This window comes from Triticum urartu, chromosome 1 (genome assembly GCF_003073215.2).
Source record: "Triticum urartu cultivar G1812 chromosome 1, Tu2.1, whole genome shotgun sequence".
NCBI classification, from domain to species: Eukaryota; Viridiplantae; Streptophyta; class Magnoliopsida; order Poales; family Poaceae; genus Triticum; species Triticum urartu.
In genome coordinates, this window is record NC_053022.1 from 525774603 (window position 1) to 525883828 (window position 109226).

General features: G+C 45.0%; 3 protein-coding genes and 3 pseudogenes across 3 annotated transcripts; 5 read left to right on the top strand and 1 right to left on the bottom strand.

Annotated features, from left to right (window-relative positions):
• Positions 1 to 16592: 16592 nt before the first annotated feature.
• On the top strand, positions 16593 to 17277 carry LOC125525609. Its single transcript, XM_048690624.1, has 2 exons — positions 16593 to 16751; positions 16896 to 17277. The coding sequence occupies exons 1-2, from the start codon at positions 16620 to 16622 to the stop codon at positions 17091 to 17093; spliced, it is 330 nt and encodes a 109-aa protein (XP_048546581.1). The 5' UTR covers positions 16593 to 16619; the 3' UTR covers positions 17094 to 17277.
• Positions 17278 to 18776: 1499 nt separating this feature from the next.
• Positions 18777 to 23488, top strand: LOC125525503 (probable LRR receptor-like serine/threonine-protein kinase At1g05700). Its single transcript, XM_048690509.1, has 12 exons — positions 18777 to 18937; positions 19023 to 20078; positions 20201 to 20339; positions 20494 to 20565; positions 20715 to 20786; positions 20865 to 20945; positions 21080 to 21240; positions 21389 to 21633; positions 21717 to 21843; positions 22068 to 22136; positions 22235 to 22427; positions 22806 to 23488. Exons 1-12 carry the CDS (start codon positions 18826 to 18828, stop codon positions 23293 to 23295), a joined length of 2817 nt encoding a protein of 938 aa, XP_048546466.1. The 5' UTR covers positions 18777 to 18825; the 3' UTR covers positions 23296 to 23488.
• Positions 23489 to 26916: 3428 nt separating this feature from the next.
• LOC125533048 lies at positions 26917 to 59852 on the top strand (annotated as a pseudogene).
• A 4030-nt stretch (positions 59853 to 63882) lies between these two features.
• Positions 63883 to 71103, top strand: LOC125525521 (annotated as a pseudogene).
• Positions 71104 to 86955: 15852 nt separating this feature from the next.
• On the bottom strand, positions 86956 to 91773 carry LOC125525498 (putative leucine-rich repeat receptor-like protein kinase At2g19210). Its single transcript, XM_048690496.1, has 13 exons — positions 91514 to 91773; positions 90862 to 91408; positions 90103 to 90587; positions 89832 to 89970; positions 89672 to 89743; positions 89507 to 89578; positions 89179 to 89259; positions 88882 to 89045; positions 88521 to 88789; positions 88310 to 88430; positions 88114 to 88173; positions 87828 to 88020; positions 86956 to 87598 (listed from the first exon to the last, which is right to left on the bottom strand). The coding sequence occupies exons 1-13, from the start codon at positions 91632 to 91634 to the stop codon at positions 87103 to 87105; spliced, it is 2820 nt and encodes a 939-aa protein (XP_048546453.1). The 5' UTR covers positions 91635 to 91773; the 3' UTR covers positions 86956 to 87102.
• A 1505-nt stretch (positions 91774 to 93278) lies between these two features.
• LOC125533049 overlaps positions 93279 to 109226 on the top strand; it is a 27031-nt pseudogene continuing 11083 nt past the window's right edge.

Genomic DNA, 109226 nt, shown 5'->3' on the forward strand with positions numbered 1-109226 from the left:
CTGACCATCGCGGGCGACGAGTTCTTGTGCGTGCAGTTCTGACTGCTCTCCCAACATTCACCCTCACCGCCCTGCGAGTGCCAAAAAAGCTGCTTAGGGAGATTGACAAGTCTAGACGACGATTTCTCTAGGCCCATGACGAAGATATAACTGGGGGAAAATGCAAAGTGAGCTCGGAAAAGGTGTGTTCTCCAGTCGACCATGGCGGGCTGGGCGTTCTTGATCTGCACAAGTTCAGCAGAGCTCTCCGGCTCAGGTGGCTTTGGCATGCTTGGAAGAATACTCAACGAGCGTGGGTGGGCATGGAACTGCCCTGTGATGAAGCTGACCGGGCCCTCTTCAACGCTGCAACCTCAATCGCGCTTGGCAATGGCGAGCGCGCTCGTTTCTGGACTTGCCCCTGGGTAAACGGCCTGCCGCTCAAGTCTGCCTTCCAAAGGCTGTTTAAGCACTCCCGCAGGAAGGCACGATCAGTGAAAGAGGCGCTAACCGCAAATACGTGGATCAACGATCTCGCTCACGGTGATACCACCCCTCTACTTCTTGACTCCCTGACCATGGTAAGAATGATCACCGGAGCAAGAAACAGCCTAAATCCTGAGATTGAAAACGACACCCGCTGGAACTGGTCAGCCAACGATGCGTACTCGGCTGCATCTGCATATCAAGCTCAGTTCCAGGGCCGTCAGAAATCCACTATGAAAAACCTCATCTGGGACTCCTGGGCTCCGGGCAAGCTGAAGAGTTTTTGCTGGCTCCTCCATCTGGACAGATTGTGGTGCAACAACAGGCTGCAGAGACGGGGTTGGACCAACGGCTACTTCTGCCCTTTCTGCCTCAAGAGCTTGGAGTGCTCGGTGCACCTGTTCTGGCACTGCTCGATCACCAAGTGGGTGTGGGAAGCTGTTGCCTCCTGGGCTGGCTGCAGCGCTGTAGACCCGGCCACTTGGGGACACCTACACAAGGCAACCGACATCGTTGAAGCGATCGTTGCTGCAACACCTGGAGATGGACGGAAGGGAATCAAGTCCATCGTCATGCTTGTACTCTGGCAGGTATGGATCGAGCGCAACAATTGCACCTTCCGGGGGAGGCACGCGCTAGCCAGAGATGTGGTGGCTACAAGCTACCGAGCCCTTGAGCTCTGGCGGCAGGCAGGAGCAAGCTGCCTTGAGCTGCCTTTTGCTGAACCTCCAGCATGTATTTTATGATCCTAGGATCTGCCCCATGTATTTGCTCTTCCCGTTGCTTCCTGCTTAATATATGAATGCCAGCAGCGCTGGATCTTTCAAAAAAAGATTCATGAATATTTAAAAAATTTCTGAACATTTATTAAATCTTGATAACACCCGAAGTTTTTCTAAATTTCACAAAAAATTTCAATAATTCCATAACCGATTTTTAGGGAAAACATGACTTAAAACCCATTCGATCGAAGATAAAAATAAATTAGTAAACACGCGAGTGCACGATAGCTGATCCTGGTTCAATTTTTTGCATGAAATACCGATGCAGGGTAAATGCCCAATGTTTTTTGCGCGAGAAAAACATCTTGGCGCTAAAAGTCAAAAGAAAGCAATTGCTCTCTGCTTCATCAAAGGCAAACTCGTGTCACCCCAAGCTAGCTGCCGCCGCAGCATATGGTGATTTCTACTTCCATGACCACCCCGAGATTAAAGATGCGGATGAGTGGTGCCTTCATGGCTGCGACAGCGGCCTCCTCCTCTCCTACGACCGCTATGCGTCGAATCTCACCGTCTACGACCCTTTTGAGCACACTGCCATCTTCAAAATTCATCAAAAAACACCTGGGTATTTTGAGGTCCAGAGATATCGTTTTCTAAAGCCAAAAACATGAAAAAATGGCACTGAATTAATAGATTATTCCTAAAACTAATATAAATTGCTATAAAAATTATCCTAAAGTGGCATGATAATAGCATGAAATAATAAAACAAATATAGATAACTTTGAGACATATCAAACATACACACATCATATATTGCCATACCACATAAGTACATCATATATTGTCATACAACATACACACATCATCTAAACCAGATTGCTAACACATACACACATCATCTCTAATCAAACCAAATTGATTCATATCCTCTCAAATTTATTTCAATCTATAAATTAAACCATATTGCTAAAGAAACCCTACCACATACACACATCATATATCATCATCTATCTTGGCGAAATCCTATGGGACAACATATGCACCAAAAAGGAAAATTTGTCCTACATATGCACCAACACATCATCTACTCCATACCAATCCAGGGGAGAGGAAAGGGATTATGGGGTGGGCTGGGCCTGCACGGTCGTTTACCTAATTGGACGGAAACACAAGGTTGGGTGGTGGAAGGGGGGGAGGTAAACGCCACAGAGCCCGACGTTTACCCCTTTGCCACATCGGTTAATCAACAAGCAGGAGCGGCTGGTGGACCAGGGGAAACCCCATGGACGGCGCCGGCTCCATGCAAACAAAACACCATGGTTGCTAGTGTGACCAAAAAAGGTTAGATCTAATTTTTTCCCCATGCAAACAAAACACCATGCTAATCTTTCTGTTCAAGGTCAAAACAGTGATTTCGACCCATGTATCATGAGCCAATGCAGGGACAAAGACTGATAAGGACAAAGACTGATAACCATCGGACATAGAGGAATCCCAATCATCGATCCGTTCGTTAGATTTATGTCTCTAGCTATTATTACCAGTGCAAATTGCTCACCTAACCACTCGGATCTGTTAGATTTATTGTCCATGTTCCTAAAACTCATAGAGTCTCATGGATTTGTATTTTGTTAGTATTATAAATAGTTGTATAATGCACATTTTGTTACTGGGGACTATTGTTTCATTTGCTTCAACTACTTTCCCAGATTATTTTTCTAGAACGCACAATCTTGTTACCTTTGTAGCTTAATTGTGACATGTTTCCTTAAGTGAATGTACCTATGTTTTTCACTGTAAAAGATGTCCCCTGTTTTTCAGATTATTTTTATAACTCATGATCATGTGTAAAAGTAATTGTTTTATTTCCAGAAGTTCTTGATTCATTGTGACTTGTTTGCCTAGATGATTTGATTAAGTGTTAATCCATCTTGTATTAGCAATTGATGGGTGTCTAAGAAGGAACTACTCAGTTGTTTATTTAAGAATGATTATGTTTTCTCAGATATTGCAAATATATCATGCGTCAGACTTACTAGCACAAGTGTGGTAAGAAAAAACTGATTACTTATTGAAATGATCCACGTTACAAATAACTGATTTTTTCTTGCTTGTTTACAATTTCTTGTCACTTGAGACTTCACTTTACAGTTTGTTGACTAAAGTTAGCAGCTGAATTCTCTGTACATAAATGCATTGCACTTCGGTTGGTTTTCAAGAAAGCATCGAGGCTTAGTATTGGGTCATAATTTCGACCGATGAGGCCATGACTTCTTTGCTTAACTTCAGTATATTTTCTATATTATTTTCCAGTTATCTCTCCATCAATGTTCTTTAACTGAACAATTTTGCAGAATGCTCTGACTATTCTAATACCTTGGAATGCATGAATCATGATTGAATCATCAAGCATGCTAGCCCATTTCAGTAGTAGTAATAGTTGTAGTAGTAGTAGTAGTAGTAGTAGTAGTTGTAGTAGTAGTAGTAGTAGTGACTTCATGATGACCAAAGTTTGTGGTGGCATGGATTTTATAGTTTATATGTGTATCCATATGCATAGTAGTTTGTACAGTTTGATGAATACCCTATAAACGAATCACCATGTGTGCTCTTGAAGGAAACTAATCTAGTGCTTTGAATTTAAGGTCAGGTGCTACATGTAACTTTTATTAGAAGCTACTTAATATGGAGCATTGAAATTGAGTTGCAGCAGCTGATTGGTACATGTTCTTCGTTTGGCAGTACGAGTTAGTACGAGTTTCAACATTGGAATTAAGATGTATCTGGTATAATTTGTGGAAATACCTTTAATGTAATCTGAATTTAGTCATTTCCAGTTATGAGACCCGTTTGATGTTAACTTAATGAAACTTTAACTGAGATGGTTTTGTTTAATATCAGTCATGTGGTCGTGTTTCATCTTAATTATTAGATCACCATGTAACATCGTAATTCAGCTGGGAGTATAGCTCTACATTTTTATAAGTTAAAGTTTACATCAATGTTGTGCCACATTGGTACATTGGTGTGTTTTAGTCTACTATTCTTACAGAAATGTTGTGCCACATTGGTATGTTTTCGTGGTCATCCCAGACACTGAGGCTGGTAAGTGTCCCTGTAGGTAGCGTTGTGCATCTTGATCGAATTGTTAATCTTTTTCCTAGAAATTTGTGCGGTGAAAACAATGTATGAACCGGTTGTTTTGTTTCATTGCATTTTCTCCCTCAAAGTGTGTATATATGGAGGGCTTTGCCCATTTTTTCATGTGAGAATTCAGTAGCTTGTAGCTTTGTTTATACTTGTTTTTTTTAGAAAAAAAGAGCGTGCCCCTGGTTTCATTTAATGAAATGAAACGTCACCATCACAGTGAATCCTCGAATGCAGGCACAGATGCAAGGGTCAAAAAGTAGTCTAGTTTTTAAACATGCTCCATTCGTGTCTTATTTATTCCGGCAGCTTCTTTCTTCTCATCTTTTTACCACTTGATACACTTGAGACCCCTTCTCTTTGAGGAGGATGATCTAACACCGTTTGCGTGGTCGGTCTTTCAACTCTGAAGGAACAACAACCAATAGTGTAAGACCGCAAAATGAGGCAATTAACATCAATGGACACACCTCATTGCGACTCAAGAATCGCCGATTCACGTACAGTAAATTAGAGGTTATCACAAATGGCTTCCGACGAGTGATCGGCTGAGGAGGGTTTGGGAAAGTCTATGATGGTTTCTTGGAGGATGGTAGCCAACTGTCAAACTGTTGTTTGAATCTTCGAACCAAGGTTTACAAGAATTCTTGGCAGAGGTGAGAACTGACGAGATCTAGTAAAGTGAGTGTAACTAATACTGCTCGATTCAGTTTCGTAATGCATGTATTGCTTCGCGTTCAGGTCCAGACCTTGGCTAAGATTCACCACAAGAATCTAGTGTCCTTGTTTGGCTATTGCAACGAGAGGGAGTACATGGCTCTTGTCTACGACTACATGTCTGAAGGAGCCCTAGACAAGCATCTTAGAGGTATGCATATCACTCAAATAATTCAGACTTATCCTTCGGCAACATAAATTTGTTAGTTGTAAAAGTGAGAACTAGCAAAAATTCCAGCACATGCGATTCACCTTACAATTTTTGCATCGTAGGGAGAGATAACTGAAGGAAATATGCCCTAGAGTCAATACTAAAGTTATTATTTATTTGCTTATATCATGATAAATGTTTATTATTCATGCTAGAATTGTATTAACCGGAAACATAATACATGTGTGAATACATAGACAAACAGAGTGTCACTAGTATGCCTCTACTTGACTAGCTCGTTGATCGAAGATGGTTATGTTTCCTAGCCATAGACATGAGTTGTCATTTGATTAACGGGATCACATCATTAGGAGAATGATGTGATTGACTTGACCCATTCCATAAGATTAGCACTTGATTGTTTAGTTTGTTGATATTGCTTTCTTCATAACTTATACATGTTCATATGACTATGAGATTATGCAACTCCTGTTTACCGAAGAAACACTTTGTGTGCTACCAAACGTCACAACATAACTGGGTAATTATAAAGGTGCTCTACAGGTGTCTCTGAAGGTACTTGTTGGGTTGGCGTATTTCGAGATTAGGATTTGTCACTCCGACTGTCGAAGAGGTATCTCTGGGCCCTCTCGGTAATGCACATCACTTAAGCCTTGCAAGAATTGCAACTAATGAATTAGTTGCGGGATGATGTATTACGGAACGAGTAAAGAGACTTGCCGGTAACGAGATTGAACTAGGTATTGAGATATCGACGATCGAATCTCGGGCAAGTAACATACCGATGACAAAGGGAACAACGTATGTTGTTATGCGGTCTGACCGATAAAGATCTTCGTAGAAAATGTAGGAGCCAATATGAGCATCCAGGTTCCGCTATTGGTTATTGACCAGAGACATGTCTCGGTCATGTCTACATTGTTCTCGAACCCGTAGGGTCCGCACGCTTAACGTTACGATGACAGTTTCATTATGAGTTTATATATTTTGATGTACTGAAGGTTGTTCGGAGTCCTGGATATGATCACGAACATGACAAGGAGTCTCGAAATGGTCGAGACATGAAGATTGATATATTGGAAGCCTATGTTTGGACATCAGAAGTGTTCCGGGTGAAATCGGCATTTTACCGGAGTACCGGGAGGTTATCGGAACCCCCCGGTAACCTAATGGGCCTTAATGGGCCTAGTGGAGGAACTAGAGAGGAGGCAAAGGGGCAGCCGCGCGCCCTTCCCCCCCCCCCCCAAGTCTGAATTGGACAAGGGGGGGGGCGCCCCCCCCCCTTCCTTTCCCATCTTTCTCTCCTGCCCCCCCCCCAAGTCCTAGTCCAACATGGAAAGGGGGGGAGTCCTACTCCCGGTGGGAGTAGGACTCCTCCTAGCGCGCCCCGTGCCTGGTCACACCTGCTCCCCCTTGCTCCTTTATATACGGGGGCAGGGGGCACCCCATAGACACAACAGTTAATCATTGATCTCTTAGCCGTGTGCGGTGCCCCCCTCCACCATAGTCCTTGATAATATTGTAGTGGTGCTTAGGCGAAGCCCTGCGACAGTAGAACATCAAGATCGTCACCACGCCGTCGTGCTGACGGAACTCTTCCCTGACATTCTGCTGGATCGGAGTCCGGGGATCGTCATCGAGCTGAACGTGTGCTAGAACTCGGAGGTGTCGTAGTTTCGGTGCTTGATCGGTCGGGCCGTGAAGACGTATGACTACATCAACCACGTTGTGCTAACGCTTTCGCTTTCGGTCTACGAGGGTACGTGGACAACACTCTCCTCTCTCGTTGCTATGCATCACCATGATCTTGCTTGTGCGCAGGGATTTTTTTGAAATTACTACGTTCCCCAACAATAACAACACAAGAACTTTAACCTAGAGACAAAGACTTCTTATTGCCGTGGAATCCGCACAAGGTAAGGTTTAAATCAGGTTTTTGTACATGTCCACTAACTTATTATGTATAGAAGCAAAATGTGGTGGGGTTGAGAGCACGTGATGTGGATGTGCAGGTCTTGAGTATTTGCATATATAAGGGGTGCAACCCTCCACTCATTCACAGGGACGTGAAGACATCTAATAACGACTGTGATACCCATGTGTCCACAGCCAGGGTGGTTGGGACACCCGGTTACCTTGACCCTGAGTAAGTGCATTATTCTAAATTCCTGGTGATTGTACTCTCAAAATCATCTTGCAGGTTATTAATAGTTGAAGTAATATGCTTTGGTTGTCTCAAAAGTAGTATGACTCACCTACATTCTCAAAATATATGCTCAACCTTCCCTCCTAGGGTGATCAAATTCATAACATGGTCCCTTAAATTTGACAATTAACCTACAAACGAGTGATTGAAACATAAGGAAAAGCATCTGATTTATGCGAGAATCAGATTGGTTTCTGTGAATTCACATGAATCTAGGATGTCTCAACCAAACCCATGTTGCATGATTGTTCTTGAAACTGGAACCGCTAATGCATTTCATACTTATCAGGTACTATGTACGCTTCAGCTGACCAACAAAGGCGAAAGCATAGTGCCACTTGAGATAGTCAGTGGGCAACCACCCATCCTAAATAATCCAGAGCCGACGAGCATCATCCAGTGGACGCGCCAGCGCCTTGCCCGTTGCAATATTGAGGGTGTAGTGGACACATGCATGCACGACGACCATGATGTCAACGGCGTATGGAAATTCGCAGACACCACACTCAAGTGCACTGCCCAGGCGGTGGAGAGCTGGTGGCGTTGTTGCATGAGTGCCTTGAGCCTGAGGTTGCATGTAACCATATGAATGTAGGGTTCTACACGACTGGGAGGAGCGGTAACGTGGATGGCTACGGTAGGTACGCCACTGGAATGTCTACTGATGTGAGCCAAAGCAGCTCTGCATTTCAGATGGAGCATTTGGGCAGAGTACGAACAATGTATACAGGTCCAGTTGTGAGGTGAGAAGAGGACTGAGATACTAAATGGCCGCCACGCCTTCCATCCATAAGTTTTTTCATTTTCTCTCAAGGGGATTCAAGTCTTTTTGATGATTATTGTTATTATAGATGCAACGTGTAAAAAAATTCACACATGTAATGTATTTTGTTGGCTTTTCTACACATCTAAATGACAGCGAAATAACGCTTGATAAGAGTGTGATAAAAAAGCTCGTTTTTCCTTTTCTATCTCAAAAGTGTTGTTTAGAATATGTCTTTTAATGATGATGGTGATTCTCAATTTTTTTCCTACCAGAGGAAGATGTAGATTCTCAATTTTTTTCGTACCAAAGGAAGATGAAGATTCTCTACTTGCTAGTCTGTATGATATCATTCACAACTATACGGGAAAACTTTGTTTTTGTCACTCTAGTTTTTGCCCACTTTACTTATGCCATTGTAGAATTTGACATCTTACTTTTGCGTCTCTTAGCTTTTGGTAATATATCACAAATGTTATTCCCTGGCAAAAGCATTAAATTTTCATTTCACTTTTGCCGCTCTTAGCTTTCGACAATGTATGACAATTGCCACTTTGAAAATTTGACTTCCAAAGAGGTGCATGGCCCAACTACTCGTATAGAGGAGTTCAACCGGATCCACTCCTCCGGGCGCAATACCATAGAGAGAGCTTTTGGTGTCTGGAAGATGAAGCGGCAAATCTTGCTCAAGATGCGAAACTACTCGATTAGAACAGAAAATATGATTGTTACGACTAATATGACACCACCCAACTATGCCCGCCTCCATGACATGGATGATCTCCACTTTCTTCGTTGTGAGAGGGATCATGATTATGTTCCAACTATTTCAGATAGATACAAGAAGTACATTATTCCCCAAATGCGTCGGATGCTTCAACACCGGCGGAAAGTGTCCCTAACATGGATTGCTTAGGCATGAACTAGCTACCGCCATTGCCCTTAGTTGGTGAAGTAATCACGTTCATGTCTATAAGGGTGTTATCATTTTGATTTGCAAACTTATATGCAAGTGAAGCTTTTGTTGTATGACACATGACACAACTAGTTTCTCTTCTAAATTATACATTTTTTAGGGGTAAAAGCCTTTTATTACTCAAAATCCACAAAGAGTGGGATACAAGTTTGGTCACGTGGCTGGCAAGCCACACATGACGCCCTGGGAGTAAAGATAAAGCATGTTTAGCTAACTTGTGGGCTTCGACATTCGCCTCACGCCCTTCAAAAATAAACTTGCTAGTGGGTGGAACTCTATGTCTAATCTCTCTGATTACAGCACCATATGCTCCTTGGCTTCCCTTGGCTAGATCGTCAACAATTTGCTTGCAATCGGATGCCACGATGTAGTTATGTTGGTTGAGGTCTTCTGCCAACGCCACGGCTTCGCGACACGCTATGGCTTCCAGCGTTGGTGCATCCCATACACCTGCAATGACGAGCGCTGAACTGCCCAAGTAAAGACCCTGGCTATCTCTGCATATAGCAACTGCTGACCCTCCTCTCTTCGACCGGGTGCCCGCATCTACATGGATCTTTGCATAGTTTGCCGGGGGTGCCCTCGGTCTCGCTGCCCTTGTGTTCCCAGTCGTGGTCCGGCTATGTTTCTTGGGCTTTCTAAGCACATCAAGATCTTTAATGTACCTAGTTACGAAGGCCGATATTGCATGTGGAGTCTGAAAAATTCCTTCATGTATAGCTTTCCTCCTAGATGTCCAGACAGCCCAAAGCGTCACTGCCACCAAGGTGAACTGCTCGTGCGAGAGGGACCCCAGCAGATTGAAGAGCCAGCTCTTGGCCCGGTTCTCACTTGTAGCAACAATGTCACAGCCTAACTCCTCGTCCACAAGCGCCCAAGTACATCTCGAGACAGTACACTCGAGCAAAGAGTGTCGCCAGGAGTCTGGAGTGCCGCAAAATCCGCATGTGCTTGTCGTCGACATATTCCGGTGTGCCCTCACATCTTCAGTTGGCAGTGATTGTTTCGCAAGCCGCCATAAAAACATTCGAACCTTCGAAGGCACTTCCGTCTTCCAGAGATACTTCCAAGAGCTGGACTCCGCATGCGAAGATGAGGATCCCCATGCACCATATAACCAAGCTTCTCTTCGCTGCATCATCGCCACGAGCATATTGTATGCTGATCGCACAGTAAACTGGCCCGAGCGCTCGTGAGCCCAGCCCCAGAAGTCGTGCATGGGTGTTGTGGGCAACAGTATGCTGAGTATTAATTTGGCGTCAAAAGCAAGGAATGTGGAGTTGATCAATGTCCTGTTCCATGTTGCATTTGTGTGATCTATCAGTTTTTGAAACCGTGACTGGTGGTGCCGCTGCTAGAGATCCATATGGTCTCATCATCTCTGGACGTGGGAGCCAGTTTTCTGTCCAAATGTCCGTGCTCTCTCCATTGCCAATGCGCTTGATTAAGCCCAACTTTAAGATATCTCGCCCCTCCAATAGGGCCCTCCAGACCTGACTCGGGTGACTCCCAAGTGAAGCTTCAAGGATACTGGAATTTGGGAAATACACACTCTTCAATATACGCGCACTGAGGGAGTCGGGATCCTGTAACATACGCCAAACCTGACGAGCCAACATAGCAAGATTAAACAGCTCGAAATCCTTAAAGCCAAGACCTCCCATGCTTTTTGGTTGAGTCATAGCCTTCCAGGAGACCCAGTGTGGTTTGCGCTGGCCGTTCTTGCTTCCCCACCAAAACTTCCTGATCAACGTGTTCAGATGCTCGCAAAGGCCCCTTGGCAATTTGAAGCATGACATGGAGAAGACAGGTATTGCTTGAGCCACCGCTTTGACCAACACCTTCTTGCCCGCAGAGGACATCGTCCTCTCAACCGAGCCTTGAATCTTATTCCACAATCTGTCCTTCAAATATTTGAACGCGTCATTTTTTGAGGCTCCCACATCTGTGGGCATACCTAAGTATTTCTCATTCAAAGTTTCGTTAGGGACGTTCAAGATACTCTTAATGTCATTGCGAACCACCTCGGGGACCCCTTTACTAAAGAAAATAGATGACTTGTCAAAATTTATCCGCTGACCTGTGGCCGTGCAGTAAATATCCAGGACTTGGTTCACCTCGGTAGCCCCCACACCGTTAGCCTTGAAGAACAGCAGGCTGTCATCAGCGAATAATAAGTGGTTAACTAGTGGCGCCGTAGGTGCCACTTGGATCCCACCTAGGTTGGATGACTCTCTTTGTGATTTTAACAGGCATGAAAGGCCCTCTGCTGCTAACAAGAACAAGTATGGAGATATCGGATCCCCTTGTCGAATACCATGTGACGGACTAAACTCCTCAAGCCTTTTACCATTGAACAAGACAGAAAATTTCACTGAAGATACCATGCTCATAACAATATCCACCCACCTGGGAGTGAATCCCAGCTTCAACATTATTGCCTGGAGATAGGGCCATTCAACTCTGTCATAGTCCTTCATCATGTCCAACTTGAGGGCACAGGACTGGTGTTTTTTGGCTTTGTTCCTTTTCATAAAATGCAAGCACTCATAAGCTGTTATGATGTTATCTGTGATCAATCTGCCTGGAACAAAAGCTGACTGCTCTGGTGAGATAATATCAGGAAGTATTTGCTTGAGTCGGTTGGATATTACCTTGGGCGCGATCTTGTAGAGGACATTGCACGGACTGATCGGTCTGAACTGTTTGAGGAGAGTAGGGTTTTTTACCTTGGGAATGAGGACCAAGATTGTGTCATTGATGCAAGCTGCCGACTCATTACCCTCTACTATTTTGAGGACCACTTTCGTGACCTCTTCTCCACATACTTCCTAGTGGCGCTGAAAGAAGTGAGCTGGGTATCCATCCGGGCCAGGGGCCTTAATTGGGAACATTTGAAACAAGGCGCGCTTGACCTCCTCATGGGTATATGGAGCATTTAGGAGAGCATTCATATCAGGTGTTACCTTGGTTGGGACGTGTCGGAGAACTTCCTCCATATTGTGCACCCCTTCTGACGTGTACAAGTTTTTATAATATGTCGTTGTCATCTCCTCCAACCCGGTTGGGTCCTCAATCACTTGCCCCTGCTCATCATGCAATGATTTGATTTGATTTTTGTGTCGCCTTCTACTTGCGCGTAGGTGGAAGAAGTAGGTATTTTTGTCTCCATGGACTAGCCATTCCACACGCGCTCTCTGGCGCCAGAGCATTTCCTCGCCGTGAAAGAGCTCCACCAGTCTGTCAACAATTTTCGTTTCTTCCCTGGTGGGGCCGGATCTACCTGGGATAGCTCGCAGAAGTTGTAGCTGTACTTTGAGCTGTGATATTTGCTGTCGAACCGAGCCAAAACTCTGCCGATCCCAAGCTGAGAGGTCACCTGCCAAGTCTCCCAGCTTTTCATGCAAAGATTGCACGCTCCCTCCATCCTGCATGCTCCACCTGCCCGCTACAGTGGTAAAGAGAGATTCCTCTCGCTCCCACATGGTCTCATACTTAAATGGTTTGGGACCCACCCTGCATGCATGCATGTTACGTAGCGTGAGTAGGAACGGAATGAGGTCGGAGCCGGCTGCCGTTTTATGATGCAAAGTAGAAGCTGGCAACGCCAACAGCCACTCCGGATTGGCCAGACATCTATCCAGCCGAACGCGAGTATATGTGCCTCCAGTAACCTTTTTTCAAATGTCCAGGTTGTGCCCATGTACCCTATGTCAGACAATCCACAAGTATCAACCGCCTCACGAAACCCATCGATCTGGGCTTGGCTCTGACTGCCAACGCCATCATGTTCGCTCAGGTTCAGAACCTCGTTGAAGTCACCAATAACCGCCTGTGGCCTGCTTTGTGTCTCCGCTATGTTTTTCAGGGTGTTCCAAGTGTTTTGCCTGTTGGGTACCTGCGCATCGCCATAGACAAAAGTGACTCTGACCTGCATGTCCAGCAAGTTGTCAACTAGAGCATCAATATGATACCTTGAGTAACCAATTATTTCCACTTTTATTTCATCATTCCAAAAAATACAAAGACCACCGCTTCGTCCAGAACTACTCACTGCAAAACTTTTATTAAATCCTAATCCTTCCGCTAGCTGTTCAACCCTCGACCCTTTTAATTGTGTTTCAAGAATACAGAGGATTGAGGGGGCAAATTGCCTCACAAGAGTGCGAAGCTCACAAACTGTCGCGGCTTTGCCAATTCTGCGGCAGTTCCAGCACAGGAGACTCATTGCGCCGGGCGAACCCCTCCTTGGGAGTTCGCCAAATGCGCATCAGGGGTCTTGCTAGTTGTTGCACTCTTCGCAATGTTTGTTTCAGCTATGCAAAGACTCGGCTTGTTTCTCTTTGTCTCCTGCTTGGATGTGGGGCTAGGAGGGATCACCGGAGGCGGCATTATTAAGTTTTTGTTAGCCTGGATAGGGTGTTGTGGCTGTACGGTTTTTGGATCCATTAGAGCATCCCTTTTCCTGTTTCTGTCCAGGTCTTCCATGGTGACATCGTTGCTTGACAGGTTGGGATCCACATACTGTTGGCTGCCAGCTGCACCTCTAGCTGCAGCTCTGCCGCCACCTCGCTCAGTCCGACCGCGACCGCGGCCACCTCCAGAACTCTCCTCCCCTCCCGGACCTCTGCCAGGGCCACGGAACCAACCTGCTTTGATGTCCTTGAAGACTAGTGCTTTTGGCGGGTGAACTCCGTCGCCGCACTCCTTATACAGGTGCCCCAGGTAACCACATACAGCGCACCAATCCGGCAGCCTCTCGTACTTAATTCTGAAGATGACACGTTCCATCCCGTCCTTCTTCTTGACAACCAATGAGACTGCGTTTTTAAGAGGCTTCGTCACATCTATCCTCACCCGAACCCTGGCAAAATTGCCCTCAAAGTCCTGTGACCTTGGCTCGGCAAATATGAACTCCCCCACAGTGGACGACAGGGCCTTGATCTTGGAAAAATAAACATCAGGCAGATCATGAATTTGCAGCCAGATATCGATCTTTTTGAGTTCAATGGTTGAGGGCTTGGTGAATCCGTCGTAAGGCGCTAGGACCACCGCCTTACCCTTGAAGTTCCACGGTCCTTCCTCCATTACCCTCTCCCAGTCGCCGAGGCACGAGAATTGGAGTGTATAGAGGTTGTCTTCCAAAGGCCCGATCTTAACTTCCTGCGCCAGATCCCATGCCACCCGCATGCCCCTGTAGAACCAATATTGGTTGTAAGGTTTTTCGGTGTGAACCCTAGCGATCGCCATCCAACGGGTCGCCTCCTGTGGCAATTCTCCGTCCTCAACCACTACGTCTTGCACATCATCTTCTCTTAGACCAAGTTCCTCCATCATCGATTCAAGTTCGGAGGCCGAACCTGACGTCGATGAGCTCGCAGCCATGATTCTATCGCTCAGGGTGTGGTTCCGCGAGCGGTATTGACCCTATCCTCCGCCCCCTCTGCGTGGCCACCACGTCCTAGACGCAGCAGACCACCACCGGGGGAGAACGGCAGGGGACGACAAGCTCTACGGTGAAGGCGGCGCCGTCGCCCGAGAGGAGGAAACCCTAGCTAGAGGGGAATCACTTCTAAATTATACGTAACTTGTATGACACATGACACATGACAAACCTTTTTTTAGACATGAACTGGGCTGCCTCCAGCCAGCCCAAAGGGGCGCCCAACAGGCCTGTTGCCTGCGCTGGAGAGAAGCCAGATTTGCGTGAAGTCTGCTCAGTGTCACTCCTCGGCCCTAGACCATGGCGGCGGCGGCGACGACGCTTCCTGTAGCCAAGACGGCGCCGGATCAGCAGGAAATCGATCTGATCAGCTCCCTCCCCGGTGAGATCCTCAGCATAATCGTATCTCTCCTCCCCATCGACGACGCCGTGCGCACCACATCCCTCTCCCGCCGCTGGCGCCCCCTATGGCGCTCCACCCCGCTCAACCTCGACATCTCCCACATCGACGGGGGTGGCAGCGCCCGCGCTGCCGCCGTGTCCAAGATCCTCTCTGACCACCCGGGCCCCGCGTGCCGCTTCCTGACCGCCTGCCTCCTGATCACCGACCCCGACTGCTGGCTCGGCTCACCCACACTCCGAGATCTCCAGGAGATCGACCTCTGGCCTGCGTTTTGATTTTCGGATTGGGTTTTTTTCGCCCCTGAACGAAACAGCCAAATTTCGGTCAATTCAAAAATTTTGGCAAAATCTCGGATGAAATTGCATAAACAAAATTTAAATTTTTTAATAAAATTTGACCGAAATCTGGCTGAAATTCGGCCGAAATTTTGCAATCAGCAGAGGAAAGGTATAGCAGATCGAGCTCAAGGGATTAAAAACTGAATCAGTCCAAGAATAAACATTGGAGAAGCAAACGAAGAAGGAAGTGCCCTGATGCTACCTATGCATCAGTCCAACATATAAAAACAATCCTCACTGCCGCAGACATCATGCACCATGCCGTGGCCTTGAAGAAGCAACAGAGAATAAACTAGGTGGTGATGGAGGAGGCGTGAGGTGGCCCTGATGGAGGCTGTGCGTCCACGCGCTCAGACGCAAGCAAGCGGGCGGGAGGTACCAGTCAACGAGGCGGCTTGATGCAATGGAGGAGTGCGGATTCTTCACCGGAGGAGCTCCCGACGGGCATGGGAAGGCAGCAGCAGGCGGGCAGCGGCAGCGCCGCACAGGGAAAGACAGAGGAAACGAGAAGTTTAGGGTTCGGGCGTTCAGTTTGATGGCGTTTTCTTAGCCGGACCATAGTGGAGGCCTTCTAGATGTTGGGCTGGGCCATAACTTTCAAAACAGGACGAAATTTTTGAAGCAAAAGGGACATATTCCGGGCCCAGCCGAGATGGCCGAAATTGATTTTTTTCGGCCGAAAATCAAAACTGTGCCTCTGGCTCCCTCGGTACGAAATTCCCATGCCGCTGTCCATTCTCCGCTTCGCGGCGACTCTGCGCGTGGCCAGCTTCGGCAACTGCAGGTTCTTTGTGGACGACGCGCCGCCGCCGTTTAGCTTCCCTTGCCTTGAGAAGCTCACCATGAAATCCATTTTCGTACGGGCAGACACCCTCTCCCGCCTGCTCGCTGGCTGCCCCGTCCTCGAGAGCTTGCTGCTGGACAGGTGCCACGGCTTCTTCTACGTGCTCATCAATTCAGCAACTCTGAAAAGAATCGGCATAAACGACGGTCAGCGGCATGGCTATCAACTAGTCATAGTAAATGCCCCCAGACTAGAAAGATTGATCAGAATCAATCCTCATCCAGACTCAACCATCTGGCTAATCGAGGTGCTGAACTTGAGATCTTTGGCTCCATAATAGACGACTTCACTAAACTCAAGCTTGGGCCTGAAATTTCTGAGGTAGCTGTGGCCATCTAATCTAAGATTCAGTATTACGCATCATGTTAGTAGGCTTCTTTCTGATCCTGTTGTATGCTTATGCCTTCTCTGTTATCAGGGAATGGTTGCTGGCAACTTGAAAGCACTGACGCGCAGCGTCAAGGTTTTGCATCTCACATCTAGTGGCCCTAATCTTGATGCAGCTATAGTCTTCCTCAAAATATTTCCTTGCTTGGAGAAGCTCTACATCACGGTGACTCTTCTTTCTTCGATAGTTTTTGGTGTTAAAACTAGCTTCATGGCCATTTCATACATTTTTCCAATGAGTAAATCCTTGTTTTAGTTGTCAGGTGAGGGTCAGTTTTTCTATCGTGTAACTGTTTTTATTTTGTTTCAGTCATGTCCAGGAAATGATATGGAGAATGTGCATCATCTTCAACCACAAGATCCTATTGAATGCCCCGATCATCTCAGAGAAGTTGAGTTGAAGTTCTATGTTGGCAGCAGATCAGATGTCAATTTTGCCAAGTTCTTTCTCCTGAATGGTAAAGTGCTCGAGTTAGTGAGATTTGGTGTCAAGGACCAATATACTTAGGCATGGGTAGCTGATCAACACAGTCAGCTACATGTTGATAGCAGGTCTTCTCCAAATGCTCAACTTGAATTTACAGCTGCTGATGGTGACAACCTTTTGACCATTTTCTGTTCTTGACGGATCCCTCCAGTGACCTTGTGGACATTGTGGACAAGGTTGACTAGATTGTCGTGCCCCTTCAGATTTTTTTGTGGCGCCTTTCTTGTCACTGTGCAAAGCTGGAAACATGGCACTTTGTGACTTGGGTGTGATGCTTTAGAGATTGTCATGCAACTATTTTACTTGTCATGTTTTTGAGATGTGGCATGTCTTTGGCATTCTAAATTGCGAATGACCGCAACCTAGTTGTTCATTTTGATTCAGGAATTAATGTATGGCTTTGAAATCTTGCTTTGTTTGGGGGGGAAAGAATATTTCGTTCTTCGAAAAAAAATAGCAAGTAACTTAATGAAGCACTGTTCTGTTGCGTAATCTTTTTTTGTGAGAATCATAGCTTATGCTTTGAGTAACAGGGTGAAGGAGTAAAAGCTAACATAGTTTATGAAAAATGATGGGTTGTTTGTTTTTAAAATCCCTATTTGCTCCCTAGTAATTTGAGATATCAAATCTACTGCTTGAGTGTCCTGTATGCAATACTTTTTTTTCGAGACCGTATGCAATACTTGACCGTGTATGTTTTTTGACCGTGTATGGACATCATGCTTCTGCTAGATAGCTCCAAAGCCTCTCGGCACGGTTTCTTCTGGCTAACATCACTGCTGATGTGGAGCTTTTGGTTAAGACCTGTGTCAGATGCCAGCTTTACTCCAGGTAGCCTCATATGCTGGCTCAAGCTTTGAGGACCATCCCTATCACCTCGCCCTTTGCCATGTGGGGACTTGATATCTTGGACCGTTCAGGCCGGCTACTGGCAGATACATGCATTTTCTAGTTATGGCGGATAAGTTCACAAAGTGCATTGAAGCCAAGCCCATCAGGAGAGCAACGGCCCTCAAGTTTGGCAGAGATATGATCACAAGATTTGGCATCATGTATGGTATTATCACTGACATTGGATCCAACCTCTCGCAATGAGAATTAGCTGAATACTGCCAGGAGGAAGGAATCTGGCTCATTGTGTCAGTGGCTCATCCGCAGTCCAATGGGCTCATCTTGCAAGGCCTCAAGACAAGACTTCAAGTACCTAATTTGGAGAGCAGTCGGCCGCTGGGTTGAAGAGCCTAGACATAGGCATAGTGTCGGTCTTCCGGTCTGCTATGGTTTTACTATTGCTGTTATGTCGTTTTTATTTTCTAGTTAGACTATTGGAGTGTCGATGTGTGCATCTTAGCTATGTAGAGAACGGGTGTTGCTCAATTGTTTCGTAGTATCTGATTATACTACCTTTTCATTTAATAAAAGCGTCCTTTATCACAAAAAAGAGCTCCAGACTCATATCAAAAGTCAACCTTCTAAGCCTGAGGAAAAGGTGAGAAGTCTAGTCACCAAGCTTGGGGCATCCATGCACGTCCAACCAGACCCAGCAGGGTGGTTGACTGACTCAGGATGCAAGTCAACCCATCACCCATGTGATCGGGCCCAACTGGGTAATTAACTTGTACAACACCCATTTCTATGAACTGATTGACATGTGGTGTTTGAATTATTAGTCCTAGACAAGATGGTTAGACTTACGTTTGTACGTGCATATAATCTATGTCCCAGTGTATAGCTGCTGGCACATGCACGCACCATGGAAGGACAGCTGCGGAGAGCAATGGCGGCCCGGTGGCTGTTGCTGCTTCTTCTGGGCATCGCGGGCGGCGGCGGCGTTCTTCAAGTCCATGGGCAGGTCGATAACTTAGGTGAGCCCATCGTACATGCTTGCGACGTTTCATGGCATTACCTTCACAAACATTGCCACAGCTTATTTTTGCGTCCGCCGTGCAGGTTTCATAAACTTAGACTGTGGTCTGCCAGAGAGCGCCGCGGGCTACGTGGACGGCGTCACCAAGCTGCGCTTCACCTCGGACGGAGGCTTCATCGACGCCGGCACCAACTACAACATGTCATCCGAGTACATCACGCCGACGATGGGCAGGAGCTGGCACAACGTGCGCAGCTTCGGCGGTGGCGCAGGCACGCGCAGCTGCTACACGCTCCAGTCCCTCGTGGCCGGGCTCAAGTACCTCATCCGGGCCAAGTTCTGGTACGGCAACTACGACGGCCTCGACAGGGCGCCTGTCTTCGACCTGCATGTTGGCGTCAACTACTGGACGACCGTGAACATCTCGAACGCCAACACGCCGGTGATCTATGAGATCATCGCCGTCGTCCCTGGTGAGTCCGTGCAGGTTTGCCTCGTGAACACCGGCTCCGGGACGCCGTTCATCTCGGCCCTCGACCTGAGGCCCCTCAAGAACGGGCTCTACCCGATGGCCAACGCGACGCAGGGGCTGGTTCTTCTCAGCAGAGCCAACTTTGGCCGGGACGATGGCGTGGTCCTTAGGTACCCCGACGACCCGCACGACCGCTTCTGGATCCCAATGAGCAAGCGGGCGGAGTGGACGGAGGTCTCGACGGCCAAGAAGGTGCAGAACATCGACGACGATAGCTTCGACGCGCCGTCCGCCGTGATGCAGACGGCCATCACGCCCGTCAACTCCTCCAGCCCCGTCGTGTTCAGCTGGGACGCCGAGCCCAGCGCCAACAACCCAGATCCCGGGTACATCTGCATCCTGCACTTCTCGGAGCTGCAGCCTCTCCCCGTCAACGCGGTGCGGCAGTTCTACGTCACCCTCAACGGCCAGCTCTGGCTCGGCAAGGGCTTCACGCCGCAGTACCTCTACACCAACGCCGTCTTCAGCAGCTTCCCCAACAACGGGCACCACCAGTACAACGTCTCGCTCAACGCCACCGCCAACTCCACGCTCCCGCCCATCCTCAACGCCCTCGAGATCTTCTCCGTCCTGCCCACCACCGGCATAACCACGGCCACTCAGGATGGTAAGCAAGCGGTTATGTTCTTCAGATTTCAGATGTAGTGTCTCACTCAGGACGATCAATGAAGCAGTTAATTATACTCAGCTGACAGATTTTTGTGTTGCTGCTGCTGAGAAATGTAACAGTGTCTGCCATCGCGGCGATCAGAGGCAAGTACCAGGTGAAGAAGAACTGGATGGGCGATCCCTGCGTGCCCAAGAATTTCGCGTGGAAAGGATTGGGTTGCAGCTATGCTGTTTCCAGCCCACCAAGTGTCACAGGCTTGTGAGTTATATGTTTCTGAATGTTCTGTTTCCTGTTAAAAGTCTTGCGAGTTATAAGTTTCTGAATGTTCTGTTTCCTGTTAAAACTTAAAAAGTAGTATTAGTAGTAGTAACCGGAATGAGTTTTCTGAGCTGCAGTTGTATATATGCTGCAGGAATCTATCTTCCAGTGGCCTCAGCGGCAACTTGTCATCTTCGTTTGCCGGCCTCAAAGGTCTACAGTACTTGTAAGTTTTTTTCTTTTTATGTAAGTTGTAAGTTTTTTTCTTGGCAGTAAATACAGTACTTGTAAGAGAGACTGTTAAGCTAGTCATTGCAATGCTAATTTTATCGAGAAGCAATCAAATTGTTTAACCGGAATTTTGCGAGTTCATAGGGATTTGTCACGCAATAATCTTACGGGCTCAATTCCTGACACCTTCTCGCAGTTGTCGTCGCTCACACTTCTGTAAGTAATCTGTGGTATGTGCTTTTTAAATCCATTCGTAGTAAACTTGGCATAAAAAACCTGTTGTGTTTCATTCAGAGATCTGACAGACAATCTACTCAGTGGATCAATACCTCCTGGGCTTGTGAAAAGAACTCAAGATGGCTCCCTAACACTTAGGTTAGTACCCTCTAGCATCACAATTTTTTCAATGGTATAGTTCTATGATCTTATTTGACCTTTCTCTTCAACATACATTTTATATATCTTACTTAATCAATATGATTTACTTATCTTTTTCTTTCATTCGCTAGATATGGTAACAATCCGAACCTCTGCAGCAGCGGAAACTATTGTCAGCCTCCACAAAAGAAGAGAGGCTCTATGGTTGCCGTCTATGTTGTTGTTCCCATGGTTGCAGTACTAGTGATTCTGCTACTGTCAGTTCTCATTTGCATGAGAAGGAGAAGGCAAGGTAAGAAACCATGCAAAAATACATAACACTAGACTCAAGACTGCAAGTGTTCTTAGAAAATAAAAAGTTTCATTATCCCGGCCTCTTCATCACGAATGCAAGTGTGAAGTGATTAAGTAACATCTGTTGGTGTGATTTCTGTATGAAGGAAGGACAAGCGGCAATATCAAGCAACTAGATGAGGTGAGTATCATGGGGCACAACTCGTTGCGACTTGATAACCGCCGGTTCACATATAGTGAATTAGAGGCCATCACAAACGGTTTCGAGCGAGTAATTGGTAAAGGGGGGTTTGGGAAAGTTTATCATGGTTCGTTGGAGAATGGCACACAAGTGGCTGTCAAACTGCGGTCTGAATCTTCAGATCAAGGTGAACAAGAATTCTTGGCAGAGGTGAGAATTAATGTGATCTGCTCAAGGTTAAGTATACTAATGCGATTCAGTTTGGTAATGTGCATGGATCTTTTCGGTTTCAGGCTCAGACCTTGGCAAAAATTCACCACAAGAATCTTGTTTCCTTGATTGGCTACTGCAAAGACATGAAATACATGGCTCTTGTCTACGAGTACATGTCTGAAGGAGCCCTAGACGAACATCTTAGAGGTATTAATAACATTACTCAAATCATCAAACTTCAAGCCTGTATCAACATAAATACTACCTCTGTACCAAAATATAAGACGCCTTTGCAACTACAAAAACGTCCTATATTTTGGTAGGAGGGAGTAATATTTTTATGTAACATAAATATATATAGTTGTAAAAGTGAGAAGCATCTGAGAAAAATACCAGTACATGTGATTCAGCTTATTATATTTGCATTGCAGGGAAAGATAACACCATGAGAGCTTTAACCTGGAGACAAAGACTTCGTATATCCTTGGAATCCGCACAAGGTAAGCTTTTAATTAGGTTTTACCACATCTCATTGCATATAGAAGACGCAGATTTGCATTGTGATGTAGTTGATGATGTGTCACGTGGATGCATTCAGGGCTTGAGTATCTGCACAAGGGGTGTAACCCGCCCCTCGTTCACAGGGACGTGAAGACGTCAAACATCTTGTTGAATGCAAACCTGGAGGCTAAGATTGCTGACTTTGGCCTACTCAAGGCTTTCAATAGCAACAGCGATACACATGTTTCCACAGCAAGGGTGGTTGGCACACTCGGTTACCTTGACCCTGAGTAAGTGCACAATTGTCTATTGTTTCAGATGATGCTCTAAAAACCTTCTCAGCTACGATGAACAACTGGAGTAATATATTTTCGATTGTCTAAAAGTTGGTGCGATTCAACATACATGCAGGCTCATAATGTACGTATGATCAACCTTTTCTCCTAGGGAGAACAAAATTCAGTAAACAGTCCCTTAAATTTGAAATTTTGACATTCAACTTAGCCATTTAAGCAAAAAACCTGATTTACGCAAGAATCAAATTGATTTCTGGATTATCTGCAAATTATTGTGAAATTCGTTTGAGCCAAAAATATCTTGAAGAACTTGACCTGCATGATTGTTCTTGAAACCAGACCCATTGACGTATTTCATACATACTTTACTAGGTACCATGGTACATTTCAGCTGACCAACAAGAGTGACGTCTTTAGCTTTGGGGTAGTGCTACTAGAGCTGGTCACAGGGCAACGACACATCCTGAATGACCCTGAGCCGACGAGCATTGTTCAGTGGGTGCGGCAACGCCTTGCCCGTGGTAACATCGAGGATGTGGTGGATGCGCGCATGCGTAGTGATTACGATGTCAATAGCGTGTGGAAAATTGCAGACACCGCGTTGAAGTGTACATCCCAGAAGCCTGGAGAGAGGCCCACGATGACTGAAGTGGTAGCAGTGCTACATGAGTGCCTTGAGCTCGAGGCTGCACACGACAATGTGAATGCAGGGTTTTACACGCCCGGGAGCGGTGGCAGCATGAACGACTATGGTCGGTACGACACTGGCATGTCTACTGATGTGAGCCAGAGCAGCACTGCATTCGAGCAAGAGCATTTGGGCAGGGTGTCTATAGTGTCTACTGGTCCAGCTGTTAGGTGAGGATTTAAACAATGATTAGTTGATTGCTTCCACCTCTCTTCTGCGAGTATTCTTTGTTTTCACTCAAGGAAATTCAAAATTTTCTTACACGATAAATGTCGTTATTATTAGAGGAAGTGAAAATGTACAAATGTTCAGACATTTAATGTGTTCTGTTGGCTTTTCTAGACAATATGAGTGATACTGAGATGAAGTATATAATACTTGATGTATCTTGATTTTTCAAGTTTAGAAGATGACTTGACTAACGAGGATGAAGATTCTCTATTGGGTGAACCGTACAACATCATCGATAAGTGTGACCTTTTTTTGATTCAGATGATAGTGTCACATGAAAATGTGATGGCAAAATAATCTTCGTCGAGAAAGCACAATATGATTTGCTAAGAGAAAATACAACCTGAAATAGTGACGATCCTCACGTGGTTTATACATAAAGATAACTAGATTCTCAGATAAAGGAGAGGCACTCACCTTGTTGGCTTCTAATGTGATCTGTATGCTGATTCTTCTTCCTGTTGGTGTGGTTAGGACGAAGGCGTAATGGCCTCGACAGCAGAGCAGCGGCAGCAGCCGACTTAGTCGAGGTAGGCAACTTCTTCGGAGTGGTTATAGAAATACATAATTGACATCGGTGAGAGGCAAGGGATTAGGTTCGGGAGAGGGGGTTGGGGTGGGTAACCTGTGTGCCTCTCAGTTAGGCCGGAAATGATGGCACACCTGGAGCAGGGGAAAGGGGCGTGGTGGAAAACAGAGTTGCAAAGTGGAACGATTATATTTTAGATAAGGCAAAAGCTAATTTCCTGCCGACTGTCCGTTTGCAACAGATCTGGACGAAATCAGGCAACGTTGGATCCTGATCGGGCGGCGGTCCTACCACACCATGTCGCTGTCTGCCTGCCCGCTTCTACGTGCTGTCCTTGTACATCCCCGTGGTCCTCTGAATGCGGTGTTGGCCCCCCTCTCTCTCCATGTGAGCACATCTATCGATGCTACACGTTACCAGTGTGTAATACGTAGTAGAAAAAGAGGATTAGCAACCGGCAGCATGCATGCATAGCTAGCTAGTAGGTACACTCTTAGCATGTAGTATTATAGTCAGATACTAGTAGGTACACGCATGTACTAGTAGTACCATTTTTTTATAGAGACAGGCTCATTGAATGAAGAAGGAGAGAAATGTTGTATGCGGGGAGGGGAGTTAGAGCATGCTTAGATCCAAGGGACTATTTTTAGTCTGACTAAAAATAGTCCCTTTTAAAAGTTAAAGTTCCAAGCACCCCTGACTAAAGAGAGGTTAGGATAAGTCTTGAGGCTAAAAATTTTTAGTCGTAGGAAACCTACTAAAATATGTATTAGCCCTCTCTCTTCTCATTTAATTCCTCTTCTTTAACACATGCGAGTTCTGGATTGAAGGGTTTGAAGGATAACAAATGCTCAATAACTTGATTTTAGTCTCTTTAGTATTGGGATCCAAGCATGGGTGAGGCTAGCAAGTTTTAGTCCCACTACTTTTAGTCATGGGACTAAAACGTATCCAAGCACCCTCTTAGGCAATGGGCTAAACATGTACATTTATTACCGCCAGCTGATCTCACTAATGTCAATGAAAGAGCAATTTGGTTTAGAAAGCAGCCCGGTACAAATATTGTCATTTTTTTACCAAGAGTTTTTTGGGTGAAATACACCTTAATAACTTTTGTGTAAATAGTATAGTAATTAAACACATCTTATTGGATAACTTAATACACACCGTGTTAATTTTTGACATGGGGAAAAGGTTTTTTTCAAACATTTTCTTCGATAACTTATGTGTACATAATATGATAATTTACGCACTTGTAGTTGATAACTCACGTACAAACCATCATGGTAATTTTAACCCCGGGAAGAAGTTCTTTAACCCATGGAATCATGCCTGATGTCAGCTATTTCGTCTCATTTGTATGCATGCATACTTAAATCATTTAAACTAAGTTCACTCGTGCTATGATGGAATGAAATAGCGATTGTTTCATACACTGTGCAGGAACCGCGTCGTTCGGTTATGTTGATTAGAAACGGATAGCACTGTCGTCCTTTTTGTAAATAGCATGATAATATAGGTTCCCAGACTTCATAACTTAGGTACAAACACACGGTAAATTTGACCGTGGAAAAATATTGTTGAAAACATAGCACCGATAACTTCTCTGTAAATAGTGTGATAATATACGCGCCCCGGGCATGATATCTTAGGTAGAAACACCATGATAACTTTGATCCGTGAAAAAAGTTACTAAAAATATACTCTGGTAACATCCCTTGGTTGGGGGTGGGGGTGGGGGTGGCTGATGAAATATCCCCTGATAACTTTTTCGTGAATAGCATGGTAACTCACACATCGCAGACCTGATAACCTATGTGCCTCGATCCTAATAACTTTGGCATGGGGAGGGGGAGGGGTGGATGAAATATCTCTTGATAACTTTTGTGTGAACAGCATCGTAACTCACACATCGCAGACATGGTAAGTTATGTTGCTTGATCATGATAACTGTGGCGAGGGGGTTGTTTAAAAACATATCACCGATAACTTTCGTGTAAATAGTTTGGTATTATACACATCGTATACGTGATAAGTTGCATTGACTTTAACCCTACCTGATAAGAAAGTTAGAGAAACCAGGTCTATGCCCCGGTAATATCTATGTAAACAACATGATAACATATGTAGTACATGCATGATAACTTAGGCCAGAGGTGATAACTTTTGAGCCGAAAAAAAATTGTCGGAACGTATCAACATGTGTCTAGTTTCGAAGGTCTAGTTGCGATAAAACTTTTATGTGAATATTAATTTTAAATCGGATGAATGGTTTGAGCTACAAAACATTTTAGAGTTTTGAAATAGGAGGAATCTAGGATGACATCAGCTATTATGTCTTCTATAGTTCATTTGCATCTGGGGAGAAGGTTGGTTTCTATACCCCGATAATTTCTATATAAACAAGACGGTAATTTATGTACCATAGATGTGATAACTTAGTTGGCTTGGGCCTGGTAACTTTTGCCCAGAAAAAAATGTCGTTGGAACATATCAACATGGGATCTAGTTTCGAAGGTCTCGTCGTGATGATTTTTTTTATGTCAAAGCGGTTTTTCAATCTGACCATCTGTTTAAGCTACAAAGTATTTTGAAGTTTGAGACTAAAGAGAATCTTTTGATGACATCATCATGTTTTCATAAGACACATTTAACCAACGGTTTGCATGGGATGGCAAGATGCTGCATGCTCTCGCCGCGTATTGCATGCACATATGCTTGTTAGACAAGTGATTTAGTTACCCTAGGATACATCGTCCGGATCTGATGCTTAACATCCGACTGGTTGGACGTTAGTCACGTCCTTTAGATAAAAACTGTTTGACGCAGTCAAAAGAGGCCTTATTTTCATCTCGTAGGTCAGCATCAAGGGCTCTTGCTTGTCGGGGGTCCTTAGCCCTTTGATTCAGAATATACGAGTTGCTTCGTAATGCAAGAAGGTAATTAGGGACACAGTCCATCCCTCCTTCCGCCGTCGGCGGCCTATAGCCCGGGGGCTGACGGCGGAGGTGGGGGCCTTCCCTCTCTCCTGCGCCATGGGGGCGGTGCGGAGCCTCGCGGTGTCCGGTGGCACGGCCGATCGGCCTTGGTGGCGTGGCGGGCCTGCCTTGACCAGCGGCGGCGCGGCGGCCGCCTCGGCCGAAAGCGGCAATGGTGGCGGGTGCGGTGGCCGGCCCTGCTTCAGGCAACGGCCTTGGCTTCGTTCGGCGGCGGCGGCCGGATCTGCGGCGACGGATCATTTGACCTCGGATCGGCGGTGGCGGCATGGAGGGCTTGGTGGTTGGGTCGGCGCCATTGTGGTTTGCTCTCCGGACAGATCGGATCTGGCCAGTGCGGCCTGCCCGATGTGCGGCGGCTCAGATCAGCGTCGACCTGTGTACACGATGCTTGATGGAGGTTCTTCGAGCGGATCTGGGTGAAAACCTCCTTCTAGGCTTGATGCCAAGACCGGCGTTGGCCGCACTCTTTTGTGTCATTACCTTCTTGAAGGCATCGACGTGGAGAAGCTCCAGACCTCTATCCGCTACCTCTGGGGAAAACCCTAGATCAGTAGATCGGATGATGGTGGCGCGTTGGTGTCGTTTCCTCCTTGGGGGCATCATTCTTGGAGGCGTACACGGGATCGAGGGACCAGTGGGCGGTTTTTTTGGTGGAGCGGTGCTTCATCCTACACATTGATGACGGCGGATCTCGGCGGCGTGGTGCAGTGGAGACTCGGCGCCCGATGCGCGGTGATGGACTCGCGCAGGAGGAGCTAGTTGTCTGGCGTCATGGTAGCGTCGATAGCACCATGGCCTGACAAGGTAGAAGCATCAATATCTGCTCTGAAGACGGACTTGTGGAAGATGGCGGCGACGACACATGTGATTGCGTCAGCCAGTTTATGCCCCAGACCCGGTATGTGGCTCGGCTAGGGCTTCTGGCTTTTGATGATAGGCTTAGGTCACTACAAGAAAGCTGTTAATGCATGACGGATTTCTGATGACGTTCTCGAAAACTGTCATGGATGGACTGCTATAGCCCCGCAGGCCCGCTCAAGCCCGCTCAAGCCCGACTAACAGTCTCGCGTATAAAATGCTAAACCTAAACCTGCTCAGCCACTCCTCCCTCCCTTCCTCCTGCGCAGCCAGCCCCCAATCTCTCTCCCACGCAACTCCTTGCGACTCCACGGCGCCGCCGCCCGATTCAGGCGACTTCTGTCAGCTATGGCCGGCGCCCAGCACACCCCCATCTTCCCCTCGCTCCGCTCTTTCCTCCCCTCCGGTTAGATTCACTACGCCCGGCCACCAACGCTCGCTCTCAACCCATATTCTTAGCTAGGGTTTCGTCGCCGGCGTGGCTCTGGCGGATTCTCTCCATCCCCTGCCACCTGCTGGATGGTGCTCCTGGAACAGGGCCGCGCGGAGGCCCTCCTGCCGTAGGATGTGCTGACGCAGCGCGCCTGCAGCGGCTGTTCGGGATGAGTGCGGGCACGACAGCCTTGTCCCCGGTCGATGATGGCGGCAGTGCTCCTTCTCGTCCTCTACCTCCAAGGACATGCACCGGTACAGCTCAGGCACCCCCGTCCCCAAATCCCGTCCACCCATCCGGCGTTGTCTAGCTCATCCTCACGCTCGTGGATTCGCCTCCTCCTGTACGCGACACTTGAAACATGGACGTGGTGAGCTTCCCTTCTCTCTACCCCCAAATCTGGATGGCACTAGCATCTGTTACATACATACATATGGATAAGCACCTTGGTTTGGTACTTTGGTTCAGTTTGTATTCAGTCTGTATGCGTCTGGATGTGAATGGCACTTGCAGTATATGGCCGCTCCTTGGTTGTCCATTTGTATGCGTACATCAGTATGTAAACGGCCACTCCTTAATTGTTATTTTGAACAAAACTGCCCCTTAATTCTTCATGTACTGAAATGAATCCTTGGAAGCTAGCACTACATGTCTGTTGTTGCTGTCGTCTTGTACTACATGGCTTTTTCCAATTTAATTTCAGTCAAGTTTAAGTGAATATAATCTCCTTTGATCTGATGTTTTGGTCTGAATATTTACATTTTAATTATCATGTACGTACTAATGGATTCTCAGATATTTGGTCGGTGTTATCTTCTAAAATAATAGTAAATGCAATCCTTAAATAGAAGTAGAAGAAGCATGTCCGCAAACAGAATTGTACATTTTCATTCCTTTATAGAAGTGTAATATATTATTTCTTGAAAACATAAAGATTTCAAGTATAGCGTCAGAACAAAGATACAAACTGTAATTTCAACATCCGGTAAATGACATATACAGCGAGTTGGGCGTGTCAAATGTTGACGTACAAACAGAATACATTGGATTAACCATCTACTTTTTAGAACAGTTCGGAACGTAGCTCAGTTGCTCACATTAACAAAGATAAATATTAAAACTGGTAATGTTTGCAGTGCCAATTGAAGCTGCCATAGACACGAATGAACTGGACAATTGTACTCTTGCATTATATTTAAGGCATAATGTTAAATCCAAATAATAGACCTGCTATGAAACTGAATAAATTTTATGATTTTCTTTTTCATAGTTGAGAGGCAGTCCTTTTATCACATGGGGACATATCTCAATAGATTTCTGAATGCTCTGGGAGCTAGAAATTGATGTTACATTCAGACCTCTTAACACGGCACATATGATTGTCAGACTAATTTCTTTGATCTGGACATTGTAGTCGGCACATCTCCTGCCTGATCGACGTTGATACCTTTATCCTCAAGAAGAACAGGATGAGATTGAGACCCTTCCATTCTTCTGCTTGTTCTATTCTTGATGTGAATTAGCTAGGATGTAGAGTTTTGTCTATTAAAGGTTTGGACTATTGTGTGGTTTCAGTAAAATTATAACTGCCTGAATATTAGTCTGTGCGTAACATCTGAACTGGATCATGTCCTTGATATCATGCATCGCACTGTTACACAACTAGAGTTGCCATATCTTGGTGGACCATGTCCTGGTATCATTTATCATTCCCCTGAGTTTATGGGCCTTATAATGAATGCTATTTTCTGCTTGCTTGCATTCAGAAATGAGAATAAATTATTTACTGTATTGGATGCTCCTCTCCTCTCTTTGTTCGGTTCTGTCTTTTTTTCTCTTCCCGGTTTGACATATTGGAAGAGCAAATTATGTTATGTTCCCGGCCCATCTCTTTCTGCTATCTTGCTGCTGCAAGACCTGGGAGTTTTAGTGGCTGATATAATTTTGACAATTTTGCTGCAATATCTTCAGTTTCTCTATTGATTCGGACAATTTTACTGCTGCAATAGTCTGAAGCAGAACCTCTGTTCTTTTCATTTGTGCAGGAACTTTGCTCCCATCTAATCTGTTTGGGTTGTGTAAAGGGAAGAGAAGGGATGAGAGCAATGTCTGGTTGGGTTTTGTCAAGGGAAGGGAAGAGGGTAATGACATGGAGCAGCTGCAAGGGCATACTAGGAGAGGAGGGTCGACCCCGACGCCATGGAAGGTCTCTCTCTCTCTCTCTCTCTCTCTCTCTCTCTGTTAATGAGGTAACATAATCATGAGCAAATTTAAATAAACATGAACAATTTGTTAGATTCATCTATCTCTTTTCATTCCGTAAGTTGGAGCTTATTAGATGTGAAGTAGATTCAGAAAAATTGTCCCTTTTCATTTGATGCTTGTTTGCATTCACACACTAGATGGCCATGTGAAGAAATTTACATGTGTTTGTCTAATATTGCCTGAAAGTCATGTCTTTAAAATGTTTACGCAAGTTGTTGATGCTCTTCTGCTCTAGCCTATGCTGGTCAAGTGGGCAGCTTATAAAATTGGTATGCACAGAAGTAACACGGATAATACGATCAATAGGTTTATGATAGAAAAGCTTTTCTGTATATCCTGAATGAATATAAACGATGCATGATCATTTCAAGCTGCACTTCCCTATCAATTATTTCATTGTTTATCAAGCATTTTCAAGTTTCATAGTCCACTACATTACAAATTTTGATTTTTCATCTAATAACAAATACATAGCTTAATGTTCAATGAATAAAACTAAGTGTGGGCGATCTCTCAAGGAAACTGTATCATATTCTTTGTTGAAAGTTTCCATGCCATTTGAAGTTCATTTGGCAAGCAAGTATCATTTACTATTTGTCAGCCCTTTGAGATGTAGTTGCAACATAAACATTGCCGCTGCTCGTCGACCCGGATGACATAAACTTCAAATGTTCATGTGTCAACAAGTTTACACATCATGGGGGGATATTGTTTGTTAGTGACATGCCATTTCGTTGGCAGGTTTATACGGCCTCAACTACTGCTGCTATATTACTTGGAGTTCTGTGATGTGTATTTTGTCACTTTGTGATTTGACTTCCATTTGACACACTTTTCTTTGGATTAATTTTAAGAAACCACATGTTTACTCTTGTTTTATAGTAGATACAATGTTATTCTCATTTGTAGGCACTATAAGATTTAGGAATTCTGGACAATATGTAATTTTTTTATTTTTGTTGCAATTCTCTTATTTCTACTGTCCATTCATATTTGCAAATATCTAATATTCTTGTAAATATGGTAGGTAAGATTGGATAGCGGCTACTTGGTGCTGCCCATCACAATCAGCCACAGGATGATAGTTGCCATCAAGAGCGTCAACAGCAAGAGCCTGAATAACAACACCCTCAATAGTTTATATGTTCTGATGTAAAATGGATTGTACTGGTTCATAACTTTGCTGTGTGATATATGTTCTCAATATATGTTGTATGTTATCATTTTGTAGAGGATTTTTTAGACTGCTATGTTTTAGGTACGTACAGATGGATGTGATAAACTTTGTAATGTTTCACACCTTGCAAATATTTTTTGTTGGGCCAAAATTGGCATTAGGAATTGTGTAACGCATTATGTTAAAAACATACTGGGTCAAATTTCGGCCAAAAGAAATGGGCTAATTGTCTCAACCAAATTTAAACTGTCCTTTAAATTTTGCCTAAATCCATGATTAATTTTGTGACAAAAAATAGTATCCACGTAGGCAGCCACATCATTCGAATTAGCCAACTGAAAATCCTACGTGGCGTTAGTCCATGACGGATTGTTCCGTCACAAAGACTTGGGCCTGGGGCAGATCCATGACGGCCAAGATCTGTCATGACTGGTACGGTACCAAATTATGACGCGATATACATGATGGATTTCAAATCCGTCAAGGATGGACACCCATGACAATTTTTCGTTTATCTGTGACGGACTAGATCCGTCACGTATTAACAGATTTCTTGTAGTGGGTGAGTGGTCTGAGTATTTGGCCTAGCTAGCACCCCGTCATCATATGGATAGGAGTAGTGGCATATGTTGCCAAGATGACGGATTCAGGCATATTGTTGCAATATTTTATAAGGTCCTCGAGAATAATCAATAAAGTGGCCGCATGCATCTCCCAGATGCAAAGGCCGGGGGTCATCCTCCTTTTCTAAAAAAACGAAGGAATGAATGGGAAGTATATCGACATCAAGTAGGAGATTAGCATGCTTCGGACCTTGATGTCATCAATCTCAAGTTCCTCCTTCTATGCTTTGAGGCCATGTATGGTGTTAAGATCAATTTCAATGAGAATGACGTTGTGGTTTTAGGTCTACTCGGATGGCGATCAACAACAGATTGTGGACAACTTGAACTGCAAGTTGTCCTCCTTCCACACTATATACTTAAGGATGCCGCTGTCTGATTCAAGGGTACCTTGAGTGAGTTCAGCCTGCTTATCGGTCGGGCTCCATCTAGGTCGGAGCCATAGTGTGGTCATTTTACGCCCAAAGGGAGTAAGGCAGTTTGTATTGACTCCTCCCTATCTAGGCCGAGTTCTTTTGCCAGAATCTAGGGATTCTGGGAGAATCCCTAGATTCTGGCAAAAGAACTGGCCCCTACTCTCTTCATGTATATGATGGGGTTGTATATCCTGCTGGAAGGGGTTCTAACTAGACCTTTCCCAGTACTTCTAGCAAGTGGCAGATGGCCGGCAGAAGTACCATATGGTCACTCGGCCGATGTCTGCATGCCAAAGGACTTGGTAGGATAGGCATTATTGCGTCTCATTGTATGAACATGGCTCTTATACTGAGATGGGTGTGGTGGACACTTCGTGGGGATGGAGCATCATGGTTACAACTAGCTCAAGCAAAGTATATGCAGGGCTCACCCCTCCTTGCCTGTGAGTGTAGGGAGGGGTCCCAATTCTGAAAGTCCATCCCCAGCGGATTAAGCATGAGATCTGCAATGGGCTCTCTGTCTCCATTGGCAATGGAGAGTGGAACCTCTTTTGGCTTGACCCGTGGGTGGGCGGGTCTCTGTTGTGTATCGAGTTCCCAAACGTGTTTAATATCTGCTCAAATTCGACGGTGTTGGCTTCCACAACAACCCACAATGGATATTGGAATGTCTTGTTTTGAAGGACATTTGGCCCGTGGAGACCGTGGAGTGGGGCATGCAACTTGTGGGCTATCTGGACACCGTTTCTTGGCAGCTGACCCCCTCGGGACGCCCCCCCCCCCCCCCCCCTGGAGTGAGCCAACAGTGAAGATCCCTGAGGGGGTCAGCTGTCTCACGCTGTCTTGCGTCGCCGCCAACCACTTGTGGTCTTTTCTTCTTTTTCTTTTATGTTTCTTTTTCGTGTGTTTGTGTTGTTGCCCTAAAAGACTAATTTATTTTGATACGACACTTAATTTTGTTGGTGATGATAGTTATTTATAAACCTTGTTTCAAGAGAAGGCAGTGTCAACTCTCTAGCCCCGGTTGTCAACTAAAGTCTACTTTTTCGTGAGCCGATCAAGTCGTGGCCTCCTCGTGGGTACTAGTAAGTGTGTACGTGCAACGCACGTCGCACGTCTCAATCAAACCATATCAAATTTTGCGGGTATAAAATTTTGAATTCAAACTTTAGGATGACACAAATCAATGGTAATAGACTGGCTGAACAACTTCTCCACAAAGAATGTAAGGGCGTAGCCTATTTAGTCTATTCCTACAAAGATTTCAGAATGTTTATTTTCTTGGGCGAAAATCAAAGTAACATATGAACATTGTCCAAGTGGACATGGTGTCAATGCAAAGTTGGAACAAAGATGCACAAAAAATAGGAGTGTTGGCTGAACTAAATTAGTTTTCTTCTTGGATTCGAGCTGCTTGTTATCTTCAGAATTTGAAGGCTCGGCGGCTGCGGTAAAGCCACCCATGCCATAGTGGGCACCGCCTGCGAGCAGGAAGAGTCGGATTTTTTTACCCCATTCTCAGTTTATCTCAGCTTTTCATGGAGTGAAACTACAGTTCAGACAAACAGTATCTATTGTGTATATAGTTTTAGAACATCTAGAAGCTAAAAACAGATCAATAAAGCGTTAGGTTCATGGTAAGGAATTGGAGAGAGGGAATATAACATTTTCTCTATGACATGAATGGCATGCAAGCAACCCTTTCTCTACCTAATGCTTAGTTCTGTCAATATTAAACATGAGTTAAAAATGTTGCCGTGCTTCAACATCTTAGCAGAGCAGAAAGGCTACTATTCTAGAATGGGACACTATACGGTATAAGGAAATTGGGCATGTGCAGATCAAGGATTATAATAATTATTGTTTCGCAAAGCTAGCCAGGACTGAAAAAAGAACCCACACAAAATTTAGGATGACCAAAGCCACCCTTCCTAACTAAGATGAATATACAAGAAATGATAAATTAACACCGGATACATAAGTAAGTTTAATGGCTAAAATGAAGGAAATGTGTAATGTCATGGCGCTTTTAGTTATTCATGTGCAAATTCAAAGCATGATCTGATGAAAGACGCAAAGATTCAAAGTTATCAGTTGATACAAAATGTGATGAATTGTATCAACTATGCGAAAAAGAAATTAATACAATGTAGCCTTTCTGCACAATTCAACAGCAAGCAGGATGCACCTTATTAGAAGAAAAGCAACTACATAAAATCCTGGCAAATTTAAGAAGAGAGAGATGTCGCTAAGATCTGTTGAAAGATCTTACCAGTGCTTGGAAAGGAGCCAATTGTAGTAGCAGTTGCGATGATACACTGATCTCTTCAGAAGCTTTCTTGCTTATTCACACTTCTTGAGTTCAGTATAAAACACATGAGGATTTAACAATCTAGTTGGTTGTAGCTGATTTTTCATGTGATGTTTTACCGAAATGTTGAAGTTCAGCAATGTTGTTTCATGGTTCAATAGGTCAATGTAAAATAATTATGTGGCGGTCAAGTCTCCATCCCATGTTATTTACAATCTCAAACAACGAAAGCTCACTTTCTACAGTTCACCAAAGGTTCTAAGTTACTACTTTTTACTGAAAGATCTAATGTCTGCTGATCTCTCTCAATCTTATGGCTGAGATTAACATAATTGCAAAAGGCAACATCAACTCAAATTTTAGTCTGCATTGGAAACCATCAAACAATTTCCAGCAAGATGTTTTTCGAAGGACAGAGGGAGTATATGACTTCCATTTGTCTAGGAATAATGCAGGTAAACCTACACAAAGAGCACACATACATGCGTCCATACATGGTAATTTCTAACTGCTCATGATGTGAAACCAGAGGCATAAAAAGGTATAATTTCCATATACGGATGAACTTCCCATCAAAGTCTAGTTTCAAAACGTGTCTGCAAGAAAAAGGAATAGATAGGAAATTAATACTAACTGAGTGACCAAGTGGAACATATATGTATATAATCGTCACAGCAGTATTCTTCCTGTAGTGAGTGTGAAGTGATCCTTACTCTTTGTTGCCATGAGTTAAACATGACAAGTGATACTTACTCTTACCCCCACCTGCACCTCATTCGCATTATTGCTCTTCCGTCGTGGCCGTGCAGCCGCTGCCGCTGCACGCTACACATGTGTTGTTGTCCGCCGATGTGCCGCTGCTCCCTGCCGCAGTCGCCTCCCCAGGCGCCCCCACAAGTCACAACCATTCAAATCCTCTGAAACATCATTCCGTTTATTCACAAATTTTACTTCAGAAAATATTTAATAATAAAATGGTGCTTCATCTTATGCGAAAAATGAAATATCCGTAAATATAACTTCATGGACTGTAGTGTTAATAAAAAAATTACATCGCAATAAATTTTTAAAACACAGAACTGCACCGAAAAAACCGGATCCTTCCATCTAGGAAGGTGATCTTCATGCCCTTCTTCCACCCCGGCTTGACATCGATAGTAAGGATCTCCTCCGGTCGGATGGTCTTTCTAAAAATAGTCGCCATCAGGAATTGGCGTTTAGTGTTTATTTTAGCACCTAAAATAAGTTTGTTGTTCTATTAAAGACATGCACCCAAAACTGAAACTACTCCAAAATGACTGAGCAGGCTAAAAATTGAAGGTGGCTTAAATATTAGTAAGAACCGACCAGGCTGAACTATTTGATTGAACCAACAGAGATGTTGCACTGCTAATAATCTATCTTTAGTATAGATCATGGACAATGGTGGTTGTCGCTGCATCTACTAAAGAAATCAAACGTACCCAAGTGGTCAACTACACATTTCTCAAGTTTAATCTTGGGAACACATGTACCTCATACTAACATTAAATAATTCAGAATGATTGAGGAAGCTAAAATCCAAAGACGGCTTAAAATTCCTGAAAACTGTCAAAATCAATAGTACAACTGAATTGTCAGATGAAAAAAAAGTAAATAGCATTTATCAAGTTTAACCTAAACCAACTAACACAGTCTCAATATTCAAGAATGTAGTGGCCCTTGATTCTCTTAATCAGAGATAACAAATAACCACATGTGTACAACAGAGGGAAGCAAAGCATACTCATATGTGTACCACACTTGAATTTCCTGTAAATATAAGAGGGGGTAGGGAAAAAAGATTACTTACAAAGATTCATTCGGTAAGAACTGAGCGGTGAAAAGTTTCCACTTATTATCCCATATCTCACCATGAGCACCAATACATCAGTGACGGACATGAAATTGCAACCACAAGCATCGGTCAATATCGATCTTGGTATATGTATGTATGTACCTTAGCATGGTCCTCGCGGTTGGTTCGGATGAAGGTGACCTTTCCGTGATTCCGTCCTTGGTGGTGAGGCTGAAGCTGTCTTCACCGGCGGCTTGCCTTTTTCATATGTGTGTGTGCTCCTGTAAGAAAAATCCATCCAGCTGTCTGCATATCTACTTCTTGTGTATGCGCGTATCTTGACGACGTCATCGTCGCATAGATGTAATCGAGCCACCGCCGCCTCCATCGCCTTCCAACTGCTTCTCCCTGTCAACCCCTGACTGCTGTGGGCGGCGGCAGGGCAACCCTAGCGCCCGATCCAACCCCGTGCGCCAGGCAGATGCGGGAGCACGCTCGCTAGCGAGCACGCCCTGTGCCGCCGCCAGGCCTCTCATTCTCCCCCCTCTCCTGAAGATGCGCCTCGGCAGGCCGAACGAATGCATGCGAACGCCATAATGCTGAACGTGGGCCATGCCGCTGCATGCAGGCCTTTAATCACGCGAATCAGTTAAATTTTTGCTCGCAGCGGAACGTTTCGTCCTCTCCATGGATAGATGGCAGAGTTTCGTCCGCTTCTCTAAATTGCTAAATGTACACAGATGAGGGTTATTAACGGTTAGATCTAATTAGGTGGATCGAATCGTGAGGTGGTATTTTATCTTGGTTGTTTCGTGTACGTGTTTTTGGGTGCGTTTAGAGAAAAATATGTTTGCTTGTTTAATAGTAGTAGAGAAAAGTGGTGGCGAGAGAATTCAGGCTAGAGTAGGGCCCACTCCTGAGCGACTCGCCGTAGACGCTTCGTGGTGTCTTCCCCCCCCCCCCCCCCCCCCCCCAACAAAGACGCTAACTAAGATTGTACGCACGTCACTGAAATTTTTTAGTATTGAGTCCTGTTGGATATGTTGGGCATGTGTGTGTGCGCGCCTAACCACAACGGAGAAATCAACGCCACGAACAATGGCGGCCACGCCATGGCTGCTTCTTCTCTGCCTCAGCCTCGCCGCCGGAGGGGCGGAGCCAGGAATTCTGACATGGGTATGCGAAGCTAAAAAAATTTTAGTGTGAAGCAACACTCTAAGAGATAAATGTTTACAATCATGAAAACTAAATTTTAATTTTTAAATTTGTTGCAACAAGATTTTCTATATATTATTTATATTGCAAGAATATAGCCAGAAACAAGATTGAACTCTACATAACCCCTTCTCAAAGCGACAAATGATAGCGCCAATACATGTAGATCAATCGATGAACTTATGGGATAAATGTAATCCCCAATACTGAATTGGCAATTTCGTAAATTGAAATTACAAAACTCACAGTGCGAAAGCCGATTAGCCGACGCAGCTGTTAGCGGTTGATCGCTGCCTGCCGGACGAGTGCCGCCGCTGCCGAGGACGAGGGCAAGCGCGAGGCGAGACGAGCACACACGATACTGCAATTCGACGCGAGGATGCCGGATGCCCCATCGATCGTCGGCGATCTGGCGATCAGCAACGTACTGGTGCGCTGATATCCTATTAGCGATGCAAACTACCCAGACCTAGGCTGCTTTTTTTCTTTTTGGGGATTCCCAGACCTAGGCTGCTATCAGCTCTCTCTGGATGATTGCAGTACCCAACAGGCCAAGTCAAGGCCCAGTGTAGCCAGCGAGCCCAGGTAACGAAGCGAGGCGCTGGATCGCTTCTTTGCCGAAATTTCATGCGTGGTAGGTGTAAAATGATGGCCATGCTTGATATATATACATATACGGGTATATATACTGAAAACAATTAGCAGAAAATATTGGGTATGCGTTGCATACCCTTGCATTAGGCTAGCTCCGCCCCGTACTACAAGCTCGTGCCCAGCCTGACAGCAACGGTACGTACTTATATGCGTTCTCAAAATTTACTACAGTAGAAGATCACCGCAGGTTGACACAAATCACGGCGCAGTACATCATGTACAATTTCACTTTGTGCCCTTGTCCACACAATATCATCAATTTATCTCATATATCTGCGCGTGTTCGATCGATCGCGCGCTGTTTGCACCGCAGGATTCATAAGCATAGACTGCGGACTGCAGGGGGAGGAGGGCTATGTGGACACGGCCACCAAGCTCTCGTACTACCCGGACACCGGCTTCACCGACGGCGCCGGCACCTGCCGCAACATTTCGGCCGACTACATAATGCCGTCCTTGTGCAAGTGCTTGTACACCGTCCGCAGCTTCCCAGCCGGCGCGGAGAACTGCTACACGCTCCGCTCCCTCGTGCCCGGGCTCAAGTACCTCATCCGGGCCAAGTTCATGTACGGCAACTACGACGCCCTCCGTCGGCCGCCTGTCTTTGACCTCCACATCGGCGTCAACCACTGGCACACCGTGAACATCTCAAAACCGCATGTGGAGAAGTCTGTGGAGGCCATCCTTCTGGTGCCAGACGACTTCGTGCAAGTTTGCCTGATCAACACCGGCGCTGGGACGCCCTTCATGTCTTCGTTGGAGCTCAGGCCGCTCAAAAAGACGATCTACCCGCAGGTGACTGCGGCACAGGGGCTCCTGCTCTCTGAGAGGATCAACTTCGGCCAGATTGATGAAAACAACGTCATCAGGTGAGTCAAAGACGATCGCAAACTTCCCTATGTTGTTTCTATGCATATCATGACCTTAATTAGGTAATACCTCTGTTCCTAAATATAACACGTTTTGACGGTTGAAAAGGGTGTATGTTTTAACCGCCAACGCGTTCGATCAGGTATCCCGACGATACACATGACAGAATATGGACGCCTGTGGTCAGCTCTGGAACATATACCGGGGTATCGACGACGAGCAAGGTCATACCGGACAGCCTCTTTGAGGTACCGACAGCTGTGATGCAGACGGCGATGAAGCCACGAAATGTCTCAAGCGGCATATCGTTGTCTTGGGACCCTGAGCCCCAACCCAACAATCCATCGCCAGGGTACATCATCATCATGCACTTATCTGAACTAGAGTTCCTCCTGTTCAATGTCACACGTGAGTTCTCAATCAACACTACTAGGAAAAGGCATGCTAGTGGCGTACCGAATTTGCCTTCTAATGGCGCGCTACCGGTGCGCCACTACCGGTGCGCCACTGGCATCACGCCATTAGAATTAAATTCTAATGGCGCAGTGCGCCATTAGTATCTGGTGTTCTAATGGCGCACCGCGTAGTGCGCCATTAGTATAGCCTGCAGTGCGCCATTAGAATGCCTTTCAGGGGGCCATATGTACCCATGTGCTTTGGCATTCTAATGGCGCACCAGCAGTTAATGCGCCATTAGTGTGATGATCACAGTGCGCCATTAGTATGAATATTAGGTTTTTTTTTTGCTTTTCTGATTTTTGCACAGGTTACAAAATATATTATTGGACAGAATATAGACAGCAGCACACAACAACATCAGATTCATCGAATACAATAGAAGATTAGTCTGCGAATACAATTCATCATATTAGTCTCCGAATTCAAAAGACCGAAAAAGATAAAACATTACAAGTCTCAAGACCGTGAGTATCAAGTTTGCCTTCACATTACAAGTCGATATCGATCATCTAAACTACCATCACATAGAAGAGAGCTGTGGTCATCACGATGAGCATCATCGCGATCAAACTGGTCTTCATCCGGTTCCTCCAACGCTCCCTCCTCTCTCCCGCTAGATAGCGGGCGTATCTACATTCGGCCTCCGCCCTAGTGGTGTACCCTTTGTAACTGTTACCGCTGAAACGGTGAACCTGTCTCCGACACTCCTCCCAGTCGTCGTAGACTCCGGGAACCTTACCCTTGTACACGACATACGACGGCATCTCTATGCACAAGCCAAACAACAGACAATACATAAGCAATATGTAAGTATGCAACAAAATGATCGAAAGAGAAAAGCAAGACATTAATAGCACGATTCATGGTCCTACTAATAAATAGCATCGATTACATCTAAGTTGAACTACTGTCCAAACCAAAGAGACATACGAATTCATTAAAGTATAATTACAACATGAGCCAATCAATGTTTCAGAACTACACATCACTACTTTCGACTCGACTCATCGGACAGGAGCGTGGATGAAGCCGACGTCTGTCGTGATGGTCATAAATCGCGGTCGTTGTCACCCTGCATTTGTAGCGTTTCATCTATCTCACTGTTGGACGGTTGATATCTGAGGAAGAACTGCCCCGAGGTATGAAGGACATCTTGATGGATGATGTCCGCAAACTCCGACTGGATGCGAAAGAATTCTTGTCTGAGGTCCGCGTCCTGGACTGCCGACAAGCTCGCGACCCAATCTTTGAGATTATCTGGTAGCAGAAGTTGATGATGGTCCCTTACGATCGCCCGCATGTGATGGAGGGTGTAGTAGGCATCCTTCTGACCGCCAGGCGGCTGCTTGACACAGCAAAACTTCGTATTGTGTGAGAACATGTGCTTGCCGTACTTACAAACTGCCCTAGTGAAGGTGCCTTCAGATTTGGTGTAGCCGGGGAGAACATCATCAAGAACTTTCTTGACATTTGTGTAGTCTATGTTGGAGTTACGGTTCGGGTCGAAATACGTGGCCATGGAATATTTCAGGCTTAAGAGGATGAGTGTGCAATGTGTGTCACTGCACAGAACACACAATGTAAGAAAAAAAAGAACGATCGAAATCTAAGAAATCATATGTTACGGGGCGGTTAAGGGATGACTTACTCGGGAAAGTAAGGCACAAGGAAGTTATCATTATCTGCGTTTGCCAGAATGACGCCTTCGAGGTGTGAACTCGCAACTTGGCGGTCCCCAGCGCTGCTCAAGTGCTTGGCACGCATGTAGAAGGGGTCGACTATCAGGATGTCCGGGGTCATGTCTCTAATGATCCGCATCTCCATACTCAGCGAAAACAGCCGAACGAAGGTGTAGTGCAGCGGATGAAGGTTAAACATAGCAAAGATGTCATCAAACCGCAGGACGATCGTACCCCCGATGTCGCCATCCACAAAGCCCTTGCCCTCTGGCACCTTGGCCACGAAAACCGGGTATGCCACATCCTTCTCTCTGAGACGCCGCTTCTCCAAAGAAAGAACACTGTCGTGCAGACTCCGCATAGCACCGGTTGCAGCATTGAGCATATTTGGCGGTAGCATCGCCCTACCCGCCACATGCACCCTCCTCGAGATATCCTTAGGTGAAGGTGGCCCGTCCTGAGCACGGATCGAACTCAGTGCCGGCTGGCTCGCACCGGCGCCCTTGTTAGTCTTTCATTTCCGTCCCTTCTTCTTGATCTCCTGTAATGGGACCGAGTTCTGCTCACAGACCACCTTCTTGAGCGTGTTGGGGCTGATAATATTTCGCACCTCAGCTATCTGAGGCTCGGTGAAGGCGGGAGCTGGAGGCGTGTCCTGAGAACTGAATGCTAGACGATGCCTGTTGCAATTGGATTTCTCCGCCGTACCAGCTAGATCGCGGTCGTCTTGGTTGGGTTCTTGAGAAAGAGGCCCGCAGAACTCGTCAGCGTAACCATGTTCGGCAAAGTACTTATCAACTTTGGTAAATGTACCGTCGTCGTTGTCGTCGCCGTCCGGATCCTGTGCCATAGGGCTGTCCAGATCCTGTGCCATAGGGATGTCCGGCAGGTCCGGTAGCGTTGCGGCGTTCTTGCCATGGCTTGGCGCCGACACGACTGGCGGTCTTGTCTGCGGGGTGGTGTCCCCCGCCCCCAAACGAATCTGGCTCTTCGGCCAAAGCAGGGGCCAGTTTACGCAGGCACTGAGGGTCATCTCATCTTCTTTGTCGGCCCCAGCGGGTCGAATCGGAGGTAACAGCTCGTCGCAGCCTGGCAGCACCCGAACCACTTCAACCCTATACATTGTGGGTGGCATCGGATTACCGTGGAACACGGGGTTGCCCGGTTGAACGATTCTGCCCTTGGCGACATCGACCAACTCGACGCCCACGAAGTGCAGAAGAGTGCAAGGAACGTCGGCGGCGCCCTGCGAAAACATGTAGGGCGTCAAGGATGCCCAGTCAAAGGCAAGGAGATGAAGCCATCGGCCTAGAGGCTTAGTTACCGTGATGCCGTGAAGCTGGGAACCGGGGGAGACCCCTGTTGGCCGCCCGCAATCCACGTCGTTAGCCCATGAATCAACGCAGGCACCATGGCGTTGAGCGTCGTTGCAAGTTGTTGTTGCACTTGCTCTTGGACAAGCTCCGGAATCCGCGCCACTTGTGCCTTGAGTGCTTCAACCTCGCGCGACTGGCTTTTCGAGCTGGTCTTTTTCTCCTTCCGCCCACCAGCGGTATAGTATGACGACCATTTTGTGGACAAGCCTTTGCCGGCCACACAACCAGCTGACGTCGGCTTATCGAGCTTATCCCTGTTTTTCATTACGTTTAGCGCCCTATTCAAAGGGGTGTCGAAAGGGGAGCTGTGAGATGACCCCGCGCTACTGCTTTCTTTGTCCTGCGGAAGGAACATGAACCATTTAGAAATATTGGGGATTAATTAGAGTGCAACCATATGGAGCTAATTACGCGGGGCTGTATTCCTTACCAGAACAAGCTCAAGCTCCTTAGTCTTCGGATCCGTGGTAAGCTCCTTTGTTACCAGGTCCTCCTTGTACCGGGCCCTGAGAAAGTTCCTGGTCTGCTTGTCACTGTATTTCTCGAAGCGGGGCGGTAGGCCTTGCTCGGCACGCTCCGCATCCTCCTTGTCCCATACAGGCTCCGCCACTCTATAACCGCCGGGACCGAGTTGGTGGACCCCTAAGTTCACCTGCCGCATTTCTTTCCCCCACTGACTTGATTCGGAGGTTGCGGGGCTCTGGCACTTGATCTTGAACTCCTTGTAGTCATCTTCGCTCATCAAAGGATATTTCGCCTTGATCTTGTCATAACTATCACCTTTATCAATCATTGCCTTCACCGTGCTTCTCCAAGTAGACAGGGCCGTGCTCATCTTCGTGAGGGCGGCACTGTTCACTTTATTCCCTGCGAGGCGTGTGTTTGCAAACTCAACGGGGAACTTGTATCGTTCGTGCAGCTTCGTGAAGAGGAGGCTGCGCAAATTCCCTCGATCCTTATGCCTTAGGTTCTCGGTGTTGATCGAGGCGGTGCTCCGAGAATGCACCCGAGCTGAACCGAGTACCCCTTGACTACTTGTTTGGGCGCCGTCGGTTGCCCGTCGGAGTTCACTTCAGTAAATTCCTCCCTGATGGTGCGGAGCGCGTTCGGGCGCCGGTCCTTTCGTTGCTTCTTCAGTTGGCTGCCATCTGTGCGTGCGCCGCCATCATCAGTGGTGGCATCCTCGGCGGCACCATCAGTGGTGGCATCCTCGGCGGCACCATCATCAGTGGTGTCATCCCCGACGCCACTAGGGGTTGTGTAGTCAGGATCAGTGTCTTCCGCGGCGTCCTCATAGCGGTGAGGTTGTTCCTCCAACTCCTGGGACAGCTCCCAGAATTGCTTGCCACCCGAACCGCCGGCCTCATCGTTGTGGGCCATGTTTCGCTCTAAATAGGAAAAAAGTTTGGTCAAAAAGTTGGTTATTGTCAAGAAACAAGATCATGGTCTCATCATTTACGGTTTGTCGACACCGAGGCATCCTAAAAGCTAAGCTTTTATCATTTAGGGTTTGTCGACGCCGAGGCACCCTAAAAGCCTAAGCGTACATCATTTAGGTTCTCATCGACACCGAGGCAACCTAAAAGCCAAGGTTTCATCATTTAGGGTTTGTCGACGCCGAGGCACCCTAAATGCTAAGTTTTCATCATTTAGGGTTTATCGATGCCGAGGCACCCTAGGTTGGGCCTAATCACTTGGCACTAATCAGTTGGCTCTATTGCCACCTATGTTGGGTTTATCATCTAGGGTTTATCGATGCTGAGGAGAATTTCTAAGTTGGGCCTAATCACTTGGCTCTATTGCCACCTATGGTTTAATGCAGCAAGAATAAAGGGGCAGTTGATCCTACTTAATTAAGTACTAAGATACCCCGGCCCATGCATTAGTAGCAAGTACCTCATATGTCCGATTTTTAGCAAAGTCATGCTAAAATTCACGGAAAATTTCAGCATGACCTTTGCTGAAAATAGGACATATGGAGTACCCGAATTTGCTGGAACAGAAGTTAATCGACATTCCGGCAAACTCAAGGGCCTCTCGGGGTACCTGCAAAATCATCACGACACGAAGGGCCTCTCAAGGGCCTCAAGCAGCAGCAGCGTCTCCCAGGACCCCATTTTTTTGCTAAATTTCTTTGAGCAACAATCAGAGCAGAAAATTCAGCATATTTCTATACAACAGCACTGTAAAGATGAAGAACAGTTCTACAACAGCCCACCTTTGATCATCATCTTTGCATCTCTTTCTCAATGTGATCAGTAATGTAGACATATTCATGATCTAGTTTAGCAGCAGGTTGCAAATACTTAACTGTCTAGAACATCACAGCATGCACAGTAATAAGAATAATGTAAACATTTGGCTTAGTTATAAGCATAGTATACTTCTTATAAACTGAAAGTGGAACTACTCACAATGAAGAAGTATTAGCAGATAGTTTGTCAACTCATGAAATAACATTTTTTCAGCCCAAAATGGATGCCATTTTATAACATTGCATAGCATTAGTCAGACAGAGCTGAGCCTTTCACCACTATATAATATTGCCATATAACAACACATGTTCACTGGGTGCCAATATGCCAAAATATAAAAAAGAGGCATACAAGAGACCCATCGAAGACAACACATGACTAATGTTGTACTAAGACCAGTGACATAAACAAAGCACAGCTGATGTGGTGCTAAACTGGATACTGATAAAGTTGCGAGGATGTGATGCTACACTACATTCTAATAAAGTTGGCAAGAGCACAACACTTGTAAGTGATACCCTGCTTCATTCACTATGTAAGAAACAAGTACATTGTAAGCATTGTATCAAAGCAATAACCAGAAGATACCACTTATGTATTAGCATTGTAATTTGTAAGCCAACAAAGTTATATAGGAAGTACAAGTACACAGGGAACTAAATAGAAGACTCTCCACAGGCAATGAATAGCATCCTAAAGCACAAACTAGAATGTAAAACAATGCCAGTTTTAGTGCATTGAAATGGCCAGCATGAATAAGCTACAATCATTACTGTAAACAGACAAGCAAAATAGTCATAGAATGTCTACATTACTGATCACTAACAAACAAGGCCTAGGAGAATAAACAAGCAAGAACCAGAACACCACCAGAGCTAGATAGATTATACCAAAATCAGTACACTAGCTAGTCGACAGACAGACTAATAGAGATGCGTAATTCACCAACCCTAGAACAGGGGGGAAGAGGGCTGTGGTACTCGCGGGAGGTAGCCTAGGGGGAGGAGGGGAAGGGGGGAGAGGTGAGGAATCACATGTGGGATAACGGCAAGCTGTCGTAGGAGGGCGCCGGTGTCGAGGAGGCGGCGGGCGGCGGCGCGTCGAAGAGGAGGCGGCGCGTCGAGGAGGAGGCGCGTCGAGGAGGAGGCGGCGCGTCGAGGAGGAGGCGGCGTGTCGACCTTGCCACCCACCTTGGAGCCGGAACCCTAGGGCATGCAGGCGCGTCGGACGGAGGAGACGGAGGGGGCGGCGCTCGCGGGGGAGGTGGGGCTCGGGGGGAGGCGGTGCTCGAGGGGGAGGAAGGGGAGAGGGAGGCGGCGGGGGCGCGTGGGCGGCTGCGGCGGACGGAGACGGAGGATGGCGGGGGCGCGTGGGCGGCTGCGGCGGCGGCGGCGGATGGCGGTGGTCGATCGAGGGGAATCTGGCGAGGGAGGAAGGGAGGACACAGTGCGAGGGCAGTAGGTGGAGTGGGGGGAGGGTTCTAATGGCGCACCACCCCCTCGTGCGCCATAAGTACGACTATTCTAATGGCGCACCACCCCTCGGTGCGCCATTAGAATTTTGTTTTAATCTAGCCCACTAGCCCTATCTACAACCTAACCCTATCTACAACAGAAGCCCCCCACTAGCCCGACTGGTGAACACGCAACACACACACCAGGAGGTCCTGGGTTTGATTCCCAGGCTCCTCAATATTTTTTATGCATTTTAAATGCTGTTTGATATTTATTTGTGTTTAAATATGTTCAAACTTGTTTAAATCATAACAGTAATATTTTTTTATAAAAACAGTAATAATTTTTTAAAAAATATGTTCAAATTTGTTACTTGAAAATATCATCATCGGCGGCGGTGGAACGGGGGAGGGTGCGGGGGGTGCCCGGTTGGCGGCGGTGGAGCGGGGGAGGGTGCGGGGGGCCGGGTGCTCGTCGGCGGCGGTGGAGCGGGGGAGGGTTGCGGTGGGTCGTCGGCGGCGGTGGAGCTAGCGGGGGAGGGTGCGGGTGGGATCGAGATGGAGGGGGATCGAGATCGAGATGGAGGGGGGAATCGAGATCGAGATGGAGATCGAGATCAAGTGTCCTCATGAATTCAAAAAGTGCCCATGAAATTTAAAAATATTCATGATATCAAAAAGTGCCCATGAAATACAATCGAGAAATGAAGACTACGATTTAAATACAATCGATCTTAGCTAGCTATATGTTCACAATCTTCTTGCCCTTCTTTTTCGCAAATGGAGTTCTTCTGTGGAACGGACGTCCTTTAGGTAGGGTGGTCCTGCTTCTTCTTGTGGTGTGTGCTGCTACTTCATCGTCGTCGTCATGTTCGATCTTCGGGTCGCCGTACTTGTCGAAGTCTTGCTCATTGGCTACTCCATCCATTCCGATGATCTTCCTTTTGCCTCTCCTCACGACAACACGACTGGGCTTTGACGGGTCGGTAATGAAGAAGCATTGGTCCACTTGGGAAGCCAGTACCCATGGCTCATTTTTCGCGGTGACATTTGCGCCCGCGGTCTTGGATTTGGCTTTGGGTATAACCATGGTGGTGAAATACCGGTCTTCTTTTAGGACGCTCTTGGCCCATCTGACACGGAACATCGGGACCTTCTCTCCAGCGTAGCTCAGCTCCCAGATCTCCTCGATCCTTCCGTAGTATCTGTCCTTGTCGTTACCGGTGTAGGATTCCATCGTTACCCCGGAGTTCTGATAAACATCGCTCTTCATGTCCTTGTTCTCGGTGTAGAATGTGTAGCCGTTGATATTGTACGCCTCATAGGTCATTAGGTTGTGCTCGGCGCCCTGTGACAAGGCGAATATGAGTTGTTCTTCCGTGGAAGAATCCTCATGTAAAGGGTACGACAGAAGCTTCTGCTTGAACCAACGCGTGAAACATGAGTTGTGCTCTTTGAGTATATCTCCGTCCGTCCTCTGTTGGCCTCTGTCATTGTACGTCTTCTCAATAAAGGTTTTGTGCTCTACCACCCAAGGATCGACCACGTCTATGTGTTGTAGCGCGACTAGGTTTGCTCTTTCAAAGTCGGCGAGTCGACCCTCGAAGTCGACATGCATTTCGCGATGACCCCCACGGTGACCCCATCCAGCGAACCTGCCGAGGTGCCTGTTGACGGGCAGACCAACGGGGTTCTCGATGCCTAGATAATTCGTGCAGTAGGAGATGCACTCTTCGGTCAGAAAGCCCCTGGCTATACTTCCCTCTGGACGTGACATGTTGCGAACGTATCCTTTGATGACACCATTCATCCTTTCGAACGGCATCATGCTGTGCAGGAACGTCGGCCCGAGTTGGACGATATCCTCCACGATATGGACCAGCAGATGCACCATAACGTCGAAGAATGCGGCCGGGAAGTACATCTCAAGCTCGCATAGTATCACCATGATCTCTTCCTGTAGCCTTCTGAGTTGCCTCACGCCAATCGACTTCCGAGAGATGACGTCGAAATAGTTTCATAGGCCAAATAGTGTTTCACGGACGTGCGCGTCCATGATCCCACGGATTGCAACTGGAAGTATCTGCGTCATCAGCATGTGACAGTCATGAGACTTCATCCCGCTGAACTTCTGCTTCGCTGGGTCTAGGTATCTGCTTATCTTCCCCGCGTAACCGTAAGGAAGTTTTACTCCTACGAGGCAGGTGAAAAACTGCTCGATCTCCTCCTGACTTAGAGTGAAGCACGCGGGAGGGTAGTCACTTCCGGTCTTCTTGGTCTTTTTGCCTTTGCGACGAGTTTCTGTGTCCTGCTTCACCTCATCATCATCATCATCATCATTAGCGTGAATCTCCTGCCTGATGCCCATTGATTTCAAGTCTGCCCTTGCTTTCGGCCCATCTTTGGTCCTCTCTGGCATGTTGAGCAGGGTACCAAGCAGACTCTCGCACACGTTCTTGGTGATATGCATGGCATCAAGGCTGTGAGGCACACGGTGGATCTTCCAGTACGGCAAGTCCCAGAAAACAGACCTCGTTTTCCATACCTTCAGCAGCGGCTCTGGCGCCTTTCGCTTCTTTCCCGGCTCTTGCGCCTTTTGCTTCTTTCCCGGCAGTGGGCAATCTTTCCAATTTTTCAACAGCTCGTCTATTTCCTCGCCGCTCCTCGTACGCGGGCGTATTCGGGGTTCAGTTTCACCATCGAACAGATCCTTGCGTTTCCTCCACGGGTCATCGTCGCGAAGCCACCTTCGATGTCCCATGAACACGGTTTTCGAAGACCCGGGATCTCTATCTAGCTGGCGATACGTTGTGTCATCCATGCACCTTACGCATCCAGAAAATCCATGGACTACCTGCCCCGCGAGATATCCGTAACCGAGATAGTCGTGCACCGTCGTGAGCAGTGCGGCTCTCATAGGGAAATATTCTTTCTCTGCGGTGTCCCACGTATTGGCTGGCATTTTCCACAGCGTGTCTAGCTCCTCTTTCAGCAGCCCCAGATACAGATTGATGTTGTTCCCTGGTTGTTCCGGCCCTTCAATTAGCATACTCATGTGAATGTACTTCCTCTTCATGCACAACCAGGGGGGAAGGTTGTACATCCACACAAACACAGGCCAGGTGCTATGTGTGCTTCTCTGGCTGCCAAACGGATTGACTCCATCGGTGCTCGCGCCCAGCACGATGTTCCTTGGATCCTTCCCAAATTCTGGGTATTCGAAGTTCAACGCTTGCCACTGGCTCGCATCCTTAGGGTGACTCAGCATCTTGTCTTTTTTATTTATCTCTGGATCATTTCCGTCATCTTCCCGCTTCTTCTCCTCCCTATCCGCGTACCAACGCAGGAGCTTTGCTACCTTAGGGTCCGCGAAATACCGCTGCAGACGAGGAGTGATCGGAAAGTACCACACCGATTTTCGAGGAGCTTTCTTCCTCTTCTTGTATCGAGTGACGCCGCACACCGGACATATGGTAGACTCCGCGTGCTCGTCCCGATAAATGATGCAATTGTTCATGCACACATGGTATTTCACATGCGGTAAATCCAGAGGACACACGATTTTCTTCGCCTCCTCGAAACTGGTCGGGCACTTGTTCCCCTTGGGAAGACGTTCGTGCCAGAATGACATGTTCTCGTCGAAGCATGCGTCGGTCATTTTGTGTTTTACCTTCATCTCCAGAGCCATGAGCGTTACTTTCAGGCGGGTATCCTCGGGCCTGCATCCTTCATACAATGGAGTAACCGCATCTATCTCCAGTTGATCCAGCTTGGCTTTCTCTCGGGCGGCAGCTCTTGCGTTATCCGTCTACTTGAGAAGCAGCTATTGAATATGAGGGTCCTGCACCCAGCCTCCATCGTCGTCTGCTCCGGCATCTTCATCTTCATGATCATGCCTTTCGTCTTGATCTTCCTCATCATCATGTATGACATCTTCTACATGATGACTGTGTACAGCATCACCGTCCTGATCATGTCCTGGAGATTCTTTGTCTTCTCCCCCGCCCTCGCCGCGGTGGTACTTGTCTTGTTGCCCTTCCTCATTTCTTGACCGGCCCCCATGGACGACTTCATAGTCATCTTCATCACCTTGCCACTGATAGCCATCCATGAAACCATGCAAGAGCAGGTGGTCCCGCACCTGCCCGGAATCCGGGTCCGCAATAAGGCTCTTCAGCTTGCATCTTCGACACGGACATCTTATCTCCGTCTCGTTCTTTTGAAGTATCTCGGCCTTCGCGGAGCTCAAAAACCTATTCACGATGCCTTCAGTCATCGTGGAGACCATGGTCGCCTGCGGGGTAGAGCAAAACGATATTTTAGAACCAAGAAAAAATTTGGCATGACCTTTCCTAAAAATAGGACCAAAAAGAATGCATAGTGCCAAAATTCTCGCCGAAACGGAAATGTATCAAAACATTCCAGCAAAATATTGGCAACTATCGCATTTCAAATACCGGTACCTTCAAACACAAACATATATGCAACACCACAAACACATGCAACACCACAAACATACATAGATCTAGCTAGGCCACAAAAAGTGCATGTGCACGTTGTTGGAGCGAGTTAGGAAGAAAAAAAGTAGATCTACATCATGAAGATAGCTTTCCCCTTAATTACCTATCAAAAAAGGTAATTTCACCACTTAATTTTGATGAATCTATGGTGGAAATGAGGTGAGGAGGAGGAGGCAGCCGAAAGCTTGGAGTAGGAGGTGGAGGGAATGAAGTGGGGAAAGTGAGTGGGTAGGTGTGGGGCTGTCCAAAATATCTTGTTGGGGTCCCAGGTTACTAATGGCGCACCACCAGCAAATGCGCCATTAGTAACCCTGGTTACTAATGGCGCACCTGCAGGTGGTGCGCCATTAGTAGTTTTGCAAAAAAGTAAAAATAAATATATATATATATATACTAATGGCGCATCGGGTAATAGTGCGCCATTACTAGTTTAAATTAGTAATTGCGCACTGTGAAACGATGCGCCATTAGTAGTTTTGCAAAAAAAGAATAAAAAAATTACAGTAATGGCGCACTGTCTGCCTGATGCGCCAACTAGTAATGGCGCACTTCGACCTGATGCGCCATTAGTTTGTATGGAAAAATGGGAAAAAAATTAATACTAGTGGTGCACCCTGTTTCTGGTGCGTTATTAGTGTCTTCTACACTAATGGCGCATCACCAACCGGTGCGCCATTAGTATATAGTAGTGGCGCACTGCTTTCATGGTGCGCCATTAGTATCAATCCTATCTATAGCCCTTTTCCTAGTAGTGCAACCTCGACAACGAGCCATGGCACCCAGACAATGTCACGCCGAAATACCTCTACGGAGCCACCATCTACAATAGCGTCCCCTCCAGAAAGAGCCGCTACGACATATCGATCATTCCCGCCGCCAGATCAATGCAGCCGCCTATCATCAACACTATTGAAACATACACTGTTGTAACCACCACCAAGCTTGGCGCCGACTCCCTGGATGGTACGTTTTATTCAGATGCAAAAAATCAATTTAGCTACTTTTCAATCAGCTGAAATTTCACTTTTGGGTCAGTCAAATTTGTGACCATTGGATTTTTCTGTAAGATCCGCGCTGCGTTTTTTTTCTGACCTGTGTTGTCTGTTGTGTGGGCTTCTCTTGTTTTTTGACTGACCCCTTGGGTCAATCGATTTCATTTCTGGGCCGGAGCCCATTAACTCTGCAATCTAGCCCTCCTCTCTCTCCCTTGATTTTTTTAATACTTTTATGTTTTTATGTGCTTTTGCTTTTGTTTTTCTGATTCCCTTTGTTAGTTGGTTTTATTTCTATTTTGTGGATATTTTTTGATTTATTTATGTTTTCTGTTTCTATGGGTTTTTCTTTTCCCCATTTTCTTTCCTGGTTATTTTTGTTTTTTGTGGGTTTTTGGCTAAGTGTAATTATATAAAAAAATACTATATAATATGTGTCAAAATTTTATGATTATATGTACACTAAAAATGCGCAACTTCTGTGCTAATAGTTTGCAGAATAATACATTATTTGTTTTATTAATTTCAGTTCCTTTCTTCTTTAATGGGAAAGCAATGACACTAATTCATTGTTTCTTAGAAAACTTCATTATTTTAATTTTGTTCAAGTTTTTATTTCATTTTCTTTATTCTTCAAGGGTAATATCAATACCTCTAATTCATTCCTACTTAGGATATTTTTTTGTGAAATTTCATTGTTTGTGCTTATTTTTGCATATTATAAAAAAGCGCAATTTCTATTCAAACCGTGTGCAAATGTTATCATTATTGTTTTTCTTTACTTTTTTCTTCTTAAAAGGTTAATACGGATACCACTAGTTCATTATTTTGATCCGGAGAAGTAGAGAAACCATGGATCAAATACCAATGCCACTAATTCATTATTTCTTTAGATAATTTTGTTTTGCGACAAATTTCACTATTATGTGTTTATTCTTGCATATTATAGCAAATAGCAATTTATGTGCAGATTTTGTCATTCTTTTATAGAGTTGTTTATATGATTTTCTTTCTATTTAAGGGTATTTTTGCTTCACTTTTTTATTTCTGTTTTCTGTTTCTATGGGTTTTTATTTTTCCCATTTCCTTTCCTTTATTGGTTATTATTGTTTTTTGTGGGTTTTTGACTGAGTCTAATTTTATACAAACAAATACTATATAATATGTGCCAAAATTTCATGATTATATGATTATTTTTTGCATAATACGATAAAGTGTAATTTCGGTGCAAAGTTATGCGCAAGTTTTTTTTTGTGTTTCTTCTTAAAGGAAATACATTATTTCAATTACACTATAGAAATTATAGTAGGATTTCTCGCAGATTTCTCCCACTCACTTCCCACCCTTTCCTCGCCAATTTCTCATGCCCTTTTTCACATGCCATATCGCACATGGGCATATGATTATTGTAAAGAAGCACAATTTTTATGTATATTTCGTGCAAATTTTGACATTGTTTGTTTCAGATCATTTTTCCATTTTTTTGTTCTTAAATGGTACTCCCTCTGTAAACTAATATAAGAGCGCTTAGATTACTACTTTAGTATTCTAAATGCTCTTACATTAGTTTACGGAGGGAGTAATACCAATGCCGACCATTCATTCTTCCTTAGGAAATTTAATTCTTTCTTTTATGGGTATTTTTGCTTCATTTTTTTATTTTTGCTTTCTGTTTCTATGCATTTCTCTTTTCCCTTTTTTTCTTTCCTTTATTTGCTATTTTTTGTTTTTTGTGGGTTTTTCGCTGAGTGTAATTATATACAAACAAATACTATATAATATGTGTCAAAATTTCATGATTATATGATTATTTTTACATATTACGATAATGTGCAATTTCGGTGCAAAGTTGTGTGTAAGTTTTTTTTAAGTCTTCTTCTTAAAGGGAGTACATTATTTTAGTTACACTATGCGTAAATTATAGGAGAATGTGAAAAATGCATTATTATATGCTTATTCTCTGCATATTTCAAAAAGTGCAATTTCAGTACAAATTGTGTGCAAGATTTGAAAGTTTTTTCTTTTGCATTTTATTTCTTCTTAAAGAGTTTCATTTTTTCTTAGAAAACTTCATTACTTTGATTTTGTTTAGGTTTTTTTTTTCTGAAATGGTAATACCAATGCCACGAATTCATTCTTTCATAGAAAACTTCATTTTCTTATTGTTTTATTTGTATTTCATTTTTTATTTTGCTTTAGTTTTCACTAATATATATATATATATATATATATATATATTCTTGCATATTATAAAAATGCAATTTTTGTGTAAGTTATCTGCAATTTTTTTCATCATTTGTTTAATTTATTTTCCATTTTCCTTCTTTCTGAATGGTAATACCAATGCCAATGATTTGTGCGAATTTAATTCCTTTCTCTTTAAAAATCTCCTTTAGTTTTGTATTAGTTTTAGTATTAATTATGCTCCATCCGCACAACCAAAAAGCTAATGATGAGTGTGTGTGGTGCTTGTGTGTGTATGCATGTGGGTGTGTCTGTATGTTTATTTGCACATGGCGCCTATATGTACATGCTCTTGCATCACAACCTAACATAGTTTCAGCCGCTAAAGTCCACAGTATTCATGCATGCTTTGAGATGAATATATGAGGCTACAAGGTGGTTAAGAAAAAAAGTGACCAGTCGATTTTGTGACCGTCCGATTCTGCTTGGAGATTTGTGTTGTTTTCTTTTTTTTTCTATATCATTTTGATGGTGAGTTGGGCTATGTGGAATCGATTGACCCCTATTTGTGGAAATTTAATTCTGTCTTTTGTAGGTATTTTTGCTTCATTTTTTATTTCTATTTATGTTTCTATGTGTTTATTCCTTTTTTCTTTCATTTATTGTTTTTTGTGGCTTTTTGGCTGAGTGTAATTATATACAAACAAATACTATATAACATTTTCCAAAATTTCATGATTATATGATTATTCTTGCATATTACGATAAAGTGCAATTTGGGTGCAAAGTTGTGCGCAAGTTTTTCTTTATTTTCTGACTTCTTAAAGGAAATACATTATTTCAGTTACACTATGTGTAAACTATAGTAGAATGAGAAACATGCACTATTATATGCTTATTCTTTGCATATTTCAAAAAGTGCAATGTAAGTGCAAATTGTTGTGTAAGTTTCAAAAGTTTTTCTTTTTCATTTTCTTTTTTCTTAAAGGGTTTCATTCTTTCTTAGAAAACTTCATTATTTTGATTTTGTTTATGGGTAATATCAATTTATTCCTTCATAGGAATATATTTTTTCACAAAAATTTACTATTATATGCTTTTCATGTTACAAAAGGGGCATTTTTGTGCAAATTGTATGCAATTTTTTCATCATCTTCTTCTTAAATGGTAATACCAATGCCACTAATCATTTCTTCTTGAAAAAATTTATTGCGAAAATTCACTTATTATATGCTTATTCTTGCATATTATTAAAAAAACATAATTTTAGCGTAAACTTTGTGCAATTTTTTTGATCATTTATTTTTTATTTTTTTTATTCTTAAAGGGTACTAGCTATAGCACTAATTCATTCTTCCTTAGGAAACAAAATTATTATTTTTTTAAATATCTTTTGTATTTTTTACGGGTAATACCAATGCGATTAATTCATTTTTCGTATACAACTTATCTTTTGCAAAATTTCACTATTATATTCTTATTGTTGCATATTAAGAAAAGCCGCAATTTATGTGTAAATTATGCACAAATTTTGTCATTAAATTTTATTTTTTGTTCTTTCTTCTTAAAGGGCAGTCCCAATGTTCGTAATTCATTATATCTTAGAAAGTTTATTTTTATTTTAGGCTCGATTGAATAGGGACGTGCATGATTGTCGCTTGAATATTACACAGGAGAATCAGATTATGTTACGTACGTATAGTTGCCACCATGAGAATAAGATTAGTTAGTTTCTGTTAAAAAATGTTCCGATACGTACATCCGGACGCAGCAAGGAAGAAATACATGCATGCGTGAAGTGAAATGAGCAGTTGGATGATGAAGTGAGCAGGTAGTACTGGAACGGTCGAGTAGAGCAAATCGACTGAAAACGTTATTGGTCAGTCGACTGACCGGAAAACAAATATCAGTCAACTGACACCTAGCCTGTCCCAAAAGATACATATAGATGGACAAGCACACACTGAAAAGAGTTACATATTCATGAGTGTTGGCGCCGCCTCCTCGCAGCGCCGACCTTCTTCTACCTCGAGCTCCCTCGCACAACTCTCTCTTCTCTCCTTTGTCTCTCAAGAACACAAGGACACACACCGGGACAGAAAACACACACGCACACGCACATTCACCTGGGAGAAAATTAGCTTTGCCTTTGCTCCCGGTGACAACACATATGCTACATGGTTTCCTCTAGCCCTCACAGCCTCACTTTCTCATTTCTTTGTTCACCTTAAATAGCTTGTAGTACAACAGACTCACACACGATCGTACTACCAGCTAATCTCTAAACTCACGCTCGAACTCACACGGCCATAGGCCAACGTCCTGATCCACTTTCTATGCACACGTCCTGTGCCACTACTCCACTAATTCTTCTACGTGCAACCTCCACCAGCTAATGACGTGCATGTACTAATCAACACGACCGAATCACTCGGCAACATGCCAACTACCTCATGCATGCATGGCTGCTTCAAACCCATCTGAATGACTCACCGGTTCAATATGTTGCATGTCACGCTCCACCTTCTGCCGCGCCTTGCCGCTTCTCACGACATCGCCGTGTCGCACGGCACATTTGGCATCTCGCCGTACTCGCCACATTGCATAGCAGCCCGGCATCTCGCCTCCTTTCCGCGCACAACACTGAAGCTTCGCCGGACACTTTACACCCTAGACTCTACTACATGCAAAACTCATACATGCAAATACTTGAGATCAAGATTAAACCTAACAATAAGTGGCTTGAGATTCTTTTAAATCTCTTCTAACATGCTAACTAATAAAATTGCACAAATGTTTCACTAAATTGCACACGTTCTCAACAGGTGCAATTTTAGATTTATATAGCAGTACACAAATTCTGAATATCTGAAGCAACTGTGAATTAGCAAATAGCAAAATCAAAAGCGCATTGAAAAATTGAGAACTACTAACTGCAGTGTCTGCGATCATGGCAATCAAGGTGAAGTATCAGGTGCATAAAAACTGGTTTGGTGTCCCGTGCGGTCCGGAGACTGTTATGGTGTGGGACAGGTTGACATGTAGCTACGCCACTGCAAGGCCCCCAAGGATTATACGCTTGTAAGTACTAGATCACTAAAGTAGTGATCCGAACACTCTTATATTTCTTTATGGAGGAAGTAGTTCATATCAATTTGTTAGGATCTTATGTTAGTGAAAACCATAACTGGTAATATTAAATGGAGAAGAGGGTTACGTTTCTACTATCATCAACTGAAACTGATCCACTGATCATTTGCTATATGCAGAGACTTGTCCTTGAGAGGTCTGAACGGTGATATCTCATCTTCTTTCACCGATCTCAAAGCTATCCAGTACTTGTACGTCTTATGTTATGGATCTGTCCTAATGTCCACTTAGTTTTGCAACAAAAACGATAAGAAAGTGTTTCATATCTCACAGGAATCTATCAAACAATAACTTGGTAGGATCAATTCCAGATGCCCTTTCGCAGTTAACTTCATTGACAGTTCTGTAAGCCGGGCAACTTTTGTCAAAATTTAGCATTCCCATGAATTACTTCTGAGTCATGTAAATTGTCTTAGTATTTCTTTTCTGCAGAGATTTGTCACACAACCAGCTCAATGGAGCAATCCCATCTAGACTTCTCAAAAGAGTTGAAGACGGCTCACTAAATCTAAGGTACCCCTACCCCCCACACCCACCCACACATTTTAATTCCAATTCTATCTAACATCATAGCCCACATATTTATTTAATATTTGTTAGATATGGCAACAATCGAGACCTTTGCGCCAATGACAATTCATGTCGGTTGGCAACTAAACGAAAGAGCAATCTGGCAATCTACATTGCCGTCCCTGTGGTTGTGTCCATGATAGTGGTGATAGTAGTGGTAGTACTCCTGTGCTCGCTAAGATGGAAGAGACAAGGTAAGGCATCGACATGAGCACAATCACCGCCTAATCTTTTTCCCAATCACACTACTAAGTCTAGTTGTACTGTTTGTCACCTATTAAGGATCAATGAATAACTCCGTGGAGCCACAAAATGAAACCACGACGAGCTATGTGTCAGGAAACAATGCTCATAGGGACAGTTTTCCACTGCATCAACTTGAGAGTCGCCAGTTCACATACGAAGAGCTCAAGATGATAACAAACAACTTCCAACGAGTACTTGGCCAGGGAGGGTTCGGGTACGTCTATGATGGTTTTCTGGAGGATGGCACTCAGGTGGCGGTAAAGTTACGGTCTCATTCTTCCAGTCAAGGTTTCAAGGAGTTCCTTGCAGAGGTACATGTCTTCTTTGATTGCACTTGATGTTTCAAGGTAGGGATTGTGCCAAGAAATTTCAGGGTAAAATTTATAAGCTGTGAACGTTTCTCTAGGCTCATATTTTAACACGGATTCATCACAAAAATCTTGTCACCATGATTGGTTACTGCAAGGATGGGGAGTACATGGCACTCGTCTACGAGTATATGTCAGAGGGAACCCTGCATGAGCATCTTGAAGGCACGCACGTTGTTCACCTGTTAACTTCAGATTTAAATGTTTCTTGAGATTTCCAATTTGACCAAATGTAAAACTATTTATAGGAAGCAAACACAATGGAGGATGTTCATCGTGGAGACAAAGACTCCGAATTGCACTTGAATCTGCACAAGGTATGCACTTTAGTGTCGAGTTTGTTGTTGTTCAATATTTTATGTTTCCAAACACATGAGCATTAGCGTGTACGGTGATTTCCAGGGTTGGAGTATCTACACAAGGGGTGCGATCCGCCTATAATTCACAGGGATGTAAAGGCCACCAACATCCTCTTGAACGCGAGGTTAGAGGCTAGGATTGCTGACTTCGGCTTATCCAAGCCTTTCATTGGCGGCAATGACTACGTGTCCACAACGACACTCGTTGGCACACCCGAATATGTCGACCCGGAGTACCACGCGACGATGCAGCTAACAGCCAAGAGCGACGTGTACAGTTTCGGCGTCGTGCTGCTGGAACTGGTCACTGGAAAACCCGCCGTAGTGCGGGAGGCAGCACCCATCAGCATCAGTCATTAGTCACGACAACGGATGGCGCAGGACAACATTGAAAGTGTGGTTGATGCACGTATGTGTGGCATTTACAATGTCAACAGTGTATGGAAAGTGGTGGAAATTGCACTAAAGTGCACTGCATATGTGTCGCCGCAACGACCCACCATGAGCGATGTGGTGGCTCAACTGCAAGAATGCATTGAGCTTGAGGAAGGCTGCACCATTAAAGCTGGGAACAATGGCTTCTATATGAGTGGTGGCAGTGACAACCCAGACTTGAGTTATAATGCGTATATTGCTGACCAGTCCAGTGATAGCACTACATTTCAAATTGAACACGATGTCAAGAGGGTGCATGCAATGCCTACCGGTCCTGCTACACGTTGACAACTCCTATAATTGTTTGAGAATTTCGTATGAATGTAACAATAGATTCTATAGTTTTTTTTCTTTCTCTTGAAGGGATCTAGATGAGATACTGAAACATATTGCTTTTGGTGAAGTGAGTGCACATGCTGTACTGATATATCCGAACACATAAAGAGTGAATTATTAGTTTAATTTGAAATAGGACCTTGAGATCAATGTTTATAAGTTTATTGCATGTAAACTATGCCATTCTTGGTTGTTTGTTGCTAATTGACAAAAAATATTGTATGATAGTCACTTCTAAATGTGTTAATTAGTGAGACAAATATATCTAAATAGGTGAATGATTAGAGTAGAAAACAAATATCAATAGACATGGAAGCAGAAAGAGATATGCTACCACATAAAAAATCCATACAACCATGATAATCGCAATCATGCAGGAAAACTTATGTAATCTATATATCAAAGCAGAAAGAGATATGCTGCTACATAACTACTATTAGGAACCCATACTCCAGGTGAAAGTGCATCTCGCCTAGGTGAAGTTTGGTAATTAATGTTGACATATCTCAAGGAACTAATGCCTACTACAGGTTCATTTTAGGAAAGTTCGTTGGGGTGCAAAAAAGGAAATGGAAGGTGACACCCACAAATTTACATGAAGGCAAGTGTTGGTCTAGCCCAAGGATTTTTCATTTTCATTTTCATTTGAGTGATCGAAGATCACATTTAGTCCATAGGCATGCTGATACTATCAACAAGGGAGAGAAAGCCATGATGAGTCTTTTTTTCTCCAAGTGTTTAATGATCAAACTCCAAAAATCCTCAAAAGCCTTCAAAATTCCTCCACTATATCTACCTAACTTTCATACACTTCGGAGTTGCTGAGCTCTTCCAGTCGGAATTGGCAAGTGGTTCACTAGATATAGCCATTGCAAAAGCCTAGTCATTCGGAGCTGCCAACTATTCCATTTTGGAACTGCTGAAGCACTTGGAAAATATCTAGTCGCCTTCTCAGAATTTCTAAAACCATCCAGTCAGAATTTCTGAAGTGTTTACAGAGAGTATGCCACTGACATTGGAGACTCTGAATCACTTCCTTTCAGACTGACCATGCAATATGAAAGTTGCTACCTTTCGTACACATCGAAGCTATTGATCTGATCACTTCGGAGCTTCCGAGCTATGTTAAAATGGCTGCAACGGTCAAATTTCCGGTCCAGTCTATTAATAACCTCACCCACCCCATCTATTCACTCGAAGGAAACTCCACTCCTATCATACATTCTGAGAGAGAACTCCATCTTCTTGTGCTTATTTCAAAGGGCTTTCTTCCTCAACATCCAAGTCAATCCTTCGAGACATAATTCCCCCCTTATCTTTCCATTCATACTTTTCAAATCCACAAGACAAATCTTGATAGAGTCTGAGTGCAAGGGGAGATTATCTTTTGAAACACAAGAGCAAGAGATTCATAATCAAGTATCCTGACGCTACAAAAAAAAGACACATCCGTGATGATACGTTTGTCATAGTAAGTCATTTTTTTTGTCATCCATGTGTTGTCATAGATGTGTTCCATGAGAATATTCACCATTTCATCATGGAACGGTGATCTTCCGTGACCGAAAGTATCGCGTCAAGGAAGCATTTCGTCAAGGGTAAACAACACGTGGAAGCCACCATAACGGGTTGTCATTAAGATATCAGCGTTAACCTCACACATGTTGTAGTGAGTAACTTAGGATTGAAGTTACAGAGCCTCTTCATTTTAACATTGTGTTAATCATGAATCATGACCCAAGAAAAAGAAGTCATGGATCCATAGGTTGTAGCAAGAATGAGGACCAGTTAGAAGGCATGGTAAATCTCCGATCAACCAACCACTCCATGTTTCCTTCTCATCTCTAGCTGGTTGCCATTTACCAGAAAGGCATGCACCATGCTCTAGAAAACCCCTAGTTGGACCCATCGTTGTTTCCCCGTGACACAACCGGCAACTAGATTGTGCCCCCACTCAGCCCACTCTTCCACTTGCCACACACCCTCACCATTGGTGCAGACGTCGAGCAAAGTCACTTGGCTGATGGCGGCGATAGGGCATCCATCATGGGGTGTTGTGGTGGTGTGTCGTACCTGCACAATTGGATGTCGGTTTGGTACCACACGGAGGTGGCCGGTGTTGTGGTCGTCTCTGGAAACATGAGTGGAGCCAGTTCCAGTCTTAAGCACAGTTTGCTGATCTGGTTCGCATGGCGTGGCCAATACCGACATGATGTCGATGCTGGTACGACTTGATCCATCCGGATGTAGCGTGTGAGCGCCTTTTTGGTAGTTGTTACCGCTGATCCACCACTCATGAGGACACCTGTGATTGTGTCGTCATAGTGCTGGAGTGATGACCCTTGCATGGGCTTATTTGTTGGCGCATGGTAGCTTGGTTTGCACACCACATTGTGATAAAGGGCAGCGTTGCATCTCTGTGTGTGTGTGTGGCGATTTTTTAATCGAAGGTGGTAATGGCTATCGCGGTAACGGTCTAGATCCACAACCACACGCCGCTTGGGAGGATGAGCGATGCTGCTCGAGAGTCCCTCCATGGGATTTTGGCAACGCCTATTGTGTCTCTTTTGGCTGGATTGATGGTCCATGTCATGTTTTCAACCTTTTGTTGTCATGGTCATCGACTGCATGAGAATGGCCATGTCCGGACCATCCATGCAAGTATTTGTCTTCATATGCATATGCCATGGGCTTGAGGTCGGCTAGTGTAAGTGACAACTAAGCGTGACGACAGTTTGAAAGTGCTTCTCAAGTACCCAGTCTTGAGCTCTAGGGCGAAAATCGATAGGTCTGACTTTAGTTGCTTGTACCTTGCAATGAATGTGTTTATAAGCTGTTTCCTTGAAGACATCACTCAGAGTTGTCTTTGGGGATGAAAACCCATGATCTGACCATCAATGGTTGGCGACGCGGTGTGTCATTCCCTTTCTCCATGCGCCGCTATCGAAAAACCACTCTCGCGGTTCCTGGATTGCCAAGGGTGGGGCTTGATGTTGTTGCCGCTTGCTATGTGGTGTCGTCCGTTTTTTTTTTTTTGAAATACCCAGCACTTGCTGGTTTTCCATTGATTTAGCGGAAGGGAAGGTTATAAAGTAGATCAAGTGATCCAGTGGCTTAAGAGTACATGTAGCCGAAAGGGTTCAGCTACATACTACCAGTTTCATAAAGGAACTTCTCACGTTACATCCCCGGATGGGTGCTTTATGCATTTTGCGCCTGCCATCCTCCATTGTTCCATGTCGCGTCGACATGCATCTACGATGTGCTTCACGTTTGCTTGCTTGCCTCTGAACAAACGTGCGTGTCGTCCGTTTTAACATGCCTCCTTTTCGAGGTCTTGCTTTTGTCTTTTTTAATATAACATTTTGACCGTGTGCATTTTCCAAGTCTTGACTATTTTTTAATATCGTGCTGGTGTACATATCAAAAAAAAAATAGTATGTTGCAAATATTAACATACTATTTCGTTTACCGAAAAACTTACGGATACCTTCACACGACTCGACGACCTCACCTGTGTTTTATTGTCGGTAACGTAGTGTAATCTTGTTCCTTCTCCAATCCACCACAGCGGCTGTGGAGAAGAAAAAAGTGACAAGAAGAAGAGGGGGCTGCTGGACGTGGTCGACCAGTTCGTGGCTTGGTGCGCCCTCACACAAGAGGAAGTCGCCGTCGACCAGTTGGAAGGCAGTGTCAACTCTCTAGCCCATGTCTTGCCTCAAAGAGAATAAGAATCTCTGCAAACCCATGTCAACTCACATTCTTTTCTTCTGAACCGATCTTGTAGTGGCCTCGTGGGTGGGTACAGGCGTACAGCGACTCGCCGCTTCCTTGGTGTACCCCCGACGTTGGCTAAAGGTTTTAGTACTGGGTCTTGATGTGACAGTCGAACAGAGTTGGCTTAGTATTTAGATTAAGGCTGCGCAAGTTGTCTAATTTTTTTTATCCGAAGGGATTGAGTTGAGGCTGCACATATCACAGACATTTGTCATGTTGGATGCTCCATTAGCTGCTTCTTGCGTGTGCACCAGAGCAATTAACGCCACGACCAATGGCGGCCACGCCGTGGCTGCTCTTTCTCTGCCTCACCGCAGCGGCGTATTCCAAGCTCGTGCCCAGCCCGACAGCAAAGGTACAGTACCTTCAGGCATGCTCAAAGTTTATTCTCATGTTGTCTCAAATGATCACAACGCAATGGATAATTCTACACACCCCGTGATCCATCCATCTCATGGTGTACACTGCAGGATTTATCACCATAGACTGCGGACTGCAGGGCACGGGCTATGTGGACAACACCACCAAACTCTCCGTCTCCGCGGACAACGGTGGCTTCACAGACGACGCTGGAACCTGCCACAACATCTCGGCCGAGTATGTAACTCCGTTGATGGGCAAGAGCTGGTTCAACTTGCGTAGCTTCGCAACCGGCGCGGGGAACTGCTACACGCTCCGGTCGATCGTACCCGGGCTCAAGTACCTCGTCCGGGCCAGGTTCATGTACGGCAACTACGACGGCCTTCATCGGCTGCCCATGTTTGACCTTCACATCGGCGTCAACTTTTGGCGCACCGTGAACATCTCCAGCCCATTCGCGGCGAAGTTCGTGGAGGTCATTGTCGTGGTGCCGGATGACTACGTGCAGGTCTGCATGATCAACACCGGCGCCGGGATGCCCTTCATCTCCGGGCTGGACCTCAGGCCGCTCAAAAAGCAATGTACCCGCACGTGACCGCGGCGCAGGGGCTCGTCCTGTTGGCCAGGTTCAACTTTGGCGGGGACCAAAACACCGGCATCAGGTATGCCAAAGATCATTTTGTGTGTGTGTGTGTGTGTGTGTGTGTGTGTGTGTGTGATAGTACCAAGATCACAAGCTTAATTACCGCTTTTGTTTCCATGACAGTAACCTTACGAAGCTTCTTAGAGAGGAAGAAATGAAGTGGGCGCTTAGAGCAAAAGTGCGGCGTGTTGTACAAGGGGATAACAACACACAATTTTTCCATATGATTGCAAATGGAAAACATAGGAAGAAGAAAATAATCCATCTTGAACAGGATGAGGGTACGATTGTAGGTCATGAGAACCTAAAGCTGTACATCACTAACTATTATAAACAATTGTTTGGGGATCCAGTTGAGAATTTTGTCAGCCTGGATGAGGCAAGAGTAGATGATATCTCTCAACTTCGGAATGACGAGAATGAGATCCTCACAGCTCCTTTTTCTGAGAAGGAGGTATATGAGGCGATTGCCCAAATGAAAAACAATAAAGCACCTGGTCCGGATGGTTTTCCAGCTGAATTCTACAAGAAGTGTTGGGGTATCATTAAAGGAGATTTGATGTCTATGTTTCATGATCTCTTTAATGGGCACTTACAACTTTTCAAATTAAATTTTGGAACTATCACTTTATTGCCAAAGAAGGAGGAAGCAATCCGCATCGAGCAATTTAGACCGATATGTCTACTCAATGTGAGTTTTAAAATTTTCACGAAAGTTGGCACAAACCATCTTACACAGATTGCGCATACGGTGGTTCAGCCAACGCAGACTACTTTCATGCCAGGGCAACATATCCTAGAAGGGGTGGTTGTCCTACATGAGACCCTTCATGAAATCCACTTGAAGAAACTCGATGGAGTGATTTTCAAGGTGGATTTCGAAAATGCTTATGGTAAAGTCAAATGGCCTTTTCTGCAACAGGCCTTGCGCATGAAAGGATTTGATGAAGCCTGGAGAAAGCAGGTTGAATCCTTTGTGCAGGGAGGCAGCGTTGGTATTAAAGTGAATGATGATATTGGTCATTACTTTCAGACGCTTAAGGGATTAAGACAAGGTGATCCCATGTCTCCAATTATGTTCAATGTTGTTGTCGACATGTTGACCGTTCTTGTTAATAGAGCGAAACAAGAAGGCCAAGTAGGAGGTCTAATCCCACATTTGGTGGATGGTGGGGTTTCCATCCTACAGTATGCGGATGACACAATTATTTTTATGAAACATGACCTTGCGAAAGCAAGGAACATGAAGTTAGTGCTTTGCTTGTTCGAACAACTATCCGGACTTAAGATTAATTTTAATAAGAGCGAATTGTTCTGCTTTGGACGCGCCAAGGAGGAACAAGAAAGCTATAAACAGTTGTTCGGATGTGAATTAGGTGTGCTTCCCTTTACATATCTAGGGATACCAATTCACCATCGCAAACTAACTAACAAAGAATGGAAGTGTATTGAGGATCGGTTTGAGAAGAAACTAAGTTGCTGGAAAGGCAAACTTTTATCTTATGGAGAAAGATTAATTCTTATTAACTCGGTTCTAACTAGCATGCCGATGTTCCTCCTTTTTTCTTTGAAGTACCAGTAGGAGTACGGAAAAGATTAGACTTTTACCGATCCAGATTCTTTTGGCAAATGGATGAGAACAAGGCTAAATATAGGCTTGCCAGGTGGGATATAATTTGTAGACCGAAGGACCAGGGTGGCTTGGGTGTTGAGAATTTAGAGGTAAAAAACAGATGCTTGCTGAGCAAATGGTTATATCGTCTTTCGGTAGAGATAGAGGGTGTGTGGCTGCAGTTATTGCGTAACAAATACTTATATGCGAAGTCTTTGGCTCACGTAACGACACAACCCACCGACTCACCGTTTTGTAAAGGACTTATGAGGACGAAAGTTGCTTTCTTTAACAAAGTGGAATTTAGAGTAGGGAATGGGCAAGGAACTAGATTCTAGAAGGATACCTGGTTAGGTGACACTCCATTAGCGTTGCAGTATCCAAGTTTATATAACATGGCACAACGGAAAGATGTTTCGGTTGCTTCAGTGTTACAGTCCAGTCCGCTCAATATTCATTTTAGACGGGCACTTATAGGTCCATGTTGGGATACATGGTTGCATCTCGTGCGTAGATTAATGGATATTAATCTGTCGGATGCCAATGACACGATAGTTTGGAAGTTAACGTGTCAGGAGTCTTCACGATTAAAACTATGTATACGGATTTAATCAATACCGGAGACATCCCAAGGTCTAGCCATATTTGGAGGATTAAAGTGCCGTCGAAAATAAAAGTGTTTATGTGGTTTTTTCACAAAGGTGTCATTTTAACCAAAGATAACCTAGCCAAACGTAATTGGGTAGGGAGTTCCCGTTGTTGCTTTTGTGATCAAAACGAAACAATTGAACATTTGTTTACCAAATGCCTGCTTGCTAGGTTATTCTGGAGAACTATTCATGTGGCTCTTAATGTCAATCCGTCAACTTCAATATCTCAATTCTTTCATAACTGGCTGAACGGGGTGAGACCTCAGACAGCAGCACAAATCAGAGTCGGAGCATGTGCGTTGCTTTGGGCTATATGGAATTGTCGGAATGGCATGGCTTTTAACAGACAACACATTACTAATTTTTTGCAGGTCATCTTCAGAGCGTCTACATGGATCCGTACGTGGTCCTTGCTGAGCCATACGGACCACAGGGCGCACATGGCTTTTGGGTGCAACCGATGGGAAACGGTTGCACGGGATACTTACAACTGATATGGATGGCGGTTCAGTAATAGATTAGGTGTGTAGGCAGCTTAAGCTATTTTAGCCGGCTGTGGCTTTTTTGTTTTGGCCGCGTGTGGCATTGGTTTCTTTATGATATTTTGAGAATGCTTGAGGAGACTTTTGGACCTCTTTGATTTTTAATAAAATGGCTGTGTGCATCAATGTGATGCAGAGGCCGGGGCTTATCCCTCTTTTTCTAAAAAAAAAACCCTTACAGTCTTGCTATATCTCAATCAATACTATATCCGTGAGATCTTACATTGAGATCCGTGTAATTTTTTTCCAGTCTTTTCTTTATCTCTTGCATGTAATGTCACTTGATTGAGACTTGGTTAAATCTGAGTCGACTGAGACCTAGCCACACCAATAATCTTAGTTAATTACTAACCATGAACACAATATCGACCAGGTATCCTGATGATCCACACGATAGAATATGGCTCCCTTGGGTCAACTCTTCATCGTGGACCGAGTTATCGACGACGAGGAAGGTGAAGTATGAAGCCGACAGCCCCTTCGAGGCGCCGACGGCGGTGATGCAGACCGCGATCAGGCCGCGGAATGCCTCGCACAACATAGAATTCGACTGGGAGCCCCAGCTCCAGCCCAACGACCCGTCCCCAGGATACATCATCATCATGCACTTCTCCGAGTTGCAGCTCCTCCCAAGCAACGCTGTGCGCGAGTTCTACATCAACCTCAATGGCAATTTGTTGAACCGAGATGCCGTCAGGCCACCACACCTGTACGGGGACGCTAGCTACAATACCTTCGCCATCCGGAAGAGCTACTACATCATCTCCATCAACGGCACGGCCAACTCGACGCTCCCACCGATCATCAACGCTCTCGAATTGTTCTCAGTTGTACCCACCACCAAGGCACCAACCTTACCACAAACTCCCAGGACGGTATGTGGAATTGTAGGTTGTAGGCACATAAAATTCGTAGATGGACAAGCACACACCTTTTCTTTTATTTTTTCCCGAAAAGCACACACTTTATGAGCGTGGAGTTTTATAAACAACAGTCACATTTCTAAACCTTGAGATCAACATTCAATCAGCCTGTCTCAAGTTACTCCACTCCAACAATAACATTCTAACCAGTATAAAACTGCAGAAACATCCTACTAAACCTGAGTGCAACATAAGACACAGAGTAGTATGCAAATTCTGAAAAAACTGAGGCAATTACTAGGAATTGGCAGAATTCCATTGAGAAACTGAATGCTGCTGACTGCAGTGTCTGCCATCACGGCGATCAAGGCAAAGTATCAGGTGGGTAAAAACTGGATGGGCGACCCATGCGGTCCGGGGACTGTCATGGTGTGGGACAGCTTGACATGCAGCTACGCCATCACGGATTAGAAGAGTGTGAGTAGTTCATATCTGTACGGCTCTTATGTTAGTGAAAATTATAATTGGAAATTTCAAATGTGAAATTGCAACTATGGAGTGAAACTAATCCACTGTATGTTTGCTCTATGCAGCGACCTGTCCTCCAGAGGTCTGAACGGTGATATATCATCATCTTTTGCCAACCTCAAAGTCGTCCAATACTTGTATGTCTTGAGTTATAAATATATTTTAACATCCGTTGAAGTTTTATACAACAACAATGATAAGGAAATGTTTCATGTCTTGCAGGAATCTATCAAACAAGAACTTGGTAGGCTCAATTCCGGATGTTCTTTCGCAATTAACTTCATTGAAAGTTTTGTAAGTCAGGCAACTTTTTTCAAAGTATAAACATTCCCATGAATTACTTCTAGTCATGCAATAGTTCTAGTATTTTTTTTAACAGAGATTTGTCAGGCAACCAGCTCAATGGATCAATCCCCTCTGGACTAGTCGTAAGGGTCCAAGATGGCTCACTCGATCTAAGGTATTTTTTTTCCATTTTAGTTCCCATTCTATACTTTGATATAAAGTTCATAAATTTAATTAACCATTTTCGTTTCATCTTCTGCTAGATATGGCAACAATCGAGACATTTGCACTAATGGCAATTCATGTCAGCCGCCAACTAAAAAAGCTAAAGAGAAGAGCAAGTTAGCAATCTACATTGCCATCCCTACAGTTCTAATGGTGGTCATAGTAGTGGTAGTACTCTTTTGCTTTATAAGACGAAAAGGCCAAGGTGAGGCATTGGCAAGAGCACAACAACTGTCTGACCATTTTACCAATCAGTGATCACTACTAATTCTGGTTGTGCTATTTGTCACCTGTGAAGGATCAATGAACAACTCCGTGAGGCCACGGAACGAGATGATGACCAGCTGCGCGTCGGGAGATGATCTCTATGGGGACAGTTCGCTGCAACTTGAGAGCCGCCGGTTCACTTACGAGGAGCTCAAGATGATAACGAACAACTTCGAGCGAGTACTCGGACGGGGAGGGTTTGGGTACGTCTACGACGGTTTTATAGAGGATGGCACTCAGGTGGCGGTGAAGCTACGATCTCATTCTTCTAGTCAAGGTGTCAAGGAGTTCCTTGCAGAGGTAAAAAAAATGTTTGACTGCAATTCATGGTTCATGACTTCATTGTCAGTATTGAGTGAAGGACTTTTGGAGTGAAATTTTATAAGTTATGACATTTTTCCAGGCTCGGATTTTGACACGGATTCATCACAAAAATCTTGTCACCATGATTGGTTACTGCAAGGATGGGGAGTATTTGGCACTTGTTTATGGGTACATGTCAGAAGGAACCCTCCATGACCATATTGAAGGTATGTAATTTGTATATGAGTATAACTTCATTTTCAAGTGTCTGTTAAGCATTTTAAATGGAAAAAATGTCAAACTATTTGTAGGAAGCAAACTCAAAGGACAATGTTTGTCCTGGAGACAGAGACTCCGAATCGCACTTGAATCTGCACAAGGTACGCACTTCGATATAGTCTGTTGTTATTGAATGTCTAATGTTTCTAGAAACATGAGCACCGGCTGGTATGGGAATCTGCAGGGATAGAGTATTTCCATAAGGGGTGCAACCCGCCTCTGGTTCACAGGGATGTGAAAGCCACCAATATCCTCTTAAATGCGAAGATGGAGGCTAGGATTGCTGACTTCGGCTTGTCCAAGGCCTTGACAATAAACATGTGTCCACTACCACACTTGTTGGCACACCCTGGTATGTCGATCCTGAGGACCAGGCAACGATGCAGGCGACGGCCAAGAGTAATGTCTATAGCTTTGGCGTCGTTCTTTTGGAGATAGTTACAGGCAAGCCGGCTATTCTACAGGAAGTTGCACCTATCAGCATCATCCAATGGGCGCGGCAACACATGTCGCAAGGCAACATTGAAAGTGTGGTTGATGCACGTATGTCTGGCATTTATGATGTCAACAGCGTGTGGAAGGTGGTGGAAATCGCGCTAAAGTGCACTGAATATGCATCGACACAGCGACCCACCATGACCGGTTTAGTGGTGCAGCTGCAAGAATGCATTGATCTTGAGGAGGGCCGCACTCTTGAGGATGCAAATGATGACGCGTATAGTAGCCGTGGTGGTGACAACCTGAACTTGACTTATGATGGTTACTTTGATAATCAGTCTATTGATATAGACCAGAACAACACTGCATTTCAGCCGGAACATAATGTTAAGAGGGTGCTTGCAATGTCAACAGGTCCAATTGCACGTTGATGATTCCCATGTTTGGTAGCCAATCTGGTACAGATTTTACTGACGAGATATTTACACATGTTGCTTGAGGACAAATGTAAACATATCCGGTTTATATGTGGTCACTGGTAGAAAAAGGGCCTGTTGTCCCGGTTCGTAAGGGCCTTTTGTCCCGGTTCTGGAACCGGGACTAAAGGGTCGGTACTAATGCCCTGTCCCTTTAGTCCCGGTTCAATCCAGAACCGGGACAGATGGGCCTCCACGTGGCCTGTGCGCGGAGCCCAGGCAGGAGACCCTTTGGTCCCGGTTGGTGGCACCAACCGGGACCAATAGGCATCCACGCGTCAGCATTTCTGTGGCTGGGGTTTTTGTTTTTTTTTGAAGGGGGGTTGGGGGTTTTGTGGGATTAATTTAGATGTTTCATATATTGTGTTAGCTAGCTATAATTAATAGAGAGAAGTGTCCTCTCTTATGTCCGTGCTTGATCGACGCTACGTACTATACATACGTATAGAGACGACTAGACACGCTAGCTAGCTAGTAAGCAAACGAAGGAAACAGAAGATCGTCATGAACATATATGCATACAGAGAGAAGTGATATCGACCACCTCTCCTTCTCCGAGAGATTGGTCGAACAATAAGTTCTCGTATATCTATCCGACACTACCGGCTACATATATACAATAATTATCTCTTACAAATATAATCATACGGACTCAGGGTCCACATAGTATTCTCCGTCTTCAGCGATCATGTGGTCAAGAAAGAATGCCGCCAATTCCTCTTGAATTGCTCGCATGCGAGCTGGTGCTAGGAGTTCATCCCGCTTCCGTAACATCTAATTTAAAGAAGGGGGTCAATACATAAATATATATGAATGAATGAAACTCAACACAAATGATGGTAATAAAATAAAATTGTAAATGTTGTTATTTACGTACTTCATATTATTCGTCAGTGTAGCCCCGCTCACAGGTCGTGTGGCGGATGGACTCGCAAACGTAGTATCCACAGAAATCATTCCCTTGTTCCTGCCACAACCACTTTATAAGAAATAGAGGTCAATCAAACTGATAAGCAAGAATGCCAAATGGTATTGATGAAACTAGCGCTTGAATCACTAGTAGATGCGCGGAACATGCTACTATAGTACTTACTTTCGGGTCTCTAAATTGCAGCTCCTTCGGCAGTCCCGGAGCTTTTCTGATGAATTTTCTCCAAACCCTACCGGACAAAGAAAACAATTACTTGATATATCAAGAAATGAACAAAGTTGCTGATATGGTGGATAATGATCAATTTAACTTACTTTTCGAGTATTTGAGTCATGTCTGCATAGTCCTGGGGATCTTTTCGTCTTGAGTCTAAGACGGTTACTAGTCCCTGCTCAAGCTTAATCTGTAGGAGAATATAATGGAAACTGCACACGCATGCATAACTCATCAATTACATTACTATAACCTTGACTAATATATAAGGGAACCGAATACGCACAAGACAGTAACACTCACTTGAAGTTGTAAGAAAAGAGTATTATATCTTTGTTTTCATTTATTACCAACGATCGTAGCAAGTTGGCCTCGGTAGCTGCAGCATGAAATTTAACCTGAGTTGCATCTATGAGATATGTGTTAATGAACCCAATATCATCGACTTGTCTTTTCTTCAATTCGGCGATCTTCAATCTGCATAATATAGTGAGGATGATTATAAATACATGCAATGAAAGAGCTGAGCTATATAGAGAGACTTAATGACAGAAGTAGTACTACTTATAGACAGTAGCAGGCGACCGTTGTTTTATCGAGGGCCAATTGATTGAAAAACTGAAAGAACTCCTCAAATGGAACATGCAACAGTTCAATTCCAACGAGGTCATGCTCCTTTTTAACTTTCACATACAAAGTACTCCTCCCCCAGAGTCTCTGCAGATTTTCAAGTACCAATCATGCAATCTTCGCATCATCGTTGATAGAGATCTTTCATCTTTGACGAGAGGCTTCCCGTACTCGTATCTTTGTATCTGCACCTCCATGGGTTCATAATGTACATCGTCGGGCAGGTAATCGGCAAGATTGCTATAACCGGGCACCATCCTCGGATCATTAGCGACGTTGTCGCTAGGCACCTTGAGCGGGGGGCACGATTGCTTCGCTTGTTCGCCGAGCTGGGCAATTTGTTTCCCAGCTCGTCGTTCTTTCAGCCTTTGATCACTGACAGTACTTCCCGACCGCTCGGCTTCGGCAAATTCCTTTCCAATAATGTGCTCATAGTTTCCTTTCGGCGGAGACTTGGGTGGTTTTGTCAGGGCAGCCAGAGTGCGCTTCGCTTTCACCGGATCTACCTTCTCCTCCGGAAGTGGATGTCTCTTTGCTTTCAACCCTTGAAACCAGTCATCCACTTCGGTTCGTGCGATCTCGGCGTTCTCCTCCGGGGTCCTCTCGTATGGTAACTTCTCTGGAGTCTTCAGAGAAGGACCGAATCTGTATGTCCTCCCGCCTCTGGCTGTACTGCTAGACGCCGGCCGAGCAGACGGAGCGGTTGTCTTCTTTACTTGCTTACGAGGAGGAGGAGAAGGACTACGACGCGCCGGAGCAGCCGGAGCGGCGGCAGGTCTCTTCCGCCCTTGCTGACGAGGCGGAGAAGGAGGAGGCTAGCTGCTCGGGCGCGTCGGCGCAGGCGGAGAAGGAGGCGGAGTGCCGCCACGCGCTAGAGAAGGAGCCGGTCGAGTGCCCTGATCGTCACTCGCTGGAGGAGGAGGCGGTGGAGGAGGCAGAGTACCCTGACTCACCGGAGGAGGAGGCGGTGGAGGAGGCGGAGTGCCCTGACTTGCCGGAGGAGGAGGAGGAGGCGGAGGCGTCCAGTTCGGAAGGTTGATGAGCTCCTTCCGCCATAGGCATGGAGTCTTCAGAGCAGACCCCAGTCTAGTCTCCCCTTCACCGGTAGGGTGGTCAAGCTGGAGGTCCTCAAATCCCTCCGTTATTTCATCCACCATCACCCTAGCATATCCTTCTGGAATCGACCGACAGTGAAAAGTTGCGCCGGGTTCAGTAGGATAAACAGAGCCAACAGCCTCTTTGACCTTCAAATTCATCCATTGCGTCATAAGGTGGCAATTTTGAGACTCTGTGATAGCATCCACGGGATAGCTGGCAGGAGCCGTCAAGGCATGCTCCGGCTGAAGCAGCTCGGTGGAAGCCACGCTGCTTCTCCGCTGAGATGGCGGGGTAGCTTCGGGGGAAGCTTCGGCAGTACGTTTGCTGCGATTTGCTTCTCGTTTCTCTATCGCTTATACCCTTGCTTGCAGCGCCTGCATTTGGGTCTGCTGCACTTTTTTCCTCCTCTCATGGGATTTGTAACCTCCTGCGTCCGGAAACCCAACCTTCCACGGAATGGAGCCTGGCGTGCCTCGTGTCCGTCCAGGGTGCTCAGGATTCCCGAGGGCCATTGTGAGCTCGTCGTTCTCTCTGTCTGGAAAGAACGTCCCTTTCTGCGCTGCTTCGATATAGTGCTGAAGCTTCCTGACTGGTATGTTCATTTGATCGTTCGTCCAAATGCACTTCCCTGTTACAGGGTCCAAGGTTCCGCCAGCCCCAAAGAACCAAGTCCGGCAACGGTCTGGCCAGTTAATTGTTTCTGGTTCGATCCCTTTATCAACCAGATCATTCTCAGTCTTGGCCCACTTAGGCCGGGCTACGAGGTAGCCACCTGACCCCGTGCGATGGTGATGCTTCTTCTTCGCAGAATTTTGCTTGTTTGTCGCCGACATCTTCTTACTCTTTTCCGATGTCTTGTGGGCCACAAATGCGGGCCAGTGATCTCTGATCTTCTCATATCTGCCCTTGAATTCTGGTGTCTCATTATTTTCGACAAACTTATTCAGCTCTTTCTTCCACCTCCTGAATAGTTATGCCATCCTCTTAAGAGCAAAAGACTTGATTAATTGCTCTTTAACTGGATTTTCTGGATTATCCTCTGGCAGTAGGGTGAAATTTGACTTCAGCTCAGTCCAAAGATCATTTTTCTGCATAGCATTGACATAAGACACCTCAGGGTCTTCTGTAGCCGGCTTAAACCATTGCTGGATGCTGATCGGGATCTTGTCCCTAACCAAAACCCCGCACTGAGCAACAAATGCGCTCTTTGTCCGGAGGGGTTCAATCGGTTGGCCGTCGGGCGCGATTGCTATGATCTCAAACTTTTCATCCGAGCTCAACTTTTTCTTCGGGCCTCGTCTCTTTACCGAAGTTGTGCTCGATCCGAAGGGCTAGAAAAAAGAACAAAGACTTAATTAATATGTGTACATACCAAAACAATGAATGCATCAATTAGCTAGTCAGCAGAAGCTTAACTAATATATATACCTGGCCGGACTCGGTTCGGTCACCGGAGACGTCATCACGGTCTCCTTCTTGCACCGGCATTGGGTCACCGAAGCCGTCCTCACGGTCTCCTTCTTGCACCGGCATTAGGTCACCGGAGCCATCATAATCATAGCCAGCTGCTTCCAGACCATCGGTGTCGTTGAGAAACAACGAGCAGATGGCATCACTTCCTCGTGCGATTATGTCCCCCAACAACTCTTCTTGTACTTCGTCTCGGGCGGTGTCCATAGTTTCTACAAATATTGACAACATGGAAATTATTATTCAAACATGACAGATGGATATATTAGTGGCAAAAACGTAGAACTAATATTAATTAGTGGCCTCGATGCTGCTTCTCTAGGGTTTGGGGTGGCCTCGACACTGCTTCACTTGTGGGACGTGGATGTAGTGTCCGACACCGACGGCCACATGTATCTCACACCCACGATACTTGCTATTTAGGGTTTCCTCTACCGTTCGGCCACCCTCGACGACCCTCGTTCCCGATAAAAAAAAGAGGAAGAAGAAGAAAATAAAGAGGAGAAGCTATTCTTTCTTCTCCTCTTTTTTTTCTTCTTCCTCTTCTTTTTTTATCCTCTTCTTCCTCTCATGTTCGAGAGGATCGCCGAGGGGTCGGGAGGTTGCCTAGTGTCAAAGGATTCAACAAAACCATGTCTTCATCATTAGGCGAAAGTAACAGGTGCATGATGGTACGAAGCTCTCCAAAGTTATTTTGGAACGGAGTCCCAGATAAGATAATTCGCTTTTTGGTACAAAGTTCAGCAAGAACCTTCCAAATATCGTTATTTGGAAGGCCTTTGCTGAAATTCATGCAAAAAGGCAAATTATCCTATCCGGGACACCATTCCAAAATAACTTTGGAGGACTTCGTCATGCCCTGGTTACTTCCGGCTAATGACAAAGCCATGGATTTCTTCAATACTTTTGTTGGGGAACGTAGCAATAATTCAAAATTTTCCTACGTGTCACCAAGATCAATCTATGAAGTCATCTAGAAACGAGGGAGGAGTGGATCTACATACCCTTGTAGATCGCGTGCGGAAGCGTTCAAGAGAACGGGGTTGATGGAGTCGTACTCGTCGTGATCCAAATCAACGATGATCCTAGCGCCGAACGGACGGCACCTCCGCATTCAACACACGTACGGAACGGAGACGTCTCCCATGCCTTGATCCAGCAAGGAGGAGGGAGAGGTTGATGGAGATCCAGCAGCACGACGGCGTGGTGGAAGTAGCGGGATTCCAACAGGGCTTCGCTAAGCGCTGCGGGAGGAGGGAGATGTGTCACTGGAGGGAGAGGGAGGCGCCAGGCCTTAGGTATGGTTGCTCCTCCTTTTCCCCACTATATATAGGGCCAAGGGAGAGGGGGGAGGCCCAGCCCTTGCCCCATCCTCCAAGGAAGGGTGCGGCCAAGGGGGGAGGAGTCCATCCTCCCCAAGGCACCTCGGAGGTGCCTTCCCCTTTTAGGACTCTCCCCTTTTTCTCTTCTCTTGGCGCATGGGCCTCTTGGGGCTGGTGCCCTTGGCCCATGTAGGCCAAGGCGCACCCCCTACAGCCCATGTGGCCCCCCGGGGCAGGTGGCCCCACCCGGTGGACCCCCGGGACCCTTCCGGTGGTCCCGGTACAATACCGGTGACCCCGAAACTTGTCCCGATGGCCGAAATAGCACTTCCTATATATAATTCTTTACCTCCGGACCATTCCGGAACTCCTCGTGACATCCGGGATCTCATCCAAGACTCCGAACAACTTTCGGGTTACCGCATACTAATATCTCTATAACCCTAGCGTCACTGAACCTTAAGTGTGTAGACCCTACGGGTTCGGGAGACATGTAGACATGACCGAGACGTTCTCCGGTCAATAACCAACAGCGGGATCTGGATACCCATGTTGGCTCCCACATGTTCCACGATGATCTCATCGGATGAACCACGATGTCAAGGACTTAATCAATCCCGTATACAATTCCCTTTGTCTAGCGGTACGATACTTGCCCGAGATTCGATCGTCGGTATCCCGATACCTTGTTCAATCTCGTTACCGGCAAGTCTCTTTACTCGTTCCGTAACACATCATCCCGTGATCAACTCCTTGATCACATTGTGCACATTATGATGATGTCCTACCGAGTGGGCCCAGAGATACCTCTTCGTTTACAGGAGTGACAAATCCCAGTCTCGATTCGTGCCAACCCAACAGACACTTTCGGAGATACCTGTAATGTACCTTTATAGCCACCCAGTTACGTTGTGACGTTTGGCACACCCAAAGCACTCTTACGGTATCCGGGAGTTGCACAATCTCATGGTCTAAGGAAATGATACTTGACATTAGAAAAGCTTTAGCATACGAACTACACGATCTTGTGCTATGCTTAGGATTGGGTCTTGTCCATCACATCATTCTCCTAATGATGTGATCCCGTTATCAATGACATCCAATGTCCATGGTCAGGAAACTATAACCATCTATTGATCAACGAGCTAGTCAACTAGAGGCTTACTAGGGACATGGTGTTGTCTATGTATCCACACATGTATCTGAGTTTCCTATCAATACAATTCTAGCATGGATTATAAACGATTATCATGAACAAGGAAATATAATAATAACCAATTTATTATTGCCTCTAGGGCATATTTCCAACAACTTTGACACTAGGAAACCTTTCAAGACCCCTCGGCGATCCTCGACCCCTCAAACCCTCGACGACCCTGGAACCCTCGACCCCTAGACGACCCTGGAACCCTCGACCCTCGATCCCTCGACCCTATAGAACCCTCGAAGAAAGGAATAGCTAGAGAAGAAGATCGAAGAAAAAAAAGAAGAAAAAAAAGAGGAGAAGATGAAAGGAATAGTGGAGAAGAAGAGAAAATAGAATATTCTATTTTCTCTTCTTCTCCACTATTCCTTTCTTCTTCTCCACTTCTTTTTCTTCTTTTTTCTTCTTCTTATTTATTTCTCCTTTTCTTCCTCTCCTCTTGTTCTTTCTTTCCTCTTCTTATTTTCTTCTTTCCTATCCTTCTTTTCCTTCCTTTCTTAATATCACTTAGCAAATGTACTAACCTAAAATGCAACAAACATAAAATGCAACAAACATAAAATGCACTAAATCGATCAACTAACCTAAAATCAGTGATAAAATGCACTAACCTAAAATCGATATCTACTAACAACTTAAAAAAATTAATACATATATGAAAAAATGCATATATGAAAAAAACATCATCATATCATCAACAGAAAAAATAGTATTTTTTCTAAAAATCTATCTTTTCAGCACATACAAATACTCATACATATACTCATACATATACATATAATCTGCAGAAAAAAACGTATATGTGTTTGCAAAAAAAGGGGGAAGAGGGGGGCGCTGCCGGCCCAGACCACAGCGAGGCAGAGGCGACGGTGGCGCGGGGCAGCTGGGGCGCGGCGAGGCAGAGGCGACGGTGAGGCAGAGGCGGGGCGGCGACGGCGTCGGGGCGCGACGCGGGGAGGCGACGGCGTCGGGGCGGCGCGGAAACACCGTGACGGCGCAGGGTGGCGCGCGGCGACGGCGTCGGGGCGGCGCGGGGTGGCGACGGCGTCGGGGCGGCGCGGGACGGCGTCGGAGGCAGGGCGACGACGGCGACGGCGAGGCGCAGAGGGGCAGCCTGGCGACGTCGTCGGGGCGCGATGGAAGAACTGAACGAAATTTTTCACAAGTCTTGCTTATATAGACGGTGCATTGGTCACGGTTCGTGGCACCAACCGTGACCAATGCCCCCCTTTAGTCCCGGTTGGTGCCACCAACCGGGACCAAAGGCCTTGTGCTGCCCCGCGCCCAAATGTTTAGTCCCACCTCGCTAGTTGAGAGGGAGCCGCACCTGTTTATAAGGTGCGGTGCGCCTTCCCTCTCGAGCTCCTCTCTAAACCAGGCTTTCGGGCCTAACCGTGCAATGTGTGCCTGTGGGCCTACTGGGCCTCCAGCGGGCCTGAATCCTGGCCCATGGTAGTGTTTCTAGTCGTATTCAGGTCGTGGGTGCCCAGTAGGTGGCACTTTTATTTTTTTTATTTTTCTGTTACTACTTACAACAAAATAATTATTGTTGCTATATTTAATTTTTTTCCAGTTTTTTGTTTTGTTTTCTGCATTATTTATTTTCTTTTGTTTTTTGCTTTATTTTTTAATTCTTTTGGTTTTAGTTTTAGAAAAATTATAAACTTTCTGTTAGTGCCATTAGTTTTCAAATTTGAAAACACATTTTTTGTTTTTTTGTTTTCTTTGTTGCTTTATTTATTTTATTTTGTTTCTACTTACAACAAAATACTTATTGTTGCTATTTTCATTTTTTTCCATTTTTTTGTTTTGTTTTCTGTATTATTTATTTTCTTTTGTTTTTTGCTTTATTTTTTAGTTCTTTTTGCTTTTAGGTCAGCAAAATTATAAACTTTCTATTGCTTTATTTATTTTATTTTGTTTCTACTTACAACAAAATACTTATTGTTGCTATTTTTTCCAGTTTTTTTGTTTTGTTTTCTGCATTATTTATTTTCTTTTGTTTTGTGCTTTAATTTTTAATTCTGTTTGCTTTTAGGTTAGCAAAATTATAAACTTTCTGTTAGTGCCATTAGTTTTACAAAAATTATAAACTTTCTGTTAGTGCCATTAGTTTTCAAATTTGAATAGTTAAAATTTGAATTCCTTGAAAATTGTTTGAATCACAAGTTTGTGATTAACTTACTAAAAAATGAGAATAGATGCGCTTATAGAGAAAATTCAACCTAAATTCCTAGTAAATTTCTATGAATTTCAGAGAAATTCACTATGAATTTAGGTTAAACTTTTCTCTATTAGGGCATCTATTTTCACTTTGAGAGGAGCTCAACAAGGCAGAGAGGGAAGGGCTTATAAACCGGTGTGAGCCCCCTTCGGTTGGCGAGGTGGGACTAAACTTTGCCCGCAACGAGGACCAACCCTTTAGTCCCGGTTTGTGGCACAAACCGGGACTAATGGCATGGGCCAGGGGCGAGGAGCAAAATTATAAACTTTCTGTTAGTGCCATTAGTTTTAGAAAGTTGAAAGTTGAAAGTTGGCATGGGCCAGGGACTAATGGTCATGGTATTACGAGGGCCGAACCATAAGACATGAAAGCATTTCAAATGAACTCTGAAAAAGTTGAAAGTTGGCATGGTATCATAATTTCACCCACATAGCATGTGCATGTACAAAACGGACAATGGTAGCATGTTCGTGTGTTACAAAGTTGGCATGGTATCATCATAATAGTTGCGGGAGAAAGTCTTCACTTTTTCTTCGCTTGTGTCATTTGCTTATTGCACCGTAACCATGGATAATCTTCATTGTTTATCAGGATGCTTGGGTCAGCCTTGACATTGAAGGGAGGAATTTCATGAAACTTTTCATAATCTTCAGACATGTCTGTCTTGCCGTCCACTCCTAGGATGTCCCTTTTTCCTAAAAGAACTATGTGGCACTTTGGCTCATCATATCATGTATTCGCTTCCTTATCTTTTCTTTTTCTCGGTTTGGTAGACATGTCCTTCACATAGATAACCTGTGCCACATCATTGGCTAGGACGAACGGTTCGTCAGTGTACCCAAGATTTTTCAGATCCACTGTTGTCATTCCGTACTGTGGGTCTACCTGTACCCCGCCGCCTAACAGATTGACCCATTTGCACTTAAACAAAGGGACCTTAAAATCAGGTCCGTAGTCAAGTTCCCGTATGTCCACTATGTAACCATAATATGTGTCCTTTTCGCTCTCGGTTGCTGCATCAAAGCGGACACCGCTGTTTTGGTTGGTGCTCTTTTGATCTTGGGCAATCGTGTAAAATGTATTCCCATTTATCTCGTATCCTTTGTAAGTCAATACAGTCAAAGATGGTCCCCTGGACAACAAGTACAACTCATCACAAACAGTGTTGTCACCTCTGAGACGTGTTTCCAACCAACTGCTGAAAGTCCTAATGTGTTCACATGTAATCCAGTCGTCGCACTGCTCCGGATGTTTGGAGCGCAGACTGTTCTTGTGTTCATCGACATACGGGGTCACCAAGGTAGAGTTCTGTAGAACTGTGTAGTTTACTTGAGACCAAGAATATCCGTCCCTGCATATTATTGAGTCTCTTCCAAGAGTGCCTTTTCCAGTCAGTCTCCCCTCATACCGCGATTTAGGGAGACCTATCTTCTTAAGGCCAGGAATGAAGTCAACACAAAACCCGATAACATCCTCTATTTGATGGCCCATGGAGATGCTTCCTTCTGGCCTAGCGCGGTTACGGACATATTTCTTTAGGACTCCCATGAACCTCTCAAAGGGGAACATATTGTGTAGAAATACGGGCCCCAGGATGACAATCTCGTCGACTAGATGAACTAGGACGTGCGTCATGATATTGAAGAAGGATGGTGGGAACACCAACTCGAAACTGACAAGACATTGCGCCACATCACTCCTTAGCCTTGGTACGATTTCTAGATTGATCACCTTCTGAGAGATTGCATTGAGGAATGCACATAGCTTCACAATGGCTAATCGGACGTTTTCTGGTAGAAGCCCCCTCAATGCAACCGGAAGAAGTTTCGTCATAATCACGTGGCAGTCATGAGACTTTAGGTTCTGAAACTTTTTCTCTGGCATATTTATTATTCCCTTTATATTCGACGAGAAGCTAGTCGTGACCTTCATACTGAGCAGGCATTCAAAGAAGATTTCTTTCTCTTCTTTCGTAAGAGCATAGCTGGCAGGACCTTTATACTGCTTCGGAGGCATGCCGTCTTTTTCGTGCAAACGTTGCAGGTCCTCCCGTGCCTCAGGTGTATCTTTTGTCTTCCCATACACGCCCAAGAAGCCTAGCAGGTTCACGCAAAGGTTCTTTGTCACGTGCATCACGTCGATTGAGGAGCGGACCTCTAGGTCTTTCCAGTAGGGTAGGTCCAAAAATATAGATTTCTTCTTCCACATGGGTGCGTGTCCCTCAGCGTCATTCGGAACAGCTAGTCCACCGGGACCCTTTCCAAAGATTACGTAGTGTAAATCATTGACCATAGCAAGCACATGATCACCAGTGCGCATGGCAGGCTTCTTCCGGTGATCTGCCTCGCCGTTGAAATGCTTGCCTTTCTTTTGACATTGATGGTTGGTCGGAAGAAATCGACGATGGCCCAGGTACGCATTCTTCCTGCATTTGTCCAGGTATATACTTCAGTGTCATCTAAACAGTGCGTGCATGCGTGGTATCCTTTGTTTGTCTGTCCTGAAAGGTTACTGAGAGCGGGCCAATCGTTGATGGTCACGAACAGCAACGCCTTAAGGTTAAATTCCTCCTGTCTGTGCTCATCCCACGTACGGACACAATTTCCATTCCACAGCTGTAAAAGTTTTTCAACTAATGGCCTTAGGTACACATCAATTTCGTTGCCGGGTTGCTTAGGGCCTTGGATGAGAACTGGCATCATAATGAACTTCTGCTTCATGCACATCCAAGGAGGAAGGTTATACATACATAGAGTCACGGGACAAGTGCTGTGATTGCTGCTCTGCTCCCCGAAAGGATTAATGCCATCCGCGCTTAAAGCAAACCATACATTCCTTGGGTCCTTTGCAAACTCATCCCAGTACTTTCTCTCGATTTTTCTCCACTGCGACCCGTCAGCGGGTGCTCTCAACTTCCCATCTTTCTTTCGGTTCTCACTGTGCCATCGCATAAACTTGGCATGCTCTTCGTTTCTGAACAGACGTTTCAACCGTGGTATTATAGGAGCATACCACATCACCTTCGCAGGAACCCTCTTCCTGGGGGGCTCGCCGTCAACATCACCAGGGTCATCTCGTCTGATCTTATACCGCAATGCACCGCATACCGGGCATGCGTTCAGATCCTTGTATGCACCGCGGTAGAGGATGCAGTCATTAGGGCATGCATGTATCTTCTCCACCTCCAATCCTAGAGGGCATACGACCTTCTTTACTGCGTATGTACTGTCGGGCAATTCGTTATCCTTTGGAAGCTTCTTCTTCAATATTTTCAGTAGCTTCTCAAATACTTTGTCAGCCACAGCATTCTCTGCCTTCCACTGCAGCAATTCTAGTATGGTACCGAGCTTTGTGTTTCCATCTTCGCAATTGGGGTATAACCCTTTTTTGTGATCCTCTAACATGCGATCGAACTTCAGCTTCTCCTTTTGACTTTCGCATTGCGTCCTTGCATCGACAATGACCCGGCGGAGATCATCATCATCGGGCACATCGTCTGGTTCCTCTTGATCTTCAGCAGCTTCACCCGTTGCAGCATCATTGGGCACATCGTCTGGTTCCTCTTGATCTTCACCAGCTCCCCCCGTTGCAGCATCACCGTATTCAGGGGGCACATAGTTTTCATCGTACTCTTCTTCTTCGCCGTCTTCCATCATAACCCATATTTGTCCGTGCCTCATCCAAACATTATAGTGTGGCATGAAACCCTTGTAAAGCAGGTGGGAGTGAAGGATTTTCCGGTTAGAGTAAGACCTCGTATTCCCACATTCAGTGCATGGACAACACATAAAACCATTCTTCTTGTTTGCCTCAGCCGCATCGAGAAACTCATGCACGCCCTTAATGTACTCGCGGGTGTGTCTGTCACCGTACATCCATTGCCGGTTCATCTACGTGCATTATATATAATTAAGTGTCCAAATTAATAGAAGTTCATCATCACATTAAAACCAAAGTGCATACATAGTTCTCATCTAACAACATATAGCTTTCCAGAGCATCTAATTAATTAAACCATACATTGAAAATATGTAAAACATTTCAATGCGAAAAAAAATGCGATCATAATCGCAACCAAGGTAACAATTGATCCAATGGCATAATGATACCAAGCCTCGGTATGAATGACATATTTTCTTATCTTTCTAATCTTCAAGCGCATTGCATCCATCTTGATCTTGTGATCATCGATGACATCCGCAACATGCAACTCCAATATCATCTTCTCCTCCTCAATTTTTTTTATTTTTTCCTTCAACAAATTGTTTTCTTCTTCAACTAAATTTAACCTCTCGACAATAGGGTCGGTTGGCATTTCCGATTCACATACATCCTACATAAATAAAATATATGTCACGTTGGTCAGCATAATTTTCATAAACAATAAATGAACCAATAGTTATAAAGATAATATATATACCACATCCGATTCATAGACAGGACGAGGGCCGACGGGGGCAGATACCAAAACCATCGCACTATATAAGATGCAATAATAAAAGTAAGAAAATAATACAAGTATCTATGTAAACATACAAGTAAGAATATTTTTCCTTTCAGAAAGAAGATAAGAACAAGAGGCTCACCACGGTGGTGCCGGCGATGAGCTCGCGCGGGTGATCGACGGCGGTGAAGGCGGGGACGGGGCGTGACGGACCGCTAAACCTAGACAAATATTATGGAAAATGGAGCTTGGAGGTCGAGCTTGGAGAGGAGAAAGCTTAAGTAGTGTGGCTCGGGCATTCCATCGAACACCTTGTGTGCATAGGAGGTGAGCTAGAGCACCACCAAGCCCTCTCCCCCTCGGCCAGAGAAAAACAGAGCACTGGGATGCTCTGCTCGCGAGCGAGGGGTATATATAGGCACCTCATTGGTCCCGGTTGGTGACTTGAGCCGGGACTAAAGGGGAGCCTTTGGTCCCGGTTCAAGCCACCAACCGGGACCAATGGTGGTGGGCCAGGAGCGAGGCCCCCGGTTGGTGGGATGAATCGGGACCAATGGCCCACATGGCCCGGCCGGCCCCCTGGGCTCACGAACCGGGACCAATGCCCACATTGGTCCCGGTTCTGGACTGAACCGGGACTAATGGGCTGACCCGGCCTGGACCAAAGCCTTGTTTTCTACTAGTGGGTGTTCCTCAAAAAAATAATGATATGTAGTCTGAAGTTTAAATTTTGAAAGTAAGACCTCGAAATTATGCTTTAAAATTGGGCCACCCCTATTGTTTGTTAGTAATGGACAACCATCGTTAGTTGGCTACAAATTCTATATCTGTAGACCTTAATTAGGCCATTTTTGATATATAGTACTCCCTCCGTTTCATGATGTTGTGCGTATAGATTTTTTTTGTAAGTCAAACTTTGTAAACTTTGACCATGATTTGAGAGAATTATTTGGAATAGCAAATGTATATCATCAGATACATCATGAGATAAATATTCATATTGTATATGTTTGGTATTCCAGATATCGATAATTTTCTCCATAATTTGGTCAAAGTTTACTAATTTTCTTCATAAATTTAGTCAAAGTTTACTAAGTTTGACCTTTCAGAAAATTTATTTGCACTACATTATAGAACCGAGGGAGTAGGTATCAGTAAGGTTGGTACCCTTATGCTTTAAAACTTGTACCATACACACCCAAGGCCATCAACAAACATGTGCGAGGTGTACGACCGCACCGGTACCCAAAATTGTTTGTCCTCAAATCCTACTCCTGTAATATATATGTGCAAGAGATCTTGTAGGAATTGCAATGCCACCATGCAGAAATTCAGCTGCGTTCACCTGTCGCCACCAAAAAGTTTTTTTTTGCGGGTGATAAATTGTACTAATCAAATCATAGTGTCCATACAATCAGCGAGAGCTAGCTCAACAACACTATCTGGACCAGAACTAACCCAAGTTATGGTTCATCCTTCTATTCTAGCAAAACTAGCTAAGCTTGCACTAACTTTATTCTGAGAGCGATTTACATGAGTAGTACAAGAGTCACGAATTCCCAAAAGGTACTTGATCTCCTTAACTATCGAAGTATAAACCGATCTGTCCAAATCCCTTGATTGGATCAGTTTGACTGCAATAATAGAGTCCATCTTAACAATGATAGGTAAGTTACTCCTCGTAAGTGCAAATGATAGCCCTTTCATGCACACACACAATTCGGCTTCCAACGCATCCCGACACGAAAATAATTGTCTGCAAGATGAGAGATAATACTTCCTTTATCATTGCGAAGCACCATACCAGCACATGCTTCATGATCCTCAGAATAATAGCCATCCACGTTCAACTTAACCCACCCAACAGTACGGGAACACCACTTGGCCGGTACAGCAGCAGCTAATCTCTCACGTGGCCTGACTGTTTCAATATCATATACAACAATAGAGTTGCCTTTCTATGGATCAGGTGAGAGATCTACCTTTATACCAATCAAAGAGTCAAGGTAGCTGGCTAGGAACCTTCTGGATACTTCCATACTTCCAGATTGATTCATTGCAGCAAGGATTCAACTCCAAGCTCCAAAATTTCTATCAGATTTACACATTGTAGCAAGGATTCAAGGTCAGATTTTCTTCCTTTAGTCCCCATTATGCATTTCGCACGGGTCCCTCCGATTTCTAGAGACGGCCCTCGACACACCTACTTGGCATGGTCTCACGATAGTTGATATTATATGACAAATCTAGTAATATCATTTGCGCATGATATGTATTTTAAAGCAAGATATGCATAGAAGAATAAAGTAGCATTACAAATTTGCTCTTTCATTGATGATACAACATCATCAAATTCTTGTTCTTAAAGGGAAACTTGTAGAGGATATGTGGAGAGAACAAATTATCCATGTCATCTCCTCACCTCGCAACCGGACCAGTAGTCATGGTTGGGACCCTGCCTAAATGATCCATGTCTACAACATTGATACGACTCACACCAGCAGACTGATTAGTGGTGTAACCATCATAACTTGTGACTGAGTCGCTGCTCCCCACTGTGTGAAAGATGGCGTTTGACCTGCCACCCCTGCGGCACATAGTCTCAAGCTCAAGACACTCTTTCAGCTGCGCCACTACCTCGGTCATTGTGGGCCGTTGCATTGGTGTTTGTGCAGTGCACTTAAGAGCAATGTCCGCTGCTTTCCAGACACCATTGATGTCGTGCTCTCCCCGCATGCGTGCGTCCACCACGCCCTCTATGTTGCCCTGTGAAAGGCATTTCTGCGCCCACTCGGTGATGCTTATAGGTTCTGGATCATTCAAGATGTGAGGTCGGCCCGTGACTATTTCCAACAGCACTACTCCGAAACTATATACGTCGCTCTTATTAGTCAGCTGCAATGTTGCTACATACCTACAAAAGTGTGAAACGCATTGTGAGTTGAGTTCCAAAAAAAGAAATGTTTGGCACATCTCCTATAAATGGATGACTTGTCATGATCATTGATCTTAGGACAAAAGGTACAACATAGTGAATTGTACTACCTTTTTGGACAACTATATAATTATACTAGTTCTGCTATTAGGAAGTGGCAAGATATTGTTATAGCATAATAAGCAAGGATTAAGAACGGTGCACTTACTCAGGGGCAAGGTAACCACGCGTGCCGACCAACCTGGCTGTGGACACATGGGTATCACAATCGCGATTGAAAGCCTTGAGTAGGCCAAAATCGGCAATCTTGGCCTCAAGGTTGGCATTCAGCAAAATGTTGGATGTCTTCACATCCCTATGAATGAGGGGTGGATTGCACCCCTTGTGTAGATACTCAAGCCCTGCGTGCATCCACATCACATCATTATCCAACCATGTAGTTTGAGCTTGCTATGGTGAAAAGTCATGAAGAAATTCTGGATTTATAAGCTTACCTTGTGCAGATTCCAAGGCAATACGAAGTCTCTGTCCCCAGGTTAAAGTTTTGTCGCTCCCTGTAGAAACATTGTCGGATGGATTAAATGTTTGTTACATATTCCTTCAACTTTTGAGTCATTGGGATCTTAGAGAGTTCTCAGTTGAAAAAGTACTAATGTTCTTCAAGTGTGCACACTTGAGAAATTTACATACCTCTAAGATGTTCATGTAGAGCTCCTTCAGACATGTACTCGTACACAAGGGCCATGTGTTCTTTGTCGTTGCAGTAGCCAACCATGGTTACAAGATGTTTGTGATGAATCTTAGCTAAGGTCTGAGCTTGAACCAGCAAGGATCAATGCATTAACAACTCGAGCAGAAAACATGCATGGTTTCCTATGGCATATACTTTAGCAAAACTTACCTCGACGAGGAACTCTTGTACACCTTGAGCAGATGACTCAGACCGAAGCTTGACAGCCACCTGGGTGCCATCCTCCAAGAATCCATCATAGACTTCTCCAAACCCTCCTTGGCCGATCACTCGCTGGAAGTTGTTTGTTATGGCCTCCAGTTCCTTGTACGTGAACCGGCGATTGTCAAGTCGTAATGAGCTGTCATTGTTTCTGTTCCGAGAGTGCGATGGGATAAAGCGCATCTCGTTCTGAGGCTTAACACTGTTGCTTATTCTTCCTTTATAAACCAAGCACGTTAACCGATGTCCCTTAATCACACATACTTATATTCAGGCATAAAAACTTCTATGTTTCAGACAAGTCTCTCACCTTGCCTTCTCCTTCGCATGCAAATGAGCAGCACAGAAAACAACAAAATCACCAGTATTGCAACTATTGGAATGGCAACATATACGGGAACTATAGAATTGCTCTTCCTCTTCGGAGGCACACAGGGATTGCCATTGCTGCAGAGGTCCGGATTGTTACCATATCTAGCAAAATAAAGTATGAGAAAGTTGATATATAGATCCACATTCTTAACAACCAATGCCTGCCTTTAGCTAAGACAGTGAAAATCAAGTCAAAAATAATTCCAGAAAATTCAGATACTAGTGGGGGACTAACCTGAGAGTTAGGAAGCCATCTTGACTTCTTTTCAGGAGCCTGGAAGGAATTTCTCCGGTAAGCCAATTTCCTGTCAAATCACTAGAAGAGACAAAATGGATTTTGGTGTCAGAACAAATGATGATTGAATTGTGAGAGTACATTTTGTCTCAAATTCAACCATATAAAGTGTTATCAGTTTATCACCTATCAATTTGAATACTTATTCATGTATTCAAAGTCAAAGTTACATAAGTTTGACTGCATATACATTTTAGGACACCATCAGTTTTACAATACATATAAGGCAATAACTAGCTGTAAAACTGCGAGAGATTTAGTTACTTACAGAAGTGCAAGCGACGGAGATTGTGAAAGACTGTCAGGAATGGAGCCCGTCAGATTATTGCGTGACAAATCCCTGACAATCAGTGAGGTCCCACATAAACCACTTAATTACTCAAAAAAAGAAAGAAACATCCAATGTGTAATAGTTTGATGGTCTTTTGCTTACAGGTACTCTAATCCTCTGAGATCCCCCAAAGAACACGAGATGTTGCCACTCAGACCCATAGAAGATAGGTTCCTGCAGTGTATATATGTGTATGTGTATACATCAGTTCAGATAATTCCTAGTATGCACTGAACAATCTTTTCATAAAAAGTTAACGCACAAGCCTGTGACAGTTGGTGGGCTGGAGACAGCATAGCTACAACTCAATCCATCCCACACAAATTTTCTCGGCACACAAGGATCCCCCATCCAGTTCTTTTTCACCCGGTACTTGGCTCTGATCGCCGTAAGGGCAGAAACTGTTGCATTTCTCACCAGCAACACACAAAGCTCTTATCAGCGATCTAAAAAATCAGTTTAAATATACTACTAGTTGCTAGGTCCTAGCTGTACATGACCAATTTTGTTTTCTGAAAATAGTAACTGGTTACCATCCTGGGTTGCCGTGGCTGTGCCGGTGGTAGGGAGGACCAAGAAGACCTCGACGGCGTTAATGATCGGTGGAAGCGTTGAGTTCGCGGTGGCATTCAGCGAGATGTTGTACTGGTCAAAGCCATGGTACGGTTTGTCGTTGTAGATGGCAGCGGTTACGAGGTACCGTGGCGACATGACGAGAGGGTACAAGAGCTTGCCATTCATGGTGATGTAGAACTCGCGCACCTTGCTGTTGCTCTCAAGCTCTGCGAAGTACGACATGCAAATATACCTCGGGATGGGATTGTAAGCGTTCGGCTTCGCGTTCCAGGAGAATCGGATGGGGGCAGAGGAGTTGAGAGGCTTGATGGCGGTCTGCATCACAGCAGATGGCACTTCGAAGCCATCGACTTTTATCACACTCTTGGTTGTTGAGATCTCTGACCACTCTGTAGGGTCGCTCGACGGGGGCCATAACCGGTCGTAAGGATCATCTGGGTACCTGTATCAACGAATGCAAGGAGAATGCATGCCTGAATTTTACTACAAAATTTACAAGTCATCTGTCACCATTTCTACTTCTAGCTAGTATAACTCTTTTTTTTTGCAATGATTTATCCCCATCACGATGACTAGCTAGTATAACTCAGTTTCGTTTATGTTTCCATCGGAATGATTTTGAACCTGTGTTTTGTAATGATAGTGGAATCCGGCCATACGTGAGTACGCTTGAAAACAAATTGATATTATTTCAATGTAAGCACGTGCTTAATTACCTGACACCCTTGCCGCCAAAGCTGGACCTGATGGCAAGAACCAGGCCCTGCGTCGCGTTAGCCTGTGGGTAGAGCGCACTCTTGAGGGGCCTTAGGCTCAGGCTGGAGATGAACGGCGTCCCAGAGCCGGTGTTCACCAGGCACACCTGCAGGGAGCCGCCTGGGACAACAGCGATGACTTCCGTCATCATCGTCGCGCCTGGGTCTGAAATGTTCATCGTCTTCCAGTAGTTAACCCCGAGGTGGAGGTCGAAGATGGGCGGCACGCCAAGACCGTCGTAGTTTCCATACATGAACATGGCGCGCACGAGATACTTTTGCCCTGCCGACACGAGTGGACGGAGCGTGTAGCAGTTGCGCACACCGGTGGGGAAGCTACGCAAGGTGTGCCAGCCCGAGTCCATCGTCGGGGTGATGTACTCGGCGGAAATGTTGTGGTTAGTGCCTGCATCGGTGAAGCCAGTATCCCCGGTGTACCGCAGCTTTGTCGTGTCATCCACGTAGCCGGCGGCATTCTCCGGCAGGCCACAGTCTATGCTTACGAAACCTGCATACACACCCGCCAGCAATAAGCAGTGGCCGAGATTGATTTGATGAAGCAGTTGCTATTGACATGCATGGCCTTAAGCCTCGCTCTACTGAGTGAGCTTACCAGCTAACTTGTCGATCTGGCCATGGACGTGAAGAACGCTGCTGCTTGCGGCGAGACCGACAAGAAGCAAGAGCCACCGGGCCGCCATTGCTCTTGCTCCCGGCGACGACCCCTGATCCATCGCAAGCTCACGCGCGCAGCCGGCCAGCAGCTGACGACAGCACTATCTAGTACTAGAACTTACGTACACGTACTGGGTAGACATGCACGAGATCATCTAACTCGATCTTGCAACTCATATATAGGATTAATCAGTGAAACACCACATGTCCACATGCCAATATGTTCACATAAGTTTACACGGTTCCTTTAGAAATAGTACTCGAAGCTGGCAAGCCTACTCGATCAGTTGGGGCAGAGATGCGTAGATCACATGGGCGATGGGTTGACTTGCATGGTAGTCCGTCAACCGCCTCTCACCGGTGCGCTGCAAGACGTGCATAGCTGCTGTGATCAATTGACCGTAGACTTTTGGCTTTCCTGACTTCTTCTTCATGAGCGGTTGTCACGATGGACAGTTCATGCCTGTGATATCTGTGACTATCCTATGCTTCATAGCTTTTGACATTAGATTATGTGACATTGTACAGCTTGCATTAGCTTAGATTAACGGCGGGAACTAGTAATACTCTCTATGCATCGTACCGTAGTGGGCGTGTTGGTCTGGTATGGCCCTTCGCGCATCGCAAAAGGTGCCGTCACGTGCAGGGGGCACTAGGCGGGGCGGCGGCGACAAGGCAGCAGCGTGTGGATAGGCTGGGGCTGGCGGAGGGGAAGAGCGACGAGAAGGTGGCATGGCACCTCTTTGATCCTCTATCTTCTCGGTTTTCTCCAGGTCTCAAGAGCACGAATTGATCAGTTTGATCGGATGGATCCAAACGGAGAGCTGTCCGGACTTGGGCTCAGAATTTTTTTAACAAAAAGAAGGTGTCTCTAATCGATGTCTTGATGATTTTCATTTCGGTATCAGGCAGATTTTCGAATTTTTGTATTGTACAAACCAGTAAGTGACACAAAACTCACCAGATGCACGCGAGTTTGATTTGATGGAATATAATGGACAAAAAAGTTTGAAGGACACCGGACCAAAATCACGTAGCTGAAAGATAGCAAAGGTGGAAAAAAAACTGAGCAGAGTTGAGAGTGTGGTCCTTGGCTCTTGAGAACAAAATCAAAATCTTCATGTGCTCATGGTTCTGTTGTGGGGCAAGTCCACCACCACCAAAGCTAGCCAGATAGATCGACTCCTTTCCCGCTATTAAGAGCAGTCGGGGTGAGAACAAAATCAAAATCTTCATGTATTATCCATTCATCCTTCTTCGTTGTTTCCCCACCATCACGAGCTACGTCGAAATCTCCAGTGGTCAATTTCAGGCTCTACTTGCAGATGTCAGGTTGAAGAGGGGGGCATGGCCATGGCCGGCCAAGTTTGTGGCCAACAATGACGTTAATACATTCGAAGGAAAGTCAACTTGACAACCATATTGTTCACAGTTTCCTAAACCAAGTGGCCAGCCAAGGCTAGAGAAGGGCCCACGGGCCAGTCACTTACTTAGCGCTTCATTCATGCTAAGTTGTGCGATAATCATTGTGATATTAAGTTGAGGCTGTACATTACTTAGTTATTGACCGAGTACAGCTTTTATATAGATGGATGGAGCGCCTATGGAATCGAACATATTTTTTTCTGGAGCAACATAACATATTATCTCTTGACAAACTATGTCCGCCATATATCACGGTCCATTAGTTGCTTGCATGTGCAATGGAGCAATCAACCCAGCAGCGAACAATGGCCGCGACACGGTGGTTGCTGCTTCTTCTCTGCATCGCTGCCGCAGGTGGCATGCTTGGAGCTCGCGCTCAGCCGGACAACAAAGGTGCGTACGGTGGCTAGTGGAGCACTGTTATAGCATGTGGCCAAAAGTCACAGCGAGTGGACTGAACGCGTGCAACTGTTATGCAATGTAGGATTCATAAGCATAGATTGTGGCCTCTCAGAGGAGATTGGCTTCGTGGACAACACCACCAAGCTCTCGTATGCCCCCGACGCTGGCTTCGTCGACGCCGGCACGAACCACATTATCTCTCCTGAGTACGTCACTAACGTCAGTTCATCCTTGGCCAAGAACTGGTACAGCCTGCGCAGCTTCACAGCTGGCACACGGAACTGCTACACGCTCCGCTCCCTCATGCCTGGGCTCAAGTACCTCATCCGGGGGAAGTTCATGTACGGCAACTACGATGGCCTCGACAAACCGCCAATGTTCGACCTTTCATATAGGGGTCAACTACTGGCACACAGTGAACTTCTCAAGCTCAGCGACAACGATATCAGTGGAGGCCATCATTTTTGTGCCAAACGACTTCGTGCAGGTTTGCCTGGTTAACACCGGCACTGGGAACGCCCTTCATATCTAGCCTAGACCTGAGGCCGCTGAAGAGGACGCTCTACCCACAGGTGACCGCTGCGCAGGGGCTGGTTCTTTTCAACAGGCTCAACTTCTGCCTGACCGACAAGAACGCCATCGTCAGGTACCCTGATGATCCACACGACCGGATATGGATCCCTTTCGTCGACACGGTGACCTGGGCCGAGATATCAATGACCAGCATGGTGCAGAACATAGACAATGAAGACTTATTCGAGGCCCCCACTGCGGTGTTAAAGACGGCGATCAAGCCCCGGAACACCTCTGCGAACTCAGAGTTCACATGGTACCCCGTGCCCACTCCCAACGACCCGTCCCCTGGGTACGTCGCCATCCTGCACTTTGCCGAGCTAGAGGTCCTACCCAACAACGCCCATTCGCCAGCTGAACATCACCCTCAACGACAAGCCGTTGTTTTTGTATACAAGCAATTTCACGCCGGATCACATCTCCGATGCCGTCCTCTACAACAGCGCCCCCTTCATCCGTCGCAGCAACTACACAATCTCCATCAACGCCACAGCTAACTCGACGTTGCCGCCTATCATCAACGCGGCCGAGATCTTCTCCCTCATCCCCACCACCAACCTTGGCACGGACTCCCAGGATGGTATGTATGTGCGTGCGTGAATGAGCTAGCTGTATGGGTAAGCACATCTTTTGTGGTACTGAAATTACAATGCGATTAACTGCAGCTTCTGCAATCATGGCGATCAAGGCGAAGTATCAAGTGAAGAAGAACTGCATGGGTGATCCGTGTGTTTCGAAGACGATGGCAGTAGAAAACAGGGCTTTGGTCCGGGCCGGGTCAGCCCATTAGTCCCGGTTCAGTCCAGAACCGGGACCAATGTGGGCATTGGTCCCGGTTCGTGACCCCAAGGGGCCGGCCGGGCCACGTGGGCCATTTGTCCCGGTTCATCTGGACCTTTTGGTCCCGGTTGGTGGGATGAACCGTGACCAATGGGCCTCGCTCCTGGCCCACCACCATTGGTCCCGGTTCATGGCTTGAACCGGGACCAAAGGCTCCCCTTTAGTCCCGACTCATGTCACCAACCGGGACCAATGAGGTGCCTATATATACCCCTCGCTCGCGAGCAGAGCACCCCAGTGCTTTGTTTTTCTCTGGCCGAGGGGGAGAGGGCTTGGTGGTGCTCTAGCTCACCTCCTATGCACACAAGGTGTTCGATGGAATGCCCGAGCCACACTACTTAAGCTTTCTTCTCTCCAAGCTCGACCTCCAAGCTCCATTTTCCATAATATTTGTCTAGGTTTAGCGGTCAGTCACGCCCCGTCTCCATCTTCACCGCCGTCGATCACCCGCGCCGAGCTCATCGCCGGCACCACCGTGGTGAGCCTCTTGTTCTTATCTTCTTTCTGAAAGGAAAAATATTCTTACTTGTATGTTTACATAGATACTTGTATTATTTTCTTACTTTTATTATTGCATCTTATATAGTGCGATGGTTTTGGTATCCGCCCCCGTCGGCCCTCGTCCTGTCTATGATTCGGATGAGGTATATATATTATCTTTATAACTATTGGTTCATTTATTGTTTATGAAAATTATGCCGACCAACGTGACATAGATTTTATTTATGTAGGATGTATGTTAATCGGAAATGCCAACCGACCCTATTGTCGAGAGGTTAAATTTAGTTGAAGAAGAAAACAATTTGTTGAAGGAAAAAAAAATTGAGGAGGAGAAGATGATATTGGAGTTGCATGTTGCGGATGTCGTCGATGATCACAAGATCAAGATGTATGCAATGCGCTTGAAGATTAGAAAGATTAGAAAATATGCCATTCATACCGAGGCTTGGTATCATTATGCCGTTGGATCAATTGTTACCTTGGTTGCGATTATGATCGCATTTGTTTTCGCATTGAAATGTTTTACATAGTTTCAATGTATGGTTTAATTAATTAGATGCTCTGGAGAGCTATATGTTGTTAGAAGAAAACTATGTATGCACTTTGGTTTTAATGTGATGATGAACTTCTATTAATTTGGACACTTAATTATATATAATGCACGCAGATGAACTGGCAATGGATGTACGGTGACAGACACACCCGCGAGTACATTAAGGGCGTGCATGAGTTTCTCGATGCGGCTGAGGCAAACAAGCAGAATGGTTTTATGTGTTGTCCATGCACTGAATGTGGGAATACGAGGTCTTACTCTAACCGGAAAATCCTTCACTCCCACCTGCTTTACAAGGGTTTCATGCCACACTATAATATTTGGACGAGGCACGGAGAAATAGGGGTTATGATGGAAGACGGCGAAGAAGAAGAGTACGATTACAACTATGTGCCCCCTGAATACGGTGATGCTGCAACGGGGGGAGCTGGTGAAGATCAAGAGGAACCAGTCGATGTGCCCAATGATGCTGCAACGGGTGAAGCTGCTGAAAATCAAGAGGAACCAGACGATGTGCCCGATGATGATGATCTCCGCCGGGTCATTGTCGATGCAAGGACGCAATGCGAAAGTCAAAAGGAGAAGCTGAAGTTCGATCGCATGTTAGAGGACGCATTGCGAAGATGGCAACACAAAGCTCGGTACCGTATTGGAATTGCTACAGTGGAAGGCAGAGAATGCTGTGGCTGACAAAGGATTTGAGAAGCTACTGAAAATATTGAAGAAGAAGCTTCCAAAGGATAACGAATTGCCCGACAGTACATACGCAGTAAAGAAGGTCGTATGCCCTCTAGGATTGGAGGTGGAGAAGATACATGCATGCCCTAATGACTGCATCCTCTACCGCAATGCATACAAGGATCTGAACGCATGCCCGGTATGCGATGCATTGCGGTATAAGATCAGACGAGATGACCCTGGTGATGTTGACGGCGAGCCCCCCAGAAAGAGGGTTCCTGCGAAGGTGATGTGGTATGCTCCTATAATACCACGGTTGAAACGTCTGTTCAGAAACGAAGAGCATGCCAAGTTGATGCGATGGCATAGTGAGAACCGAAAGAAAGATGGGAAGTTGAGAGCACCCGCTGATGGATCGCAGTGGAGGAAAATCGAGAGAAAGTACTGGGATGAGTTTGCAAAGGACCCAAGGAATGTATGGTTTGCTTTAAGCGCGGATGGCATTAATCCTTTCGGGGAGCAGAGCAGCAATCACAGCACCTGGCCCGTGACTCTATGTTTGTATAACCTTCCTCCTTGGATGTGCATGAAGCGGAAGTTCATTATGATGCCAGTTCTCATCCAAGGCCCTAAGCAACCCGGCAATGAAATTGATGTGTACCTAAGGCCATTAGTTGAAGAACTTTTACAGCTGTGGAATGGAAACGGTGTACGTACGTGGGATGAGCACAGACAGGAGGAATTTAACCTTAAGGCGTTGCTGTTCGTGACCATCAACGATTGGCCCGCTCTCAGTAACCTTTCAGGATAGACAAACAAAGAATACCACACATGCACGCACTGTTTAGATGACACTGAAAGTATATACCTGGACAAATGCAGGAAGAATGTGTACTTGGACCATCGTCGATTTCTTCCGACCAACCATCAATGTCGAAAGAAAGGCAAGCATTTCAAAGGCGAGGTAGATCACCGGAAGAAGCCCGCCATGCGTACCGGTGATCACATACTTGCTATGGTCAATGATTTACACTACGTAATCTTTGGAAAGGGTCCCGATGGACTAGCTGTTCCGAATGACGCTGACGGACACGCACCCATGTGGAAGAAGAAATCTATATTTTGGGACCTACCCTACTGGAAAGACCTAGAGGTCCGCTCCTCAATCGACGTGATGCACGTGACGAAGAACCTTTGCGTGAACCTGCTAGGTTTCTTGGGCATGTATGGGAAGACAAAAGATACACCTGAGGCACGGGAGGACCTGCAACATTTGCACGAAAAAGACGGCAAGCCTCCGAAGCAGTATAAAGGTCCTGCCTTCTACACTCTTACGAAAGAAGAGAAAGAAATCTTCTTTGAATGCCTGCTCAGTATGAAGGTCACGACTGGCTTCTCGTCGAATATAAAGGGAATAATAAATATGCCAGAGAAAAAGTTTCAGAACCTAAAGTCTCATGACTGCCACGTGATTATGACGCAACTGCTTCCGGTTGCATTGAGGGGGCTTCTACCGGAAAACGTCCGATTAGCCATTGTGAAGCTATGTGCATTCCTCAATACAATCTCTCAGAAGGTGATCGATCCAGAAATCGTACCAAGGCTAAGGAGTGATGTGGCGCAATGTCTTGTCAGTTTCGAGCTGGTGTTCCCACCATCCTTCTTCAATATCATAACGCACGTCCTAGTTCATCTAGTCGACGAGATTGTCATCCTGGGGCCCGTATTTCTACACAATATGTTCCCCTTTGAGAGGTTCATGGGAGTCCTAAAGAAATATGTCCGTAACCGCGCTAGGCCAGAAGGAAGCATCTCCATGGGCCATCAAACAAAGGATGTTATCGGGTTTTGTGTTGACTTCATTCCTGGCCTTAAGAAGATAGGTCTCCCTAAATCGCGGTATGAGGGGAGACTGACTAGAAAAGGCACTCTTGAAAGAGACTCAATAATATGCAGGGACGGATATTCTTGGTCTCAAGCACACTACACAGTTCTACAGAACTCTACCTTGGTGACCCCGTATGTCGATGAACATAAGAACAGTCTGCGCTCCAAACACCCGGAGGAGTGCGACGACTGGATTACATGTGAACACATCAGGACTTTCAGCAGTTGGTTGGAAACACGTCTTAGAGGTGACAACACTGTTTGTGATGAGTTGTACTTGTTGTCCAGGGGACCATCTTTGACTGTATTGACTTACAAAGGATACGAGATAAATGGGAATACATTTTACACGATCGCCCAAGATCAAAAGAGCACCAACCCAAACAGCGGTGTCCGCTTTGATGCAGCAACCGAGAGCGGAAAGGACACATATTATGGTTACATAGTGGACATATGGGAACTTGACTACGAACCTGATTTTAAGGTCCCTTTGTTTAAGTGCGAATGGGTCAATCTGTTAGGCGGCGGGGTACAGGTATACCCAAAGTACGGAATGACAACAGTGGATCTGAAAAATCTTGGGTACACTGACGAACCGTTCGTCCTAGCCAATGATGTGGCACAGGTTATCTATGTGAAGGACATGTCTACCAAACCGAGAAAAAAAAAAGATAAGGAAGCGAATACATCATACGATGAGCCAAAGCGCCACATTGTTCTTTCAGGAAAAAGGGACATCCTAAGAGTGGACGGCAAGATAGACATGTCTGAAGATTATTGAAAGTTTCATGAAATTCCTCCCTTCAATGTCAAGGCTGACCCAAGCATCCTGATAAAAAATGAAGATTATCCATGGTTACGGCGCAATAAGGAAATGACACAAGCGAATAAAAAGTGAAGACTTTCTCCCGCAACTATTATGATGATACCATGCCAACTTTGTAACACACGAACATGCTACCATTGTCCGTTTTGTAAATGCACATGCTATGTGGGTAAAATTTTGATACCATGCCTACTTTTAACTTTTTAGAGTTCATTTGAAATGCTTTCATGTCTTATTGTTCGGCCCTCGTAATACCATGACCATTAGTCTCTGGCCCATGTCAACTTTCAACTTTCAACTTTCTAAAACTAATGGCACTAACAGAAAGTTTATAATTTTGCTCCTCGCCCCTGGCCCATGACCATTAGTCCCGGTTTGTGCCACAAACCGGGACTAAAGGGTTGGTCCTCGTTGCGGGCAGAGTTTAGTCCCACCTCGCCAATCGAAGGGGGCTCACACCGGTTTATAAGCCCTTCCCTCTCTGCCTTGTTGAGCTCCTCTCAAAGTGAAAATAGATGCCTTAATAGAGAAAAGTTTAACCTAAATTCTTAGTGAATTTCTCTGAAATTCATAGAAATTTACTAGGAATTTAGGTTGAATTTTCTCTATAAACGCATCTATTCTCATTTTTTAGTAATTTAATCACAAACTTGTGCTTCAAACAATTTTCAAAGAATTCAAATTTTAACTATTCAAATTTGAAAACTAATGGCACTAACAGAAAGTTTATAATTTTTCTAAAACTAAAAGCAAAAATAATAAAAAATAAAGCAAAAAATAAAGGAAAATAAATAATGCAAAAAACAAAACAAAAAAACTGAAAAAAAATAGTAACAATAGAAACAATAAGTATTTTGTTGTAAGTAGAAACAAAATAAAATAAAATAAAGCAACAGGAAAGTTTATAATTTTGCTGACCTAAAAGCAAAAAGAACTAAAAAATAAAGCAAAAAAAAAAAAATAATACAGAAACAAAACAAAAAACTGGAAAAAAATAAAAATAGCAACATAAGTATTTTGTTGTAAGTAGAAACAAAATAAAATAAATAAAGCAACAAAGAAAACAAAAAAACAAAAAAAAGTGTTTTCAATTTTGAAAACTAATGGCACTAACAGAAAGTTCATAATTTTTCTAAAACTAAAAGAAAAAATAATTAAAAAATAAAGCAAAAAACAGAAGAAAATAGATAATGTAGAAAACAAAACCAAAAAACTGGAAAAAAATTAAATATAGCAACAATAAGTATTTTGTTGTAAGTAGAAACAAAAAAAAAGTACCACCTACTAGGCACCCACGGTCTGAATACGACTAGAAACCCTACCATGGGCCAGGATTCAGGCCCGCGGGAGGCCCAGTAGGCCCACAGGCACACATTGCACGGTTAGGCCCGAAAGTCTGCTTTAGAGAGGAGCTCGAGAGGGAAGGCGCACCGCACGTTATAAACAGGTGCGGCTCCCTCTCAACTAGCGAGGTGGGACTAAACATTTGGGCGCGGGGCATCACAAGGCCTTTGGTCCCAGTTGGTGGCACCAACAGGGACTAAAGGGGGGCATGGTCGGTTGGTGCCACGAACCGTGACCAATGCCGTCTATATAAGCAAGACTTGTGAAAAATTTCGTTCAGTTCTTTCCATCGCGCCCCGACGACGCCGCCAGGCTGCCCCTCTGCGCCTCGCCGTCGCCGTCGTCGCCCTGCCTCCGACGCCGTCCCGCGCCGCCCCGACGCCGTCGCCACCCCGCGCCGCCCCGACGCCGTCGCCGCGCGCCACCCCGCGCCGTCGCGGTCTCTCCGCGCCGCCCCGACGCCGTCGCCTCCCGCGTCGCGCCGACGCCGCGCCCCGCCTCTGCCTCGCCTCGCCTCTGCCTCGCGCGCCCCAGCTGCCCCGCGCCGCCGTCGCCTCTGCCTCTGTGGTCTGGGCCGGCACCGCCCCCTCTTCCCCCTTTTTTTCACATATATGTTTTTTTCCTGTAGATTATATGTATATGTATGAGTATATGTTGATGTATGAGTATATGTATGTGCTGAAAAGATAGATTTTTAGAAAAAATACTATTTTTTCTGTTGATGATATGATGATGTTTTTTTCATATATGCATTTTTTCATATATGTATTAATTTTTTTAATGTTAGTAGATATTGATTTTAGGTTAGTGCATTTTATCATGATTTAGGTTAGTTGATCGATTTAGTGCATTTTATGTTTTGCATTTTATGTTTGTTGCATTTTAGGTTAGTGCATTTGCTAAGTGATATTAAGAAAGGAAGGAAAAGAAGGATAGGAAAGAAGAAAATAAGAAGAGGAAAGAAAGAACAAGAGGAGAGGAAGAAAAGGAGAAATAAATAAGAAGAAGAAAAAAGAAGAAAAAGAAGAGGAGAAGAAGAAAGGAATAGTGGAGAAGAAGAGAAAATAGAATATTCTATTTTCTCTTCTTCTCCACTATTCCTTTCTTCTTCTCCTCTTTTTTTCTTCTTTTTTTTCTTCGATCTTCTCCTCTAGCTATTCCTTTCTTCGAGGGTTCTATAGGGTCGAGGGATCGAGGGTCACAGGGTCGTCTAGGGGTCGAGGGTTCTAGGGTCGTCAAGGGTTTGAGGGGTCGAGGATCGCCGAGGGGTCAAGAAAGGTTTCCTAGTGCAAAGTTGTTGGAAATATGCCCTAGAGGCAATAATAAATTGGTTATTATTATATTTCCTTTTCATGATAATCGTTTATAATCCATGCTAGAATTGTATTGATAGGAAACTCAGATACATGTGTGGATACATAGACAACACCATGTCCCTAGTAAGCCTCTAGTTGACTAGCTCGTTGATCAATAGATGTTATAGTTTCCTGACCATGGACATTGGATGTCATTGATAACGGGATCACATCATTAGGAGAATGATGTGATGGACAAGACCCAATCCTAAGCATAGCACAAGATCGTGTAGTTCGTATGCTAAAGCTTTTCTAATGTCAAGTATCATTTCCTTAGACCATGAGATTGTGCAACTCCCGGATACCGTAAGAGTGCTTTGGGTGTGCCAAACGTCACAACGTAACTGGGTGGCTATAAAGGTACATTACAGGTATCTCCGAAAGTGTCTGTTGGGTTGGCACGAATCGAGACTGGGATTTGTCACTCCTGTAAACGAAGAGGTATCTCTGGGCCCACTCGGTAGGACATCATCATAATGTGCACAATGTGATCAAGGAGTTGATCACGGGATGATGTGTTACGGAACGAGTAAAGAGACTTGCCGGTAACGAGATTGAACAAGGTATCGGGATACCGACGATCGAATCTCGTGCAAGTATCGTACCGCTAGACAAAGGGAATTGTATACGGGATTGATTAAGTCCTTGACATCGTGGTTCATCCGATGAGATCATCGTGGAACATGTGGGAGCCAACATGGGTATCCAGATCCCGCTGTTGGTTATTGACCGGAGAACGTCTCGGTCATGTCTACATGTCTCCCGAACCCGTAGGGTCTACACACTTAAGGTTCAGTGACGCTAGGGTTATAGAGATATTAGTATGCGGTAACCCGAAAGTTGTTCGGAGTCTTGGATGAGATCCCGGATGTCACGAGGAGTTCCGGAATGGTCCGGAGGTAAAGAATTATATATAGGAAGTGCTATTTCGGCCATCGGGACAAGTTTCGGGGTCACCGGTATTGTACCGGGACCACCGGAAGGGTCCCGGGGGTCCACCGGGTGGGGCCACCTACCCCGGGGGGCCACATGGGCTGTAGGGGGTGCGCCTTGGCCTACATGGGCCAAGGGCACCAGCCCCAAGAGGCCCATGCGCCAAGAGAAGAGAAAAAGGGGAGAGTCCTAAAAGGGGAAGGCACCTCCGAGGTGCCTTGGGGAGGATGGACTCCTCCCCCCCTTGGCCGCACCCTTCCTTGGAGGATGGGGCAAGGGCTGCGCCTCCCCCCTCTCCCTTGGCCCTATATATAGTGGGGAAAAGGAGGAGCAACCATACCTAAGGCCTGGCGCCTCCCTCTCCCTCCGGTGACACATCTCCCTCCTCCCGCAGTGCTTAGCGAAGCCCTGTTGGAATCCCGCTACTTCCACCACGCCGTCGTGCTGCTGGATCTCCATCAACCTCTCCCTCCTCCTTGCTGGATCAAGGCGTGGGAGACGTCTCCGTTCCGTACGTGTGTTGAACGCGGAGGTGCCGTCCGTTCGGCGCTAGGATCATCGTTGATTTGGATCACGACGAGTACGACTCCATCAACCCCGTTCTCTTGAACGCTTCCACGCGCGATCTACAAGGGTATGTAGATCCACTCCTCCCTCGTTGCTAGATGACTTCATAGATTGATCTTGGTGACACGTAGGAAAATTTTGAATTATTGCTACGTTCCCCAACAGTGGCATCATGAGCTAGGTTTATGCGTAGTTTCATGCACGAGTAGAACACAAAGTAGTTGTGGGCGTTGATTTTGTTCAATATGCTTGCCGTTACTAGTCTTATGTTGATTCGGCGGCATCGTGGGATGAAGCGGCCCGGACCGACCTTACACGTACTCTTACGTGAGACTGGTTCCACCGACTGACATGCACTAGTTGCATAAGGTGGCTAGCGGGTGTCTGTCTCTCCTACTTTAGTCGGATCGGATTCGATGAAAAGGGTCCTTATGAAGGGTAAATAGCAATTGGCATATCACGTTGTGGTCTTTGCGTAGGTAAGAAACGTTCTTGCTAGAAACCCATAGCAGCCACGTAAAACATGCAAACAACAATTAGAGGACGTCTAAACTTGTTTTTGCAGGGTATGCTATGTGATGTGATATGGCCAAAAGGATGTGATGAATGATATATGTGATGTATGAGATTGATCATGTTCTTGTAATAGGAATCACGACTTGCATGTCGATGAGTATGACAACCGGCAGGAGCCATAGGAGTTGTCTTAATTTATTTATGACCTGCGTGTCAACATAAACGTCATGTAATTACTTTACTTTATTGCTAACCGTTAGCTATAGTAGTAGAAGTAATAGATGACGTGACAACTTCATGGAGACACGATGATGGAGATCATGATGATGGAGATCATGGTGTCATGCCGGTGACAAGATGATCATGGAGCCCCAAGATGGAGATCAAAGGAGCTATATGATATTGGCCATATCATGTCACTATTATTTGATTGCATATGATGTTTATCATGTTTATACATCTTATTTGCTTAGAACGACGGTAGTAAATAAGATGATCCCTCATTAAAATTTCAAGAAGTGTTCTCCCCTAACTGTGCACCATTGCTACAGTTCGTCGTTTCGAAGCACCACGTGATGATCGGGTGTGATAGATCCTTACGTTCACATACAACGGGTGTAAGACAGTTTTACACATGCAAAACACTTAGGGTTAACTTGACGAGCCTAGCATGTGTATAGACATGGCCTCGGAACACAGAAGACCGAAAGGTCGAGCATGAGTCCTATAGAAGATACGATCAACATGAAGATATTCACCGACGTTGGCTAGTCCGTCTCACGTGATGATCGGACACGGCCTAGTTGACTCGGATCATGTAATCACTTAGATGACTAGAGGGATGTCTATCTGAGTGGGAGTTCATAAGATGAACTTAATTATCCTGAACATAGTCAAAAGGTCTTCGCAAATTATGTCGTAGCTCGCGCTTCAGTTCTACTGTTTAGTTATGTTCCTAGAGAAAATTTAGTTGAAAGTTGATAGTAGCAATTATGCGGACTAGGTCCGTAAACTGAGGATTGTCCTCATTGCTTCATAGAAGGCTTATGTCCTTAATGCACCGCTCAGTGTGCTGAACCTCGAACGTTGTCTGTGGATGTTGAGAACAACTGACATACACATTTTGATAACTACGTGATAGTTCGGTTAAACGGTTTAGAGTTGAGGCACCGAAGACATTTTTGAAACGTCGCAAAACATATGAGATGTTTTGAGGGATGAAATTGGGATTTCAGGCTTGTGCCCATGTCAAGAGGTATAAGACCTCCGACGATTTTCTTAACCTGCAAACCAAGGGAGAAAAGCTCAATTGTTGAACTTGTGCTCAGATTGTCTGAGTACAACAATCGCTTGAATCAGGTGGGAGTTGATCTTCTAGATGAGATAGTGATGTTTCTCCGTCATTACCACCAAGCTGCTAGAGCTTCGTGATGAACTATGATATATCAGGGACATATATGATGATCCTTGAGATATTCACGATGTTTGACACCGCGAAAGTAGAAATCAAGAAGGAGCATCAATTGTTGATGGTTGGTGAAACCACTAGTTTCAAGAAGGGCAAGGGCAAAAAGGGATGCTTCATGAAACGGCAAATCAGCTGCTGCTCTAGTGAAGAAACCCAAGGTTGAACCCAAACCCGAGACTAAGTGCTTCTGTAATAAGGGGAACAGCCACTGGAGCAGAATTACCCTAGATACTTGGTAGATTAGAAGGCTGGCAAGGTCGATAGAAGTATATTGGATATACATTGTGTTGATGTGTACTTTACTAGTACTCCTAGTAGCACCAGGGTATTAGATACCGGTTCGGTTGCTAAGTGTTAGTAACTCGAAATAAAAGCTACGGAGTAAACGGAGACTAGCTAAAGGTGAGATGACGATATGTGTTGGAAGTATTTCCAAGGTTGATCAAATATCGTACGCTCCCTCTACCATCGAGATTGGTATTAAAACCTAAATAATTATTATTTGGTGTTTGCGTTGAGCATAGACATGACTGGATTATGTCTATCGCAATACGGTTATTCATTTAAGGAGAATAATGGTTACTCTGTTTATTTGAATAATACCTTCAATGGTCTTGCACCTAAAATGAATGGTTCATTGAATCTCGATCGTAGTGATACACATGTTCATGCCAAAAGATATAGGATAGTAATGATAGTACCACCTACTTGTGGCACTGCCACATAAGTCATATCGGTATAAAACGCATGAAGAAGCTCCATGTTGATGGATCTTTGGGCTCACTCGTTTTGAAAAGTTTGAGACATGCGAACCATGTTTGTTGGTAGATATGCATGAAGAAACTCTATACAGATGGATCGTTTGGACTCACTTGATTTTGAATCACTTGAGACATGCAAATCATACCACATGGGCAAGATGACTGAAAGCCTCGTTTTCAGTAAAATGGAACTAGAAAGCAACTTGTTGGAAGTAATACATTTTGATGTGTGCAGTCCAATGAGTGCTGAGGCATGTAGTGGATATCGTTATGTTCTTACTTCACGGATGATTTGAGTAGATGTTGAGTATATTTACTTGATGAATCACGAGTCTAAATTATTGAAAGGTTCAAGTAATTTCAGGGTGAAGTTGAAAGATCGTCGTGACAAGAGGATAAAAGATCTATGATATGATCATAGAGGTGAATATCTGAATTACGAGTTTGGCACAGAATTAAGACATTGTGAAAATTGTTTCACAACTAATACAGCCTGGAACACCATAGTGTGATGGTGTGTCCGAACATCATAACTGCACCCTATTAGATATGATGCATACCATGATGTCTCTTATCGAATTACCACGATAGTTTATGGGTTAGGCATTAAAGACAACCACATTCACTTTAAATAGGGCACCACGTAATTCCGATGAGATGACACCGTATGTACTATGGTTTAGAGAAACCTAAGCTGTCATTTCTTAAAAGTTTGGGGCTGCGACGCTTATGTGAAAAAGTTTCAGGCTGATAAGCTCGAACCCAAAGAGGATAAATGCATCTTCATAGGACACCCAAAACAGTTGGGTATACCTCCTGTCTCAGATCCGAAAGCAATAAGGGATTGTTTCTAGAATCGGGTCCTTTCTCGAGGAAAAGTTTCTCTCGAAAGAATTGGGTGGGAGGGTGGTGGAGACTTGATGAGGTTATTGAACCGTCTCTTCAACTAGTGTGTGGCAGGGCACAGGAAGTTGTTCCTGTGGCACCTACACCAATTGAAGTGGAAGCTTATGATAGTGATCATGAAACTTCAGATCAAGTCACTACCAAACCTCGTAGGATGACAAGGATGCGTACTACTTCAGAGTGGTACGTAATCCTGTCTTGGAAGTCATGTTGCTAGACAACAATGAACCTACGAGCTATGGAGAAGCGATGGTGGGCCCGGATTCCAAAATGGCTCGAGGCTATATAATCCGAGAGAGGATCCATATATGAAAGCAAAGTGTAGACTTTGGCAGAACAGCTCGATGGTCGTAAGGCTGTTGAGTGCAGATGGATTTTAAAAGGAAGACGGACAATGATGGTAAGTATTACCATTAAGAAAGCTCGACTTGTCGTTAAGATGTTTTCCGACAAGTTCAAGGAGTTGACTACGATGAGACTTTCTCACTCGTAGCGATGCTAAGAGTCTGTTGGAATTATATTAACGATTACTGCATTATTTATGAAATCTTGCAGATAGGATGTCAAACATTGTTTCCTCGACGATTTTCTTGAGGAAAGGTTGTATGTGATACAACGGGAAGGTTTTGTCAATCCTGAAAGATGCTAATAAGTATGCAAAGCTCCAGCAATCCTTCTAAGGACTGGAGTAAGCATCTCGGAGTTGGAATGTATGCTTTGATGAGATGATCAAAGATTTTGGGTTTATACAAAGTTTATGAGAAACTTGTATTTCCAAAGAAGTGAGTGGGAGCACTATAGAATTTGTGATGAGTATATGTTGTTGACATATTATGGATCAGAAATGACATAGAATTTCTGGAAAGCATATAGGGTTATTTGGAAAGTGTTTTTCAATGGAAAGCCTGGATTAAGCTGCTTGAGCATTGAGCATCAAGATCTATAAGGATAGATCAAAACGCTTCATGGAACTTTCAAATGAGCACATACCCTGACATGATCTTGAAGGTGTTCAAGATGGATCAGTCAAAGAAGGAGTTCTTGCCTGAGTAGTAAGGGATGAAGTTGAGACTTAAAGCTCAACCACGGCAGAAGAAAGAGGAAGGACGAAGGTCGTCCCCTATGCTTAAGACATAGGCTCTACAGTATGCTATGCTGTGTACCGCATCTGAAGTGTGCCTTGCCATTAGTCAGTCAAGGGGTACAAGAGTGATCCAAGAATGGATCACAGGACAGCGGTCAAAGTTATCCTTAGTAACTAGTGGACTAAGGAATTTTCTCGATTATGGAGGTGGTAAAAGAGTTCGTCGTAAAGGGTTACGTCGATGCAAGCTTAACACCTATCTGGATAGCTCTCAGTAGAGATACCGGATACATATAATGGAGCAACAATTTAGAATAGCTCCAAGTAGAACAGTTATTTGGAATAGCTCCAAATAGAACGTGGTAGCTACATCTAGGAGATGACGTAGAGATTTGTAAAGCACACACGGATCTGAAAGGTTCAGACCCGTTGACTAAAACCTCTCTCACAAGCAACATGATCAAACCCAGAACTCATTGAGTGTTAATCACATAGTGATGTAACTAGATTATTGACTCTAGTAAACTCTTTGGATGTTGGTTACATGGCGATGTGCCCTGTGAGTGTTAATCACATGGCGATGTGAACTAGATTATTGACTCTAGTGCAAGTGGGAGACTGTTGGAAATATGCCCTAGAGGCAATAATAAATTGGTTATTATTATATTTCCTTGTTCATGATAATCGTTTATTATCCATGCTAGAATTGTATTGATAGGAAACTCAGATACATGTGTGGATACATAGACAACACCATGTCCCTAGTAAGCCTCTAGTTGACTAGCTCGTTGATCAATAGATGGTTACGGTTTCCTGACCATGGACATTGGATGTCATTGATAACGGGATCACATCATTAGGAGAATGATGTGATGGACAAGACCCAATCCTAAGCATAGCACAAGATCGTGTAGTTCGTATGCTAAAGCTTTTCTAATGTCAAGTATCATTTCCTTAGACCATGAGATTGTGCAACTCCCGGATACCGTAAGAGTGCTTTGGGTGTACCAAACGTCACAACGTAACTGGGTG

Excerpts from the sequence above, each read along its gene's own strand:
- LOC125525609 (XM_048690624.1), top strand. The coding sequence starts at position 16,620 with ATGGTTGCTGGCAACTTGAAAGCACTGACGCGCAGCGTCAAGGTTTTG. Across the intron at positions 16,752-16,895 it reads TGGAGAAGCTCTACATCACG|TCATGTCCAGGAAATGATAT; the intron begins GTGACTCTTCTT and ends ATTTTGTTTCAG.
- LOC125525503 (XM_048690509.1), top strand. The coding sequence starts at position 18,826 with ATGGAAGGACAGCTGCGGAGAGCAATGGCGGCCCGGTGGCTGTTGCTG. Across the intron at positions 20,079-20,200 it reads AACCACGGCCACTCAGGATG|TGTCTGCCATCGCGGCGATC; the intron begins GTAAGCAAGCGG and ends GAAATGTAACAG. Across the intron at positions 22,137-22,234 it reads ATCCTTGGAATCCGCACAAG|GGCTTGAGTATCTGCACAAG; the intron begins GTAAGCTTTTAA and ends GGATGCATTCAG.
- LOC125525498 (XM_048690496.1), bottom strand. The coding sequence starts at position 91,634 with ATGGATCAGGGGTCGTCGCCGGGAGCAAGAGCAATGGCGGCCCGGTGG. Across the intron at positions 89,744-89,831 it reads CCACCAACTGTCACAGGCTT|GAACCTATCTTCTATGGGTC; the intron begins GTGCGTTAACTT and ends TATACACTGCAG. Across the intron at positions 88,790-88,881 it reads CATGCGAAGGAGAAGGCAAG|GAAGAATAAGCAACAGTGTT; the intron begins GTGAGAGACTTG and ends TGGTTTATAAAG.